The sequence below is a fragment of the Cololabis saira genome, chromosome 3 (assembly GCF_033807715.1).
Source record: "Cololabis saira isolate AMF1-May2022 chromosome 3, fColSai1.1, whole genome shotgun sequence".
In the NCBI taxonomy this organism is placed as follows: Eukaryota; Metazoa; Chordata; class Actinopteri; order Beloniformes; family Belonidae; genus Cololabis; species Cololabis saira.
The window spans coordinates 8,347,069-8,491,247 of record NC_084589.1 but is presented as its reverse complement, the minus strand read 5'-3'; the positions used below and the strand labels follow the sequence as shown (position 1 = coordinate 8,491,247).

Sequence of the window (144,179 nt, the reverse complement as noted above, 5' to 3'; positions counted from 1 at the left end):
CACATCAGCCTACAGTTAGAAGTATGCAAAACTGATAACAGTAAAAATCCATCTATTTTCCTGTGTGTCCATTTAACCCCTGACCTGGAGACAGTAGGCCAGCTGATCACGGTCATTGCACGTGCTGCTTCCTGTGTTCTGGTCATAGGCCCTTACATTTATACAATCAAGTCATGACAAGATGCAAATCATTACAAGATTTTTATATCTAGTCAATGCAAATTAACTGAAACTGAAATGTCTCTGTCAGACCTGCAGGATGGAAGTTGAAGAGCACAAGGTGGACATCCTAGATATCCAGGGTGAGCTCCGGCTCCCCCCCATGGGTGCAGGGGTCTCCAGGGCTGTGGAGGCTCTGGTGTTCCTGACAGCTCATGGGAAGATGAGGACCGTCAGGCCAGGCCCCCCCAGGCCACTGACCCCCTCATCAGACAGCCTAGAGGACGACTGGGTGGTTCCCTCTGGTTCTGCTTTGCTGCAGGACTCCCCTTATGTAAGTGGACCGCATCGCCCCAGAGCTTCAACTTTTAGCCTTTTTAGGTCATGGCTGAATTAATTTTGATGTGGCCTAGATTGTGGTTCCTTCCAGAATATTTAAAAAATAAAAAATGTATAAAGCCGTCTCACTCTCCTGCTGGCATCTCTGGAAACTCATTTGTTTGATTTAACTTTATTATCACTTATCACCAGTACTCGAGTTGTAAAAAAAAAAATCAGGGGGGATGGTGGATTTGATCATATGGGGACAGATAATTTGTGCTGATTACAAATAATATAATATATTACAAATAATAGCAGTGACCAAAACACCTGCAGAAATACTGCAGGAATGACATAGCAGCAGTTAAATGCAGCCTTCTGTAAGCTTTAAATATCCACTGGGGTTACATCTAATACATCAAAACACAACAATAAAAAACACTTTTCTGAACTTATCAATATGACTCTGTCCTTCACAGGATAAGTAACATGGATCACTGCAAAAACTCACAATCCTAACAAGAATATTTGTCTTATTTCTAGTTAAAATGTCTCATTTTAGTAAAAAAAAAATCTCATTACACTTAAAACAAGACTCATCACTGGAAAAAACAACAATTTTCACCTGTTTCAAGTAGATTTTCACTTAAAATAAGTAGAAAAATCTGCGAGTGGAACAAGATTTTTTGCTTGTAATGAGAAGATAAATCTTGTCCCACTGGCAGATCTTTCTACTTATTTCAAGTGCAAATTGACTTGAAACAGGTGAAAATTGTGAAATAAGTTATTTTTCTGGTGATGACTCTAAATGTTGAAATAGCAGTAAAACCACATTCATTGATGAAATGACATAAAGGGTGGAAAGGGGGGATGGCAGTTTTACAGGGGGGATGATTTGGACCGTTTTTATTTCAGGGGGGATGCCGCCCCCCCTCATCCCCACTCAACTCCAGTACTGCTTATCACACTTATGCAACACTACAGTTTCATAATGAAATCAGTGACTAAAATGTGTGAAATTGAATATTCATAAACTAGCAATATAATTGAAGACATGTTGCTTTTCCTTTCAGTGCATGACGCCACCTTACAGCCCACCGCATCTTGAGGCCACCAATCCAACCCCGGTACTGAAACTACATCACACTGCTAAAGAGCTTCCCCTGCAGACTGCTGGTACCCAGAAGTTCCAGTGGACCAGCGTCATCCGCCACACTGCAGACGGCCAGCGCTGCACCTGCCACTCTCCTCTGCTGCAGGAGGACCGGCTCTCCGGGGCTCATACGGAGGACTCTAAGCCGGATTTGAACTCCCGTACGGACGCTAACAGAGGCTCTAAGAAGAGAATTGCAACACAGAGAGATTTCACTGATATGTGGCCAAACTTAGAAGCCAGCCAGACCCGGCTGAATCCGTTAGGCCGGTTTGATCAGACTAACGCACCCCGGTCGGTTCCAGCTGCTGGCAGCCTGCTCTCTCTCGTACCCGTCTGCAGCCAGATTGTTCCCGTTTCTTCTCCATCCCCCGCTGTAGCGCAGAAGCCTGCCAGGACCTCTGAGAGCCAGCAGCAGCACATGCTGCCAGTGGCCTTAGCAATCTCCGCCATGCACACGTCACAGCAGCAGAACCCAGAATGTGGATTACCACAACCAAACACGGCCTCTACGGCATCGACCACTTCTCCTGCACAGGTCTTCTTTGTGGGGGGTGAGGTGGCTAAAGGCCCTGTGCTCTTCCTCGTTCCTCAACCATCTGTTCCTCCCGTCTGTGTTCAGCAAACGCAAGCGCCTCCTGGTGGCAGCAAGTTTGCAGCCATCGCTCCGGCGCCCGGTCCTGCCCTTTCAGAGCCACGGCACCACGCACGCACAGCAATGGCGCGTGTACGCAGTCATGTTTGTCCTCATGAGGACTGCAGGAAGACTTACTTCAAGAGCTCTCATCTCAAGGCCCACATAAGGACACATACAGGTAAGAAATACAATCATTAGAATCGGTGGGCCAAAGGAAGCCCTTCTGTTTATCTCTGTTGGATTAGATTTGAAATATATCTTAAACTGCTCCTCTGTCTTTGCCCAAACAGGTGAGAAACCCTTTAAATGCAAGTGGGAGGGATGTGAAAGGCAATTTGCTCGCTCCGATGAGCTGTCACGGCATCGGCGAACCCACACGGGGGAGAAAAGGTTCACCTGTCCCTTCTGTCTCACTCGTTTCATGCGCAGCGACCACCTTGCCAAACACACTCGACGTCACCTGGCGGCAAGGAAGACATCCTACTGGACGCTAAGGGTCGCCCACCCTGCACACCTCACTGGAGTCAGAACTGTTCAACAAACCCTCTGTGAGGCGTCCTAAGTGATTATAAAGGGAGGAACTTTTCATAACAGCAGTGAGACAGCTGACAGAGCAACTGTGATGCTCTGAGTACATGAAAGAGGGATCAAACTGTTTACCGTACATTTGACCATAAACCCGTGTTCTCTTACTGTTTTATACATTAAAAAGTCTTGCATATGAGAATCTATATTTGAAAGGAGACCTGCGATTCCCATTTTTCATAAGCTAACACTATTTGCTGAGGTATAAAATGTCTGTCAGGGAAATAGAGGACAAAAGCCCCCGCTTTAGATTAGAGATGCACCGATTTTGAGGGCCGATCACCGATCTCTAAAACCAGTATCGGCCGATCCCAATTTTGCCGATCACCGATCACAGCGTGAAATCCATAAATTCGTCAATATTGTTGTCTCATGTTCACGACACTGACATTGTATTATTAGGTATAAAAATTAGGAGATTAGGTGTAAGACTCGGCTTACAAAGAGTAAGTGTAGTTTAGTAGCTTCAGCTTTCCTGTGGTAATAATTATGTACAAAATGTGCAACACAGACATGTCACTCTCTAAAAGTTGATGCAAGTTGTAAACTATATAAACCTTAGTTTTCCTGTGGAAAGAGGAATTAAATCTTAAAATAAAAATCTTGCAAACTGCAAATTTGTTGTCCTTTTCAGACATTGTAAAACGCCCACACCGGCAAGGCCGACGCCCCCTTAGGACAGCTTGGTCTGAGATGCGGGAACGCCCGCGCGGGCGGGGGTTTGTTGTTGTAAACGTCATCAGATCGGCCGCTCTGAACTATTATTTTCCGATCTCCGATCAAAGCCCATAGGGCCATTATCGGCCCGATCCCGATCAGGGGCCGATCAATCGGTGCATCTCTACTTTAGATTGTATCTTTACAGCTTTGTTCACAACAGCTGCTTTAAGAAATCTAGCGAAAAGGGAAACTGGCTAAAGCTGAAGATGGACAAGTGGAAATATTCTTCTCCGATCTCAGTCTGCGATGTCTCAGACCCCCCGTCGGTGTGAATGGCTCACTTAATGGTGCATTTTCAGAATGAGGCAGCCACATTCAAAGTGACTGGATAGTATTGTTGGAACTTTTGAGGTTGTGGTCACTTCAAACATCCAAATATATACTGAAACAGGAAATGTTACATTTGCACAATGTTGCTTTCTCTTTGTACAAGTATCGCCTTGTAACCGTCAATCGGAGGCTGTCCTGATCTTTAACTGCTGATATTGTATGTCCTGCTGAGTTTCAACTGTGTGAGAAATGCAGCTCATGAATCCTTTAGTTTGCGACTGAAGTAAAATCAGGTCATGATGCTGTGAAATGGAGGTTTATGTTTTGGATGCATCACTTCACTGTTCAAGACTTGTAGCCCTTTTTGTTTTCACAATAAAACACAATGCATTCAGTCTCAAGTCAACCTATTTATTACTTTTCATTTTGATAAGCACAGCTAGAACTTAATCGCAGGCAAGTGTCTGATAATTTAACATCTTAGACCCAGATTGGGTGACAACTCCACAGATAAACTATGCAAGTAGATTTAAATCAAGAAGTCCTGTAATATTCCTTCAACAAACTGTTGAAAAAATATTAAACTATAAATACCAGAAGAAAGCAAAAAGGTCATGTATCAATATAATGTGCTGCTTATTATTATTTTAAATAAAACGTTCCATTCATGTCAGCTGACCGGGTATCCGTCAACACTTGCCCTGTTCCTCTGCAGCACATGCGGTCTGCTAATCTGGCCTTGCTCTCCGTTGGCGCAGCAGTCGCCTGCTGACCCTTCGCTGATCTCGACAGAAAGTTGCTCAACACTTTGGAAAAACACACAAATACCAGTTTACTGGTGAACACTTAAGATTTAGCTTTCACACCACACCAGTTTTCCACATATGGTGACAATACTGACAAGAATGGCTCTTCTTTTATCAGATCAGACACATGTTAATTCATCTCTGTATATGCAGCAACATCTTATCTGTAAGGTCCCCTTTTAAAACACTAAGAAGGAAAACACATTTTAAAAGGTATTAATGGAGTCAAGCTCTCATCACAAGTAATAAATTACAGAACCAATTGAACTCATAAATACACATCTTGTAGCAAAGCTCAAAACAATAACTTGGACCTGGTTTTATTTAAAACACTGCCTCACTCAGGGACAGTCTATTGGCAACAGTAATGAAGATAACAACACATCTGTCACACGTTATGTTAGATCTTTACAGGCCTACTGCAGTAATGTAAACTGCACTTATGTGGGATACTGATAAAAAGAGAAAAATGTAATTTCTGGACTCATCCATTTTGTTGCATACGAACTGACATCTACTCTGGTTTTGCTGTCTAATCACAAATTGTACATTGGGGGTTGTCAGATAAAAAAAGTTCCGGTTAATCTGGTCCCAGTTATATCAAACACTTATCTGCACAGCTGGATGAATTCATCCATGACAAAAAATTGCTAGCAGCACAAACCAGTGAGACAAGCTGAAAGCTCCCCTGGTCGGTTGATGCTAAGCTGGCACAGACAGCGCAGCCTCCGTGTGGCAGGATTTGAGAAAATAAGGGACCAGCGAGAAGTTCTTCAGCGTCGTCTCGTGGGGGAAACCAGTGTCCTGCATCTCAAACCTAAAGGAGGAAAACAATCTTTAGTCAAAGGGGGGGTGAAATGCATCTGTTCTAATGAGACTTATTCCCAACACTACAGAAAATGTGGTAAAGCACTGCAACTTTCCAGTCTCTGGAGGAGATGACGTGGTAGACGTGGGGCGGTGGTGAGTCGGTGGAGGGGAGCAGCGGCTGACCCAGGCTGTAGGCACCAGCATGTGCAAACACCAACCAGTCTCCTATGTTGAGCTCAGGCAGCAGACAGTGCTCCACTACCTGGTCCATGTCGTCCCCAGAAGGACCCCAGAGGCTGCTGCTGAAAAGTGGAGCATCCTTGGACGTGTCCTGTTTACAAGGAATCAAATTAGTTATTCGCTGCCAATTCCGTTGTTTGTTGGGTCTGATGAGTTATTTGGGAAAACAGAGGAAAGAGTTGTTGTGGTTACATCTCACTCACCTTGTGAACAGATGGGGCTGTGATCAGTGTTTCAGAGAGCTTGCTGGAGAACGATCCGTACACTCCCTCATTCAGGTAGTACTGGAATTCTGGCTCCTCGTTGGGAGATAGCTCATCTATTCAGAGATGTGGCAAACACATTTTTCTGTTTAATCTTAATGATGTGTTCCACATGCACTGTTTAAGGGAATTCTTGGAGTTTGGTTACTTTTGGGACATGAAATGTTCACATAATGTACTTGATTAAATCGACTACGTCTACATATTTTCTCAGTAGCACACCACTCACCATGTTCCTGGTCCTTGCGGTCGCGGGCCACCACTTCCTTGCAGATGACATTGACAGCCAGGGTGAAGGCAGAGGACACAAAGAAGCTTCCCGGCTCAGCGATGATGGAAACTCCAGTGGAAGGAGGAAAGTACACATCCACCACAGGCATGACTGCACTATTAATCTGAAAAAGAGATGACAAACCTTTTTTTTTTAAAAGATTCAGTAACATTTTACACAATCTATTAATATTCCTGACAAAAGAAGTTTATCATTAGCAGCAACAGTACTGATAACAGTGAAAAGAATGAATACAATGAATTCAACAAAAGCATATTCTCCATAGTGCCCCCCCAGCATGTCTTCAATTAGAATGATGTATAGAAGACAAAGACTGATAATAACCAATTCCAGCTGGGTCTCAGAGCCACTGAATCCACTGCCAATGTCCAAAATGTTCATGTTGAATCCCATTTCCTCCTGCAGCAGCAAAAAAACACCACATATTAACAAATGAATGAATGTGCTGCATGTCTCTGGATCATCATATATAGTATAGTTATAGAAAACAGTCACAAAGCATTACTTACTCCCATATCAAAGACACAACGGGCATCAGAAATGGCATGAACATAGACCTGGTCATCTTCACAGGAGCTGGAAATGTGACACCTGAAGAGAAAAAAAAGACAGTTTATAGTCCCTTATAATTCAAACTATTTATCCATCAAAGACGATAAAAATGTTCTCAAGATCGGTCTCCTGGTCTTGATGTCAAGCGTATCTATTAAAACAGCAATAAAAGTTGCTTTTCTTCCTCAGTGAGGAATATAGATGTATAGATGTATATATGCCTCACCTGACTCCCACAACTTGCACACCAAGCTCTTTTGCACTCTCCAACAGATGCCTGCAGTCCTTGAGAGAGCATCCAAAGGTCATGCTCATGTCACCGTCAGGGTTGGATGCCTCTGTTGACACCTGTACCAGCAGCCTGAATTAACACACAAGAAACAAAATACCACGTTATTTTTTTTTCTCAAGGACAAAAAGGATCTAGGATATAGGGACCAGGGTCAGGCAGTGAAGTCCATGTTTAATGTCCCCATCCTCTGCTGGGCCTGAATGTTGACCTTCCACCTTTAATGTTAGGCTGTGTGTCTCGGTTAGTCATCAGTATTATTACATTTCTTGGCTTTTGAGGGACTCGTCTCTTACTAAATAGAAATGTAGTTGTGAAGTACTTTGAGGAAACATAGAAATAGTAGACTGTTAGCGCTCCTGACAGTGCTTAGAAGTCCAGACAGAAATATAAAATGGAAAGCATTTTAAGCTTAAAGAAATTATCAGTGGATGAGAGTCTGACACATTTAGCTCAAGTTGCAAACAGTGCATAACAGAATGCTTTGTGTGAGTCTACATATGGTCCTGTAATGGATGACCTCTGCTGGCTGTTTCCCTGGCATTTAGCCAGAGAGAGAAGGGATAGGCTCCAGCAGATCCCTATGACCCTAAATAGGAATAAGTGGGTAAAGATAATGGATGGATGTCATTCCATTTGCACCAGGCCTGATCTGCCCTCACTGAGTTTTCTCTTCTCAGTTGGTAAAAATGGCTTCTGATTATAGAGCATACAATATAAGACCCCTAACAATTAAAACAGCTTAAATGTTGTAACCTAGAACAGTGCTGGACACATGTAGCAGTAATTCCTGGGCCATGTTTGTTTTTTCTTCTGTACATTCTTGGAAACATTTTCCCCTTTGAAAGTCAGATTTGAAACAATTCTACACTGATGTGGATTTGGATGCAGTGACGCTCAAATGATTTCTGCTGCTGTCACATTTAAACACCCGTTATCACTATCCATGTTAGCAGGGAAGCCGTGGATGAATCTGATTGAACTTTACAAAGTGTGACTAAATGTAGATCCACAAATCAAGACAGTCGGAGAAGACGAAGAAAATGAAGAGCAGGAGTAAACCAGGGACAAATATGGAGGAAGTTTGTCACTTGACTGTCATGGAGAATGTGAGATCACTGAATGAAATTGATGATCATAAAGAAATTATAAAAACAAATTCTGAATTTTGGGAATGAAGTATTAAACAGTTTAAGGCCCCTACACAAGGCACTATTTTTGTCTGTCTCAGACGAAAGATGACCTTAGTAAAAGAATCATGGAAGTATCCGTCATCGTTGGTCCAAATCGGCTGTCTCACATCGTACAATGTGAGTGATGTGACGACCACCGTCACACTGATCTTGCATTCAAAAACTGCCTGATATAATCTTCTGATAGCGCCAGAACTCATATGACTATGTACTGACTAGCCAATTAAAACACAACTTTAAATTATGTATTCATCCAATTCTTTAAAAAAAAGTGAAACATAAAAGAAACAAAGCTTCATGAGACTCTGAGCAACAATCAGATTTGGTGCCGTTGTGGCTACACTGACAGCCAAAGTTGGTCTCCTCTCCCAGATCATGACCGGGAACACATTCTCCTTCAGCACTTTTTTTCTTTAAAGCATTTTTGGCACACATAAAAACTACAACAGAGGGGTTAATTGTCACCTTTTGTTTGTTTACCGCTATGTATGTTGATGACGCAACCTGCACTCCAGCACATCAGATCCTAGCCATGACACAAGGGGGCATCATCGTTAAGTCTGTACACACCGTTCTAGACATCGTCCCAAGATTAAGCAGAGATATTGTGGAGTACAGCACTAGATTTCAATGAATTGTAAAAACAGAAAAGGAAAATGTGAGTGGATTATTAAATATTTTTGGATTTACATCAATATACCTTATCAGCCAATCCCAGAATCAATACTGTGTGGGAATTCCTTAGCCTTTGTTCATCTTTTTTAGAGCTGCTGCGATTAGTCGACGATAATTTTTTTTGTTGACCGTTAATTTCATTTTGGTCTCCAGTCTCAAACAGTTCATCTGCATTCAGGTAATTTTACTCCACACCACGAGTTTTACTGTGTGCACCCTGCTGGTTAAATTGGCTGCCCTCTCGATTCCCTCCCCTGTATTGAGCTTCTTTTACCGCCGGTTCTGAGCATCCTCGTGTTTTAATACAGAAAATATAACTTGGCGGTGAGTCTGAATCAATTATGGTGATTTCTAGAAAAAGACTGAAAGCATTGAAAGAGAATACTTTAAGGCAGCTGGTGATAAGAGTGGTTTCTAAACTTTGTTGGCTTATCATGGGACTACATCCGCGATGCATGAGCACCTGAAAAGGAAGCACACGGAAGCTGTTGAAGATGCTTCTAAACAGCAAAGGACAATGTAAGTATGACTATTATTTAAACGTCATGCCAGCTTGTGATTTTTTTTAAATAAATCTGGTGAAGAATGATGACCATGTTTGGATGTTAAGCAGGCTACCTGCTACTTTTGACGTGGTGCAGGTGACACTGGCCCTTGAGTTGCCTTCAAAGTAAAATGAACAAAAAAATAAATGGCTATCATTTGATTTTTTTGGGGGGGGGGGGGGGGGGGGGGGGGAAATTAGTCGTTTATAGTAGACTAATCAAAAAAACAGATTAGTTGCTAGACAATGAGTCATTAGTGGCAGCACTAATCTTTTCTCAGTGTTTAAAATATTTGACCTTCTCACCTTTAGAATATTAAAAGTGTAAAAAAACAGTGGTCTCGTTATTGTGCTGATTAGCATGTTTGGTATTTTTGTGTCTGGCAAACAGCTTATGTTTGTTCAAGGGGCAGATTTACTGAGAAAGCGGGAAGGCTTGGAGTCAGAGAGAGCCAGAAACTTCATATGAAAGTACAAAGAACAGGAGTACAGTAGATGATGATAACACTGCTGCCAGCCATCCCGTCCCTGGCAACATTTGCCCTTGATAAATGTTTCTGTTCATTGTGCCACCCAACATTAATAGGACATTTTTGCCCATGGCTAAAACAAATTCTTATTAAAAAAAAAAAAAAAAAAAAACTTACTTGGAACCAGGGTGGCAGCGGGAAATCTTACGCAGTTCTGCTTCATTATCACACACCAGCAGGTCAATACCGTTCTTAGCAGCATATTTTATCTGAGAGACCTGTTTACAAACACCACTGTAGATGATATCTTCAGAGGGAATACCATGGCTCTGCACCAGCTCAAGTTCAGACTGAAATACAAAAACAAAAGAGGATTCCATTAAAACACATTATGTGAACAAAGGATGTAATATGAAAATTTTTCAAAGATCGTTGGTGTCTCTGAAACTATTCTATGGCTTGTAGACACTTGTCAGTGTCAGTGGAGTGCAGCAGATACATTTAATTAAAAATACAAAAACCTTTGTGTTGGCACACTATGCAGGATTTGACAGTGCATACAGCAATCTCATTTACAAACTGATTCTAGTGGTCTGACATGTTATACAAGGATACCTTGTTGGTGCATGTGAAGCCAGAGCCAAGCGCAGCAAGAATTTCGATCACAGCTGGACTGCTGTTGCATCTGACTGCGTAATAGGGTCGAATTTGGGGCATGTGAGTTCGCCAGCGAACATGCTGCCTCATTATGACCCCCAGGTCTGCTACAAAGAACGCATTCTTCTCAGTCTAGGATAAGAGAAATATACATGTGGAAGAGTCAGAAAACAAACTTATACAACACCCCAAATCCATGTCCTAAGCTTAAAAAAACAAACTTCTTAATGTGTAGTAAACGTGCAGTAAGCATCTATTAAAACGACTGGATATGCACTGAGAAAAGCCCTTACCAGTGTTTGTTCATCAATATGATTGGCAATCACGTCACAAAGAGCGGTGCCCCCCTCCAGTAGGCCAACAGAATACTGCGGTTCATCAGTGATTCCCTTCATCCTCTCAACCGTTTTCTTGTAATCCGACAGGCATAAAGAATGTGGATAGTCCAAAGTGATCTTGCTCACTCCCCCTCGAGCCCCCAGGGTCCTAGATTTATGCAACAAACTGTACAAGAAAAAAAAAATAAAGTCAGTGTAAAAAGGAAAAATTCAAGGAGCAAGAACACCCCATCTTATTTAGATAATGCTTGATCAGTGTTGTAGTCAAGGTCCTTTCTACTTTATTCTGGAAGTGGATCCTAAATTTATCTGATGAGAATGAATGAAAGAAAATCAAAGAAGCCATTTTCAGTCAGTGTGTAATCAGTGTAAACCGAGAGCAGGTTCCACGTTACAGGGTGGCTTTTTAAGAGAAGGCCTATTGTTTTAAAAGCCACCATGAAAACACAGAGCATGGGGCACAGAGTTCATATACTTTACCATCAAGTTCTCTCAACAATTACAATAAATGCCTGAGTTGGTGACCCATAAATGTTCTTTTTGATGACATTAACTAAAGGACAATACTGGCTATGTCTGTGTCTCAACATTATCTTTCCTAAAGTTGTGTTTCTGTCATTTTGCCAATTTGAACTGGACACTAGAAGTTAAATGACTGTGGAAGGTGATATGTGGCGACAACTAATGTTCCTAACAGCTCACAGATTTATTGTGAGCTTTATACCTGAGTGGCAACACTGATACAAAAAAAAATCATTTACAGGGTTTTAACAGTTTTGACTAATTTTGAAGGATATTACATAATTGCAACTATAAAAATGCTCACTGCTGGAGCATTGGTTAAAAGGACATTGGGTGATGACTCAACACTTTTCTATCTTTAAAAATCAACCAAGCCTTCATGAAATTTAGAAAATATTTAACTGTGTCCTTCTCACATAAAAAAACAGTGATGATAGTACTGTGACGTGTTTGTACAGTTAAGTAATTACGAATGCAAAAGAACAGCTATGAAGTTAGAGAAAATGTCATTTACACATATCTAACAGATTCATATCTATGTACTTCCTCTTTAACTGCATGAAATCTTACAGAAGAAAAGCCAGTCAGAACACGATGTCATGTTACTTCAATACAAGTGCTGAAAATAGATCTGAAATAAAACTAAAACTGTGATTCATGAGACATGCAGCTTGTTAATTCACACATCTTCCTTTTAAAGACTTAGTGACAGTTTTTGTTAAAGTGGCTTTGCAAACGACGATACTGATAAATATATGTGTACACAAACATAAAGAAAAAAAAAATATTTCACATGACAGTGTTTCTGACAAAAGATTAACCGTAACACAACACTTTAAAAATACGTATGAGTTATTCATTTTACAGCTAATTTACCCACATGGATGAGTCCTGGGCCGAACACTCGGCCACTATCAGCTAGGATCCCAAGGCGGCTCTGCGTTGAAGTCAAACGGCTCTCTGTAAAGAGCTGCCCCTAGATCCTCTGGGTAGTTGCTACACACCTGCAGTTACATGGGGACAAAGCACACAGAGAACCGTCACTGACAGGTGAAATAACAACAGTTATTCTTTACTCAACTGGCTAACCCCATGTTCCAAAGGTGATGGTGGCAGCGCACATACACACATTTCAATCTGCACAAGTAATGTTTAAAGCTAAAAAATCATTCGCTACCGGATAACATTTAGAAATTATTAATTGGGAGGGAAGGGGGTTATAATTTAAGGGGTAACCTAAACTTCAAATCTTTATTTGTGCATACAACAAAAATAATTTTTTGTGTATCAGTTTGTGGAATTAAACTGTGGAATGGTTCGAATTTGGAGTTAAAAGAATGTACAAACATAAAAAAATTTAAGAAGAAATATAAAGAAATACCGGTAGTTTATTCAAGGTATAAAAGTGAAGACTGTGTTTAAAGATGACCAGCTGTTTGTGTTCTGCTATTTTGTCATGTTGTCTTTGTATATTTATATACTTAGAGATACGTATTATATTTAAATCATAGTTATTTCATATTTATATCATAGTTATATTATATTTATGATAGAGCTTACATCTTGGTTTAAACAGGTTATTTTTGTAAAAATGATATATATTTATACAAATTAGTATATAGTATAAAAAATAAATACAGACATCATTTATGTTTAGTTGTGGAAAGGGGGTGGGATTAAATAAGTTTATACTTCCTCCCACTGCTTTCCGAACATGTAACTTGAAGTATGTGTTTTGATGCTGTTTTTTTCTTTATATGGTGGAGCGCCCACCTGGATTTGTTTTCCTTTCTTTTTTCTTGTTTTTTTTATACATGTTCGAAATAAACAAAAACGAACGAACATACATTATATACATGTGTGTATATAAAGGGATATTTTACATACATTATTTAAAACAACACCATTTCTTCAAAAGCTTCTAATATCAGATTTGGTGTATTTCGAGGCAAGAAATTACATAACTAATGAGCACTAATCTATTATTAATCTGTTTATCCAGCTGGTTATTATATCTTTCTCATCACTGTAACAGCGGCCACGATAAACCCTCAGACACAGAGGTAAAATGCTGTTTTATAAGCTGAATACCTCGTTTTTGAGTCATATTTCTATAGTTAATAAAACAGCTGTAACGTACACAGAGTAACGGTTTGGTTAGTGCGGCTGAAGGCTGATTTATGGTTCCGCGTTACACCAACGCAAAACTACGACGTAGGGTACGCGGATCGCGCCCCCTACGTCGCGCGTCGCCGCGTACCCTACGCCGTAGGCTACGTGCGTCGATTAAACGCGGAACCATAAATCAGCCCTTAAGCCATGGTGGAGCTAACAGCGGCTAGCAGCTAGCGGCTAACCCGGTACTCACGTTGGCTGGAGACCCAAACCAGGGGACGCAACGCTTTTTCTTTTTAGGCGGAATTTTTAAACAGTGGTGGAGTAACTAAGAGAGAAAAGGTGTGCTGCCATGGATTCTGTTAGCTGACGGCCGTCGGTGCTGGTCCCAGCGGGAGCTGCTAATCCTCTGTGATGACCTAGTGAGTGAGGCGGAAGAGCGGCGCGGTTCGGCAGCCAGCTGGACCTGGCAAGTAGTTCCGGTTCCGTTATCCACATCCGCGGTTAGAGCGACAGGTACGAGCGTTCAACATTTATTATTGTTGAGAAGGGAATTCAATGTGAAAAATGTAATTAAATGTATCATTCAATTAAAGATACTCATATATTAATATTAATATATATTAATATATAATAATATATCATTTTTTGGCACATGTAAATCAAGATAGCAAGTTTTAAAGGATGACATTCTTTGTTTTGTTGTTTTGTTTTCTTCTCATGAAGTGTTGATTTTTTTTGATTTTTTTTTAGATGTACAAAATAAAATAAATGAAATAAAATCAAATCAAATCAAATCAAATAAAAAAAATCAAATATATAAGATATTAATATATATTAATTTAAGATTAATTATGATTAAATTATCATTTTAATTAAATGTGATCCACCAGTGAAATAAAAAAAACTAGTAATGCTGTTTTTTCAACAAAAATAAATTACATTTATTTGTTTGTTTTTGTGTATTATTTTATATTTTTCAAATTGAGTAAATATTAATTTTTATACTGAACAAATAAAACAAGTTTCGGGTCAAAATGTGTCTAGAATAGGTTACTTGGTTCATTTTTGCATGGACACTGTCACATCCCAGCAACATCTAAGGAATGTGGAAATAAGGACTGGGAAGGAAACTTAAATTTCATTTTAATTTTCAATTTTTAAATAAATGTTAAACTGTTATTCTCTTTTCCACAAGCTAGTTTCAGAATAGTTTAAAAAATATTCATCACTTGTGCTCATCCATTACTTTCCTCCATTGATCATTTGTTACTCATCTGTTTATTTATTATTTAACTGTACAGAGACTCTGTTCCTTAGTTAAGTTTTGTGTGTTAACAAAAAGGAAAAAAAAAGGGACAATGTATAATGTATAATGTTTATCTTTGATTATATGTATCCATGTTATCATTATATGTTGTTTTTTCTAAACAGATCAATAAAAAAAATATTCATGACACAAAGTCAAACTATAAGCTGCATTTATAGATCTATTAAAACCTCTACTGTTTATCAAGAATTACCTGTGTTACGTCTTCATTGCATTTCCCATGGCTCACTGGGGATGAAGAAATGCTGTCCAATAAAGTTGGCAGTATTATCCTTTTTATTCTGAAACAGTCACTTGCAAATCATCAGTTCCACATGCAGCTAGTGCAATGCATATCTTTACTCTTCAAGTTCAAGCTTAGACTGGATTTTCCTGTCCTCTAGTCTCAGTTGTTGTGACTTTGAGAAGTTGCGACTGCCTCTTTTTCCCCCCAAGAAGATAAATTTGCATGTCTCCCTCTTCAGCAATGGAGGAGGAGGGTGCCAAGTTACTGTTAGCCAAACAGAAGGGAGGTGTTTTCTCTTGGGCTGGTTTGACTTCATAACAATATTCACATCATGCTGTTACTAGTTTGCAGGTACTGAACAAAATTTTCCTATGTCTTAATGCTCTGTTTCAAGGTTCGAGGGCTTTCTATGATTTGTATTTTTTTTAAGATATATATATTTTTATTTTTGTTTTTGTAGGGGATGGGGTGGTGTGTGTGTGTGTGTGTGTGTGTGGGAGGGGGGGGGGTCTTAATGTTTCCTAAATTCAGTATTTCCATCTTTTTTTAGAGGACATATAATCAAACAAAAAAACACATCCGTTCCTAGAGTACTCATGTAAGCTGTTATGTATTCACGTGAAGCTCAGGAATTTTTCTGAGACCCAGTAAGCTGAACCCCAGAGCATCAAGAAACCCTAAACCTCATGGTAATCCTGTATTTTCCAAAAACAATATTCCTTAGTCTTTGCCAGACCAGTGTGGCTGGCCTACATCATATTCTGGATTATGCAGCAGTTCATGAGGTATTGTTATTGAACAATTTAACTGAACATTTTGAAAGGGTTAGATGAGCTCTGAGTGCTCCCTGGAGAAATAAATACACAATGGCACAGTTTGTTTCGCTAATAAAACTATTGCACAGAGTCCATTGTAAAGGCTGTACAGGCAACATTTTTTCCTCTGGACCGCAACACAAAAGCTGTTCCGTGTTTTGTGCCTTTTTTCTCCGACACCAAATGAGACTATGTATATATAAGGCTAATCTCACATAGCATCTAGAGTGTTTAATTTCCATTGTTTTGATCATAATAGGCATATGCGACAGAGAAACATGTGTACCACCCACCATGAGGGCAAATACTCCAGTGGCTGTATTGTGCAGCAGGAATTCTTATTTGCAAACATTGCAAACAGATGACATCAAGGCACAGACTTAGACAGACCCTAAATCAACCCTGTCTGACCAAGAATCTCAAATAAGACGGTAAAAAGCAGCTCATTATATCAGTCAATGGATGTAACATAAAAATAATAAAACATTTCCAATATAACTGATTGCCTTTGTTTGTGGTTACTGATACAATCAATGTATTAGAAAAAAAGAGACCCACCTCCCAGAAAGAGCATGGAAGTCTATGGTATCAACAACTAACTTGTATTTAATTCAATATATAAACTTGAGTGATCGTATAAACCCTCTATAAACAGGTCTTATGCAACATGCTCCCGTGTTGTTAAGTCACTCAGAGGCATTTCCGCCTCCTTTTGCCAGAGTATGTTGCCAAGTACAAGGAACCCCCAACAAATGCCCCCTCACACTGATCTGAATGTTAAATAGAGAAAAATAAAAGCAACTGAGGGGACAACTGAACAAATAAAACAACTTTCTACTTAAGAGACATGAAGTAAGAGTCTCACAATGAACAACAGATATTTGTAAAATAGTAGAGCAAGTAGTGCATCCATTATTTGTTAGATAAATTGCTTTTTCTCCCTCTAGAATACACTACCTAAAATGAACAATCCTTATCTATATTTTTTCCATGGCGTGTCATGTATTACAATAGTATCAAAGAGGTGGAGAGATACAGCACAATATGTCTTGATAGCCAAACAATAACCCAGTCTAAAAAATGATGCACATTTCACCCTTGCTTCCTTTTCGCTGAGACAGTCTACCAATACATTATTTCTATCATAACTGTCTGCATGTGAGCACATTCCTTTAAAATGACCACACGAAAAGTATATTCTCCATGTATCTCCTAGGAATTATAGATTAAGATTTTATTCAATAAGTTTAAAATATTAATTGTACTGTAAAGTGATATATAAGCTTCACTGCTTATACCCTTATGAGTGCATCTATCTTACCCAGTATGTGAACTTATCACCTGGTCACTGTAGCCCAAACTAGTTTAAACAGGGGATGTGCTGTTAGACACTGTTTATAGAGACTTTTTATAAGATTATCTGTGAATTATTAAACACCCCCACAATTCAATAGCTTGTAGATCCATCTTTAGCTATAATGACCTGCTGTAGTAATTTTCCATATGAGTTTATCAGTGTCTCACCTATTTGTAGGGGAATTTTGGCTCATTCCTTTTTGCAACATTGGTTTAATTTATCAAAGTTTTTGGGCATTTGTTTATGGACAGCTCTCTGAAGGTCTCACCCCCAAATTCTAATGGAATTGTTGAGGTCTGGACTATGACTAGACTATTCCAAAACCTTGACCGTGATTATTTCAGTCATTTTGGCAGTTTGCTGCTGGGGTTCACATCATTTTCCCATTTGATTACCTAATTTTCACTCTATTTTAGGTGTCAGATGACCCCACATTTCCCTCTTGAATACATTGGTATAGTATTCCAGTTTATTATCTTCTAAATAATCTCAAGGTGTCCATGTAACGTGGTTGCAAAGCGTCCCCAAATCATCGCCGCTCCTCTACCATGGTGGATGGCGGGCGGTGTTTGGTTCTCATCAAACTTGGTGGAAGGTGTTAAGGCAAAGCAAAGTCCACTTTGGTCTTTTTGGTCACATCTGTCCACAGGACATTGTTTTGGAAATCATAGGGCTTGTTCAAATGCTTTTTTCCCCAAACCTCGCTTGGCCTCCCATGTTCCTTTTAGAAGAAACTTCTTACTCCTGTCAGCCCTTCACAAATCATACATGCTCAGTCTTCTTCTAATTGCGCCATCATAAATTTTGTTGTTTAACAGGCTCGTGAAGTTTTTAGAGCCTGAGATGTACAGTAGCTCCTAGGTTTCTTTATGTTTCTCTAACCATTGCATGGTCTGACCTTGGCCCTTGGAAGGGCCACAGATTGTATACTGCCTTGAATACTTTGCACTTAAGAACACTGAAGTCCCAATCAATTGGAAATTGTTTTCATTATACTTTCCAGGTGATGTTAAGCAACAGCGGCTTTTCAAAGACTGGTGTTTATTCCCATCCCTCCCGGCATTATGCTAACACATACATACCTGAATACTGTAGACCAGCAAACTGTCAGAATGTTGTTACATAAGTCTGCATGCCAGCAGATTTCATCATGGGCTGATGATTATTTAACCTTTACAACTCGCCCTTTAAATCCCAAGGAAGAGGATTGTTCACGTTATTTTCCTTTTCTTTTTGGCTTTATTTGAAATAAATAATACCACAGTGAAAAAAGTTATCTGCTGTTGTTCATTCAAAGTTGTACTTGCCTGATAGATCCACAACAATTAGATGTTTATTATTATGTCTTTGCATGTACACACACAGACACACACACAAACACACACACACACACTCGTGAAAAAAAAAATCACAAGATTCAAATAGGGAGCTCTAACTTTTGCACTTGGCCGACTGAGAAGCTCTGACGGAGACTGCGATGTTGACGGTGCGCATGGGAGTGTGTAAATCGTTTATCTATTCGATACAATTTGTTGCAGAAACAGCATGGTGTTCTCGCTTATTGCACCCGAACAGATCGTGCACCAGATTCCCGGCAGTAGCCTGCTTTCTGCACACGGCCTGACTGTGTGTATCCTGATAACGTCCCAGGACGCTGGCCCCTCGCCAGCCATGGGCAAACTCAACCCTGCTGTTTGATGTCGAAGGTTGGCTCCAGACAGACCAAGCATTGTGTCCCAAACAATGAACCCCAGACCCACTGAATTATAAACATGTCCCCTTGGGGGCGTTTTCCTCAGTTTCTGTGCAGGAGACACCCATAGTCAGGAAACCTGACCCAACTTTTCTAAATTTAGCAACTCTGCAGCCTCAAATGCAGCTGACTTGGCACCCATCATCGTCTGTCTCCTTCTCTAATAATGTCCTCAAGAATTTGGAATGTCGACCCAGGCTCAAGTCAGGGGTGGAGGTCTTGTAATTCAGGATATTTATCAAGACGAGAAATGACAAAAAGCTCCCTCACCAAAATTAACTTGTATTAAATTTACTGTGGCATGTAAATATTACCTCCTGTCTTCAAAATAAAACCATCATTCTTGCCAATCTCTGTTGAATAACAACCTTGCAGTCTTGATATGTTCAAGAACAGATGACTGTACTGACCCATTAGATATGCTGAGGAGCCCAAGTAGTCAGGGAACCTTTTAGCTTAATCTACCCACTTGTTTGAATGCAGCTAAATGAGATAATAAGACGTAAAAAGAAAATGAATAATTCAAAACGAGACACGAAACAACTATGGGCATTTGAAAAGAACTGCAAAGAGAAAAATGGTCAAAATCTCACACACACACACACATATACACACACACTGAGGTTATCTTATTGTAAAACTGCCAATCAAGTGGCCCTAATATGTTGTTGTGCTAGCTCATCTCACAATCACACATAGGGTTACCAACTCCCTGAAAAATAAACAAGGGAGACCTCATCTGCAGGGCTGGCCAAGCCGATTGCCTTCACCGTTCCTGGCATGGTGAATTTTTTTAGCCCCTTTTTTGTGAGTGAAACGATTTTGTAACTATTTGATTCGAACCTGAATTGAATTAGATGCATATTTTGAATGTCATGAACACATGGAAAACAAATTATTATCCAGCAATTCATTTTAATACAAAATAACAAAATGAGCTGAATAAAATAAGTATCTTTCTTAAACAGAAACCTGTCCTGCTTAACTTAAAATTGTATAAATGTATATAAAACAATAGAAAGAAATCAGAACATCCATTCTGTAATAGTGCACATTTTTAGTACAATAACAAAAGTGCAAACAGAAAGTCTGTAGAAAACTTGTAAACATATTTGTGCCTCAAAAGCCACGACTGTAGGCTACAGTTGGAGTAAAACAGAAAAACATAACTTATGAACTCAACAGCTCAATGCCATTTTCAATTGGCATTTTATGACTATTTTTTGACTCTCACAGTAATACGGGACAAAGTGCGTCCCTTTTAAGCTCAATACGGGACGTGTACTTCATTTTATAAATACGGGATGATTCTGTTTTTCAAGGGACGGTTGGCAACCCTAATCACACACCAAGGCTGCATCCACCCTAATGAGTAGCAAAAATAGTATGTGAGATTTTTTAGTGTGTCCGAAACATTAGTACGTACACAATAGTGTGCACTATCCATACTCATTCCGGAGAAATGTATTAGTGTGGATTGATGGACACTAGCTAAGCAGAAACGTCCCACAATGCAATGCAGCGTTGTTTGGTTGGTAAGTGCTGCGCATACGTATATGTCATAAGTATAATATTAAGTATAATAATATTATTTATATAATATTAATATTATAATATTCATATATAATAATATTATATAATGTCATCTTGTTTGGGCCAGAATAAACGGGAAAGAGCGGAGCGGTGCTGCTACTACTGCTGTGACAGGAGTTGTTACCATGGTAACAACTCCCCCTCCCAAGGGCAGGAAGTGCCGTGTAGCTCTGAGTAGTACGTCCCAATTAATGCATACTACTGATATTTACTCAAAAGTGTGCCGAATTTAAGTTTACTTTTTAGTATATACTGTTTAGTGTGGCATTTCGGACGCACCGAGAGTGTAACAGAGAATGTGTTCTGCCAATTTAATGCTACCTGCCGAGAAATGCTACTTTGTGGTTCTGCGCACGCGCACAGTCGATTTTCAAAGTTTGATTGCCATGCTAAATTGATAATTTGGGATGTTGAGTATTTGATCCTTCAAAATACACTACCCATGACATGAATTGCATTACACTTTGTGAACATTATACGATAAGAGAAAAAAAAACAATTCTATCGCTTTATTTGATATTCATTCAGTCATTCGCCTTTATTTAACCAGGCAGGTCATTAAGAACACATTCTTATTTACAATTACGGCCTGGCAAGAGACAAGGACCACTTGGGGGCAAAGGACGTGGGTTAGGTAGTAAAACACAGTAAAATTGTAGCTCTACAAAAGGTAGAAAACCATTAGGTAGCATTTTTTGGCAAAGCAGCAGAAATTGGCAGAACAAATGGATTTGAATTCCCCATAGCATTGTAGTTTTACAAAAATAGGACCCTCCAAACAGCCTAGTTACGGCCCTGCACTGTCCCCACTAATTAGGCATTGTTACATTTTCTTCTTTTTTTAAAGATTGAATCTTCATATGTGTATTTATGCAACGGCATTTTTATTTAGTGAAGCTGACACACTTCAGTGCCCCGCTGTCGCCAGGCGGGGGCGCTGTTGGGTTGCTCACCATGGTAACGCGCCGTGGTTGTCATGGTGACGCGGTGGGGGCCCGCTCCGCGAGTCACGGGCCTTCCGGTTCCTCTGCAGGTCAGCTGACTCTGATGCTGCTGTCAGGAGACTCACGATCTGCGCTGAATGGCAGCTATGAACACTATCGAGCCGTAGAAACCCCCAGACACACACATTTACACGAGTGACGGCCACTTCTTTACTAGACGGGTAGGTAAGCCCTTTAATCGGTGGAAGCAGCCAGCTGTGAGGATGTTGTTGTTAGCAGAGGAAGCTAAGCGGCTAGCGGCTGCTGCTGATGCTGCTTGACCTTAACCATCTTTCTGTTCAGATACTGCTCATACTTCATCAAATCCTTTATTTTTTTATTATTCTTATTTAGAATTTGTTAGTTGTCGGAGGGTGGAATAGTGTTGTGAAGCTGTAAAGGAAATGAACACAAAAGAAGTCCCTATTATAACTGTAGCATTATTTAATTAGCTTACTCTGTGGTAAACAGTGTCAGTGAAACTCAGAGCTACAATCTACATAAACACAGACTTAAACCTTGTTGCAGGTATGTCAGGGTTGTTCAAATACACAGTGGTTGTTTTAGTTTTTAAGTTAGATGTGAAACGTATTGGCGATTGAACAGTCTCTTTATTGTGTTTCTGTTCAGTTTCCCTGTAGTTGCACCAGTGCTGTAAACATGACAGAGTTTTGGCTGATCTCTGCTCCGGGAGAGAAGACCTGCCAGCAAACATGGGACAAAATGATGGCGGCTACGACACGCACCAACAACCTCTCAACCAACCACAAGTTCAGCATCCCGGACCTGAAGGTTTGCATGTGTTTCTGGACTTTACAGCTCCAAAAGTCAGGCTTTACCTCCCCTGAGCCAGTACCAAACCATTACACTAATCTATTCATAAGTAACGACAAACATTTCTTTCTTTTTTCTTAATTACTATAGTTTTAGACATAATATTAATGCTTTATCAAAAGTACTCACCTTGTGTATCCACTGTCAAGAATAAGCTGATTGTATGTTTGGAAAGCGGTCTTTACACAGACTGGTTTCCTTCATGTTGAAGTGTTGTATAGGCAAAGTTTTCATCCAAAGAGAAGCCCAGCTCAACTGGTTCACTCTCTATGTGCTGAAGATGAAATAACCCTGCTGACCTTGCTTCTGCGTGGAGCTGTAATGTCCTACTGGAGTGGTTAGCAATGCATGAACAGCTCTGGACAAAGTGGCGCCATCCTAAGCACATAAAGCCCCCTGGGTGTCACTGTAGGCTGGTTGAACCTCAGATGTCACTGTTTAAACACAGCCCTGCTAGCCCCGTTGACCCCACTTCAACACACACCAAGTCCTAGGATTTATCACTAAAGTCTAATAATTAAATATCTTGTTTTTGTGTCCATAAACAGGTTGGAACACTTGATGTCTTGGTAGGGCTGTCGGATGAACTGGCCAAATTAGATTCCTTTGTTGAAAGGTATGCATGTTGCTTTCATGTGACCTTTTAAATCCTAACTTCATCATGACTGTAATTACCTGCATACGTTTTAAAGATAATCACAAATCTAGTATGCTCTCTTGACCCTCTGATCCAGCCGCTCACTATTCCTTCATTCCCTCCCTGACCTTGTAATAATGAGGAATTTCGCAGGGAGCTGAAGCTAGTGGGCCCCACAGCCTAAACTTGGCGATTTGCAGTTGGGTGACACATCAGCAGCTCTTTCTTTAGTTATATTTATACCATATGACTGTTGTGCCATGAGTGTAGTCTTCTGGAAATATTGACATCCAAAGCTCACACTCAGTCATTACCGCTTGAGCTAAACTTTGCTTCCTTTGTGGCAGTTTCCACAACTGTGAGAAAAACCAACCTTGCAACACGGTTTCACTTGTTTGCAGACGGTCTGTCGGTAATCTAGTTCCTCTTTGAAGTTTCTGTCCAGCATTTCAAAGAAAAAAAAAAGTTATTACTAATTAATTCTTATGTGCATTGTTTATATTTAGACTGGCATTATATTAGTTATATTAGAAACTTAATGAAAAATGAAGTATATCACAAAAGATTACAACTGAAACACTATTACCGTAGTCACTCTACTCTTTTAAGCGTCTTTGAGATCTTTTAAAAGCGCTATATAAATAAAATTGATTATTATTATTATTATTATTATTATTATTATTATTATTATTATTATTACTCTCTTATGACATTTTAGCCATCACATATGACTTGGCTCCAGTATTTACTGATACTTTGATCTGCTGCTGAACACTGTTCTTGACCTCTCACAGTCACTCCTATTATAAATAGCCTTGTCAGGAGATTACCTCAACAGGAATATGTGAAGCTTTTTTGATGTGTCTCCCTGTGTTATATTAAGCAGCATGAGGCTAAACTAGTCACCTGTGCTAGCAGAGACTGTGGTTTAGAGCAGCTTTGTGGTTGCAGTTTCTGTTGGCATGGCATGTTTTGATGTCTTCTGGGTGTTCACAGTGTGGTGAAAAAGGTGGCTCAGTACATGGCCGACGTGCTGGAGGACAGTCGAGACAAAGTGCAGGAGAATCTGCTGGCCAATGGAGGTACAGTGATGCTTTTGACTTGATTAAGTTAGTAAAAAAGTATCTGTGATTATTAAGTGAGCTAATAATACCAAGCAGAGGTACCAAAGAATTGACAACAATTAAAAAAACTTGAAACCTTATCGTTTTTTTCCCACACACGAACACCAGAGATGTTCAGGAGGATGTGCAATCAATTTGGTCCAGATTTTTTCTTGATTAGTATTTTGGCCAATGAGCCTCCACCATGACTTATTTTGTGCTGATGTCAATGCAGAATGTCTTTTGGACATATTTGCAATATTGACAAGTGAGTGGAGAGCAACATAGAAGTCAGCAAAAAAGAATTAAGCAGCAACTCTTACTAGCATGTATATTCTTTGGGAGATTAGCTGCTACATCTGGTCATATCTCAACATTTTATAAGTGGGTGGAAAATCTTTCCAAAAAGTCTTGTTTGAATTTGAATTTGTGCTCTCACATACCACCCATCTGGAACATCTCTCAATTATTTCAGGACTGTAGAGAAGGAGAATAACTTTATTTTTAGTTCCTCTAATTAATGCAGTAATTTCTTTTAGGAATAAAATGACAGGAAATGTTCCCTTTACTTGTTTCCAGAGTTAGCTTAATGAAAATGTTGTTTTTTCCTCCAGCTTTTGTCTTAGTGTTATCTGATAATGAGCAGACGGATGCTGGATGGTTCTTTTTTTTGTCTGTTTTTCAGTTGATCTTGTCACCTACATCACAAGGTTTCAGTGGGACATGGCAAAGTACCCCATAAAACAGTCACTTAAAAACATCTCTGAAATAATTTCAAAGGTAGGTCTGCCATTTTTTTTACAGAAACAGTAGGTTTGTCACACTTCTGCACATAACTAAGTGTCTAGTGGGTAGTTGGGCTTGCTGTTATAGTTCTCTCCAGGTTTTGTCTCCATGTAGTTGTTACAAATGTTATCTCAATGTGTTCCCATTTCCTTTGTTCATAAATATTTTTTGTTTTCATGTTTTCGCAGCAAGTAACTCAAATTGACAATGACTTGAAGGCCAGAGCATCAGCCTATAATAACCTGAAAGGAAACCTGCAGAACTTAGAAAGGAAGAATGCGTAAGTATAACATCACATTTAAGCTGTGTTTGGAGATGAGATGGTCATTTACTTTAGGGAGTGAGGTCCTTCGGGAGCTTTGTTTGTTTTTGCTTATTTATAAGACAAATCTCAAGATTTACGGTCTTCCCACAATCTTGTCAGCATTGCTGTTTCTTACTCTGGTGATTCTGTCTGGGTGTCTGTTGTTGTAATGCTGCTGTGCGCCACCAGGGGGAGCCTGCTGACCAGGAGCCTGGCTGACATTGTAAAGAAAGAACAGTTTGTCCTTGATTCAGAGTACCTCATCACTCTGCTGGTAGTTGTACCAAAGTAAGTATTAACTCTCCAGTCAGTCCCAACCAACATGAAGACATGTAGAAACATTTAAAAGACTGTGTACGAAAGTCAGTTACGTCCTTACTGTTTTTTTTTCTTTTTCAGGACGGGATACACTGACTGGCAGAAAACATATGAAACACTCGCAGAGATGGTGGTCCCTCGATCAACAAAGTATGTCATGTCAAATAATTGGATTAAAACAAAAACTAGAATCAAGCAAATATGTTATATGTTTGCATCTGCATTAACTAATGTTGAATATTAATAACCTGCTCCTTTAATGATCAAGTTCATTTAGTGTTTGTTTTCCTCTACGTTCATCTAGTTTGCTGTTTGAGGACAACGACAGCGGGCTGTTCAGCGTCACTCTGTTCAGGAAAGCCATTGATGACTTTAAACACAAAGCTCGAGAGAACAAGTAAGGGTTTTTATTCTGTGTGATGACATTCTGTTGTTGGGTCCCGGTATCTGAATCACACAAAAGAGGAGTGAGAAGTATTCACATGAGAATATTTTATAAGCATTTCTTACTATACGTGTTGCAGGACAGCGGTACAAGCTCTGGGATTGTTATATTCTTACATCTGAGTCATCTGATGCATGAAGCATCTGAACGTGGATCTTTACATTTTTTCTGCAGGTTCACAGTGAGAGACTTTCAGTACAATGAAGAGGAGATGAAAGCAGACAAGGAGGAGATGACGAGGCTCTCCACAGACAAGAAGAAACAGTTTGTAAGTGAAATGAACAAAGGGAAAGTTTAAAATACTTTTCAGGTTTTTAGAAAACAGTTCAAAAGGTTTCTGCCAGAAGTTTGTTTTTCTAATGTTCTCATTTATTAACTTTGTCTTACGTATAAACAGAGCGAGAGAGAGTATTAAAAAAAATTGCTGTCGCTTTGAAATGCTTTGACCCATCTACGGCGCAAATGGATGTGCAGAATTGTTATTTTGAAACAATTTTCTTTAGTTTATGTTTCTTACGTCCTGCATTTTTTAGATGTTTATATTATTAGCGTGTATATTACAGACCGATTAGTTGTGGTCAAACTGGCATACTGTACTCACTTTGACCCTGCTATCTCTGCTTAAGCTATTATTAATTTTCAATTCAATTCAATTTTATTTATATAGCGTCTATTACAACATAAGTGTCTTTCCAGAGACCCAGAACATGACCCCCGAGCAATTATTACATAAATGGCAAGTAAAAAGTTCCCTAGTGGGAGAAAAACCAAACAGTGGCAAAGAAAAACTCTCCTTTAGAAAGGAAGAAACCTGGATCATAAGGGGGTTCCTCCTGCTGAAGACCAGCTGGGCAGAGCAGGAAAAGAGAGAACAGACAGAGAGAATGAAGAGCAGAGAAAGGAGAGACACAAATGAAATGAAATGAATGTGATGTAGATAAGTTGGTTGCATGCTGGAACTTTCTCTGCATAGTACATCACCTGGGTTTTTATTTTTTCATGTGTTATGTACTGTGGATTGTGCAGTTATTTTTGTACTGAATACTACATTTTGACATAATCAGTTCTTATCTGCACTTATCTGTACTTATCTGTACCCTCTGAGCAGCAGCGCACACCCGTTTCCATCAATAGCAGTGCACTTGTGCACTTATGGCCAATGAACTTGAAGTGAATTACATCCGAAGCAGATGCTCAGCGTTCTTCCTCTCTGCAGGGCCCCCTCGTCCGATGGCTGAAAGTGAACTTCAGTGAAGCTTTCATTGCATGGATTCACATTAAAGCCCTCAGGGTCTTTGTGGAATCTGTTTTGAGGTATTGATTAGATGTTGCTGTCCTTTCATTATTCATGCTTTATAAAGTATGAAGTGGTATTCGTTGGCTTTTTTTTTGTGTTTGCATGTTTTTTTTATAAGAGCAGTTGTGTAAACTGTGTCATGTAGTCTGAAAATGTTGGCGTGTGTTCTTCCAGGTATGGGTTGCCTGTGAACTTTCAGGCAATGCTCCTGCAGCCGACCAAGAAGACCATGAAGAAGCTGCGGGAGGTGCTCAATGATCTGTACAAACACCTGGACAGCAGCGCCGCCGCTATCATCGACGTGAGTACCTTCTTCACACCATTTCAGCTAAACCTGTTTTCTCTTTAGTTGTCAAGAAAACAGTCTACATCTCTGCACAAGATGGCATGTGAAGTTGTGTTATGAGCAATAACAGATACTTGGAAATATTGAATAGTCAATATTTTATTCAACACTGCAGTGATGACACAAACAATCTTCACATAATAGAAAGAAATGAATATGAAACAGTCTTTGCAGCTAGTTCAGATTTCAATAATTAATAATAATAATAATAATACCTTTATTTATAGAGCACTTTTCCAAAACAAGTCACAAAGTGCTTTACATGCAATTAAAAACAGGAAACAAACAATTAGTACAATTAAGACACAATTGAGAGATAAAAACAGACAAATAATACAATCAGTTAAACGCAAGTCTAAAATAGTGAGTTTTTAAAAGTGCCTTAAAAGAAGACAGTGTGTTAGCTCCCCTGATCTCCTCCGGCAGGTCATTCCATAAGCGAGGGGCTAAAACAGAAAAGGCCCGGTCCCCCTTGGTCTTTAAGTTGGACCAAGGAATGGCCAGGAATGACCCACCAGAGGATCTCAGGGTGCGTTCAGGCTCGTATGGGGTCAGGAGGTCAGCTATGTAATCAGGAGCTAGCCCCATACGAGCCTTAAAAGTAATAATTAAAATTTTAAAATCCACTCTAAAACGGACTGGGAGCCAGTGAAGGGACTTTAAAATTGGTGTGATATGTTCTCTCCTGTTGGACCGGGTAATGAGTCTGGCTGCTGCATTTTGAATTAACTGTAGTTTATTTAGATTTTGCTGAGTGAGGCATGAAAAAAGTGAATTGCAGTAATCTAACCGGGATGAAATAAATGCATGTATAACTGTCTCTAAGTTTTTAGATGAAAGAAATGACCTGATTTTGGATATTTTTCTAAGATGGAAGAAGCATGATTGGACAACGGAATTTATATGCTGGTCGAAATTGAGGTGTTTGTCAAAAATAATACCGAGGTTTCTACAAGAAGTGGTGATGTTGGATGAAAGGGGACCAAGATGGGAAGAAATATGATTTTGTGATGAGTCTGGGCCTATGATGAGGATTTCTGTCTTCTCTGAGTTAAATTGTAAAAAGTTTGATGCCATCCAGTTATAGATATCTGCAATGCACATGTGGAGGTTATTTAGTTGATTGGAGTTGCTATTATCAAAGGAAAGGTATAATTGTGTATCATCGGCATATAAATGGTATTTAATATTGTGTTTTGTAATAATATTACCTAGAGGAAGCATGTAAATGGAGAACAGTAATGGACCGAGAACAGAACCTTGAGGAACTCCATAATCTAATGGTGATGAAGATGACTGAAAATGACCAATTTCTACACAGAAAGACCTTTCGGACAGATAAGAACGGAACCAATCTAAAACCAACCCTGAAATGCCCACCCAATTTTTAAGACGCTCAATTAAAATATTATGATCAACAGTGTCAAAAGCCGCAGATAGATCCAACAGGAGTAGAACAGAGTGTTGACCACGATCAGCTGCTAAAAGAAGATCATTTAAAACCTTAAGAAGTGCCGTTTCTGTGCTAAAACCTGCTCTAAAACCCGACTGAAATCTCTCGAAGAGGTCATTACCGTTCATAAAAGAAATAATTTGATCTGCCACTACTTTTTCTAAAACTTTAGCGATAAATGGTAGTTTTGAGATTGGCCGGAAGTTATTGAGGATATCTGGGTCTAGTGAGGGTTTTTTAAGGAGAGGATGTATGACTGCCATTTTGAAATAATCAGGAACAAGACCAGATGAGAGCGATGAGTTGAATAGTTCCATCAGAATTGGACAGGTTATGGCAAGGGTTTCTTTTAGGAAGTGGGTAGGAATGACATCGAGAGAGCAAGTTGAGTTTTTCATTTTGGAAATTTTTTCAGTGATATTTTCTATTGTAATAAGGTCAAAGGAATTTAAGGTACGATTGATGCTAGGAGGAGAGGGTTCAGAGACAGGCAGGACAGTAAGTGAGATATTGTTTCGGATGTTTTTGATTTTATCTACAAAGAAAGAATGAAACTGTTCACATTTGTCAGTTGACGGTTCAATAATGGCAGGAGGTGGGCTTGAAGTACAGTTTACTACATTGAAAAGGAGTCTGGGATTAGATTTATGGTTGTTGATGAGGTCATTATAATATTTTTCTCTTGCCAATTTCACTGCGGAATTAAAAGTCTTCATTAAATCTCTTAAAATTTGGTGGTCTGCAGGCTTTTTGGAAACCTTCCATTTTCTTTCAGCTCTACGACACAACTGTTTCACTGATCTGATATCATTTGTTAGCCAAGGCTGAGGTGTGGTTTTATATTTTTTGATTTTTAAAGGAGCCACAAGATCCAGAATATTTTTACATGTTGAATTAAAATTAGTAGTGGCATCATTAATATTCACAGAAGAGTTAAAACCAAGGTCAGCAGAGGCAAAGGCATCATAAAATTTAGCAGCTGAAGTAGAGTTAAATGTGCGAGAGTATGAGGGAATAGTGTTGTTATTGTTGTTAATATTCTGAACGTAAGTATGAAAATGAAGTGATTTATGATCAGAAACCACACTCTCTAGGCATACAACATCACTCATTAGAATGCCATGATATAAAACTAGGTCAAGAACATGTCCCTTATTGTGCGTAGGTCCTGTCAGAGCACGAGAAAGGTTAAAAGTATGAAGTAATTTTAAGAAATCGGTAGCTAAAACACTGTTAGGGCAGCACACATGGATGTTAAAATCACCTAAAAGCAAGATATCTTTGTGTTTTGGCATGATAATGGAGAGCATTTCATAAAATTCATTAATAAAACCAGAGGAATTTGGTGGCCTGTAAACTAAAACACATAGCGTTTCAGACGAGCCTCTTAAAAGAAAGCACAAATACTCAAAAGATAGAAACACACCAAGATCAATCATTGAGCATTTAAAACTGTTTTTATAAAACACTACCACTCCACCACCCCTGCCTGAGGCCCTGGGTTTGTTAAAATACAAGAAGCCAGGGGGAGCTGTTTCAACAAGTGGCACAGTGTCATCTGTTGCCAACCAAGATTCAGTAATCATAAAAAAGTCAATATTATGGGCGGTAATAAAATCGTTGCAGATAAATGTTTTGTTCCCTAACGAACGAACATTAAAAAGACTAAAGGTGACAGGCAAGGGAGGAGGAGGAGGTACAGAACTGGGCTGACATTGGATGTGAGATAGCACTTCATGATTGGCACTTCTGTAGGAGGGAGGGTTGTGAGGCCTGTGGTTTATGCTTACAGGAATGTAACTGACATGGTAATGCAAGTTATTAACCATGCTGCAGGGTTGCTCTGGGACACTATAACTGTTATTGAAGGTTTTATTTGAATGAGTTAAGGCAGGCCATGAGGTAGCAGGACCCTCTCTAACAGAATTGGGTGTCAAAGTGAATTTCTTTGGGTCATGCTGGGAGGTGAGTCAGGACAGGTTAGAGGCTATGAAGTTGATAAAGTTTGATGTGAGTTTCCTGGTTCCCTTATGGTTTGGGTGAAGGCCATCAGATTTATAGAGATAATTTTTAGTCCAGAATGAATCAAAATTACTGATAAAACCATAGCCTGTTGCTGTGCAGAAATAATCTAACCACTGATGGAGGCCAAAGAGACGGCTGAAGCGCTCAGATCCAGCCGATAAGGTTGGTAGGGGACCAGATAGAATGCAGCGTTTTCCCAAACTCTCAATAGTTAAGGCCAGCGATTCAATGTCATGCTGCAGCTTGATTGATTGTCTGGAGGACATAACGTCATTCACCCCGCAATGCAATATGACTGTATGGACCGAGGGGTGGAGGTCAATCAGTGTTGGCGAGAGCTCAATTAAATCAGCTACTTTTCCACCAGAAAGACAGTAGGTAACAGCGCCCGGAAGTTTAACATATCTGACAATAGAGTCGCCTAAAACCAGGACTTCTGCTGTGTCAGTGTATTCGGTGCTACTGTATTTGGCGAGTTTAGGAGAGAGCTGGCGATTAACCGGGCAAGCTGTGTTAGCTACGTTAGCACCTTGGGAGGAGGCGGGTTCACGGTCAGATAAGGGGGCGTTGGCTGTATCAGTGCCAGCAGGTGCACGAGTGTTGTTTACCCTGGGACTACTGCACGCAGATGCTGGAGCTAAAAGTCGGGGACGTTTAACAGTGGGAGAGCTATCTCGGGAATTGCAACTGCTGGGCGAGAGGCAGCGTTTGGATGAAAGTTTAACTTCGGGAGCATGAAGAAGAGAGGACATTAAGTCGTCGGAGAGTTCAGCGAGAGGAGCAAAGTGATTGAAGAGCTGAGGGATGTTATCATCTTCATTGGGATTGTAGAGGGGAAGAGAAAGCCTCCTTCTGCTTTTTACTACCGTTGACCAGGATGAGCAGCCGGGAGCGGAGGAGTCACAGTCCGGTTGTTCCAGCCTGGCCAACCGAGAGGAGAGCTCCTCTTGTCGGTGGAGAAGATCTCTGATGAGAAGTTCAATAGCTTGTAGCTCAGTTTTTATGTTTATGATAGCTGATGCTGATGTCACCGCCACCGCCATTCTTCAGTAGGATTATGGAGCGTTGAGGAGACAGGATTGTCAAAGCAGGTAAGATGAGGTCAGGCTGATGGGATGATCAATGCGAGGCCCGCAACAGGCCCACGGGTAGGAGGTTAGCAGTGCGAGTGGTAGGATGGTGGCTGGGGAGACAGAGAACAGCTTCGGCAGCAATGGTGTTTGTTTGTTTGTAGTTTTAGCCGCCAATTAGTTAGCTGGTGTAACGTTAGCTTCGGCAGGTGATGCGAAATAAAAACTTACACGCGAGGACTCCAGATGGAGTCCAAAGTGTTGAGATGGTAAAGACAGCAGATACAGCAGGCAAAGAGCTGCAGCAGCAGCAGCAGCTGTAGCAGGAGCAGCAGCAGCACTAGAACTGTAGCAGGATTAGCAGTAGCAGCAGAGCTGTAGCAGGAGTAGCAGTAGCAGCAGAGTTGTAGCAGTAGCAGCAGAGCTGTAGCAGTAGCAGCAGAGCTGTAGCAGGAGCAGCAGAGCTGTAGCAGTAGCAGCAGAGCTGTAGCAGTAATTGGATGTATATTGCAAAAATAAGAGCATGTGGTCTCCACACGGCTGTCCTAAAAGGACAGAGACGGAGAAGAATCTGCTGTCAGTATTTGAATACAGTCTGCTTTTCTTTCACAGGAGAGCTGATTATGTCTCTTAAAAATGTCTTACAAACTGAAATGAGTGATGCATCAGTTGAATAACTGCTGATCAGCCGTCCCTTTTCTGTCCACTCAGTTCCGACCTGCATCGGCCGATGCTGGTTTATCTATTGACCGAAACCGACAGATGTTTTTTTTTTTCTATTTTGTTTACGCACAGCCTTGAAAAATCTAATTATCTTTCTGTTTTTTGAGGGAAGCAGGCAGTAAATTAGAATACTGAGTAATCCAAATTTTCTTTTCTGTCCAGTAAGCACATCGGGACAAGTTGTGGGAAAACACTTTGTACCATCTGTAATGTAAAAAGGACCCGTGGAGGAACAACAGCCAAAGTGTTTAATTATAAATGAACCAAACCTAATCTGACACTGAAAAATAGCACCACCCTACTGAGCATGCTCAATGTCACGAAGCTAACTGAGGGTAAAAGAAAAAAGAAATTGACTGAAGAGCTCTATGTAGACACTTTATTTTAGATCTAAAGAGTTAAATAAGAGTTGGCCATACCAGTAATTATTATTGACAGTTCAGATGTTTTAACATTTTCGGGAATATAATTCAGCAAAAATTCTTGATTGATTGATGTCTACCACATATTCTGTTACAAATAATATGGTTCAAACAGTTCTTCATGGTGAGTGAGGGAGTGATTTTGGTTATTTTACAGAAATGGGGTTTTAGTTACAAGCAGCAGTTGTTGCAGCTCCTTATTTACTGCGACAGCAGCTCCCTCCTGTGGCTACACCTGGTAAATGCAACGTGTGTAGAGCAGACAAATGAGAAAAATAGATGTTTATATAGTCATGAACCGATCACAGAAAAGTTCCATTTGTATATATTTTTTTATTTATGCGAAAGCATATGGAAACCTTGAATATCTACTATGTCCTTGAGGCCCAAACAATACAACAGTAGACACAACAAAACTAGGACACCACAAAATGTTAGAAAACACAGTGAAACCAAAAGAAACCCTAAATGCATACATAAATGAAACAAGAAAACAGAAAAATACAATGTGGGAATACTCTTGCATTCAAGAATGAAATGTGATACTTGAATGGTTGAACTTTTAACAGGATGGTTCTGCTCATGAGCTGGAACACACCAGGGAGTGGCTCACTTAGTTCAGGTTCCCCGTAACTCTTCAGCCTCTGGCACCATGGTTACGTTATAGTTGTTGCCTGGTTCATTACTAGTCCTCTGGATTGCTGTCATCTGTATTTGGTCTGGATGTCTGTGTTCAGCAGCTGACTGCTGTTTCAGGGAAGGTAACTCAGAGATTGTTCATAGAGACGGTTTCTCACTCTGATTTGCAGAACGAGGCTGTCTGCTTTGAACGGACAGTTTCAGTCATGACAACAAAAGAACCGTTGTACTGAAAACACTGAGACATTGACTCAGGCGTGGTGTTGAACAGGACTATGAACCACCAACAACACATCTGCACTCCATTTTCAGCTTTTAGATACACTGAGAGACTTTGGTATTATTTTATTACACTGCCCGTCAAAAAAGAAGTCACCACCTGAACTAAAATACACTAACAGGTAAGAAACTCCCACTGGATGATTATGTTTCAGCTGGCAACAAGTTATTATCATAGCGTTGCTGAATCTAGAGCTGATCTACTGCAGCAACCCCAGATCGTAGCGCTGCCCCCCAGGCTTGTACAGTAGACGAGCAGCATGATGGGACCACATGACCTTCTTCCATCTCTGCAGAGTCCAATCTCTATACCCCCGAGCAAACTGATAAGACTATGCAGTTTAGTCGCGATCCCTTGAGTTCCCTTGGTATTGTGTGTGTGGAAACACTCTTCCTTCCATACACAGCAGTGAGTTCTGATGTTGTTTTTATTATTGGGTTTTGCTAAACATTGAAGTGATTGCTGCTCACGGTCATTCAGGATTTTTTCCGACCACTTTCTTCCTAGAAGGTAATCAATGGATTTTTTCCTTCCCTTATGGGACGACCATGTTCGCAGATGACAATGCCAGGATTTATCAGGCTCAGAAAGAGTGGTTCAGGAAACATGACACATCATCTCCACACACGGATTGGCCCCTGCAGGGTCCAGACCTTAGCCCCGTTGAGAATCTTTGGGATGTGCTGGAGAGGATTTTGCGCAGCGGTCCAACTCATCCATCATCAGTACATGATCTTGGTGAAAAATTAACTCGACTGAATAGAAATACATGTTGTGATATTGCAGAAGCCAATCGGAACGATGCCACAGTGAATGTGTGCTGAAATCAAAGCTAAAGGCTGGCCTGCAACATACCGGTATTAGAGTGTGTTTTTGGACTGGTTGTGTATTATTATATTATTGTTGCTGCTCATGTAGCTCCGAGTTCATGTGTTTGTGCTCTTGTATAAACTAATGATTTGAAATGGGTTAGGTCTGGTTGTAAAACTGTTTAATCTAATGTCGTTAGGGCTATTCACTGCAGCTCATCGCTACATGAGAATAAGGAAATGCAACAAAACCAAAAAGATGACTGATCAGAAAATGCAATAATAAATACTGATGTTCCTTCATCTTTTTTGGCTTTTCAACTTTCCATTCCAACAAACTTTGATCTGAGGCAGTAATTCCACTAAACTGTGGTGTGATTTCATGCTTAGTGAGGAGATGATCCCAGATAATACCCCTACAGACACTCAAACACCGATTCCACACACTAACTCTGCTGCTAATTGTTCTTCCTCTCCAGTCTGCGATGGACATCCCAGGCCTGAACCTGAGCCAGCAGGAGTATTACCCGTACGTCTACTACAAGATCGACTGCAACCTGTTGGATTTCAAAGTTTAAACCCCCGCCCCCCCGTCTCTCTGTCGTCGGGCTGAGCGATGATTAAGTTGTGTTCCAGCCTCCCCTGCTTCCATGGTAACCGTCTCCTCCCCGTCTCTCTTCTCTGTCAGCTGCTTAAGTGACAGTGCTGCATGTTCATTCCTCGTGGTGAAAAAAGGCTCATCAATAAGCTTCTACCACTTTTACAACCAAGGGACAAAAAAAGGCTTTTAAAATTGTGTTTGTTTACAGTTTGTTTCACATCATAAGCCACACAGATAATTAGCTTTTTCTTTTCTTGTGAAATGAATAAAGAAATCATAATGAGGAGTTGTATATTTACCGTGTCATTCCACGCGTGCTGGTGTGTGTTGGTGTGTGTTGGTGTGTGTCGGTAGCTGCATCTGTGTCGGTGTTCACATTCGTGTTTACGTTTTGACTATTTCATCATGGTATTCACGTCAGCCACATCTGGCTGCACTTATGAGATTGTGAGTGACCTCTGCAGATGTTGTGAGAAAAAAAATGTTATTTGAATTCATGTTCTTACTTCATGTTGTGTGTATTTGCTGTCAAAAAAGAGATCTATATCTGAGTATTGTGTATAAGCCATTGATTGAATAAATGTGATTTAAATAACTGAGCTGGGTTGAGCTGATGACTTCATGCAAAGAAAATGACGGATTTTTCTCTCTGATTTAATGGTTGATTAAAAAGTTCAGGCTTTCAGTGTAACTTGATCTGTATCATGCACATGCAGAGTCTACGTCAGATGGTGCGGTGCATGTGATAGAGATGAGGCCAGCAGTGTCTGGGTGTGTATTAAAAGCAGCGTCCTCGAGGCCTCAGTGGCTGATCATGTGCAAAGCCGTAGGGAGGTTCAAGGGAAGCTGCTCTTGGAACCGAAATCATCCGTTGCTGCGGTTTCTGTTCAGAGTAACCGCACAGAACAACAGCAGAGGGCACCAGACAGACGCCGGTCTGCTCAATGATGCCTTTCCTGTTTTTGGCAAAAACAAACAAACAAAAAAAGTTATATTTGAAGAGTTACTCATACGAGTCTGCGGTTGGGAAAACGAGCTGGCTGCTTACTGGCTTATGTGGGAATCATCATCTCATGTGAACAAGGCGAAGGGGATGACATGGCACCCTAGGAGGTCTGGGATTAGGTCTCACACTCCTCCCATCCTGGGATCAGAGGTTCCAGCAGGTACAGTAGATGGATGACCAACTGGACCAACTGGTCAGGAGATGCAACACAAACTAGAGACGGAGCAGACTCGCTGAGGAACTTTGGGCCCTTGTACATCTTCCATAAGTCTGTGAAGGTGACTGCTCAATTATAATTGTCTGCTGGGCCTCAAATCAACTGATGAAGGCTGCAGAAATTGGCAAAAAATAATAAACAGCACTGCACATCCTCTCCATAACACAGTGACTAAACAACCATACATCTCCTGTCAGAGCATGCTGTGATAGAGACCACTAAAGATCACTCTTGTGCATCAACATAACCTCCACTCCTTACACAGATTTTACACTACTGACTGGTTGTAACAACATAACTAGAATATAATAATTATAATTATAATACATTTTATTTATAATGCACTTTACATTACTGAAAATCTCAAAGTGCTACAGTTTGATAATTAAAAGGAAACAGAAATAATAAAATCAAGATAAGAGATAAAAGGGATAAAAAGTCAAGACAAGGCAGAAAAGAGAATAAAACAATTAAAAACAGCAACTAGGGAAAGAAACAACAGTATTGTTTAGTGATAAAATGCTTTGCTAAAAATAGGTTTTTAGTCCTCTTTTAAAATTGTCTGTGGTTTGTGGTTTGAATATGGGATTAATAGAGTATTGAACTGGGTTGAAACTCTTGTTGGCAGCTGGTGAGTGGGATGTTTATGTTTATGTTTATGTTTCTGTTTATGTTTATTAAGGATCCCCATTAGCCGACGCACAAACGCCAGGCTAGTCTTCCTGGGGTCCTATTTAAAAAGTACAATATAAACAACAATACACAATAACATACAATTCCAGTTACAAAACATACACAAATCCAATTGCAATTAAAAAGAGAAGAAAAGAAGAAAAAGAAAAGAATAAATCACAGTTCCCAAAATGATAACATAACACTATTTACTCTCCAATCTAAAAAATGACTTAACATGTTTTTTGAATGATTTCTTGTTTGGAATGCTCCTAATATTTAAAGGAAGAGTGTTCCATGATGAAATTGCTCTATATACAACAGTGTTTTTCATTGAATTAGTTCTTGGTCTTGGTAATGTAAGTTGACGCTGAGTTGAAGCTCTGGTACTGTAATGATGAACATCTGCACTATAACTAATCTGATTTAGGAAGGCAGTGGGATGCCTGCTATGAATAATGTTTCGAATAAATAATAATAAACTGGTAGATAACCTATGATTCACCTTCAGCCAACTGAGACAAGAATGCATTCGGTCAACACTAGATCTATAAGAACAATTAAGAGTACCGGTAAGTCTAGCTGCCCTATTTTGAGCTGTTTGTAACTTTGTAAGCTCAGACTTAGGTGCAGACGCCCAGATAACTGAACAATAATCAAGATGACATAACACCAATGTTTGTACTACCTGTCTGCGAATTTCAGGAGTTAGATAGTTAGCACATTTCCTAACAGCAGCAATGCTTCTACCCATCTTGGTGACAATCTGATTAATGTGTTCAGACCATGAAAGTGTGTTACTAATGGTAATGCCCAAAAGCCTTACTTTAGCATCTTGTTTGATTGATTGTCCTAAAAACTGTAAGTCAAGTGTAGGTTTTTTAGCTAGACTGTGTCGTGAGCCAAAGACAATACTTTTAGTTTTTAAAATATTCAAAACCAGTCTGTTACTTGTAACCCAATCAGACACTGCATTCAAGTCCTTTGAGAGGAATGATCTTCCTCTTGTAACAAAAAAATCCAGTTTGGTATTATATGCTGATGAATTTTTTCGCCACATGGGACGTGCGTGCCAAGTTTCACAACTTTTCGAGTAAGTTATGCGCCTCAAAAATGCAATTGTTTTCGGATAAAATAATAAGTCTTAATATTATTGCTTACGCTGCACCCCTCCAAAATAAAACCACCACATACACTAAACGATCTGGCGAGTTGTCAAGCCAGAGATAATTCATTACCAAAAAAAAGGTTTACATTGTCCAGTGTCCAATATATTCTAAGGAACATATATGTATGGATAATTATTTATAGGTTGCATTTACGCAGCATAAAATTAATTAATTTAGTGATTGCCTTGTCAAATAAAAGGTATAATAAAAAAACAACATGCTTTTTTTTGGAGCCAGCAATAATTTCCGGGTTGTCTCACAAAAACACCTTGGTGCTGAAATTCAAAGAAGAAATGTTTCACCCTGGGGACACTAAAAGCCGTTTTATGTTGTTCTATGTTGAAATAATATTATCTAAAGTTATAGAAAATATAATATCTTAACAGTTCACACAACTACCTAATATTAAAAGTAATTAAAATAGCATATAAGCCACTTGGTTTCCTGTTTTGTATGGATTACTGTGTAGGAACTCCATTACCCAGCATGCCCTAGGTGCTTAGCACATGCGCAGTAGCTTCAGCAGCACGCCAGCTCAAAGCGTCAGTTGTTGTTGCCATGGCAGCCAGATAAACGTCTTGATGAGACCAGCTACACGCCTCGTGTGCTATATACATATATATTAAGACAGACAACACATGGTGTCAGAATGGGCCGCGGGTAATTATAAGAAGAAGTTTTTACCGCGAGAGAGCCACGGAAGAGGAGTAAGTTTAAAAAAAAAAAAAAAAAAAAAAAAAAAGTTGCTCGACGTGAGGTAAGCAGACACACAAATATTGTGAAATTTCAATATTTCTTGCTATGAATATGATAAAATCTGCTTTTCATGGCGAAACTATCTTAAAATATTACAATTTAGACCGAGAATCAAAGAAATGGCAGCAATTTTATTTTTCCTCCACAGCCGAAAGCTTGAAAGTCACGTGACAGAAACGAAACCTAAGAAACCATTAAAATGAATGGGCCACGAAAAAACGTTCTCATCTCACGTTTTAGGAGGGCAAATCGTAAACATTGCCACGTTTTGCATTGTGGACCAACGTAGCCTGTACCACGTTTTCCCGTGAGACTGGGTTGGTCTGCAAGCCAATTTACATTAAAATCCCCAAGCAAGTACATTTCTTTGTTCTCGTCAGTCACTCTATCAATCATTGTGCAAATATCATTCAGATATTCCATGTTGGTATTCGGAGGTTTATAGCAGCAGCCAACAACTATTGGTTTAGTATGCGGTAAATGCACTTGTATCCAGAGAGCTTCAATATTATCCTTCATTAAGTCATATCGGAGCTTTACTGGTAGGTGATCCTGTATGTAAATTGCTATGCCTCCACCAAAGCTGTTTCTGTCCCTGCGAAATGCAGAAAAACCATCAATAGATATTAAAGAATCATCAAATGAACCATCAAGGTGTGTTTCAGTTACAGCCATTCTATGAATAGAGTTATTTTTTAAAAGTGATTCAAGTTCATGTATTTTGTTCCTTAAACTGCAGATATTTAAATGAGCTAGAATTAAACCTTTTGGTAAGTTCATATTATGACTATCTTTTGTAAATAGTTTGGTACAGTCCATAGTAAGGCGGAAGATTAAAAGCAAACAAACAAGCAAACAAACAAACTAGGCTCTAACTCCATTCCCTTGCTTCTGGGTAGGGGGATGAACAATGAGTCTGTCTTGTTTTGATTGTTTTGATTTGCTACTCAGCTGTTTCCCTAGAAGGACTTTTTTGTGCTTTTTTATCCATTTAGCCTTATTGGTGACTGGAGGGACAAGATGGATATGAAAACATGACAATGATAAAATTACAGTCACATTACTGTTGTCCAATGCATTCATGTGTAGGCAATAAAGCTGCTTAAATTAGTAAATATACTGTCTTTTATATACTTCAGATTTGCTGGAACTTGAATGCACCTCCACCCAGTGGCAGTGGTGCACCTTCCTCCTCCTCCAACCACTTTCTGTCTTCTGACTTAAAATGTACAGTATTTTAAGTTTCTGTGGAGACCTGGGATTTGTGTTCGTGTTTACACTGATAAAAATATCTTGCTTGATCTACTTAAAAAAAACAAGTCAACTTTTTGCATGAGATTATAATGTAAATCAAGAAAGACTAGTCTTTTTATAAACTACTTAATTTTTTGTATGTAAATAATACATTTTGCAAGTACAGTCAACTTAATTGTTTTTAAATTAAGCAATTAGGCAAATTAATTTTGTACATACTAAAAATTAAGTAGTTTATACAAAGACTAGTCTTTCTTGATCTACATAAAAATCTCATGCGAAAAAGTCGCCTTAATTGTTTTAAAGCAGATCAAGAAATATATTTTTTCTACTTAAACAAATAAAGCATGTTTCATCTAAACGTTGGTCAATCTTCCCAATAGATTAAAATTGTTAAAGGAAAAGTAAATACAACAAGATCTTTGCTTGTTGTTTGTGTGTAAATGAAAAGATTACCTGGGATTACATAAATGCTGCTTGTTAAGGAAAAAATGCACAATGTCTTGTTTTTTGAACAAATGCAGATTAAGTTCAAAACTACATGTATTCATGTAAAGCAACAAACTTCATTTTTAATTGTTAACATCACAGATTTAAATATGTTATATTTACATGCGCTTAGATTCATTTTGTTCAGTGTAGAACAGGGGTTTTCACTGATGACCTACCATCTACCTGCAGAAGAGCTGGTTTAGTGATTGGTTGGAACAACTGCTGGACTGGATTTTTACTTTCTGACACCTGGATTATAAACCTCTGGTGTTTTTAATTGTTGTTTTAAAAACTGTTTAAAAACTGTTCCCACTCTCTGGAATTCCTTGCTGCAAGAACTAAGGTCTGCTCCAACAGTGCCCTCTTTCAAAAGTAGACTAAAAACTTACCTTTTTGCACAGGCGTTTGAGTAAATTCTACATGGTTGGCTGGGTCATAGCACTTTTGTTCAAATGGAATAATGGATCATTTAATTGTATTTAAATTCATCCACAAATTCTACTTAACTCCAATAGAAATGCATAAAATATCAAAGGATATTTCGTCAAAGTGTCCCAGATGTAAAAAGATGGAGGGAACATTCATGCATATGTTCTGGGAATGCGATGTTTCATATTTCTTTCAGTGTATGAAACAGAGAATGAGAGAGATCATGTGATGCTGGGCTGAGCCACACACACACACACACACACACACACACACACACACACACACACACACACACACACACACACACACACACACACACACACACACACACACACACACACACACACACACACACACACTTATGAACCATTCACTGGAATGAGTCATGGCTCCTTCTGTCTGAACAGTTTTATAACTTGTACATTTTGAAATAGTTGCATTTAAATATAGTATATATAATAATATAATATATGTATATAGTAAGGTGCGTTTGGACCACAAAGGCTGGACACACCGTCTTGTGACGCGCAGCCTACCAGCAGCTGAGCTGGGAGGAGGAGGAGGAGGAAGAGGAGGAGAGGACTGACTGCTGAGCTTTCTGCTGGGACTGAGGGAGGAAGCATCAATGCCTCCGAGCTGCTGCTCGTCTCCCCGGCCTGTACCTGCCCTCGGATGAGAGGATGAGAGGATGGAGGAGGACGTGGCGGGGCGCTCGGATGCTGCGGCAGCCTCTCTCCGGGAAGAGCATCATCCCCACAGCGCCATGACTTCCCCGGAGGACGGCGGGGCCGGCGGGGCCGACCTGTCCCTGGAGGAGATCCTGCGGCTGTACAGCCAGCCCATCAACGAGGAGCAGGCGTGGGCCGTGTGTTACCAGTGCTGCCGGACGCTGGCCAGGGGACCCCGGCAGAGCCGCTCCTCCATCCCCGACCCCGGCGCCGCCGGAGCGGGAGCGGCTCCAGACGCCGCTGCGCCCCCGCGGCTCAGGATATCCGGACCCGCCGATGTCAGGATACTGAAAGATGGCTCTCTGAGGCTGGACCCGCAGGGCTGCGAAGGTAAAGCAGGATCTAAAGACGGAATTATGGTTCCACCGTTAAATCGACGCAGAGCCTACGCCGTAGGGTACGGCGTAGCCTACGACGTAGACTCTGCGTCGATTTAACGCGGAACCATAAATCACCCTTAAGTCACACCACGAGGCTGGGCTGTTTTGATTTGTCCGCAATTACAAAACTAAAGGCCCAAAAGACCCAAAACAAACCCAGAAAGGCAATCAAGCCTATTTAATCTCTTTATTGCTCGTGTATAACGCTCAGTTAGAGTCTTATTGGAGTACCACTGGCAATTAGGCTCATCTTGACATGTAATAGCCTGAATTAACGTGCTCATATAAATCCTATTTCCACTTGATGTGTTTTAATCAGTTCATATCTTAATCTAAATGACAGGATTAATCTGCAGCAGTATAACAGCAAACATAGGCTCCATTACACGGATCTGATCTGTGATAAACAAAGGCATGCCAGACCCCTGCTGCTGTCACCCCTGGGTTTTACCTGATTTGTAGCCCATTTCCTCCCTGCAGAAGCCATATGTGCCCTCCTCTCGTGGCTTCATCTCTGTTATGAGCCTGTTTTTGCCATCTCCTATCAGATCTGAGTGTTTATTCTGCTCGTCCTGATTAGAACATGTGGTTATGAGCTGAACTATGGGAGCTGATCTGGCCCAGGAGGAATGAGGCTTCACCCCTGCACATTTGCTCTAGCTTATCTTGTGGGCTTTATTAAGCTGTTAGAAGTGAGGCGGGGACCCCTTGCTGATTAGCTGCTATTAATTAGCCTTTATGAAATATGAATTAAAGTAACAGAAGATTGTGTGACACATAAAAATAGCTGTTACTGTTAATACTGTTTGCCTAATTTCAGGCACACTAACAGTATTTTGGCTTTTTCTTCTGTAAAAGTGGTCTTTTTCATCAAGGACCAATGAGGATTTAAGTCAAAACAAAGTAGAGGGCACTACAAGACACGTGTTTCTATTTAGTGTGTGAACAACCTAAACATATATTTCATACAAGTGGGATTCAGGTTGAGCATGTTCATCGTCCTCAGTAGTTACATTTGTTCCTGAAGTGCAGCGCAGGCTGAGTAAATGCCCGTCTAACAGTGTCAGTAATGATCTCAGGTCCTGAGGGATGCACTCTTATCCAAACACACTACACAACACCGCTGAGTCAATTTTATGGTTATTCATTCAATAAGTGCCTTTCACGCTGTGTATAATCAAGTTGTCTGACAGACATCTCTGATGAGGGTGATGATGCTGGTTTGGCCTGCATGTATATGTGAGGAGAATGAATGGGCTATTTTTAGAAGCAAGGAAGCAACCATTGAAGGGGGGGTTCAGTCTTTTATTTACCCTTCAGTGCACTGGTTATGTCACATCATGGAAAATGTGCAAATATTGCACTGGCGTTCATTTTTAAGCTGTTTTGTTTTTCTTAGCCGTCTGTTGTTAGTGGCCAGTAATATCACCAGGGTCTTACTGTTTGATTTGGTGATGTTTGGATGCCAGTGAGACATAGAGAAGGGGATTATAAACGGGTTAGCTGCGTCTGAATACCAGTCGGAGGCCTCCAGTACTCTACGGATTAACGGCGGTCCCCCAGTTTTACATTAGTTCAAGCCACATCTTCATGGAAAACAGCACAGCTTGTCCCAAATGTCTTCATTTGGTCTCATTTTAATCCCAACACTGTCAAAGACTGTGAATTATCCTAAATAAACGTGATAGTATTGTGTTTTAGTAATATTTCTTTGCAAGTTTGGTATTATGAACGTGAATTTGTACCACTATGAGTTGATAGATTTATCATCTATCGAATATATCTAGCTGCTTAAGGTATTTTAACATATTTTTAGGTTTCTGTTGATAGATTTGGTTTTTGGGATCTTTATTTTTAACTATCGTTAGTTTACCGGTATATGTTGTGATTTTAGTCACAGTCAAGTGTTTTCTGTGGATCCTGTTTTGGTTCTTCTGATGTTGTGCTTTTCTATGTTTAGTTAGATGTTTGTGGTGAAGCCTCTCTTGTTGGTGATTAGATGTCCCCTGTCCTCCTGTGTTCTGATTGTTCACACCTGTATATTTTCAGCTCCTGTGTCTATACAGTATTGTGCCTTTCCTTCCTTCCCTGCTGGTCCACTGTTGTTTTGGCAGTCTTGGTCCCTGTTTTACCTTTCTTGGTGATCCTTGAGTATGTTCTTTTTTGGTTTCTGTTCATCCTGCTGAAGCAGCACTTTAAGTTAAAGGGACATTCTGGAGTTAAAATAACCCCTATCTATTATTTGATGGTGAAGAGAGTATAAACCTCTGTTAGGGACCAAAACACTGTGGAATGAAGCAGTTTTGTGTTAGAACAGAATATGTGTTTGCAGTAAGGTGGCAATGATTTTTAGTCCTGGAGGCAGCAGGCCTACGTCAAATTGCGTTTTGCAGTTAAGCCTTTGAAAAGACTCAAAAATATGATTCCAGTTAACCGACAGTATGAATCAGACAAACCGATATAAGTTTAGATTTATATGTATACAAAATGTGTATAAAAAGGACTGTTTTCCAGGAATCTCTGTCCTTTTGCAAAAGGAGGACGGGTCAAAGACGGGTCCACAGAACTGGATCAGTAGCGTTTATACTCTACATTGGTAGTGGACTGGTACTGACATGTGACATGATGGCAGCAACTGGACACATTTGCCTGTTACTGTTACCTTTATGAACTTTTTGTACACATACAAAGTTGAGATGACCTTTGTTCATATGTAGGGACCCTATCCAAGCTAACACTTAAGTGGAATGAAATCAGAGTTTTGTCTGAGGCTTAAAACAGTAAAAACACTAAGATCCAACGTACTTCACACCGTTTTGGTCCTAACGAAGGTAAACACTCCTTATACTATTTTTTTTCTTCAATATTTTATCACAATTTTTTTTTTCCCATTTTTATCACCCAGTGCTCCTACCTAAGTCAGTCCCGGGCAATACTCACCCTCTACCAACCCCGGGAGGGCCATACGCTGAGCTCAAGTACTTTTACTTGAGGAGTGAGCAGGCTGCTTCTTTTCAGCAGACAGGGTAGCTCCCAGTAGCTACCCAAGGGAACATAGAGAGAACATACAAACTCCACACAGAAAGGCCCTCGATAGACTTGCCAGGTTGCTTCAACGCTGCAATGTTCCTTTAAGATAAAGGACTTGTTTTTTTCTTCCGTCTGAATTTGGGTCTCACTTCTACAAATCCTGACAGATTTTCATTGAAAGAATAAGCCAGTATTAGCTAAATATTTGACCCATTTTGTTGACTAGACTTAGTTTTGTCATTTGTTCAGCAGCATCGGGTACCTGCATGTTTTTGCCTGTTTTAAGGTGGATGTGGATACTGCTTTTGTTTTTTATTTACTTATTTTTAGTCCTTGCATTTATATTCCACCTTTTTACCTCCTGTGTTGAAGGGAGATAAGTCATTGGCAAACACGTTAAAAAATGTAAACTCTGAAGCTAAAGTGGCTTCAATGTAAATCCAGACAAGGTTAGCTTTCATCTGTATACCCCCAGCTCCGAGAAGCACATTAAAAAGTATTTATGTCTAAAAGAAGCACTAGCTGTCAGTTAAATCCTCTTCCAACCAGCTTCCTTTTTCTCACCATTATATTTACGTTCGTTGATTAATATTTATATACATTTGGGTCTATTTAGGTCTTTCCCGAGAACCTTTGTGAAAGTTTTATTTTAATGTGAATTTTGTGATAAATGGATTTAATTTCAGGCTGGCGTCTCCTCGCGCGCTTCAGGGTTGTTAAGAAAACATATGATCATCTGTTCCCTGGTCTTTGTAACAGAAGCTCATACAGCACATCCTGCTCCTTCACCTTGCAGCAGTCACACATTCACATCCATTGAGCTCATGATGATGTCACAGCTGATGTGATGCTGCGTTACTGCGTGTTGTAGGACAAACAGCTATTTATTCAAGGGGTCATCCGTGTTCTTTTGGTCTGGTCATGAAGTAGAAGCTGGTCTGATTTAGCCCGGGGAGACATTGAAGCGGGACGGCTTTTTGGAAGGAGGAGACTCATGTAACGCTTTCTTGGAAAGAGTTTGGTCATCCTTGATCACATGGAGCTGAAACTGATAAAAGGATAAGACACAAAACAGAGCTTTTATTAAGGGAGGCCTAGTTTGCACAATGAGAAGTAAAAAACAAAGCTTTTCTTGTAAAAAGCTTAATGAGAATGTGAAAATGTTAACATGGAGAATCAAATGTGCCGGGAATCTTAATCCAAAGGTGATATGATAGAAATAATTATGAAGCAGTTCTGTGCAAGGCAAGGCAAATTTATTTATATAGCACAATTCAACACAAGGTAATTCAAAGTGCTTTACATTGACATTAAAAGCAGCAATACATAATTAGACAGTAAATAACAAATAAGATTGACAAAATTAAGAATAAGATGATAAGAAAAGAAGTAAAATAATAAAAAGCACAAGCTGTTAAAAATAAGGGCAGTAGAGTACAGGATTTTAATTCTGAACTGACCAAAGTAAACGTTTCCATGTATTTGCATGTGTTTATGTTCACTTTAACGGTGGTTTCTTATGTCTCCGCAGGTAAATACAGCCCCTGCACAACAACTGAGGTGAGTAACGTCACTGAGAAGTTTGAATGATACGATGTGAACATGTCTATTTATTTATTGTTTGTTTACATATCAGCTGTGTTCGGGGGGGGCATTATTAGAAACAGAAAAATGAAGAGGGTATTTATGAAAGGAAGCGTGTGGTGCAGACAGAGCTACTAGTGGGCTTAGCCACTAATGGTGTGATTTCCTTTCTGAATCCCCTCCAGGGTTAGATGCGCTGTAGGGCCGGCCGATCACAACAACAGAGATTGTGTTCGGTGTGGCGGGGCCCTGCAGGATTATTTCAAGTGGAAGTAGTGTCAGATAGCTGATCCTTTTAATCGTACTGCCTATAACACAGGTGCTGGTTCTTAAGCCCGCTGCTTAAATCACTGCCTTAAAAAATGAAATAAGTTCATTTTTCTGTTTTTGTCAAGTTTGCAACCCACAATAATTCACTGGAACCAAATCGGAACAAATCCCACAATCAAAATTTTCTTATTCCTCTGTTTCCATTGACAACTCCTCAGTTTCCCCGTCTCCCAGCGTAAAGAGTCTGGGTGTCATCCTCGATGATTAGCTCTCATTTAAATACCTAGAATGTCACCGGTTCAGCCTATTTTTCCACCTACGCAGCAACTCTCGTCTCCGTTCATCCCCTTCACCTAAAGGTACTGCCAATCTGGCCGGCACCACCGTCTTCTTGATTATTGTGTTCTGTTTGGTCAGCCTGTCAAGTCCATCCATGACCTGCAACTGGTCCAAATCTCTGCTGCCCTCATCTTTCCCAGAACCTCCTCCATCAGTCACATAACACCTGTCTTGCTCCAGCTCCACTAGCTTCCCATCAAATTCTGTATCACATGTAAGATCCTGCTCTCCACCTTCAACACCATCAACACCCTGGCCTCCCAGCACCTCACCGACCTCCTCCACCTCAACACACCCACCCATACTCTCAGGTTGTGAGAATCATGAAAGGTGTCTGACAAATTAAATGCTTTATTATTATTAATATTGAAAAGGACTGTGAGCAGCATATGAGACCTATAGAAGGTGTTGATGCAGGAGCAGCAGCAGTGTTTTGATCGGCAGATTTGACAAGGATACATCATTCGATTTTCTGAAATGGACCTTTATTGTCTTGAATTATCAATAAACGATGTTTAGAAAGGACTTAATTAAAAGGAAAATGTATGAAGAAATGCATTATTTTCATATCATTGTTGAACACAGGAGTTATTAGTTCACAAAAACCAGCTCAACTTTACTGTTCTAAGTTAGTTTGGATCGTTAAAGGTGCCTATTAACCTGGATGTGTGCCGACACTCTTTGCATGTGCAATGGTAAAATCTGATGATCCCTTTAAGCCTTAGTCAAGGTTAGTTCAGAAATGCCATGCAAAAACTCTCTAATGCTAGTAAAGAGAATGGGATGCTACTTTCACCACGTTTGGACGGGAATGCTCTCGTTATTCCAGTCTGATACTGTTGTTAGCTTCAGTTTTGTTGGGCTACAAAGTTGGTTAGATTTGTTTGATAAAGGGAAAGGAAGTCTTGGGAAAAGGTAAAATCATTTGGAAATTCACTTAGGCCCATTTAATGATGCAAACCAATAATGGCACACTCAAAAACCGCATGTCATGTGTTGTTGGAGTCATTACTAGAGGGTGTTACTGAGTTAGTTTCTATATAATTAACAAGGATTGTCTCTAATCTTGATCAAACCTGATCAAAATGTGTTCTTTTCTTCTTGAAGTGTGTTTATAAAGGTACAGAACATACATGACACCGGAAATGGTGTCCTTTGATTTTCAAGCAAGAGCATAACATTCTCTTCTTCATTCTCGTTTTCTCTTGCTGAATATTATAATCAGATGTGGTTAATGATTTATTATAATGCTCTGGTGAGGAGTCAGCGTCTCTGTTTTTGCTTCTTTTTTTAAATAATTTTATAGAAATATTTGAATTTTTGATTTTGTAACATATTTGGTTTAGAGATATGTTGTGTTTGTGACGTGTCACACTTTGACTGCAGATCTCCTGGTGCAGCAACGCCAGTGTGCAGTGGCTTTCAGAGCGGTCTGTGCGTGATTGCTGTGTAATAGAGGTGCGATAACAGATGGATGGTCACTGAATAACTCCAGCACACACACACAGAACCAACTGGAGAAGCAGTGAATGTGAAACTGTGTAGACAAATCCCCGCTAAGCTGCTTTGCGGCAGAAATCAGTTCTCACAATACAGATTGTGGCCGAATGGCTGACAAACCTACTGGAGAGCTGCTGGAGGTTGCTTGATGCTTGACAGTATTAAAGTAATTCGGCTGGCATACAGTGCTGAATTAACCCAAAGCTGGATGAGCAGGAACACGTGTGTAGTCATAGCCAACGCACATTATCTTCACATGGCTTAATATGAGTGTGAACTCTTGCAAATGATGCAGCTGTGAATGTCGGGTGATGCTGTTCGCTTCATAGTTGATGAGTCGGGTTCACAGATCCAGCGTAAAGGTCTTCCTGCAGAATATTATCAATATCTACGTCCAGTAAAGACGGGTGAAGTTTTTTTTTAGCGTTCTGTATGCTCTCATTCAAATGTGTGTGTCAAATGTTTAGTTTGGAGATTTTGTTGTTGACAGTCCTGTGATGAAGCGTAACCTCAGACGGTTGTAGATTATGCTTTATCACACTCCTCTTTTGTCAAAGTTTAACCGTGCATACCCTGTGCTCTCTTAATGCCCAAGCTTTTAGGTCTCACAAAGGATTACAGTTTAACCACATGTTTAATGCTAACATAAAAATTAAACCAGTGACCAAAAAGCCTTTTCTTAACAGTTTGCTGTTTAATTGTAAGGTTTCTTCATATATATAAATAATGATAATGATGTGGTCGTTACCAGGTCTTAAAATGTGGTAAATAAAACCTTAGATGAAAAATAACACAACACTTTACACTGGGTCATTTTTTTAAACAAAAATTAAGTCAAAATGCAGAATCAGTGCATTAAAAACAAAGTACATCCTGACTGCTTCCACAGAAATTAAAGTACCGTAGATTAGTTAAGTAAATTAAGTAGAAACATCAAATGTATTTTATTAATTGATCATCGGGATATGTGATCCCCTCTATAAAAGAGGAACTTATTGTAGCATTCATATGTCTGTTAACGCAATGCCAAAGAGGAACTATACCAGAAACAGCATTTGTTGGCGCTCATCAGTTTTGGAACGTTATTTTTGAACGTTTTAAACGTTTATTTCTAAACAATTCAGAGCCATGAGACTGGTGAGAAAGATTAATAAGAAGCAGAAAACAATGGAGACAGTTGTCGATCTTCCCATGAATAGAAATCTTAGAAAGGTCAGAGCATGAAATGTTCAGAGGGCTTGTAAAAAGGATGAGAGCTCAAGTTAGGATTTTAAAAGTTAAAATAAAATCAGATTGTCTTTGTTGTTTGTATCTTATGAAAACCCTACAATGAGATGTGGGGGCTTTCCCAGTTTGGTGTTTATTCATAACAACATCATGATTTACAAAATAATAATAAAGAAATCATAGCAAATTACTGCTTTTTTATGCATATTTTTAAAATGGACTGAGCTGTAAACTTCATGACGATATTATTTGAAAAAGGACTGCACAAGTGTGCATAGTTGGAAAGATTAACAGGAGAAAGTGTTTTCCTTCCAGAAAGAACAAGTCAGCATTGTTTGCAAAGTTGGAACTAAACAAAACACGAAACAATATATAATAAAGGTCTTCTAAGGAACATAGCTGTCAAGCACAGGGGTGGAGGTTTAATGATTTGGGCTTGTTTTGCAGTCACAAGCCCTGTCAGTCCACGAGCTCCTCCGTATGCCAGATAACCACTTACAGTTGAAGCTCAGCTGAAACTGGCCGTGCAGCCGGACCGTGAGCCCAGTCCAACCAGCAAATCTGCAACAAAATGCTGCTGCAGTGAGCCGGTCAATAAAACGCTACAGGAAGAGAGCTGTGTGTAGCCGAGTTCCTGCAAATCTGTATGAACCACAGAAAAATATCCACAGCAATGAGATAATGATGTTGTACAGAATAACTTATCACTGCTAAGGATGGTTCTGCAAGCCGATGAATCATGACACATACTTAGTTCTTTCACAAACTTATTCTGCTTTTAGTTTTGTTATTCTCCTGTAAAAACAAACCAAACAAATCCCATATGATGATCCCACCTGAATATCATATGACTTTATGTGAACTTTATCTGTCGCAGTGAAAGAGTGTGCTTTTTTTCATCACAAGGACGTGTTCCTTACAAGGTGTGCTCGGGGGTATAAGAACAGAAAAGATAAGTGTTTGTAAGGGAAAGTGGATTAACGTATGTTCTCCAGTTCAAATACGAAGAAGGTTACACGTCAGATAAACAAAGAGCAGTGAGCGGTCTCATGACTGGGTCAGCAAAGTCAGGCGGAGGGATGAGAGCCGTTGTTTGTTCCTCAGAGGAAACGGCTTATGCTTGTCATGAGCAAAATGTCTTTACGGGTGAATCTGCTAATGTTGTAAAACGTTGATGAGGGATTGCCAACCAGGATTTGGGGGCTGCAGATTCTGCAGCGTTCCTAAAAATGACGCGTCTGGGTCAGATTTCCACAGGGGAAGAGGCAAACTGACACGATGTCACTGACAGGTCACCACGTATATCAGGCGTCTAAAAATGAGGGGCTATGGGCCATGATGATGATTTAAAATAGTCTGTGATCAATACAGGCTCATTTAATTTACAGAATATACTCATTATTCAGTCACGCCTCTGCTTAAAGTAAAAGGTTCAAATCAGAAAGTGGACTGCTTATGGTTTAATCACATCATAGATTTGTTAGATGAGCGGCTGCAAACGCTAATTCTATTAGAGTATCTTCCTCAGTAATTAAAAGCTTATTTAATGACAGAGAAAACTTCCCTTTCAGATAGATGTGCAGTCTAGTCAGAGGAAAGAATATTATTTGGATTAAATTGCTCAGTGTGGCCGTTTATATGTTTAGTGAGTTTGCTTTGGTCTCCGAAGACTTTTAGCTCTAATTATTCAGTTTAATGTTTGTTTTCGCTTGTTTCGCTGTGGGATGGCATGATTTCATGTGCAAACACTTTAGTCACCTAATTATTCTAAGAAATGTGTCTTAATGATCTATTTATTTGAATTGAGTGTTCATCTTGGGCCTTTGCACATTCCTCCTGAGCTGCTGGCTTCCTGTCTGGATCTGTTTGAGTCAATCATCACTGGTTTTTCTCCTCCAATCAGGAACACCCTTGCAATCAGACCGCATGAAATCTCAATCAATAGAGACTTGTGTTGGATGCAGGATGTATCAGGCATTACGTGACATCACTCAGCAATCAGCAGCTGATTATTACCTGTTCATTATAAAAGTTTACCCATCCCGGGATGTGATGATGTTGGGTTTATTGATGACGGGTCTGAGAGAGGGCACGTATAGGGACTGGGAGGACTGGGAGGACTGGGAGGACTGGCTGGGCTGTACTCAGCCTCTCACACACTGAGAGCTCGGATGGGATGAACAAAACATGAATTAAGACCTTTTAAGGGGTTTACTGAGAAAGCAATTCATAATAGCTAAATATTCTTTTCCTCCTGTCTGCAGTCTTTGTGTAACTTTAACCCTTGTACTGTCTTTGGGTCAAAAAAGGCCCTAATTCTCCTGTTCCTTTTTTCCTCCTGCTCTTTCCTTCCTTCTTCCCTTCCTCTTTTCTCCCTTCCTTCTTTCCTTGTTTTCTCCCTTCCTTCCTTCCTTCCTTCCTTCCTTCCTTCCTTCCTTCCTTCCTTCCTTCCTTCCTTCCTTCCTTCCTTCCTTCCTTCCTTCCTTCCTTCCTTCCTTCCTTCTTTCCTCTCTTCCTTCCTTCTTTTCTCCCTTCCTTTTCTCCCTTCCTCCCTTCCTTCCTTCCTTCCTTCCTTCCTTCCTTCCTTCCTTCCTTCCTTCCTTCCTTCCTTCCTTCCTTCCTTCCTTCCTTCCTTCCTTCCTTCCTTCCTTCCTTCCTTCCTTCCTTCTTTCCTCCCTTCTTCTCTTCCTCCTTCCTTGACCTGAAGACAGCACAAGGGTTAAAAGAACCAGCTTTTCTTTGTATTTGCTGGGAATCGTGTCAGTTGTGCAGAAATAATCAACATCAATAAGAACGTTTAGTAATGTTAGTGTTAAGCAGTCTTATGAAGCGTTGTCTTCACTCTGAAAGAAACTGCGTGTCCTAAACAGTTAACTGATGAAAGCAAAGACGTCACCGTGTGAACTCAGACACTCCTGTTATGTAATATATGATGTATATTTTACTGGGCTGGATGATACCTGAGCTCTTAACGTACGTGTCTGTTAGTCTGTCACGCTGGACGGTTGGTCCTTCTGCACCTGAGGACATATAGACAGCTGCTTTGTAAAGCTCTGCTGAACCAGACTGAAATTAGACGCTTTGGTTCTTATAAAAGACGAACATCCTTCGTTGGTTTGTCAGCCGCTTTTCTGAAGTTCAGCTCTTGACTGTCCTCATTTAGTTTGTTTGGAGCCAAAAGTGACCATGTTCAGACATGAAGGTGGAGCTGAAGAGATTGTACAAGAATATAGCTCTTTAGTGCCCAAAATACCATATTATGTCATTCCTATCAAAAGGACCTGCACAGAGAAAGGCAACAGTAGCAGCAAGAGGATGTGTCTTTTTGTTTCAGTCAGTTTGGGCTCCTCATGAAACTACGGTCAGTGCAGGAGTTCCCACATTTATCCTGAGCAAGACCCAAAAGGGAAATGTGGGAACATCTTGAAAGGACAACATGTGTTCATTCAGAAACAGCAGATAAACAGTCGTGTTGTTTCCTCCTGTGAGTCAAAGACAAGCGTGTTTGGTCCAGCTGTGATTGTGAATTACCTGTGAGGGGGCATGGCTGTCAGGTTCTGTGCAGCGGACAGGCAGGCTGGCCAGTACCAGTAGGGACAGGCTGCAGTATCATCCCTGTCTCCATCCTGAACTAACCGGCAGCTGAGAGGATCCTGACAGCTGACGGCTCTGCCTCCCGTTCTGCTCTGGGAAACTCCAGGAACCACAAGTCAACCTGCCGTCTGAGAGCAAAGTGCTCTGTAGGGATGGGAATCGAAAACCGGTTCTTGTTGAGAACCGGTTCCCAGTGTTTCAATTCCTTGGAATCGTTTGGCTTTTTTGCAAACGATTCCCTTATCAATTCCAGTGGGCACGAATGACGTCAGCACGTCGCATGCGTGCCCAGCAGGAAAACATGGTGACAAAGCGGCATAAACGCTCAAAGGTTTGGTTACATTTTACCAAAACAGATGACAACAGGGCAAGTTTTTGTTCTCCACAGCTGGACACACCATAAGTCCAGAAAGATCGGGAAAAGCAGATATGCTTATTTTTCTGCAAAACAATTGTTAATTCTTCATAGTTGATGGTTGCAGAATTGCACAATGCACAGTTCCATTGGACTTGAGTTGATTGTATTTGTCACTGGCTGACGTAGTTTTATTTTTGAGTGCTCAGCTTTTAAAAAGGAGAATTTTAATTTCTATTAGAGAAGAATATCTATTTTATTATTATTTTAGATATTTTATTTATTTTCAAAACAAATAATCCTCACTTGTATTTTTTGTTCAAAGATATAAAACAAAGTTAATGCTAATCGACCTGTTTTTCTCCTTTTTTCAAAATGAGAATCAAGAAGAGAATCGATAAACAGAATCGAAAATAGAATCGGAATTGGAAAAATCTTATCAATTCCCATCCCTGGTGCTCTGTTGGGACGATGTGCACCTGTGAGGCCCCTGAGGGGCTTACATTTGTGAGGAGAAATGTATAAAATCGTTTCCTATGTGTAACGGGAGCCAGTGAAAAGCAGCTAAAATGGGATAAACAAGGAAATCAATTGTAATTGTCAGAATCAGAACTCATTTTGGAACAGGTTTGAGATCCTACAGAGATATTTTGGGACACCCATAAGGAAATCCAATTCTAAAGACAGAAATGAAAAGTTTGGAAACTTGACTAAAACCTTTAGTAAAACAATGATTAAGTAGTTTTAGTGAAACCAGTTTGACAGACGTTTCTTTCTCCTCAGCGCTGAGGCCGAGCTGTCTGACACGGCTCTCTGCTGCTAATCTGCAGCCGTCCTCATCTCAGCGTATTTTCTTCCTTCTCTTTGTTGTTCATTCTTCTCCTGACCCTTTCCTTTTTTTCTCTCCATCGCATCATTCCACATGGGCGCTTTGAAGCCTGAGAACCAGCTGAGGAGATTTTAAAGCAGAACAGAGACATGTTTGCTTTAGACCTGCTGTCACCGCAACCGCTCTCATATCCTGCAGTTATTCATCATTTGCAGTCACATATTTGTGCAAAACCAAACGGCTTAGTTGGCTTTTTATAAACTTAACAGCCCTTTGTCAGTGTCAGGAATCTGTTTCACACCTTTTCTTCTGGGAAAAAAAAAAAATGTGCTAATTAAAGCAGCAGAGAGTTTTCAGCACGTCACTTAACTTAAACAAGAAAAGGAAACTCATTTATTGTCGCTCTTTAGCTCTTCCTGATAAGATTTGTGCTGTTTTCCTATTAAAAGGAATATTTAGCATATTTCCCATGAATTACTCCTGTTTCATGGGGGATAAGCTGCCTACAAAGAACCGGACTTTAGGACGGTAATCCAACTCCACCTGGTTTACGTGCACCTGTGGAGGTTTGCTTGAAACCTCTGACATCACAGGTGTTTGTTGTGATTTTCTTTTGGGATGTGTCTTGTTATACATCTCACCTGAACACCTGTACCTCACCTGTTTTTACTTGTATTTTCTTAGATATTGATAAAAACGTATTCTGCATATTCTGATTTTGAATCCCAGGAAAGATTTTCCAAAGAAGAAAAGTGCATTTGTTTGAACCACATTTAAATTACTGTAATATTATTTGGTGTAATACTTATCCCAGTCGTCTTACAGAAAAAAATTATCCTTGCCATCTCCTGGACTGAATTTAATTCACCTACTCGCCACCTCTTTGCCCACTATGGTATTCTTCGCCTTAAAAAATACAATTACTTCCATAATGCGTGTATAATACATCAGGTGGTCTCAGGTTTGAATCCCAGACTAACTCAACTCATCCCAATCTCCGTTGGTCCCCAGCACACCCACAATACTAGACATAAACACCTTATTATAGGAAAACAACTTAAACTTGTGGGAACAAGTATGAGTGTTGTGTGTCGGGGAAACAGATTTGAGTTGAATGAGCCTTAAAAAGTCACAGTCCATCTCCATATTCAAACCCCAGTTAAAGAAACAATTGTTAAGCTCATATATATAGTATATATATATAATATATGTATATGTATATAATATGTACAATTCGGGACCACAAAATGTTTCACGTTGAGTGTTTGTAATGTGAGATGTTGTAATGTAAGTGGTAGTCTAGTATAAAGTGCATGTTGTATTGTTAGTGTGTATATAAGTGTAAGTGTATGTATGTATTCCTGTCTAATGTATTTATGTTCATTGGCTCCTACCATAAGCTTTTGATAGCTTCTCCAGGAGACAAATTCACATGTGTGTGAGTGAATTAATCCAATCAAATCCAATCAAATCAAATCAAATCAAATCCTCATTCCTTAAAAATCAGGGCAAATTGATCTTTTTGGGAGGAGGAGGAGGAGGAGGAAGAGGAGGAGGAGGAGGAGGAGGATGAAGGATGCACCTCACAGTAACCCTGCATATACTGAACAGCTGCGGTTAAAGGACCTACATCTGGGCCGTGTTCTGGCCACATAGGTTTAAACGGTGGCTGTGAGGACACTCACAAAGAGGCTGATAAGATTTCAAATTAAGCCCCTCCATGCCTTTAATCTTGTGGAACACAGTTTGTGAAAGTCATCCGCTGCAACTTTTCGTTTTCCATTTAATCTCTTTTGACGGATCACCTTTGAACCAAAACAGCTGCGCACATCTACAGATTAGACACAAACAAGACCCCGGAAACCCAGTTTTACTGCTCAAAACCCTCCCCTGCACGCAGGTGTGCGGTTATTCCAGATCTGTGTCCGTGTTGTTGTGGTCTGCTGGGCAGGGCCTCTCTGTGGGGCCCTGTGGGCCCTAAGGAGAGCATGTTTGTGTGGTCACGGTGTGTCGTATATCAGTGGGTGTGGATGTGGGTGGAGCTCAGACAAAGAGCCCGTTCAGACCCCATCCCCCTGAGGAGACCCGGCTCCATCGCTGTGATTGGTGGAGAGGAGATGTGTCACATGACTCCTTCTGCCTCCATCTACAAACGGCCGAATCTCTCGATGCCGCACCTCTTTCTCTTCTCCTTGACCTCTCTGAAACACCCGGTTCCTTCATCACATCATTCAGTGCGTGTTTCCACCCATCACCTGACATATTTGGTGTTTTTTCCACCTTTCCTCCCCCACCTCTCATCATTCTCGCTCCCTCGTTCTCTCAGCACCGTGTCTCAGCGCCGCTTCTCTCAGCGGTCCGGATGCTGCCTCAGGCTTTTCTAAGCGCTCAGGGCTGCAGAATAATCCCTCGTGTGATTTCTCTCTCTCATCTTTTGTCTTTTCTGGCAATGCTGGCTTTATTCAGCAAGACTGCACTGCTAATGACCAACCACACCACCTCCTCACCTTCATCAATCACACTTCAATCAGAGAGAAAGAACATTTGTGTTTGAGGATAACGTTTCCCACACGTTTTATTATTTTATTCATCCATGTGTCTTAGTGACAAGGCTATTAAAAACATGATTAATCTGTCCTAAAACCTGTTTCTGTGTGTGGATTTGTAATTATGGTTCTACGGTGATCTGGGATGAGTTAAAAAATTAACTTTCTATGTTTTATTGTTTATTTCTTTGCTATTTAACATATTTTAGTGTGTAAATTATTGGTTAAAGGTGCATTTTGGAGACGGGTTTAGTAATGGAAGTCGAGATATTTAGTCTACCTTCGTCATGATCTACACGACTGTCTCAGAAAATTAGAATATTGTGATAAAGTTCTTTATTTTCTGTAATGCAATTAAAAAAACAAAAGTGTCATACATTCTGGATTCATTACAAATCAACTGAAATATTGCAAGCCTTTTATTAATTTAATATATCTGATTATGGCTTACAGTTTAAAAATTAAGATTCCCAGAATATTTTAATTTTGAGATAGTATATTTGAGTTTTCTTAAGCTGTAAGCCATGATCAGCAATATTAAAATAATAAAAGGCTTGCAATATTTCAGTTGATTTGTAATGAATTCAGAATGTATGACATTTTTGTTTTTGTAATTGCATTACAGAAAATCACAATATTCTAATATTCTGAGACAGTCCTGTACACATTTGTTTTCATATTTACCCATCGAGCACTTGAATGTTTGGAGATGGCGTCTCCAGACATTGGTACGTCCTGGAACGTTTTATTCATTTAGGTAATGTGATTGCAGTATGAATGAAATTCACCTGCTGCTTCTATCTTCCCCTCTTTCAAAGTAATCTGCCTGGAAATGAAGTTGGGACATAATCTTAGGGGTGTTTCTTCTTTTCATATGAAAGATAAATTTGTTTGGTCCCAAAACGTCTGAACGTTCTCCTATGACGCATACGTTGCTGTAGAGTCGCTACCAAAGAGCCAGCGCATACCATACACTCTTTTATTCACCTCAAGATCATTCATATAAAGCCAAAGGGCCAGATAGAGATGGACCAGTCAGTCGTTTTGATATTTCTGATCTTCAGTGGCTACTTTCCAACTGTTGCAACTATCTTTTATTCATGCATCTTGTCCTTCAACATGATTGACTAGTAGTCAGGACAGCAGTATGTTGTCTTCCTGTTGTGAAGGAGGACAGACTGACGAGTCAGAACCAAGAGTAGGTTACAGGTTGGTGCTTTACTTAGCCTAGTAACTTTGGAAAATACTATTTTCCACACATTTCACTGACATCTGTGAGGTGACTTCACAGCTGTTCATGTTCACTTGATCGTTTTAGTTTAGATTTTATTGTCACACTCGGACAGATGTTCATGGATGAAGGTGCCACACTGATTTAAAAAACCCCACCTGGTTGTAATGAAGGTTTAACCTGGAGGGCTAATATTGCTGTGACGTGTGCACTTGCAGGTGATCGAGTCTCTGGGCATCATGATCTACAAGGCTCTGGACTACGGCCTGAAGGAGAACGAGGAGCGGGAGCTCAGTCCTCCTCTGGAGCAGCTCATCGATCTCATGACCAACATGGCCGAGGCCGAGAGGGACGCCTGCCCCGACGAGGGCTACGAGGCCACGGAGGAGGAGGACGAGGGAGAAGACGAGCCCGACAACATCGCTGGTGCTCACGGCTACAGAGACATCCTCAAGGTACCGGGGCGTCAGGGGGACGACGGGTGGTTGCTTTGTTTACCGTTCGGTCAGAGATGACATCCAGTCATCAAACCTCATGTCCAATGTTGAGCCCCAAGTGCTCGAGTCTGAGTCAAGTAGGTAAAGAAACATTAGATGACCCCAGATCTAAATTTAGCAGCCTCAATTACACGTTTACAACTTACTTCTTAAAGGGGACCTATTATGGCATCTAAAACCTATTTTAAACAGGCCTTGAATGTCTTAAAAACAAGCTTTTGATTGTTTTTGCTAAATAAATTAGAAATTCAGCCTCTGAGCCATGTCTTTATCTTCCCATTCTCTAACCTCATTATCTATGCAGGATTCTGAGTGGGCGGGGCTATGATAATGAGGCTCTGTGCTGATTGGCTGCCTGAATGATGCGATACACCGCTATGAAAAAATGGCGGAAACTCCGGCCGGTGGAGTTAGTTGTGGGCGTGGTTTCACGCACCGGAGGCCAACCTATGTAAATCACATTTTCGTTACGTAACGACGGGAGCAGAATCTGAACGGCTCGTAGATCCACATCACACTGGACGGCTCATCCAGGCGGCTGTACAGACACTGCAGAATCTGGTTGCTTTCCTCCTTCTCTGAGTTGGCAGGCTGAGGGGAGAACACTTTATATATGTTAAAGCAAGAGAAAACATGTTTTTCAGAATAGGTCCCCTTTAATGTTTTTTTTGTCTAAAGCAGTTTACAGTAAAATCCACACATGTGGCGTTAATGTACAAATGAAGTTGAGCTGAAAAGCCAGCTGAAATACATGATGACAGCAAACAAAGTCTCCCAGCTGCAGCTGCAGCTCTGCGGGGAAGCAGCAGGAGAGCAGTCCGTTAACAAGACAACAAAACTGGGTTTGAACTCCAGTTCATCGGCCAGAGAGCTCCACTCACCACCAGAGAGAGATTCCTCTTTATCGCTCAGCCTCCGGTATAAACGGCGTTATCGTAGAAGAAGGTTATCGTAGGGTTGTGAGTTGTCCTCATCGTCTCCTCTGAGGTGCAACACTCGGCAGTGACATTTTTGACAAGAAATCAAAGTAAACAACCAAAGAGGACCTTTTTCTCGTGGCTCCGAGCTTCTCCAGATGCAGCAATGACATGTTTTATATTCCCTCTGCCCAGCAACCCGCCCACATCAGGGATCAGCCTCATTTTTCTTTCATTCAAACTTCAAATGCTAAAAAATATATGATAAAGTTGAACTTTTTCATGCTTTTAAACAAATACATCAAACTCCAGTTTTATTTATGTTTGAAAATTCGTCACATTGTTAATTTTGAACATTTAAAATGAAACTGAAATGTTGCCCATAAAGGTGGAATAAAACATTTTTTATACCTTTTTCTCATGAAATGGTTGTAAACAAAAAGAGGAATGTTTCTGAAAACAAAATTATTCCAACTTTATGGACTAACAATCTATATGTTTATGACCCTTTTACAAATAAAACAATTTCAATTAACCGCTGGTTTAAATCTTTATACGCTGAATTGCACTTATTCTAAAACGAGGTCATATTTATTATTATAGACCTTAATTTAAGGTCAGTTAGAAACGTGGCATTAAAAGATTGTTGTTAACGATGTAATTTATCTTAAATGAGTCAGATTAATTGGATTGTACATTTCCCGTGCTCAGAGGGTTCTGGTGAGAGATGGAAAAGATATGAAAACATTTAACGTGTCTGAATCTGTTGTCCACTGGAGCAGAGTCACCATCCTCACATGGCCTCACAATCATTACATAACACCACGTACCCCGACACACAAACACACACACACACACACACACACACACACACACACACACACACACACACACACACACACACACACACACACACACACACACACACACACACACACACACACACACACACACACACACAGTCTGGCTGAGCTGATGGTTGGCTGGCTGTCGGTTTAAATTACTCTCTCCGTATTTTTTGCCCTAAAACCTTCGCTCACTGTGCTCCCTTTTGTCCTACTGTACTAACCTGGGTGGCACTGGAAAGGGCTTTTAACTCCGAGCTGCATCCTTCAACCACTGTAATCTTGATCAGTTTGGACAAATGGATGCTGGGAGGATGGTAAACACGAACTAACAGAACCTCCAGTTCCTGGAGAGAAGCAGATGCGTGTGAATAGAAGATGTTTACGAATATTCATTTGTATAAAATGTTGCTGGTTCCCTGAGCACGACGTCGGCTTGATGCCTTTTGTTTTAAAGCTTAGACACAGACACAGATATGTTGCAAACATAGAAATTAAAGTAGATTACATTAAATGACTTGATCACCAAAGGGATCAACTGGAATAATAGGAATAACGCCCCATATAACCTGAAACTGGAGTGTAGCACCCTATAATGTAATAATTTCCTGAAAATGTAATAAAATTTGCACTTAACTCAATCGAAAATGTAATAAAACCCAATAATGTAATAACTTCACCAATAACGTAATAAAACATCCTGACGGATATTGTAATAACATTTTTACCAATAATGTAATACCTTATTGGGCATTTATTACATGGTATTCAAAGTCTGCAATTTAACTGCAATTTATGGTGTTTCAAATCCAGCGTATTCTTAGATTCTTAAAACACAAAATGTACAACACTTTGTCAAGTATTACATTACATTCAGTTTTGGAAAAAAAAAAAAGACCCATCTGAAAATGTAATAAATTTCCAATAATGTAATAAGGTATTACATTATCTGTAAAAATGTTATTACAATATCAGTCAGGATATTTTATTACATTAGTAGTGAAGTTATTACATTATTGGATTCTATTACATTTTCGATTGAGTTAAGTGCAAATTTTATTACATTTTCAGGCCTTATTACATTTTCAGGAAATGATTACATTATAGGGTGCTACATGGAGGAAGTGAATGCAGTTATATGTTTTGTAAATTTGAATATGTCCCTTCATCACATCGTATAGTAAAGTGCAGCTGTATGAGCTAAAGCGTCTGATTTCCTGTGCTGCAGCTGTGCACCGCTCATCTGCCCAGCGTGTCGGACGCCCCCAGCCACTACCAGGCCGTGTGCCGGGCCCTGTACACAGAAACCAGGGAGCTCCGCACCTTCCTGGAGAAGATCAGGAGCGCCAAAGAGGTGGGTCCTCATCATCATCATCATCGTCATCGTAGCTGGGGATTTATGAAGCTCAGGCACATTGGTTGTAGTTTGAACCACCAGATTTGTGTGTTAGTTTACATTATGCAGCTAACAGGAGGACATTATGGTGAACAAATCAAACCGACCTCCAATAAAAAGGTCAAGGGATTATCTCTGAGCTTCAGTTTTCCCAAAGACACACTGGAGCATCAGCGCTGGGACCTCACACGCCCCCAACAGCCCACTAGGCAGCAGGATCCTCCGTCCCCGTGGACACATAACCCGTTTACAAATACCGGTGCTCCGCTTCCTCCTCCCCTTCTTCTTCTAGCCTTTAGTGGTCGCCACTGTCATCATCATCATCATCTGTCTCTATCTGGACGTCTCCTGCTTCTTCCTCTGTTACTCAGCCCAAGTGCACATCCTCTTTAACAACATCCAGAGATCTTCCTTTTCCTCCTGTCTGGCAACTCCTTCTCCAGCATCCTTCTACTAGTGTCTTCACTATTCCTCCTCCTCATGTGCTCAATCCGTCTCAATCTTTCCCAGCATTCCTCAGTGCCGTCCTGCATGTTGTAGATGTTTCATTGCTCAAACACATCGGGCTCCATTAATTCATTGTTAGACTTTTGCAACAGGTCCTCTTGTTATGTTTTAATGTATAAATACATATATATTTGTAACTTTTTGTAACTACCATACCTTAGAGGGAATATACATGACTGTCTCAGAAAATTAGAATATTGTGATTTTCTGTAATGCAATTACAAAAACAAAAATGTCATACATTCTGGATTCATTACAAATCAACTGAAATATTGCAAGCCTTTTATTATTTTAATATAGCTGATCATGGCTTACAGCTTAAGAAAACTAAAATATCCTATCTCAAAAAATTTGAATATTCTGGGAATCTTAATCTTAAACTGTAAGCCATAATCAGCAATATTAAAATAATAAAACGCTTGCAATATTTCAGTTGATTTGTAATGAATCCAGAATGTATGACATTTTAGTTTTTTTTATTGCATTACAGAAAATAAAGAACTTTATCACAATATTCTAATTTTATGAGACAGTCCTGTATATATAAAAATATGTCATCCTGTTACATCACAAACCTGGATGAGTGTAACGTGATCCAACTGGTCCATCTTTATCTCCACCCAACTTCATTAACTTCAGCTGCATTTGGTGTACCCGTATTTTCACGACCATATGGCGCACTGTGTGGAAAGGCGCACCCTCAGTTTTGTGTGTCATTTTTGGTTTTAAAACACACATACGGCGCACCGACCCAAAAGGCGCCGTCTACGGAGACGGAGCTGCACACACACGCGCTGCAAAACACACACGCGCTAAAAATAGAGCAGAAGCAAAACTTAGTTTGATATTTTATTTCACTTTTCACATCAATCAAACCCTTCAAAGGTTCATATTCTGTTTCTGCATTAAAGAATTTAAAAAAACCACCGGGGGGCTGCACATAAACCTGTCTCAGCCACTGATCATCTCCTCATCCGTCCAGCCCTTTTCATTTCACTCTGGCTGGAAAAGTCTGTTTAGGCAACGCTTTTCTTTTAAAAATCACCATAGCCGGCCGTTTCTGTCCATCAGCGTGGCAGGCAAGCACGAGAGTAAATAAACTTTTCATACCCCGTTGTGCTGCGGATCCCGACCGCGGCGGTCCCGGGTCCCGCTCCGCCCCCCCCCCCCCCCCCCCCCCCCCCGCGCTGGACCGGGTCCGCTCCCCGTCTGCTCCCTCGCGCTGGACCGGGTCCGCTCCCCGTTTGCTCCCTCGCGCTGGACCGGGTCCGCTCCCCGTTTGCTCCCTCGCGCTGGACCGGGTCCCGGTCCGCCCCCCCCCCCCGCGCTGGTCCCGCGGCGGTCCCGGGTCCCGCGTCCCGCGCGCTGGTCCCGCTCACACACACGCGCTGTCGGGGAGCCGGTACCGGGTTGTATCCGGATCCGCTCCGCTAATTCAGCTGCGCCAGTCCGAATTTCCAGACCTGTCTCAGCTTCTTGATCATCATCATCCCTTCATACAGCCACCCCTTTTCATTCGCCCTTATAATGACTCTCGGCTGGAAACGTCTTATGCAAAGTTTTTCTTTTAAAAATCACCATACAGTTTCTGTCCATCAGCTGCGCCAGGCAACACCACATAAATTAGAATCTGTGTGTCGCGCCGCGAACACACACACGCGCATGTCGGGAGCCGGTACCGGGTTTGTAACCGACAGATTTGGCTGCAAATCTTGGAGTGTGAAGCTGATCCGACCTGAGACAGACCCCTGAAATCTCTGCTCTTAAAGCGGCCGGGAACCAGGTCGATCGGACCCCGCAAACCCACGGCAGGTGCATGCTCGGTTCCCGACATGCAAAACACACGCGCGCTGCAGAACAAGTGTGCTTATTTAAAAATATAGCTGGAGCAAAACTTAGTTTGATTGTATTTTATTTCACTTTACACATCAAGCAAATCCTTAAAAGTCTTCATCATCTGTTCCCGCATTAAACAGCTCAGTGGAGTCTCATTCACGTCGCAACTCAAGGCTTCACCCGCCCCCTTCTCCCTTTACCGTTCTCATGGTGGCCGGCCTGACATTACCGTAATTCAGGTAATAGACACGGCGCACCGTTTCTTATGGCGCCCGGCACATTTAAAAAAAAAAAAAAAAAAAAAAATGTGCGCCTTATGGTCGCGAAAATACGGTACTCAGAAGTGGGAAACACAAAACTGTAACACGGATTCACAAGCAGCACACTCCCTGGAGTCTGTCCCTTTTGTTCTGCATCTCTGTGGTAAAATTATTCCACAGATGTCAAATTATTTTGAGAGAAGCAGATGCGTGTGAATAGGAGATGTTCACACGCATCTTTTTTTTAGTGAGTGCAGTTGTGTGGTGCTCCCTTCTCTTGTGTATTAAAGTTTGAAGTGAGGAAATCAGCCAAGTAGGGCGTACAGCATTCCTGCAGGCCGCCTTTCCTGTCTCAGTAAGAAGCCATCATTACGCCGGTGGGCAGCGTGTACTGCAGTAGTCATGTACAGGTGATACACAGATAACACAGGTGAAGACAACAGTCTGGCAGCTTTGTTTAAGAGCAGACGCAGTCAGGTGATGTGGAGAGGCATCTGTGGCAGTGACGGGGCAAAGGAATGTAAGGAACGTTCACGAGAGCTCGTCCTGCAGAACGTAACACTAGCAGTTCAGGTGTAGAAACATGTACATGATCTTTAATCAGGATCATAATTCAGGGGGAAATTAATTTCAACTGACTTGCAAGATTCTGAGACTTGTGTTATGAGCAATCAGTAAATGATGCTAACAAAAACAGCGTCATGTGACAAGAACTTGCAAAATTCTCCTTTTAAATTCAAATCAAAGAACTAATTTAACGAATATTTTGGAATCCCACAAGGATGCAGTATCTAGCTCCCTTCCCAACCAGGACGTTATAGCTCAGCTCCCTAATTTAGGGGTTGGAGTCAAGGCCAGGGGCCGATCTCTGCAAGGTGTGCCTTTTACAGAACTGGTACTACAGCTTTGTGCTGCCGGCTCAAGCAAAAGCATCATGATGCGATACTAAGTGGCCATAAAAACAAGTTTTTTCTTTTAGTTACTTCAGAAATACATATACAGTATGTTCGCAAGCACATAATGGGAATTTTTTTAACTTGTCTTAAGCTGATGCTTGTGTTTATCTTGTCTGATGAAATTTTAGGGAACATATTCATGACTCAGTGTGCAAGAAAAGGGAGAATTAGGTGCATGGATGAGCTTTAGACTGACGTTTAAGAGTTCAGGAAAGGAATTCCTTTTTATTTATTTACCCTAATTTCAGAAAATATTTAAAAGACTTTTCTTTTGAGCCAGTCTTAAAATAATAATAAAAAAAATCATCAATTAGCACTGTCAGAGCTAAACATTGTGTTACAGAAGAGTATCTGTACACTATAATTGTTGTTTTTGTCAGCTCGTGTTTGTGTGAGAGGACAGTAATTATCATCTATAAATATTCCAAATGCATAAATCCTAAATTAATGATCTATTTTTTACCTGGTATTTTGTGGATTTTTGCACAGTTCAAAGCTAAAATCAGTAATCCATCAAAATTAACCAGACATGATCTGTACAGTCTGCTACGTATTGGAGGAAAAGATCAGAAGAACCTGAATTGTACGAAACAAGCTGGAGTTTGAGAGGAAAAGCTCAAACTGGAGAGCAGAACATCCATTTTTAGGAAGAGCAGTACAATTGTGTGAAAAGAATAAAGCCAGCAAAAAGTATGCTCTTTATAATACGTAGCAATTTACCCCAGAAGGGTCTTTAGCTGTGCAGTATTGCACATAAACCCCCGGCGTGCTAAATTATGAGGTTATAAGGTATAACTGCAAGGCAGTAGCGCGGAAGAAATTGGTTCAAAATGCATCATCATCGTGCAGTTGCTGAACCTCTGCTGGGAATCTGAAGCATTTTGTGTATCAATGTAGCCATTGTACAAGTTGTCATGAGACTGGGAACATAAATGTGTCATATGCAATTACCCAATGTGCCTGCTGTTTGCGCTGCAGGGCGTTACAGCCGCTGCATTAGTGCGTGAGCTTTGGACCGTTTTAGTTGTCCAAGATTCAGGATAACAGGCGAAGGAAAGGGAAGACTTTAGAAATACGTTAACTTCAGGGTCACGTACCGCTGTCGATGGTGCAGAGAAGACAAAACAGAAAGTTTTTTTTGGAAATGCTGCTATGCCATCACAAGCGTACAGAGTGAAGCCGTGTCTGGTAACCAGTACTGGAGTTGAGGGGGGATGAGGGGGGATGGCATCCCCCCCTGAAATAAAAACAGTCAAAATCATCCCCCCCAGTAAAACTGCCATCCCTCCTTTCCATCCCTTATGTCATTTCATCAATGAATGTGGTTTTACTGCTATTTCAACATTTAGAGTCATCACCAGAAAAATAACACCAGAAAAATAACTTATTTGACAATTTTCACCTGTTTCAAGTAAATTTTCACTTGAAATAAGTAGAACAATCTGCCAGTGGGACAAGATTTATCTTCTTATTACAAGCAATAAAATCTTGTTCCACATGCAGATTTTTCTACTTATTTTAAGTGAAAATCTACTTGAAACAGGTGAAAATTGTTGTTTTTTCCAGTGATGAGTCTTGTTTTAAGTGTAATGAGATTTTTTTTACTAAAATGAGACATTTTAACTAGAAATAAGACAAATATTCTTGTTAAGATTGTGAGTTTTTGCAGTGATCCATTTTACTTATCCTGTGAAGGACAGAGTCATATTGATAAGTTCAGAAAACTGTTTTTTATTGTTGTGTTTTGATGTATTTGATGTAAGCCCAGTGGATATTTAAAGCTTACAGAAGGCTGCATTTAACTGCTGCTATGTCATTCCTGCAGTATTTCTGCAGGTGTTTTGGTCACTGCTATTATTTGTAATATATTATATTATTTGTAATCAGCACAAATTATCTGTCCCCATATGATAAAATCCACCATCCCCCGTGATTTGTTTTTACAACTCGAGTACTGCTGGTAACGATGGTGATTTACACTCAGACCCGACTCCTGCACCTCCATGGGAGACTTTAGTCACTCAGGCTGAAAACATCAACTGTGAACAAATTTCACGATTGTCTGGATTTCTGGCACTGCTCTCACAAGTGGAAGTGGGTCACTGTGAGGAGATAGTGGCATGAGTGTCGTGGAGTGTGAGACACGGACGACGACAACAGCAGACGTGCTGACTTTCAAACTGACAAAAGTGGAGAGTTCATGTTCTCGTGACTCCCCCAGCCAGACTGAGATAATCACGCATGGCTGGTGTCGCCGTGGTTCGCATGAGTGTGTGCCGTCATATTTTTACAACTCTACATACCACAAAGGATTAACGCTCCACATTGTGCTGTAGGTATGGTACCTGTTACAGCTCACAAGGGAGATTATGAGAAAGAGTGTGTGGCTGCAAGTTTTCACACTGAAAGGTTTGAACATGAGCTGATAAAATGCTTTTCTTATCACAGAAGCAGCATCGACCCATCCTCCTTTCCTTGCGTTGTTATTCAGGCCGTTCCTCTAACTGCGACTCTAACGCTGCACAGACTCCTGACTTTACAGCCTTCCACCCAAACACTGAGTGCTGAAGTGCTTTCAGACTTCATTTCTCCTCAGGAGCAATTTGGAGCTCAGCTGTGAGTGGGACTGTTTCCTGTGAGGTGTGTGTGTGTATGTGTGTGTGTGTGTGTGTGTGTGTGTGTGTGTGTGTGTGTGTGTGTGTGTGTGTGTGTGTGTGTGTGTGTGTGTGTGTGTGTGTGTGTGTGTGTGTGTGTGTGTGTGTGTGTGTGTGTGTGTGTGTGTGTGTGTGTGTGTGTGTGTGTGCACCACCTCAGGGTCCCCTCCTGCAACACAGCACTGCTGCCCTTTCAGTGTAGGACACACATCTGAATGAATAGAGGGGATTTGGATGGTTGCGTAACTCCAGAAGAAAGAAGCTTTGCAAGGAGGAAAACAGGGACTGCAGTAATTGTACTAAGTTGAGAGCACCTCAGAAAGTACAGGAAGGCATTTCTTAAGCGATACAAATAAACTGTGGTGCAACTGTCTTTGCACATGTGGCTGTCAGACAGCCTCGTTTATCAGATTCTGGCTCTTTGACAGAAAACACGGGAAGGAAATACTCAAGAAAATTAGATTAGATTTTTATTGAGTGGTAAATGTTTTTTTTCCTCCTCAGCCTAATTTAACTTATTTATTTACATCCATTTTTGGATCTCTGGCCTGTAACAAATTCCACAGAAAGTCGGCAATTGGGTGCCAGTTAAGTGCTGTAAATAAAAGAAAATGAAGTTATTTCAAACATGCAATCCCAGCTGGTGATTGTGAGGATTTAGTACAAAACCAGTATCTGTGAAGAACAAACATGAGCAAAGCAACAAATCCTGGAGAAAATAATTGAACGATGTTTTTGTTTTTGAAAGAAAGAAAAAAAATCTGAATGTTTGACCTCCTGCATTGGATAATATCATCAGCCTGTACAGGGAAGGCTGTGAGCTGAACTGGGACTGTGTTCACCGTTCACTCGGACTGCAGTGTGTCCGGAGGAATCAGTCATCAATCGTTGAGTAAAACCACATGGACAAGAGGCTACTTGGTCAAACACTGCAATGCTACTACAACGTTCCTCTTCTCTCACTGGACTTGTCCAGGGGCGGCACTGACATCTCCAGGCTCAGAGGCATCTCGGAGGAACTAGCACACACTAGAAATGCATGATTTTGCTCAGAGAAATCAATATTCTGGATGTTTGGAAGAAATGCCAAGACAAAAAGCAAAAAGAAGCATCCAGGTTTTTAGGTCCAGGCTCTGTGATGCTCCGGGGTCACAGACCTGGAGTGGAAACATAAATGCAGGTGAAGAAATTAAACCCAGCTGATGAGAAGAAGAATACATTTAATGATGATGATTGTTATTATTTGCATAAACAGGATTGTACTTCTGATTTGGGGTTTTAGTAACTTTCGAATGTGGTTCATGCTCATACGCTTATACGAGAAACCTCAACGCATTGAACTTGTCCTTAGACATCCACCAGAATCTATTTGTGGATAATTTATGGCTAAAAAAGAAGACTGTAATTGCCAAACCAGCACTCACGCCACATGTACAAGTATAATCACAAACTTGTGACTAAATTTGAAACACAACCTCTACTACACCTGTAGTTTGTGTGTGCGTGTGTGGGTTGTGAGAGTGTCCCAGTTGATAGACCTGAGCAGCTCAACAGTAGATTCATCTTTTTCTATCTACCACAGCTGGAAATTCATAGAAACTGAACTAGAAACAAATAAAGCCTCCAAGTGCTCCATGTCAGCCGTTGCTGTAGAAAAGAAACTGAATAAAAAGAAAGAGAGCAGAATAAGCGCGGTTGCAGAGGTAGTTGGTTATTATTTTGATTATTTCTATGGCCTGGAAGCAGCAACAATCGTGGCCTCATGAGGCTCACATGCCATTCAGATGAAATGCAGCGCTGCTCCGTCGACCTTTGAGATTCTAACACGGGTTTTGATTCGATCCGGAGTTGCTCTGCTCATCCTCATGAGATAACGGTGTTTAAGAGCTCTTGAACTTATCCGTCTTCATGCTCTTCAATGGCTAGATTAGTTGTATCTTAATGAGACGAACCGTTATGAATCCGTGAGAGCTGCAGCGGTCTCCGCTGCCGCTGACGCCCTACACACCGTTGACAACACGACTTGTAATCAGCAGTCTGCTCCACGTTGGCGGTGACATTATGCAACGGCCGGTAGAGACAGCTGTTCCCTGATAGGATGAAGAACTGTGATTTCCAGTGAGCCGAGGTTTTTCCCTCCACAGTCAGCTGGCCCGGCTCTTGTGACCGTCTTATCAGGCTCCGCCGCTCTGTTACGTGCACAGAGGGCCCACAGAAATGAGCCCCGGGGAGCATATTTTCTATGTGACTGCTGTTTTAAAATGCTCTTTATCTCACTTTCCCTCACACAGAGAGCACACATGCACAAACATTGACATCACCTATTGAACCTGAAAGGAGACAAACACAGATGAATCCCGTGTTTCCTGCAGATGTACAGTAATTACATTCAGTTCAGTTTTATTTTTATAGCATCCGTGAGAATAAAAACTGTCTCTAGGTGCTTTCCAGAGACCCAGAACACGAACTTTGAGCAATGTTTAAATAGTTTAAGTAGAAACAGAGAGAGGAGAGACGCAGATATACTGTCAGTGGTACAAAAGACAAGATATATCAGCACTAATCATCACACGACACTGTAGATGCTTGAGATTGATCTGATGTTGACAGGGAGGAGGGAGGAGGTGGGTCAACTGTCCTTTCCACTGCCTGAAAACATGGATAAGTTAAATGTAATGTCTTACTTCCACCACACTTATAAAGTAAATCTGTGACGAGGTTCGTTATAATATCAGTCAGTAGCATGTAACATGTATGTAACAGCATGTAACAGGAAACCAGTTACCTGACATCAGATTCAAGCTGTTCAACAATTAAAAGTCAAGTATCTTCACTGGGTGAAAGGTCTGGACCGCAAGAAGAACGCCTAAGACCCCGTCCACACGTAGCTGGGTATTTTTAAAAACGAATATTTCCCCCCTCCGTTTATAAAAAAATTTGCATCCACATTACATCGTTTTTTAAAAAAAACCCTTCCACACATAACCGAAGATCTGCGTTTTCGACCACATTCATAAGCATTCTAACCTGTAGATCATCTGCGGCTCCCGGGGAAGCTGCGCCTCCGCGGCTCCTCCGGGGCTCCTCCGGGGCTCCTCCGGGGCTCCTCCGGGGCTCCTCCGGGGCTCCTCCGGGGCTCCTCCGGGGCTCCGCGGGGGCTTCGCGGGCCCTACACCGTACAGTGCGCGTCGCTGCGTACCCTACGGCGTAGGCTCTGCGTCGGTGTAATGGTGTCAAGACCAGAGACCATTTATTTAATAAATAGCTTGGAGAACAGATGCTGGATCATCTGTAGTAAACAAAAGGCGCACGTCAGAGCAGATTTGTTGTTGTTTTGGCGCATAATGTGACGTTCGAAAACGCAAAACTCCGGTTGTCTCTGTCTACACGCATCTACATAAACGGAGTTTTCAAAAATCTTCACTTTGCCCGGAGTTTTTTTAAAGCTTCGTTTATTTGCGTTTTCCTGTGGATGACAGGTCCAAACGTAGGAAAATATCTCCGGTTTAGCAGATACCCGGCTACGTGTGGACGGGGTCTAAGTCTATGATGCCATGCTGTCCTGATGGTGGTTTAGCAATGTCTTGCTAAAATATGCAAGACTTTCCCTGAAAAAGACATCTATTCCATTTCCATTGCAAAATCTAAATATCACAAAACGTTTACTGGCAACACTGAGAATTCGAAGAAAAAACTGTCAAATGTCACTAAAACCTTTTAAGACTTTGATGCGGTGGTTTCTCAGACGTGTGCATAGTCCAGTTTATCACTAAAGTTTGATGGAAACACGTCTCTGGCATCACTGGATGTGATGGAGTCGGCCAATCTGAAGTCTTGGAAATCTAGTTCCTGGCTGTTTTTGGGCTCGTTAATACGATGCCGTCGTGCTACAACACGACCTGATCATCGTACATTACTGCATTACATGAGGGATTTGCCTCAATAATCAGTTCAATGATCATCTGCCGCTTTCTTCTTCTTCTGTTGACTAATCTTGCAACAGCGCAGGCAGCAGCTGCAATATATTGTCTGAAAATGAAGATTTTTAGGTCTATCTTCATCAAAGTGGAGCTCTACTTCGCTGTTTTGAAGACAACGGTACGAGATATGGAGAGAGAACTAGGAGGGTTTCACTCATAGAAAGAAAACATTGTTCAATGGAAACACGGCAGCAGTACCTTTGTCCCAATTTCAGAATAATAGCTTCTTAGATCCACTTGTTGTCTAGATGTGAACATACAGTGTGTTTCTGTAAAACATTGATATCATTTTCAGCTGCCCAGTTCCTACAGACTGGACCCCACGTCGCCCTGGTTTTATATTGGCATTTCAAATCTCGATTTGACCACAGGATGATGTTTAAAATGATAAATGAACTTTGGCTCAGAGAAGATGTTTTAGGATAATGTTCATGAATGGCTTCCCTTTTATAAGATGGACCTTCCATCTAATTATAACATTAATTGCTCAGAATCCTTTGATGATTTTATGTATTCAAAACAAAATATTCAATTCTTTTGCAACTATATGCTACCATGATTCAGAAAAATAGTCTTTTCTATTTGTCTATTTGTCTATTTGTTGTAATTTATTAAGAATCTCATGGTAACAAGATGATCATAGTACTGTTATAAATGGCATAGAGAATGGAAGCAGTACGGTCAGAGATTCTCTCCTCTTCCTACGCTAAAAAATAAAACAAAACAAAAACAAAGCAAAAAAACTACAGCAACAATAATAAAACAGACAAAAAAAATTAAACAAACAGCAAAAACAAAACAGAAGATAAACAAATCATGACCACCCCAACCCTTCCCCCTATTACCCCTCCTAGCATTTAAAAAAAAACCTGTTGCCGCTATCAAATTCAAAAAAAGCAGATTTTTTAAATATAAACGGTTATACTGTAAGTCTCATTTACATTTTGCACAGCGTCCTAACCAGGGGCAAAATATAACTATTTTAATTCAGCCCAAAGAGATTTTGGTGCCTAAATGTAAGTTTTGTTGCCGAAACAAAGTCAGAACCTAAGTGAGGATTTAAATGACGGTCAAACCACATTGTGTAAGGTGAAACTAAAGGAAACATGAAGTTGTCAGACTCAGATTGAAGCAGGGTCACCATGATGAGGAGGTACAGTATGGTGACAGAGTCTCCTCCCAGAGCTGTTTGCTACTTCACACGACTAAATTTGCTTGTATTCAGGACTTCGTATATCAGGCAGATGGACAGAAATCCTAACCAAACATTTGCCTTTCCTCCTGCTGGCTTCACAAACGTCTCTGGAAAAGGTCATGGCTACAGCGCACGCATGGAAACGACTGGAGCAGATACAACAGCACGCCCATACCTCAAATCAAGAAAAAAACACCGGGGAAGGGGTGAAAATGTGCAAATGCTAATTATGCAAAACAAAAATCCAACTCTGATAAAAGTGTTATGTATAATGTCCACAGATAGTCTTTAGCGACCTTATTGTTTGGAGACTCTTCTCCAAACACACCGACACACCGTCTGTTGAACGAACTTCATTGTAAATTGGCCGATATGAATAACAGTGAATTAAAGATAAATATGAACTGAATAGTTTTTCGTGACCAACATGGTTCTCTAGGAAATGAAGTGCTTTGCATTATGATTTTGACGAGCATAAACTCCCTTTAGTTGTCTGTAAAGTGAGCCTGCACAGCAGCTGTATCTGCTAAAGCAGGGACATGTTTCTCATCTGCTTGTGTCAGAATTATAACCACACGTCTGTGTTCACCAGAACCTCCGTAAGATGGAGGAGTCGTCAGAAGAACCCGCCCGAGACCTGAACGAGCTCCAGAACGCTGACTGGGTAAGCAAGTGGACTCAGACCTCAGCAGGTCCTTTCTCTGTCAGCCTGACTGAGGATCAAATATTCAGTGGGATGATCAATATTCTTCATGATTGTATGTTCAGATAAAGTAATTGTAGGCATGGCCCACCCTGTTCCAACGCTTCCCTCTGCTTCGTCCCCAAGGCTCGGTTCTGGGTTCAGGTGATGAGGAACCTTCGTGAAGGAGTCAAGCTGAAGAAGGTGCAGGAGCGTCAGTACAACCCTCTGCCCATCGAGTACCAGCTCACTCCCTACGAGATGCTCATGGACGACATCCGCTCCAAACGCTACAAACTCCGCAAAGTCATGGTCAGTGTCCAGAAACGCTCTGCTCAGCATCACGACGTTGAGTCCAGGTGACTCGTGTCGGACGTTGGAGCAGACATTCAGTCCTTCTTTACAGCACTGTTTTAACATATCTGTGGGAAATCTCTTAGAAAAACTCACAAACATGTTACTGTTATTAATATCTAGTGTCAACTACAAAAAAAATGGAAAAATACAAAGAAACAGCGCTTGCAACAGTCGTTGTGAAGACACCGGCGCTCTTGTTGCAGTAAGGGCCAAACTATTTACGGGCATGAAACCCTGCTAACAGATGTTTGATTTCTCTTCATCTCTTCTTCAAGATGAAGAAGAGATGATGGGGTTTTGTTAGCCATCACTACACCTGATATCTTCTTGCTTGAAAAGTGTGGCACTTTGGAATCTTTTAACTGAGACTGTGAACACTTAGGGCCCGATTTACTTAGATCCTAAATAAAGAGTACTAAATTGCGTGTGCACTGAAAAAGTTTGCGCGTGCTGTTGTTGTGTGTTTTGCGGGTGATCAACTAAGATTGCGTGCATAATTGATAACAGGTGCAAACAGCAGTATTTTAATGAGGTGTTGCGTGTCTTACGGTTTGCGGCGCAAACTTTGCGCCATGGAGAGTCTGGATGGAAAGCAGGATATAGTCGCAAGCGCAAAATGAAATTTGACGAGTTGGAGTTAGAGATATTAGTGGAAGAGGCAAATTGTTGTGCCGTATTCAGCACCCCTGCCGTGAAAAGCACCCCCTCGTATATTCAATGATAAGTAGACCAAGAAAAAAAACAACACACTGACACTTCAATATATTTATATATAACACTCACACAAACACATACTTAGGTGTTTATATTATATATATTTACAAATATTATGGAAGACAACACAGTAAGCAGGCTATTAATCAATGACATCAATAACCATTTACCCGATTTTTGTCATCTGTGACTGTGATTGTGGGAAAGTATGACTATTGTGGAATCCATGAGCGCATTTAAACATGAATCATTAACACAAAACTGGACGCTAAACAGAACGTGACACGGAATGAGAATATAATTTTTGTCAGACGAGGGGGTTCTTTTCACGGCAGGGGTGCTGAATACGGCACAACACCGGGGTATGACTGCAGAAAAAGTATAGGCGCACAATAAGAAACACTTTTTTCTCCATGAAAACACGTGATTTATTTATTATCACAAATAAAAAAATGAATTCGCCTCCTGTGGCAACCTTTTGTTAAATAATACTCGATTTAACATTCAAATAAAATATTTCTCCTTTTGCATGTGCAGATTAGCACCTTCCTTTTGAACGTATTAAATACAGACGCAATCACAATCCACGCAAAAACTTTCAGGCTTGGTAAATCTCATTGCGCGTGGTAAATGGACATATTTGCATCTTCCCCTCCCAGTATTTAGCGATTTCTGGCGGATACGCCCCATATTGATTATTCATCAGGGCAAAAGTACTAAATGAACAGCGTGTGCTATTTTGCTCATTTGAGAGACGCAGTCCTCTTTGCACGCTGTTAGTAGATCAGCTGGCACTTTGGTTTGCGGGTGATGTCAAGTTTGCACACGTTTTTACACACGCAAACCTTTAGTAAATCAGGCCCTTAGTGTGAGATTATTTAACATTTTTTAACATATGGTCATCTCCATTTAGTGATGGTGACTGGAAACAGGATGGATGGATGGATGGATGGATGGATGGATGGATGGATGGATGGATGGATGGATGGATGGATGGATGGATGGATGGATGGATGGATGGATGGATGGATGGATGGATGGATGGATGGATGGATGGATGGATGGATGAACGAACTTCCTACCCTTGCACACATCCACATACTTGTTGGAGGTGTCTGGTTTGCTGCTCCTGGGTTTCTCAGGGATGTCTGGGCTTTGCTGTTGATGCTTTGACGCTGTGTAACCTCACATTCACATAAGAACCTCACATAAGACTCTTGGTTACATCCCAATCTCAAACAGTTTTATTCTTCGGTTTTTAAACACGACTAAACCGATTCTTCTTCCATGTGTGCATCTTTGTGTCAGGTTAATGGCGACATCCCACCAAGACTAAAGAAAAGTGCTCACGAAGTCATCCTGGAGTTCATCAGGTCCAGACCGCCTCTCAACCCTGTACGTATTCATTACTCTGGACCTCAGCATGAACCAGATCTCCGTCTGCAGCTCAGGAAAACATTGTTCATCAAGAAAAGTGATTTGGGTTCCGTTTGAACGGTATTTTACAACCTTTGCATGTTTCTAATCCCTTAAATCTCCATGACTGTAAGGTTTGGGGTCTATTTTCTGCTTTATCAGGTATCAGGACTCAACATCAGTAGCTTTTAACCTGCTGTTCAAGGCCCAGATAATTATCGCTTAAAGTACTTTATATATTCAGTTATAGTTCCTGCAAAATATAAATGTTGAAGCTTTATAATTCCAGTTAAACTGTTCTGTGAATGAATATATCCTGCTCAGAAGTCAGGACAACAATAATTTAGTGCAGACACGATGAGGTGGAGAGTGAATTGCCTCCATGCCCGTTTACGTCCCTGTTTAAACCCACCACCCACCTGTGCAGGTGTCGGCTCGTAAGCTGAAGCCTCAAGCTCAGCATCCTCCCACTCTGCACGAGCGGATCCTCAAGGAGATCAAGTCAGAGAGGAAACTGCGCCCGGTGTCGTCGCCCGACGAGGTCTGCAGAGAACGAATGGGTGAGGAAGCCTATCATTTAGTTTTTCTTTTTAAACCATTGTTGCACACAGGACGATATGCTCCGGCACATACGACCACAGTTCACTCTGACTGTTACAGCTTCAGCTTACAGTTTTCAGCCACGTCATTGTTTTAGTTCCTTTTACACCTAAATACACTATTATTTGTGCTTCTGTTGCTGCTCTTGTAGTTGATGCTGCAAAGTTTTCTCATATTTATGTTGCTACTAACACCTATTAACGTTCTGTTGGCCATGTCGTTTGCTTTAGAGTGAAAGTTGAGCACAAACGTAATGCTAAATGTAAAGTTATTTTTATACCAGACCTGCATTTGAATGACAGCTACTTCTTCCCTGTGGCTGTGAAATGTGGCTTGAAATCTCCAGAGTAAAGTGAGTTGCTACTTGAGTGATTTGAGGCCAGACGATGTGCATTATTTTCCAAATAAAAGCTACTTCTTGTATCTGTTAAGTCTTACCTTAAAGGGACGGTCTGTTTTTTTAAGAGGAGTTATGTGAAGTACTTTGTAGTAGTTGGTCTTTAAGCTGGGGTCAGTTGGAGAACCAGAGAGGAATTATGAAGCTGAGCGCTACTCAGATCAGCGCCGGGAGAAAAATAACCCAAACCACAAAATTCATTGCAGTTTCAGTGAACATATTGTGGCTCTGTAGTACGTCGCATCACTTTTGCACGAGCGTTCCTACTCTACCTGGCATTATTTTGGATGCCGGAGCTGAACCGGGACTAGCAGAGCTGTGCTGGTCCTGCAGTCTCTCGGCCTGCTGCCTCTGGCCTCACATTTACGGGTCCCAGCAGAACTCCACTGGGAGTGGTCCTGAAATGATGTGGTTCTCGGCTCCTGCAGCTGATCCACGCAGGAGGAGTGGCAGAGCTGACCGTGACCGTGGGAGTTTAGCTGATCCATGGGTAACCGATGCACAGTTGGCGTAAGCCGCCTTCTGCTTGGCTGAGCTTCATCCTCAGACCCCTCCGGGCCAAACCACAGCCAGTCACGGTGGTCTGTTAGTCAAATTAACAGCACAATAACAAGAATTGTCTATAAAATATGAGTGATTATGCTCTGTTAGTTCCTCATTAACAGCTCAGAAGTTAGTACAGTGCTAAGCACTAGGTTGTAAACATCCAGCCCTTGGTTATGCTGACCACCAATCAAGCACCAGATTGTTTATTTCTGCTGGGAGATTAGGCATAATAACATGGAGGTCAGTGGAGATACCGAGCCCCCAGTGGTCAGTTGAGGAACTGCATCTTCTCTTAGCTCAGTATATTAGCTCTATATTGGCCTTGGATAGTCTGCACTTGGCTGTGACCTCTCCAATGGACAGAAGACCCAAACTACTCTTAAGCATTTCATGCAATTCCCCTAAAAAAACAAAAGAGCACTTTAATTAAGCACCTGAGCACAAGCAGTAACTGTCCCATGCCGTTTCTCGTTGCAGTAACGCTGCCTCTTAGCATGTCTTTGAGTTTTGCTGCGTCAGGTAAAGTCCCCCTTGCTGCTTACCTGGCTTTTTAAAATCTCTTTCTGTTATCCAGATGTTGTGGCTGCTCATCTGCTTTGTCTGCTCGCACATGCACCCACATGCACCCACATGCACCCACATGCACCCACATGCACCCACATGCACCCACATGTACATACGGCATCAACACTCACATTTCATGCCATGCTTCTGTGGTTAGTGATGACTGGCTGCCGTCTGTGGAGGTGAAACACGGAGAAGTGGGACACTGGTCAGTGGGAGAGCAAACTAAGGAGCAGCAGAGAGGATTTACTGAGTTTAAAACCACCACCATGTCCATGTTGGGTTCTCCCTGAGCTGCTGGGTATTTTCACTCGTTAGGGTTATACAGAAAATGTATTTGGACAAACTAAACATTCAAAAATGAATACATGAACAATGTTGTTTAAAGTTCTTATGACTATTTTTGACTATTACTACTTGTTTACCGTACAAATGAACATGATTGAAATTGAAGATGTCTGGTGCAAGGAGCTGATGGAGATTAGGTTCAGAGGTAGTACTTTAAAGATATTCAGCAGCTGGTTTTGGTTTTCTGACCAACTCTGCTGACATCAGTGTTAACTCTAATAAACTTACTTAAGGATACCAATCCAGCACAGGACAACTGACAAAGATAGTGACTACCTGATGAACATTAGAGATTATTTCTATAGCAGCTAAATGACCTGAAGTTTCTCTGAAGAGTTAAAAAAAATGCAAACTGAGTGAAAAAAAACAACTATGTATATATGTGACAATTGAATTGAAAGATCATGTCAACAGATATGAAAGGTGCCAGAGTTGTAAAAATCGTAAATAAATGTATTCCTGTAGCCAAGAGGGCTGTGTTAAATTAGCATTATAAATAAGCTGGAATCATACCGGGTGTAGTAAATGTTACTCTGTCTGTCTGAGTCAACACTGACTGGACCTGGTTTCTGTTACTGTTTGACTTCAGTCACATCAGAATGATCTTTCAGCAGACTAGTTAAGATGCACATAAAAAAATATGAATCCACCCTAAAATATGTAGAATAGAACTTGGTATATTCACATTTTACAGTCAGCATTAAGCAGATTTATTATCCACAGTGTGTTTAAGACTTCTTTAAGCAGTCTCTGTGTTATAACCCAACAGAAACCACATGAATGATTATGTTTCAGAGTTTTTTTGGATGTCTGCGTCTCCACACCAGAGGCTTTTTGTCTTATTTCTCATCAGAGACCGGCTGCTCCAGCTCTGCGGCTCGTTTAAATACATCACATTGCCTTACAGGCAATTTAGGATTACATTCAATTTAATGAATCGATTAGTTAAAATAAATCACTGTTTACATTCTGAATTATATCCTAGTGAAGCTTTACATCTTGTAACTTTATTCAACTGAATACATTTACAATATCTTGTCAGTGCTTGTTATGCTTTGATCATTACCACTACAGAGTAAGGTGGAGCTTATTTGTTACGGTTGCAAACTTTAAATGTTGCTGCCTTTGTAAATATCAAATATTTTTTTGCTGTTTGCATGATTTATCTCTTGAAAACAGAATTCAAGCCAATCCTTCTCATCTCTCAACACTGAAAAAGCGTCTCCTTTGCTAAGAAAATAATCTGTTAAGTGTAGTGCTGTAATGTGAATCTAAAGTAGAGACCTGCTGGCAGCCACGGCATCAAGGAGTGAGCAGGAACATCCAGCAGCTCCGGGGCTGCCTCTGTTTCTCTGAGCATAATCAACTTTACACAACAGAGCCCTTTATGTGCAACAGTGACTTTGCAGAGATGAATCAGCCTGTAAAAAAAACCAGGGTGCAGCATCATGCTCTGCACAGCCCTGAGAAGGGCAGTCTGTCACGATACAGTGTTTTCCCCCCGCAAGGACAGGCACTTTCCCTTGATGATACAACTTTGGACGTGGTGGTGGAGGTGGAGTCTGCTGATGCAGTCAAACCAGCCCAGTGCTGAGCTCCGCATCCTCTCCTACTGAAGCCAGTGTCCCTCACACGCCACCAGCTTTCCTCGTGTTACTGCCACCTGCTCCCGCGTTCATGTTGTCCAATGATCTGTGTATTTGCGTGTACATTCTTCCCTCCACAGTGAATCATTCTCAGATGTCTATGCAGTAAGGAACATGCCACTTACACTTTAACCAGCACGATGAATGTTTGATCTGTACCTAGAAAGGCCTGGATTCAAGAAGAAGAACGTGTCACAGGGTTGAAGCTGTGCTATGACTTTGTGTTGGGCTGTGAACTAGTTAACCAACCAAACTCAGAGCAGATTAAGATTTTTAACTATTATGAAAGATTTAACAAAATTCTCCAAAAATGTGACAAACGCTGTGTTCAGGACTGTCTAAGAAAATTAGAATATTGTGATAAAGTTCTTTATTTTCTGTAATGCAATTTAAAAAAACAAAAATGTCATACATTCTGGATTCATTACAAATCAACTGAAATATTGCAAGCCTTTTATTATTTTAATATTGCTGATTATGGTTTACAGTTTAAGATTAAGATTCCCAGAATATTCAATTTTTTTTAGATAGGATATTTGAGTTTTCTTAAGCTGTAAACCATGATCAGCAATATTAAAATAATAAAAGGCTTGCAATATTTCAGTTGATTTGTAATGAATCCAGAATGTATGACATTTTTGTTTTTGTAATTGCATTACAGAAAATCACAATATTCTAATTTTCTGAGACAGTCCTGTAGATAAAAACAGATTGTAAACCTCATAAACCCACTTCATTCACAATAGAGCACAGAAGACATATCGAATATGTAAACTAGGGGAAATAGTTAGTTAGTAAGTTACTTAGTTAATATTTATTAATATATGTTCGGGATATGTTCAGTCTTAAGATAAAAAGAAAAAAAAGAAGCTCCATTTGAATTTGCGTGATAGCGAGATAACCTGCGTTACGTGGTACAGCCAGCTGGGTCCGGAGACGTCATGTCCTGAAACGTTTGCAGTGATTTCCATTTTGCAAAATCATATCTGCTTTTAATGTCCTTCAATCTGAGGGCCTGCAGATCACAGACGTCCAATATTGATTTTAACTTAACTTGATTGAGTTGTGATAAAGCTGAACTTGTTTTCTTTCTGTGTAAAGTGCCGTGAGGTGTCTTTTGTTGAGAATATTCAATTATAGTGAACTGAATTCAATCTTTTGATGATGGTAGGTTCAGTAAATTAGACAGCTTTCCACTGATTAACATCATTCTGTAATTACTCTACAGTATGTAGATGAAGAGGCTCTTTTTCAACCAATTACATCCCAATTAACCCGATTAATTTCAAAATGCTCCTCCAACTGTGTCTTTAGGCATATCCAGTCCTTCGGTGGCATTTTCTTGTCTGCTATGGACCAGACAACAACACAGCTCAGCTGTTATTGGGCTTTTCGGCTGTGGATTGATGGGATTTTTCTTATTTTGACAAATCCCCACAAGCTGACACTTCCTGTTTCACCACAATACTGCTTTATTATTTTAGAGAGAAAAACATCACAGACAGTGTGGATATTATCATACGTATTTAAAATGATGTAGGAAAATAGTGTGGTTGCATTAACGTGTTCTGCTAGACTGGCGGGGGGAAAATCTGCTGTCAGTATGAGAGCTGTCGGGTCCTTTACTCGTTAAAAGTCCGGTCTGATCTGCAGAACCACGACTCAGCATAAAGGAGACGTCTGGAAGAGTCAGCTTTACATTTTGGAGCCTCCAGACTCTGATGTCAGCTGAGAGTTGTTGGCTTGGTCGTCTGTAAAAGTCAGTGGCTGCCACCTTTTTATGACTAAAACCTTTCTCCGCTGGAGATTTCAGGTTTCATTCATCATCTTTTGATAGTAATTGGATTTCAGATTGTTAGGTTCCTAAATCAACATAACTTAGGAAAGACACAGAGACTGTTGGATGATCTTTAAGGTGCTTCTGCAGAAGCTTTGGAGAGAAGTCTGAGGAGCTTCAGGGCAACACGGCCCTCCTCTGAGAACTCGCCAGGTCTTCTCTCAACTTGCTGCTTCTGCAGGACGCTTTTTATTTGAGGAAAGGATGACAGGAATGACCATATTTGGACTGTCAATGTATAGATAATGGACAATGAACAGATGGAGAACAGACATGGTATCAGATGATGGTTAAAAAGGTCACACCTATGACTTTTCAGTTAATAAGCAACTTATCTGTGGTGTGCAGAGCAACAGACATCCTTTTAAAAAACTCAAATGGTCAAGGGGGTCTTGTGTCACCAGATGGTCAACTAACCCTTAGCTAACCTTTAAAGACAATGAGGTATTTGTGGGACAGCCCAAAACCCTGACGGAACACAGGAAGGGCTGCCCTCATCTTTTAACATGTGATAAGCATGTGAACAAACAGTCAGCTCTTCAAGCTGACTGATTCTGATTCTGATTCTGGTAGTTTCATAAAGACAAATTTATTCAAAAAGGTTGATTAACCTCACACAGATGTTTTGAGGTTTCAGTTCTAGTTTACCCGCAGTGCACAGATGTCATCCTGAAGACCCCTCTGATTGGGTTTACAGACTTTACAGCCAGTAACAGTTAAGACACTTTCACTGCTCCAGTGTATTTATATCCTCATGCACTGCATTATTTCACTGAAAACAGCTGACATCAGCGCAAAAGCCGTATAAAAATGTTTAAACGAAGAACTTAGCAAAGCAGCGTTAAGAAGGAAGAAGATTTAAACTGTTCAAAGATGTTATCAGTATTGACTGCAGTCAGCTTAGGTGGTTTGGATATGAGCTGCAGGGATGTGCACGCTGCCGGTCTAATGAAGGAGGTGTTCCCTTCTAGGTTTTGGCAAAACTCGCAGTATGCCTCAGGATCTGTTCCGGTCGGGACGAGGTAACGTATGAAGGTTCACCAGGGCTGCTCTGCATTAACCTAACAGCCTCGTCCAACTCCCTCGGTGGCTGTACACTAATAAACTCCCCAAACCGGATTCTTGACAGTTGAGAGTTAGAAAAAAATGAAATAAAATTAAAGATCAACTGAGTCTGGTTTAGTGTTTTAGTTGACTTGTTAGGTTTTAGGAAGATTGTCTTTCCTACTTCAGCTGTGGCTCTTTATCTCCTCCCTTCTTACAAACCCTCTCTTTGCAACTTTTTTTTTGCTTTAAGCATTGAACTTTTTCACAAGTTACAGATGAAATCAGGCAGCTTGTTAAATTGCTGGTTATCGTTATTGTTCTCTCTCTATGGAAACATAATTTCATGGATTTCCAGACAGTTACCATTAGACCAGACAGGAGAGAGAGACTCTTAAGAAGTTTGAATATCTAGTGCCAGAGGCATCCATGCTCTGTATGTAACGCTGGCCTGCTCCTTTGCCTCCCCTCAGATCAACCCGCCCTTCCCAACCTCTTCAACCCTCATGGATCTCAAAGCTCAGTCTTCTGTAACAGGTTTCCTTGCATCCTTGCACCTAAAACTGTGATTTGAAAGCTGTTTCCTAAATGGGGAAGACATAACTTAAGATTTAAAAATGAACCTGGCAAGGATGCAAAGGGAGCCCAAGAGGAGGGGATTTGGGATTCACCCTAGCTGCTTCTAATCCCTGTCCCTGAATGACGGTGTCCTGTGTGGCTCTGTGCAGATGAGTATAGTCCATACATGGGCAGGAGGACGTCCAGCACTCTGTCTCTGATCAACGGGTCGGCGTCTCCTCGAGTGCAACCCTCCGGTTCTCAGTCCGTCCCTCCGAGGAAGAAGCTTCTGAAGGCGCCCAGCCTGGCCGAGCTGGACAGCTCCGACTCAGACGTGAGTCTGTCTGTTTGGATTGACTTCTTCTTCTCTGTTTTGGGGCATAATTGCACCTGGCATGTATGGAGCAAAGGTTGATGGAAGTTTTTGTATTATTCATACATTCAGGATGAGCCCGTTGGGCACAGATCTGCCAGCAGCTCCAGTGTGACCACGCCTATGCTGGATGACACGTCTCCAGAGTCTGCACTGGGGAAGAAAAGTAAGAGAGCAAGTGTTTTCTACATCCCTCTGTGGCAGCTCAGGCCTTAGAGCAGGGGTCGGCAACACAAAATGTTGAAAGAGCCGTATTGGACCAAAAACACAAAAAACTAATATGTCTGGAGCCGCAAAAAATGAATAGATTTTTTTTTCATTATGCACTTCGAGAAAAAAGTCGAAATGTCGAAAAAAAAGTCGAAATTTCAAGATTAATGTTGAATTACAATTTTGAGAAAAAAGTTGAAATGTCGAGAAAAAAGTCGAAATGTCAAGATCAATGTTGAAGTACAATCTTGACAAAAAAGTCGAAATGTTGAGAAAAAAGTTGAAATGTTGAGATTAAAAAGGAAAGGAAAAAGGGAGAAAAAAAGAGAAAAAAAAAGAAAAAAAGAAGAAAAAAAGAGAAAAAAAGGGGAAAAAAGAAGAAAAAAAGGGAAAAAAAGGTCAAACATTTTTGAAAAAGCTCCAGGAGCCACTAGGGCAGCGATAAAGAGCCGCATGCGGCTCTAGAGCCGCGGGTTGCCGACCCCTGCCTTAGACTGATCAATAATCTTTAATTGTACAACTCCTGCTTTCTCCTTTTTTTGAATGAGTAGTACTTCTTGGCTCCTGAACCAGAAAATGGCTGGGTTCTGTATAGTTAAGCTGCCTCCTCTTCTCTTCCCAACACCATGATCTCCAGCTCCGCCCATGTTCCTGCCCATCTCCTCCACACCTCAGCCGGAGAGGCGTCAGACGCCCCCGAGGAGACACTCCATCGAGAAAGAGACGCCCACCAACGTTAAGACGTTCCAGCCGCCCTCCAAAAAGAGCTCCAAGTCTCTGGTGAGTGGGAGCAGCGGTGGTCTTATTGGGATTCCAACGCAGTGTCAGCAAAATGTCATTATGAAAATTAGATGAAAGTAGAGGCTACTTTTTAGCGCTGTACAAAAGTACCCCGCATTAAAAAAAAGTTGTTAATGAAATGCTTGTGACATGAGATATAGTCCTACATGTAGACCTGTCCTTCACAGCTGTGTTCATAGCAGCTGGTTTTAGGGGCGGAGTCGACCGCTCAACTGATCTGACCTTTGTTATTCAGCATGATGTCAAACTGGGTGAAGACAAACGAGGGAAGATGAATGATTATACTCTGATCTGGGTCTGTGATGTTACAGCACGCTGAACATATGAACCACTCACTCAATTATGCAATTTAGCGCTGAACTGGCTCCAAAAAAAGGACGAGGCTGCCTTATCGCAAAGTTTGGAGAGTTGGTTGTTACTTAAAACATCCAAACATGTACTTTCAGAGCAAAAGGGAGTGTTTTTCAACATTATGTCCTCTTTCAGATAAATTACACTATAAATCACATTAAAGTTTGTTTTTTCCCTCATCCCACTGACCTCCTGAGGCTGTGTAGCTGGTGTAGCGCTCCAGTTTGGTTCAGTAACTTAATTAAGTAGACAAAGTGATGGACAGCATGAGTAGATAAGAGAGCAGGATCAAAAACACAAACTGTTTAGTTTTTTCTCAGTTTCTTTGTTCAAAATGACTTCTTGCTGTATTCACCTATATGTACAAAGCGTGGAGGACTTGTGTCCCCCTCTCCCCCGCACACGTGTCATCTCTCGTTCAGGTTTGGATAGAGGGCTCATTCCACTCCTGGACCTCTTTCCTCCCCCTTTCCCCCCCTCCCTCCACCCTCCTCCCTGTTTGGAGCTCCCACCCCATCGAGACGCTTGTGTTGAGGTTGGCGACGGCAGTTTTTGCTCTGTGCAGGAGCTTTTACGTCAGACGAAGAGAGCCGGCCAAGGTTTGCCAGTCTCCCCCTCAGTCAGTTCTGGCATAATAACCGCAGCTTCCCCATGATTACCGCGCTTGCAGCTTCATTAGAGATCATTCACCTGCAGGCACACTGTCACCGCGGCAGGCCAATAACAACTATGCTGGTGATCATCGAGAGCCAACAATCCCTAACTTCATTTCTAACATTCTCACATCCTGGTGCAAGTTGTCATAGCTCTGGTACTCTTGCATCAACAAATCAAGGTGTGAGTTATATGAGTTCAAATTGCAAAGGATTATGAAATATTTTTTCTGAATACTTCTGGGAGCTTTTGTTCATCTTTATTGGCAAGAGAGAATTAGAAATAACAGAACAAGGAGATGTGGAAGGCCAACTTATGTGTTCGTATGTGGTTTTTGTAGTTTAAAACAGTCAGTTTCAGACAGATGTTCACCGGGTTGTTCCAGTTTCTCTGCTTATCTCTGAGAAAGAAACACGAGCTGAGGCAGCAGAGCAGTCGTCTGGTGGTCGGTCTCCGATCCCAACAGTCCACGTGTCAAAGTGTTCTTGGGAAAAGACACGGAAACTCAGTGAAATTTAACCCGGGCATTTTTAGATGTGTCAGTGTGGGGGTAACAGAAAACTACATCATAGACTTTAAGAGAAAGAAAGGTTTTTCAGTGGTTAACGTTGAACATACATCATACCCACACCAGCAAGGACCCATCAGGGATTTCCTGTGAACCAGCTAATCTTTTATCTTTAGGTCCTTTCTTTGTTCTTTGTAGTCCATGTTCCAGACCAGATACCAGCACCACTCAAGGTGACCAAACTTACTTATCATTTTTGAAAAGATCCATGTCTATAGATTATATTCTGGTATGATAACCTTCCTGAGTGGCAGCTGGATCAGAGTTATCAGCTCATGAAGTTACCACCCTCTTCAGGTTAATTGATGATTCTAAATTGGGTATATTATACATTTCCTGAATCCTTATGGTCCTGTGAGTATTCACGTTTTTTTTTTTTTTTTTTTTTTTGTATTTTGTGTCTCTAATGTTTATAAAACTAAGCTGGTTCCTTATCTCATCGTTATGTCCTTTGAGTCCTGTATTTGCATGATAAAGACCAGTTTGTGACATTAGCCTGTTATAGTTTCATAGGAGCCTAATGATGCTCTTGAAGGCTCACAATGACCTGTAACAATGATATAGTATGGGTATATTATACATTTCCTGAATCCTTATGGTCCTGTGAGTATTCCAGTTTTTGTATTTTGTGTCTCTGTTGTTCCTAGATGACACAGGGATAAAATATAGTATATTATTTAGGCGGAAATGGTGTAAAAATGTGTGTTGTTTATAGTTTAAAGAGCTGCAGTGACCTCTATGTTGGTCAGAAAGATTCACATCTTAGCTTGAATGAATGCTTAAAAGGTCCCCTTTAAAATGATACCAAAGACAATATAGTGAAACATTGACAGATATCCTAAATCTAAACCAGGATATGCAGCAACATCTAAAATGTAATTTTCTGAACTTCATGAGCTGATAACTCTGATCCAGCTGCCACTCAGGAAGGTTATCATACCAAAATATCATCTACAGACATGGATTTTTTCACATATGATAAGCAAGTTTGGTCACCTTGAGTGGTGCTGACAAGTGACATTTTGGACTCTGGCCCATGGACTATTTGATGACTTTTAGTTGGTCTATCTGTCCAAATGTTAAGACAGCCAATACACAGCGTTCCAGCGCTGCAGGACTCCAATATTCACTCCAGGTGTATCTGAATCCTGAGTCCTCTCTGTACTGGCTCTCTACAGCGAACAAGGAGGACATTTTCATGACCCAGAGTTAGCCTGGACCCGCACACAGAGCTCTGGGAGGTGCAGAAGGATGCATGTTTGTGTCCTGAATCCTAAACACTGAGCCCTGTGTTGTGGATCCACTCATGCACTGCTGCTATGTGTGTGTGTGTGTTATTAAAACCTGGAGCTAAATATACCTGCAGAGTCCAAGAGCTTGGTGGGGACCAAAATGCTTAAGCTGGTGAGGGTCAAGACTAGCGTTTCCTCTTAAGCTGATGAGTAGAGTAAGAAATTCAGTCGTGCTACTTAAGATTAGGGATGAAGAAATGTGCAGCGGATCCTTCCAGAGGTGGGAGTACAAGGATGTGTGTGTTTTGATGCTGCAGGAGGAGTTCTGTTTCCCGGTGGAGTGTCTGTCTCTGACGGTGGAGGAGGTGATGCACATCAGACAAGTGCTGGTCAAAGCAGAGCTGGAGAAGTTCCAGCAGTACAAAGAAATCTACACTGCAATGAAGAAGGGGAAGGTAACACGTTTTAAATGTGTTAAAGAGTGTATTGATACCCTGAATGAGCCGGGCTGCCTCTGTGTTGAGAGAAAAGATGTATAAACATAACTTTCTCATGAGGAAGTTTCATCTCCGTGCTAAAGAATGACTTGAGTTCCCAGTAATTATTTTTAACATAAATTGTATTTCTATTCTGTCTAGCTTTGCTTCTGTTGTCGAACCAAAAGGTTTTCCTTGTTCACCTGGTCCTACGTCTGCCAGTTCTGCAAAAAGTAAAACATCTCAGATTATGATCTTTTTCCATCATCCAAATGCGATAAGTGTTATTTTCAGTGCTGTGATGCTTTCATTCATCTGCTCCTCTGTTTGTCTTGTCTGTTTTCAGGCCCGTGTGCGCGCAGTGCTGTAAAAAGGTACGTCCCACAGGATTAATCAGTGCACAGCTTTAAACTCCTCTGTCTTCAGTCTTTCAACAGCATGCTCTTAAAAACCAACCTCCCTCTTCAGACACAAAGTTAAAAACATCATAGTTCAGTGTGCATCAGCATAACTGTGGATACTAGATTTAATACATTACTGCAACCACAGTGTTGCAGATGCTCTCTGAAGAGTCTTCATCCAGTTTAATGGACTACTTATTAGGGCCCGAGCACTTACAGTGCGAAGGCCCTATGGTATCTGTAGGAATTTTTTTCTTTCTATTTCTTTCTTTTTTTTATTCTTCTGACGAAAGAGGGCCTTTTTCCCCCTAAATGTGCCCCAAAAGTCACCAAATTTTGCATGCAAGCCAGACCTGGTGAAAAATGTGATATTTAATGGTTTACATTAATGGGCGTGGCCTAACGGCTCAACAGCGCCCCCTAGAAAACTTTGTGCCTCAAGCCCCACGATACGGTTTAACGTACATGCACGAAAATCAGTACACACCTGTATCATGTCGCAACTTAAAGAAAAGTCTCTTGGAGCCATGGCCGAAACCGAACAGGAAGTCGGCCATTTTGAATTCATCGTGTAATTTGGCGAAATATATGCCATTTCTTCGGCCGTTAATACGACCCGAACCGTAACGTGCATCCAGGTGTGTTATACATCAAAATGTGCGTCTCCATCCTGCGACGACGCGCATTACTTTTCTCAGTCAAAAGCATTACCGTGGCGACGCTAGACGCCAAAAAGCGCGCGTCCCCTTCATCTGATTGGTCCATATTTGATAGTTCCCCAAAAGTCACCAAATTTTGCATGCAAGCCATGCCTGGTGATAATTTGGATATTTCATGGTTTGCATTAATGTGTGTGGCAAGATGACTCAACAGCGCCCCCTAGAAAACCTTTCTCTGCCATAACTTTTGAATGGTTTGACATAGAGAGTCGTGGGTGGTGTCATTTCTGATATGCTTATGGGGGGCGGTGGCCGTGAGTGCGAGGGCCCGTTCATCGCTGCTTGCAGCTTTAATTTTTTATATATTCTTAAAGGTATTGTGACATGAAAAACAAATTTTTCTTGATTTTTTGTGTTTTGTTGGGTGTCTTGACATCAATTACACCCAAAAAACAACGAACTTTTAACATTCAGTGTATTGTGTGCTTTCTGGGATTTTCCGCATAACTATGCAAAAACGGCGCATCTGGTTTGGTGGCGGGCCGTGACGTCAGGGCCCGCTAAATCACCGCCCCCTCCACCCAGCTCCTGCCTCCTCTCCTCTCCAGCGCTCCATAAAGGCTGATTTATGTTCCGCGTTACACCGATGCAGAGCCTACGGCGTAGGCTCTGCGTCGATTTAACGCAGAACCATAAATCAGGCTTAACGCGGAGCTGTTTAGAGCCTCTTTTGTTCTAATCACCGGAGGAAAACTGCTAAGAAGACCCGCGGCCACTGACTGGACTTAAGATAAGGGGACAGTGCTGCTTGCATGCCTTTATTTTTATGATTGTTTGCTCTGGTTCGCCCTGCTGCTTTTCCGTGCTTCGCCTATCGCTCCCGGCTTTAACTCTCCGACGCCGCTGTGAGCGTATGGCTGGGCTGCAGGAAGTTTGGAGGAGGAGCGGCGCAATGATTGACAGGAAAGGGGAAAAAGGAAGCGTTTTTCACGGCGCAAAAAAACACTGTCATAAAAAGCCAGGAATGGAGTACTAGAGTGAAGTTTTTCTTGTTACACTCTTTTAGACACATTTGAGGGATGTTGGCCAAGACTTTTAATAGTGTTAAAAGCATGTTAAAAATGATGTCACAATACCTTTAAATACAAAATAAAAGATTATTCTGCCTCAGTATTCTTGCTCAGAATCCGCTGCACTGCTTCCTGCTAACGTTGAAGCCTTCCCCCTCCACCAGATGCGGCTGCCGTCCAAACCTTACTCCAGCCTGCCCATCTACTCCGTGGGTTCGACCAACACTCTGCCCAGAGAGAGGATCACCGCCATGGCTTCTGTGGGACAAGGGCTCTCTGTGGCCGATGGGCCAGGGCCGTCGGCAGAGGCAAAAGCAGGGGCCGCTGCGCCCCCCACCCCTTCCAAAGGAGCGACAAAAGCAGCATCTAAAGGAGCTGGAAAAGCTGCAGGGGCAGCAGCAGCTGCTAAAGCTGACAAATCCTCCGGGAGCCCACAGCGCCACGGCATTCACAAGACCATGTCCAAGTAAGAGCTACTAACGGCATTATTTGCTCTGTCGGCTGGAGAGTTTGTCCTCATTTGGACTTAACATGGTGAAAATGTATGTGACGGATAAACAGAAACTGAAATGCTTCAGTTTTAAAGCTGAGAAGCAGATGAAGTGCATGCACTCCATCGTCCCCGGTTATTTGAGTTTCTACTTGCAGAAAACGTCCTCTTTAACAGCTGAGGCCCCAGTTTCCTTCACACAGTCAGTTATGGACATCTAATGGTCAAAGTTGGAATTACCAGACCAGTAAGACGTCAGCCGCTGGGTTCTCCAGTCTACTGAACATGATTGTCTCCTGCTTGTGGAAACAAGGAATAAGCAAATAAACATTGAACAAAAAGTGAGGTCGTATTATTTATTTGTTGTAACAATGCTTCTTATTCTTAATAAATCTTACACCGTTGGAAAGCCTGTTCAGGTCTTTTTTAAATGGAGCCACATTTATAAGGAACACATATTTGTATAATACAGTGTCAAAGAACTCTGCTGTGCTGGTGTGCAGGAAGGTTATGTTCAACGATGCATCAGCTGGATCGTAGGGTCAAAGTGTGGAGAAGACACAGAAAACGTCATGTGGATTGCTGCACTGAGTAGCATCTTTTTAATGGAGTGTGATGGTGTGGGGGGCGGCATCTCCCTCACTGGAAAAATGAGGTTCATCAATAATTGGAGGCAATCTCACTGCAGAGATGTCGAGCATTGGCAGAGAAGATTGGGCACATTCTTTCACAGGCGTAAACCACATACTCAGCTCTGCTGCTCCTCCCACAAATGCACGTTCCTCACAGATGTGGCTCCATTGAAAAAGGAAATAACCAGGCTTTCCAAAGGTATAAGATGTATCGCCAAGAAGCATTGTTACAACAAAGAAATAATCTATTAAACACAGATTTCCTAACTAAATATTGTTTAGTTTAGTTTTTTTAATTAAAAAAAACAAAAAATTATTTTTTTGAAATTTATTTGCCAGTTTTTTTTCTTCTGAATTAACAAGATGTGGTGTTATTGAGGGGAAAAAAACTAAAATGAATATTAAATTCCCTGAACTAAAATACGTTTAATAGGAATAATAAGCATAAAATAATTGGTATAATTAATAATGAATAATAATAATAATAATGATAATAATAATAATAATAATAATAATAATAATAATAATAATAATAATAATAATAATAATAATTTAAAGATAGGAGTACCTCCCACTGTCTCAATCCCAAAACAAAGTAAAATGTGATTAAGCTAAACAAGATATGTTTGCTAACGTTCACTCAGTCTGAAGAGGAAACAAAAGCCTTGATTATTGAAAAGTCGTGTCGCTAATTTAAAAAAACAGCAACAAATATTTATTTTTCTATTTTTTTCATTATTTTTTATATATTGTAATATTTGATATTTCTTTAATGGAAAAAAATGTAACAAAGAAAAATGTTATCAATTCAGAAAAACTGAGAAGAAAACATTAAAAAAAAAAGATGATGTCATCAATTCAGAAAAACTGAGGTTTTTTCTCAAGTGAATGCAATATCCTTTCGTGTTTTCTTTGTAACAATTTAACTTTTATGTGCATTGATTTGTTTGGCTGTACAGTTAATATCCTTCAAACATTTTAAGCACGGATCACTTCCTAAGCCACATATTGATTTCTTTCTCTATAGTCACTGGGGGATTTCCACTTGATCAAACACAGTTGGAGTTGAATTTTAACCCCATATTTTAATTTGATTAAGCCTATCCGTTGACTGGGCAGTGATCACAAGCTAAACACAGCCTCAGAAATAGAAGACAGTTGTTGTTTAATGAATTAGAGACTGTAAAGTGTTATGATTGTCCTCTGATTTTTGCTCCTACGAAGGTTTTCGAAGCACGGCTCTCTGAAGTCTCACGATGAACTGGAGCTTCCTCCGGAGCTGACGGAGGACTGGGCCGCCATGGAGGTGTGTGTGGACTGCAAGAAGTTCATCTCTGACATAATCGCCTCCAGCAAGCACAGCCTGTCACTGGCCACCAAGAGGGCTCGCTTAAAACGCAAGACGCAGTCCTTCTACCTGTCGTCCCCTAAAGGAAGGGAGGAGTACAAGCCCTCCGAGCGAACAATCAATGAGATCTAGTCGTGAGATCACCGAGAGATCTGAGTGACTGACACGAACTTCAGAGGTGGACCTTGATGTCTGGGTCTTATTTTTTCGAGGAGGCTGTGTCCTGATTAAAATGTACAGCTCATTCAGACAATACTGCAGGTCTTTCTTTTCTGTTTTCTTTTTTTTTATAAAGTAACTAACATCTACGAAATATCTTGCTGTTTCTGGCCACGGACGCTTGACTGCGCAGACGACACCAGCGCGTGGTCCGGCCCAGCTCGCACTCAACTCAAAGCACAATACACAAGAGAGGTTGTGTTGTAAACTAAGAGTCACGCTCAATAAAATACAGGTCATTAAGCTATACAACATGGGTTTTATTATGGGTCATAATTGAGTTTTTTATGTGTGTAAATGATTGTTTGATAAAATGCTCCCTCTTTTGCTGATGATGCTGAGGGAGACGTTCTCTCCCCCACTGCTACTGTCACTGCTCCAACTAGGATTCTGCTTTCCAGGGAGAATGAGAAAAGGACTTCCTTTGCTTCTTTTTCTTCCTCCTGAATTTTACACCACGGAGACTAAAAGTATCTGTTATTAATGGGTATTAGTGCCAAATGAAACCTTCCTTCTCATCCGAGAGTCACCCAGGCTCTCTCCCCGGTGGTACGTTGCTATCACACACCTTTGCTCACTAAAGCCAAACTTTAAAAAGCGTTCTTTGTAGCAATGCTACTTCTGACCACATGGAAGAAAGTTCATATGTCAGCCCCCTGGCATAAGACACAACCAACTGCACCTCTCGCGGGACAAAGTAGTATTACAACATGTACCAGAACGTCACTACTCAATAGCAGAGCTGGGTAGAGGAGCCAAAGATTGTACTCAAGTAAAAGTACTGTTACTTCAGAATAATATGACTCAAGTAGAAGTAAAAAGTAGTCATCCAAATAATTACTTGAGTAAAAGTAAAAAAGTACTTGGTGAAAAAACTACTCAAGTACTGAGTAACTGTTGAGTAACGTCTGATTTATTTTTTTAACACACCCATTCAAACAGACAAAAGTACAAAATAATCATCTTCAGGCAAATTAAATCAATAAAATAATAAAATAAATTAAAATTAATAAAAAATACAAAATAGCTTAAATTTAAATAATCTTAAAGTAAATTCAAGTACTTTAATAAATAATAACAGAATAAAAAAATAAATGAAGCACAAGTAGCACAAAATGTCAAGCCTTTGTACTTTTCTTTTTTAACCAGGCAGAACTAGAACAAACATGAACTCATAGAAACTCTGTGTGTGTTTGAGTCTGTGTAAATGTGACAAAACATGCAAAAACAAACATTTTTCCCAAAGAATCACCCAGTGATGTCATGAGATTGACGCGTACGTGGATAAAAGGGATAAAAGAAAAGTAACAGCTCAACGTAGCCTAATGTAGCGGAGTAAGAGGAACAGTTTCTCCTTCACAAATCTACTCAAGTAAAAGTAAAAAGTATAGTGATTCAAAACTACTCCTAAAAGTACAACATTTCCCTAAATTTACTAAAGTAAATGTAACGGAGTAAATATAACTCGTTACTACCCAGCTCTGCTCAATAGTGAAGCATTTAGCGGCTCTTTTGTCAACACGGCAGATATAAATTCCACCATGTGGTCATAAGTGGCATTACTACATAGACTGGCTTTAAATATTCATGTGGATAAAAGCATTCCTTAAAGTAAAAAAAAAAATACAACACAAAAAGTCCTGTATGTGTACTCCTAAAAGTTAATTTTCTCCTGCAGAGCTGTGTCAGTGGGACTTGATTAGTTCTGACTGGCTGCAGACTGGCACACATCAAAAAGGTGTCCAATCAGAGCTGGTATATCAAAATTGATTAAAGGATAAACAGCCCCATACAGTCGGGGTTGAGCTGTGAACCCCCCAGTGTGACCATCCCTGACACGGCAAAGTCACAGGAATTTCCAGCTTAACCTTAACCCAGATATAACTGTCATAAAAGGGTTTCACGGGGCTGTAAAGCCCTTATAGGTGTACAGTCTTTGCTGCAGTTACACAAGCAAATGTCTCCAATCATTGTGCAATCCACATGTAATGTTTAATAAGTTTTGCTTTTTAATCATTTACACGAAATGCGTGCATATTTTTTGCCTTCTAAAGTGTCTAAAGTTAAACACCAGTATATGTCAACTCCATTACTTTATCTCTTAACCTCTTGACTTGTGTTTGAATTTTTGAATTTTTTGTTAAAGATGAGTTATAATAAAAAGCCTCATGCACAAATAATGAAACCCAGCTCACTGTAGAGGCAGCAAAGAAACAACAGCTTACCTTGGTGCTGCTCAGTGCACGCAGTAGGTTTTGTTTAAAATGCCTTTAAGATTTCTGTTTGACAGATATTTAGTCGTTCTTTACACCCCTTTCCTTCTTTCTGACACATTTCTGCCTTAAAAACGGCCTTTTATGATCAGTCATGTTCTGAAAAGTCAGCTGTTGTTACTGTACATACTTTGTTTCTAAGACCTTGTGTGTAGATCAGGTGTGTGTTGCCTCGGTGAAGACAGTGCATCTCTGAAGGAAAATGCTCCCTGTACATTGTGTTCGGGGGAAAGAAGAGGCGTTGAGTGGGAGGTCTGCAGGGGAAGCTTCATAGTGTGACAGAGAGCATCCTGCATGTACCTCATAGTAGCTTGTATCCTCGGCCTGTATTACCTTTAAATCCTAACTCCCTGCAGACAGAGTGACAAATGATGACTGCAACAATAAACTTTAATGCAATACCTGACAACTGCCTCAGCATCTCTTGTATTATGAATCAGTTTAAGGCATATATAAGGTTAAAAAAATAACTCAAAACTATCACTACATTATCACTGCATACCAAAGAAAATCCATTCAGAAAAGGTTTGCACACATGGAGTAAAACTGAATTCATTAACCTCAGTTTTCTCAGACTCTAAACATAGAGATTTACAAGTTGTGTTAGCCTTTCATGTGTTTGAGATGTGTCACAAAATTAAAATATGATTTGTTTCACCTGAGAGGCTTTAAAGGGAGTGTAAAAGAAACCTGTTATGCCCTTTTTTCAGAAAATGACACAATTTCATGAGGAATTCACCAAATGTGTGAGGCATGATTTGGTCAAATTGCCACATGGATATATAAAAAAAACAAACAAACACCCATTTAAGCCTCTGTTCATAGCACAGCCACATGCTCGACTCCAACCTACCCCTTGTCATCGGGAAGAGGTGACTTTTAAAATCAGTGCTATAGCTTTGTGTTACCAGCTTTCAGCTTAAAATGCTGAAAGAAGAGACCAGCACAACAACTCCTTGCCTAAAGAGCAGCAGACCACTTACCCATAGTAGTGCATGATTTCCTACTTATACATACTCACGAAGTAAAAGCATTAGGTGGTGTGTTATGAGAAGGGACATGGGAACTAAAGAGCAACAACATTTACTTCTCCCTAAATGTTCTAATTGAAGGTTGATATTTGATTAAGGAGTGTTTTACAGATGTGGAGATATATTATCCAAACTCCACCCATAACTGGTAGTAGTAGTCTACGGAAGCGTAGTACTGCTGCTACTACTACTGCCACCCCAGAAAAAATGAAATATCAGTATCATAGTATCAGTATAACGTGAAAAGTTTATTGTTAGAACAATAAATTATCACGTTATAATGTGAAAAGTTTATTGTTAGAACAATAAACTTTTCACGTTATAACGTGAAAAGTATACGTTGTGACTAATGTGACTACTAATGTGACTACAAATATGGCGCTGATTAGCATAAAGCTGTATAGCATGACTCTAGGGAAATGTAGTTCTTAGCAAATATAATTTTTCTTCACAGAAATGGACGTTGTTAATACTAAAATAAGAGTGCACATGGTAGTTTAAGGGCATGATACATACATTTGTGTAAATATATTTTAAATATATAATTGTTAAATCTATGAAAATTAATTTTAACCATGTTGACATCTCTAGTACGATGCTGCACATGTTTTATCAGTCTGTGGTGTCAAGTGTGTTGTTTTATGCTGCAGTCTGCTGGGGAGGCAGCATCAGACACCAATACAATCGTGTGTATTTAAATTATGAATGTGACAATAAGAGCAAGTGTCTGTCTGGGATAATAAGTAAAATAATTAAAAGACAATGTATGAAGGCTCTTACATTACAGGAAAATATGTTTGGCATTACGGAAGGACAATTTTATTTAACAGAGACTATATTCCAGCCATGGAAAAAAACACAAAAACAGAAAATCAAAACATTTCAAGTTTGAAAAACTGACAACTATTTACAGATTTCATCATTTTAACACGTCTGATTTGTGATTCCATCTTTTAGTATTTTGCCCGTCTGCTTCTTGTTCTCTTTCGTGGCTTTGGTTTGTCTGAAATGTCCACGAAATGCAGGGGAGGAGAGACTCCCGAGACTCCCATGCGATGATGGATGGATGGATGGATGGATGGATGGATGGATGGATGGATGGATGGATGGATGGATGGATGGATGGATGGATGGATGGATGGATGGATGGATGGATGGATGGATGATGGATGGATGGATGGATGGATGGATGGATGGATGGATGGATGGATGGATGGATGGATGGATGGATGGATGGATGGATGGATGGATGGATGGATGGATGATGGATGGATGATGGATGGATGGATGGATGGATGGATGGATGGATGGATGGATGATGGATGGATGGATGGATGGATGGATGGATGATGGATGGATGGATGGATGGATGGATGGATGGATGGATGATCATTAGAAAATTACAATTCCACAAATGAACACTTCACGTCACATGTTTTTACGTCCTCATAAGAGCAAATAAATGAACATGTCCCTCAAGTCTGGACTGTGTTTCATTCCAAATGTGTGATTCTCTCATCGTTGGTGGTTTCACTGTGAGGACACTGAGACATGAACTTGTTTTTGTTTTGAAAATCAGATGTATGACCACATCATCTCTGCAGCATGGACATGGTCTGTAGGTCCTGCCTGCTGACCCCTCTTTGCTCTCTGGTTGTCATGGTGATGGGTAAATGATGGGTAAAACACACAAGTTACATGGAGAATGTAAATACACAGTAAATGACAAACATGTCAGTTTCACAGATCAAAACAAAGAAGTGGTTGAGATTAAGACATTCTGCAGCTTTTTCAACTCAGAGTTCTTTTGTCTCTGAAAAGTTCCCCATCACGCAGCGCCAGGCCACATCTAATTCAAAATGTTACTTTTTCCTTTCTAAAATACGACCTGGTTCAATATAAATTAAACAAATATGCTCATGTTGTTGATGTCAACATGTCAGAAATTAAGTTAAAAGATTTTAAATCTTTAAGAGTTGATGTTCTCTGCAGAACCTTGAGATCATCTAATGAAGAAAAATATCTCAGTTTAAGACTTTGATCAGTTGTTATCTTTGTTTAATACATGAAAACACTTAAGTCGGCTTAGACAATATAAAAGATGAATAACTCGTGGCCACGCATTAATAACTCGTGGCCACACATTAATAACTAATGGCCACTCATTAATAACTCGTGGCCACGAGTTATTAATGCGTGGCCACGCATTATTTTATTTTTTTCAAATGTCACATGTTATTAGGCTACTACACTCGCCATGACAATACTCTTGCTCTTTAATATAAATAGACGATTATTAATGATGAATAACCATCCCAGACAGGAAGTTGCATCCACGAAGTCCAGACAGTAGGTTATAATGCCATCCACGAGTAAAATAATGCGTGGGCACGAGATACATAATGCGTGGCCACGCATTATTAACTTGTGGCCACGAGTTATTAATGCGTGGCCACGCATTATTTTATTTTTTTCAAATGTCACCAGAGGGGCTCTGTAAGTTTCAGATTTTTAGGGATCAATATCAATACTTTAATAATTATCATCACATACATAACAACATTTGTTACATCAAGGCTGTGATTTAATAGAGAAATAAAGAACTCAAACGACTCCATCCTGGTTTTAGATATGTCTTTATCATTCACTTCTGAAAACTCTGACATTTTAAAGGAAATAAACTGATCACATGATTGATCAGAAGGCAACGAGGGGTGAAAACACCAGCGATACTGTTTCCTCTTGTGGTTGAAATCTAAACTACTGATATCAGACCAGAATATTCTGATATTTTAGAGGAAATCATGTTTGATAGGAAACTTGAGTCTAACAGAAATAATACATTCTTGAAGAAGTGTTGTATCTTTGTGAAGAAAAAGAATAATCTCTAATCGTGAGATGTTGAAGTCTTCAAATATCAAGTACGTATCAAAGTGGACAAAAGTGATCTAAGACCACGGAAGCTGCTGAACATGACAATCTGGTTTTGCTTGATCTACGTAAAATATTATCAATCTATATTAAAAAGAAGTTAAAATAACTGAGTAGAAATATTTTTTATGTTTCTGCCATTCGTGTGAAGATGTTCAAATGAAATAGTTAATTTAAGATGTAAGATTATCAAGTCACGGGCTTTGAGGGAGAATGGGGAAGTTGATAAACCCAGATGGGAGAGAAACCCGGAGAGAAAACTTGATAAATGTAATAAAATGTCCAGCAGGACTAGGTGATCCTGGTCCGTTTAAGACCAAAACATCAAAGTGTGAAATATGTTAACTTGTTTGTCCTCATTTTTTCTATAAAACAACCTTCTGTTGCGGATTTCTGATAATTAGCATTATTAAATGAGAAAACCACTTCCTCCATTTAAGCTGAGAAAACAAATATGAGCTACAATAAATCCTGTTTGATGAAAGTTCATGTCTGGAAGCTCATTTCCATGTTATTTAATTTATTTAAGTTTTTTCTCAACTTTACCCTCTTTAATACATAAAGTTTAATACATAGTATCTGCGGTGAAACACACAGAAAACAAACCAAACTTTCAAAGTGCTCAAATCTCACATTTTCCATGCTGAAACCTTGATTTTTCACTTTCTTCAGTCTCTGCAAGGGTTTCACAGCACAATGTCCTCAGGGGAAGTGATAATTTCAACAAAATCGTCGAGTGAAGTGCCAAAAAACAAATTTCTTGAGCAGAAGATTGTTTATGTTCAATTTGTATGACGCACAACTAGTAACCATAGTAACCACGACGTATATTCTGGTCATACTTCTTACCAATAAGTTCTTACAGATGTTCCTAAAATAACTGTGTAACCAGGTTAGTTGAATCCCCCGCAGCGCAGATGGAAAAAAGAAGAAAAAAAGACATTTAGTTGATAAAATATATAAATATTTCTAAACTCATCTGTTGCAAGTGTGGTATCTGGGGTGCATGTCTGATTTAACAGAATTGGGCAGTTAACTTGCAGTCTCCTCATCGAACTTTGAATAGAAACGGCCTCATCTCTTAATTCATTTAATTATCACGAAGTGACAGTGATAACTTTGTTACATTACAATACAAAACACTGTTGTGTTGTTTATTTAGTTTTCGACTATCATTTGCTATATTTTACTTTAAAGTCAATTCTAAATGTGCCTTGTATGTTAAGAGGTGTTAATTTTGTATGTTGCCATGTTTTGTAAATTAATTCTTGAATAAAAAAAGTTGGACAGTGCTCATTTTTACTTCTAATGGAAAAGGGGCCTGATCACTGCCACGTAAGGGCAGCAGAAACCATGGAAAAGTGCTTCATTCAGACATTTATGAACCTTATTCTCAAGGCCTTGCATTTACACGTGGACATCAGTTTATAACAGAGTTGTTGAATTATTTATTATATTCAAATGGGACTCCTTGTGCCAAAGTTGGCTTTGCTGCTTGCCTATTCTTGTGCCCAAATATAACATGCACTATTCCAATAATCATGTTTATCAGAATGCAAGTAACGATGCAATGTGAGTGAAATTTTCAGTCATTTGGATTTCTTTTAAGTAATTTGAGTTTAGTTTTTTCATCTGCATGATGACCAACCACAGAACAATCTGAACACGTTCACCGTTACAGCTTCAATTTCTAGTTAGCTATTCAGCTCGTGGCAATTACAGAATTAGAACTTACTGTACCGATAGTGAACAAAAACTAAGGCAAATGAGCTGCAGAACTTTTATTTAAAACACAAAAAACTGAACATACACTTATGTTTTGTTGAGTGAGGAAGACATTACACGAACTGCCTTTTACCATTGAACTCAGGCCAGATCATCCTCAACTCAGAACATTGCATTTTTTTTAACATTGAACACTGGAACACATGAGGTTGCATTTTAGGCCAAATCCTCCTCGTCCTCTCCCTCCTCAAACTCTCCCTCTTCTTCAGCAGTGGCGTCCTGGTACTGCTGGTATTCTGACACCAGGTCATTCATGTTGCTCTCAGCCTCAGTAAACTCCATCTCATCCATCCCCTCCCCGGTGTACCAGTGGAGGAAAGCTTTGCGCCTGAACATGGCCGTGAACTGCTCAGAGATGCGCTTGAACAGCTCTTGAATGGCCGTGCTGTTGCCAATGAAGGTGGCGGCCATCTTAAGGCCTCGGGGGGGAATGTCACAGACAGCCGTCTTGACATTGTTGGGGATCCACTCAACAAAGTAACTGCTGTTCTTGTTCTGCATGTTAAGCATCTGCTCATCTACCTCCTTCATAGACATGCGGCCGCGGAAGATGGCGGCCACCGTCAGGTAGCGGCCGTGACGCGGGTCACAGGCTGCCATCATGTTTTTGGCGTCAAACATCTGCTGGGTGAGCTCTGGCACCGTCAGCGCTCTGTACTGCTGGCTACAGCGACTCGTGAGGGGAGCAAAGCCCGGCATGAAGAAGTGCAGACGAGGGAATGGCACCATGTTCACAGCCAGCTTGCGCAGGTCAGCGTTGAGCTGCCCTGGGAACCTGAGGCAAGTGGTGACGCCACTCATGGTGGCAGAGACCAAATGGTTGAGGTCCCCGTATGTTGGGGTGGTGAGTTTCAGAGTACGGAAACAGATATCATACAGCGCCTCGTTATCAATGCAATAGGTCTCATCTGTGTTTTCTACCAGCTGATGGACCGACAGCGTAGCGTTGTAGGGCTCAACTACGGTGTCAGACACTTTAGGGGACGGCACCACACTGAAGGTGTTCATGATGCGGTCGGGGTATTCCTCCCGGATCTTGCTGATGAGCAGGGTGCCCATACCCGAGCCGGTGCCGCCACCCAGGGAATGTGTGAGCTGGAAGCCCTGCAGGCAGTCGCAGCTCTCAGCCTCCTTCCTCACCACGTCCAGGACCGAGTCCACCAGCTCCGCTCCCTCCGTGTAGTGACCCTTGGCCCAGTTGTTGCCAGCACCACTTTGGCCTAGGAAAAACATTCATTAGTTAGTTATTGGGAGGGGGAAAAAATAAAAAGAAATACAAGACACTTTCAGATATTAACTCACCAAAAACAAAGTTGTCAGGCCTGAAGACTTGGCCAAAAGGTCCAGATTTCACGGAGTCCATGGTGCCCGGCTCCAGATCCACAAGCACAGCCCGGGGCACATATTTACCACCTTCAGGGACAGGAAGAAAAATTTATTTTATTTTTTTCAAGAAAAAATAAATGTAATACAGCTTGCCAAATCCTTGTTTCCCCTTACCTGAAGCTTCATTGTAGTAAACATTGATCCGGTCCAGTTGCAGGTCACTGTCCCCGTGGTAATTTCCAGTTGGGTCAATGCCATGTTCATCACTGATCACCTCCCAGAACTGCAGCACAGAAACAAAGAGAAACAAGAGGATTTTTTTTTTTTTTTTATTTTTACCTTGTCTGCACACATATTAATGATTGATACCATGCCGGTAAAAACCTAAGGCATATATATGTGCATTATTACTATATTTAATATATATATACGCATACACATACATACATATAGTATATGTATCTTGTGTATAATACACAAGAGTTACATTTAAATGTCGTCCTCTCCCGCCGCGGCGGCTGAGGCGCATGCGCCGCCGCGCTAAAGGCGGGAAAACGGTTGAATTCCAACGGCTCTCTGACGTCATCAACCGCCCGTTAGAAGATTCAAATATCAACATCAATGAAGATTCAAATATCAACATCAATAAACACTAATCAGTTTTTAACCCACTCTTGTTTTAACTGTTAAAAACGCTAAACTGCTTTAAAGCGACCAAACCTTCCGAACAAAGACCCTTTACACTTTACAACAGGACATTTAGTGGAAAAAAGCACCAAAAAAAGCGTTATGGATTAACCCTTTGTGCTCGAGTCAGGAAAAGCTTATTTAAAAGCCTGGTTTTCCCGCCCAGGATCGTTTAGTAGTTAATTAAAACTCATTAAAAAATGTTAAAATGTAAATAAAACTGTTTTAATTTGCTTTCACGTTGACATGAAATACTTACGATGTCAAAAGAATGGTTATTTAGAGCAGAAAGAATGGTTATTTAGAGCAGTCCTATTAAACTAACCTTTAAAGACCTGATATTCTGGTTTACAACGAGACAAAGAACCGGAGCCGTTTTTAAATCAAACTAATCAAACTCTCGGATTATATTCAGGTTGTACATGTTCTTACTTTAGCACCGATCTGGTTCCCGCACTGTCCAGCCTGAAGATGAACGATTTCCCTCATGTTTGTTCAGACTCGAGTCACTTGTAAAGCCGAGTTTCTCCTGCAGGTGCTACGGTCGGTCTTCCTGACGTCACTTCTTGCCGGTGGGAGGGGGAGTGGTTACCATGGTAACAACTCCTGTTGTTACCATGGTAACGACTGTTCATCGCTCACATCGGCGCAATGGACGCCTTTGAAAGAGGACTCAGAAACGCGGTGCTAAACTAAACTATAATGAGTTCAAAGTTTCATTTATCCTGGCCAGAGGTGGTAGAGTAGCCAAAAATTGTACTCAAGTAAAAGTACTGTTACTTCAGAATAATATGACTCAAGTAGAAGTAAAAAGTCATCATCCAAATAATTACTTGAGTAAAAGTAAAAAAGTACTTTGTGAAAAAACTACTCAAGTACAGAGTAACTGTTGAGTAACGTCTAATTTATTTTTTTAACACAACCATTCAAACAGACAAAAGTACAAAATAATCATCTTCAGGCAAATTAAATCAATAAAATAAAATAATTAAATTAAATTACTTTTCTTTTTTTAACCAGGCAGAACTAGAACAAGCCCATGAACTCATAGAAACTCTGAGTGTGTGTGTTTGAGTCTGTGTAAATGTGAAAAAACATGCAAAAACAAACATTTTTCCCATAGAATCACCCAGTGATGTCATGAGATTGACGCGTACGTGGATAAAAGGGATAAAAGAAAAGTAACAGCTCAACGTAGCCTAATGTAGCGGAGTAAGAGTAACAGTTTCTTCTTCACAAATCTACTCAAGTAAAAGTAAAAAGTATGGTGATTCCAAACTACACCTAAAAGTACCAACATTTCCCAAAACTTACTAAAGTAAATGTAACGGAGTAAATGTAACTCGTTACTACCCACCTCTGCTTATTATATAATATTATTATATACCAATATTATTAGATCTTCACTAGTGGGGGGTATTTACAGAGAAATCCACCTGAGGAGAAAGAAAGACACCTTAATGATTAAGATCTCTATATCTCCAGCAGATGTTCCTCATCAACTGAAAAAAATATCTAAATTTAACCAAATTAAAATAAATTGATCACATTTTAAGCACAATTACTGTTTATTACTGCACAATATTATTTGAGCTTTTTAGCGTTTATGAATAAGCATCCTTTTTTGTTTAATTAGTGCACAGTAGTATCCCATAAAACAGTCTGTGAGGATCCATTGGCTTATTCCTTCTCATCAGGACAGATCTTCAAATGAGATGAGCGCAACATTGAGGCATTTAAATGGTTTGAGCGCAAGTCTCAAGTTTCTAAAAACGTTTTTCTTACAATCATCTCTGATGACCGATGTACACAGTGTATTGTACTCTGTCTGTTTTTATGTTGTTTTCTCTGAACTTTGACTTTGATTTGCATGACAGTTTTTACATAAACATCATCTCTGATCACAATAAAAGTAGGTTGAAGGTCTGATTGCGGTACAGTTGTGTTCGTTATGTTTTCTATTGTATATGTGGGCATTCTTTTTTTTTTCTTTTTAGCTGCTATGTGTTTATGATCATTTACAGCCTTATAGCACACTCCCACTCAATATATTTTCTTTACTGGGAGATGAATTGACATTATAGGCTACCTTCCAACCAGAGATATTATAATTAACAAAAACTGCAATGAAGTGAGTTGCTACAGTATAAGGCCACTAGAGGGCATTGTTATTAGAGGCAAAGTTGTAGATGACCATAACTAGAAGATCATGTTCCCCACTAAATTGGTCCAGAGCAGAGCGGTGGATAAAACAGAGTGGCTACAACTTTTGAAGCGTAATTAGACAAGCTTTTCTGTGTTTTTTTTGGGGGGGAGGGAAAACTTTGCTTCATGGATTGCAGATAAATTAGCAACTGAACTGTAATCTGGTGCAATGCATCTCTTGTGTAGCTACATGCAGAGCCGGATTAAATAAATGGACTACACTAGGCAGACTGTGATTTTTGGGCCCCCCTCCATCGATGTTATTTATGCATTGAAATCTTAAACTTACCAAAGTTACTAATAAAACTTAATTCACATTTTACATAGCATAGTCATAATCAAGTTGGTTCTTTGTATTCCAAAATAAGTCATGTGTTGTATATTAAACAGTCTATCAGACTATTTTTAGATTTTTATTATTTATACGTTATTACAAAGCTCTATTAAATGCTATTAAATTATCCTTATCTTATCGATTGTGAGCATTTTGCAGAAAATCTTAATTAAATGTGTTGATTAAATTAAATAGTTAAATAAGAAGTCGATATGAATCGAAGGTGAGCAGATGGAGTAGACGTGTTTCGTGAGTGCTCCCGTAAATGCCAAACTTTTTAAACCACCAAGCCCTCAAACTTTCAAACTTTTTCCTTTAAAAGGGATTCCCTGTTGCTGTTTTTCTTTTTTTTTGTCTCGAACGAGCCCACTTACCTCCGAGATGGCTTCGAAGAGCGGCAAGTCGGGAAAAAAGGACGAGGCTGGCGCTGTCTTAACCCTGGCGGCCATTACCACGTTGCTGGAAGAACACCGCGCTGCCCTGGCCGCCGAGTTCAAAAATACTTTCAGTCAGCTCGACTCCAAACTCGACCAAACGCGGCTCGCGGTCGAGGACCATGGCCAACGGGTTTCGTCCCTTGAACTCGCCACAGAAGACCTCAGCCAGCGAGTTACGGACCTTGAAGGCATCTGCTCGACTCTACGGGATGATAATGCTCGGCTGAAGGCTAAGGTGGTGGATTTGGAAAGCCGAAGCAGAAGGCAGAACATCCGTATCCTGGGCTTACCGGAGTCTACCGAGGGCGGGTCTCCAACGGCTTTCTTCTCCAAGCTGCTGTGTGAGGTGTTCGGGAACGATACGCTGCCGTCACCGCCAGAGATAGACAGAGCGCACCGCTCGCTCGCCGCCAAGCCGGCCCCGGGACAGAGACCGCGTCCGGTCATCCTCCGCCTTCACCGGTACCAGACGAAAGATATCCTCATCAGGGAGGCGCGCCGGAGAGGAAAGGTGGAATATCGCGGCCACCCCATCCGGATAGTGGAGGATTACAGCCCCGAAGTTGCCAGCCAACGAGCGGAATACAGCGGAGTCATGTCGGAGCTCTACCAGCTGGGTCTGAGGCCGGCTCTGCTCTTCCCCGCCCGGCTCCGGCTCACGCTGTCCGGGGGGGCCAGGAAGTGGATCGGCTCCGTGGATGAGGCGCGCAAATTCATCACGAGTCGCAGCAAAACTTCAAACCCGCCGTAACGGGACCGTTGGAGGCTGTCACGGCTCCGCCTGCAGCCCGGTGCGGCTCACTGACGCTCACGGACTGACTTTTTTTTTCTCTCTCCCTTTTTTTTTTTTTTTTTTTTTTTTTACGTGAGCCACATTATTCCTGAGGGGAGGGTGAGTAACCCCGCGACAACCAGTATTTTCTCTGTTGTTAGTTTGACTGCCCTTTTGCAAATATTATTAATTTGCAGTTCTTTTTGGCTATTTGAGGGAAGGGGGAAAATAAGTGGTGAAGAGGGGGAGAGAAAAAAAAAAAAAAAAAAAAAAAAAAAAAAAAAAGCTTTTCCGATTTACCTATAAGTTTTGTAATAATTGTAAGCTGTTAACCTTACTTTTACGCTGCTTAAGTCGGACGTTTTATATTTTATATTTTTGTACAAATATTTCTGGGCTCATATCGGGACTTCCAGGTCAAGATTTGAGAGGGTATTTCTTTTTTTTATTTATATCTACACGTTTTAAGGTGCTAATATGTATACACCCATGATACGGGAGCAAAAGCTATTAGTGTGTAGGATTGGAAGATGCGTTATTGCACTTTGTTTGTTTTAAAGAGCTTGCTGCTTTTTTTTTATTTTTCTATAGCAGCTGTCTTAGTTGGGGGGGGTGGGTCGGGGGGATATGTCACTGCCAGAAACTTTGCATTAACTCTTTTCAACTCATTACTTAATGTGGGTCACATTCAACCTCCTTTCCGTTTTCTTTTTTTCTGCCTAGGTCATTGTGCACACCTAATTTTTCTTCTTAGATATTATGAGTAGATACTTGAAGTTGGTGAGCTGGAATGTTAAGGGTCTGAATCACCCTGTTAAAAGGAAGAGGATCTTCTCACATCTAAAACACCTTAAAACAGAAATAGCCTTTCTACAAGAAACTCATATTCGCAGTTCTGATAATAGCCGCCTGTTCCCGAGGTGGTCAGGGCAGAGATTTCACTCCTCCTTTCAAGCTAAGGCCCGAGGAGTTTCAGTTCTGATCAGTCAGGATGTTTCATTTGAGCAGCACAATGTGATTTCTGACAAGTTTGGTCGCTACGTGATCGTTTCTGGGAAATTATTCAATACATTGGTCGTACTTGTGAACGTTTATGCCCCTAATTCAGATGATGCAGTCTTTTTTGAACGACTGTTTTCACTGCTCCCTGACCTTAATACATATTCTCTCATACTGGGTGGTGATTTTAATTGCTGGCTCGACCCAGTGCTTATCAGAGCATTGTCATTTCCGACCACGCTCCTGTGGTTCTAACCATGTCCCTTCCTGACCTACCTCAGAGAGACAGACAGTGGCGATTCAATTCAACTCTGCTGTCGGACACAAATTTTGTTAAATCTATGGAAACGGAAATAGCCTTTTTCCTATCCACGAATATGACTCCAGGAATGTCTTGTCTAACTGTCTGGGACTCCCTCAAGGCTTATCTCCGGGGACAGATTATATCCTACACTGCTAGGGTGAGGCAAAAATCTTATAGGGAGCGATCAGACCTTGCCCGCCAAATCAAAGAGGTCGATGAAGAATATTCTCGGACTAAATCCCCAGATCTTTACAAAAAGCGGCTAGAACTTAAAACTAAATTTGACCTGCTTACCACTCACCCAATTGAACAGTCACTTCTGAAAAGTAAAACCAGGTTTTATGTTTATGGAGACAAATCTGACAAATTATTAGCCAACCAACTTAAAGGCTCTAAGGCTAAACAAAATATTTCTAAGATTCGATTACCAAATGGCCATGTAACTACAGACCACTTACTCATAAATGAAGCATTCAGGGACTTTTATACCCAGCTATACACCTCGGAATCTCAGACTGATCGAGATGAGATTGCGGACTTTTTAAATAGTCTTAGTATTCCCAGTCTTTCACCAGATCTAAGGAAGACATTAGAAGAACCGATATCCCTGATGGAAATTACTCGAGCCATTTCTTCACTGCAGTCGGGTAAATGTCCTGGCCCTGATGGCTTCCCGGCGGAATTTCTAAAGAAATTTTCTACTCTGCTTTCCCCACTGCTATCTACAGTTCTTTCAGAATCCTTCAGCCACGGTTCCCTCCCTCCTTCTTTTTCGGAGGCCTGCATCACCCTCATAGCTAAAAAAGGGAAGGATCCTACTGAATGCGCCTCCTACAGGCCCATCTCCCTATTAAACACAGATGCTAAAATCCTAGCTAAAGTCCTAGCCCATAGGCTGGAGAATGCCCTCCCCACAATTATATCTGAAGACCAAACTGGCTTCATTAAAGGTAGGCAGTCTTACTTCAACACAAGGCGACTGTTCAATATTATCTACTCTGCCTCTGAGGCTATCCCTGAATGCGTTGTCTCTCTGGATGCGGAGAAGGCATTTGATCGCGTCCAATGGGATTATCTCTTTGCTGTGCTGGACAGGTTTGGTTTTGGTCCGAACTTTGCTCTGTGGATTAAACTTCTCTATTTACACCCAACAGCCTCAATTCGTACTAACTCTCAACGGTCAAAACCATTTAATCTGCATCGTGGAACCCGTCAGGGGTGCCCCCTTAGTCCCATGCTTTTTGACATGGCTATCGAACCGCTTGCCACAGCGCTCCGATCTTGTGAGGATGTGTCCGGTATCTGGAGAGGTGGCAGGGAACATAAGGTCTCGCTTTATGCCGATGACCTCTTGCTTTTCATCTCTCACCCTCTGGCCTCATTACCCCCTGCGCTGTCACTTCTCAGTCAGTTTGGGAAACTCTCAGGCTATAAACTGAATCTCAGCAAAAGTGAGCTTTTCCCTACCAATCTCGAATCGCATGCTTTAGACCTTTCCAATTTTCCCTTTAAAATCGCAAATGACAAATTCTCCTATTTAGGCATATCTGTGACAAGGAAACACAAAGACCTGCTCCAAGAGAATCTTATCTCATTGTTAAATGAGACCAAACAAACCCTTACACAATGGTCACCCCTGTCAATGTCTCTTGTGGGTCGCATCAATTCAGTTAAAATGACCATTTTACCTAAATTTTTGTACCTTTTCCAGACCTTACCACTCTTTATTCCTGGTTCTTTTTTTCAGTCCCTTGACTCAGTTATATCTACATACCTATGGCGGGGTAAACGGCCACGTTTGAACAAAACTCACCTTCAAAAAATTAAGTCTGCAGGTGGTCTGGCCCTCCCAAACTTTCGTTATTATTATTGGGCTGCTAACCTGCGCTGCCTTGCATTCTGGTCCTTCTACTGCGACGGCGCTGACCGCCCTGACTGGGTGGCGATGGAGTTACATCCAACTGATGACCTGTCAATTCCTGCCCTACTCGGCTCCTCACTTCCACTTCCTCCACTTAAATCAATCAAAAACCCAGTGGTTAAACATTCTCTTAGAATTTGGGCCCAATTTAGGAAGTTTTTTGGTTTTCACAGCTTCTCTCTTCTTAGCCCCATTGCATCAAATCACTCTTTCAAACCATCCCTTGAGGACCCCACCTTCCAGGAATGGCACAGGAGGGGTATGATTCGTTTTAGAGATATGTTCATAGACGGCACCGTGGCATCTTTTGAGCAGTTAAGTAGTAAATTCAGCCTTCCAAAATCACATTTCTTTAGGTATCTTCAGGCTAGACATTTTGTTCTCTCCCAGACACCCAGCCCTGGTGCATCGATAGGCTCGACCACAGTTGACAAAGTTCTTGCCACAGACCCATTCAAAAAGGGGCTCATTTCGTCTTTCTATGGCATGTTGCTGGATCTTAAGAGTGCCCCTACAGATAAACTCAAAGCAGCATGGGAGCAGGACTTAGGGCTTCCCTTATCAGAGGATACCTGGGAGTCCATACTCAAACTGGTTAATACAACCTCCCTGTGCGCACGTCACTGCTTAATTCAGTTTAAAGTGGTACACAGGGCTCATATTTCAAAAGCAAAGTTATCCTCCATGTACCCAGATATTAGTCCATACTGTGTAAGATGTAAAGTAGCAGAAGCCTCTCTCATCCACATGTACTGGTCCTGCCCATGTCTAAACAAGTACTGGATGGAAGTATTTCATACTCTCTCTCTGGTGCTTAAAATCAGATTAGAACCAAACCCACTGACTGCCCTGTTTGGGGTCATGGAGGGAGGAAGGAAGTTAACCACTGCACAGGGGCACACTTTGTCTTTTGCCTCCCTTTTGGCTCGTCGGGCAATTCTGTTCAGGTGGAAGGATCCCTTCCCTCCTACTCGTGCGCAATGGCTGGAAGACATCATGTCCTGCTTAAAACTGGAGAAAATTAGATACTCGCTTCAGCAATCAAATAAGTTCCAGAAAGTGTGGGGACCTTTTCTAGAAGCATTCCAGACCCTGTGAACTATACTTCATATTTCTTTTATATTCCTAGTGCAGGCTTTTGATGTTAGAGTGACCTCATATTGTGATTAGTAATCTGGCAGTGACAGGGGAGGGATTAGTTTGGTCTGTAGTTTGTTTTTGTTACTATTTTATATTTTTTCATACTGTTTAATTGTTTTTTATATTCTGTACACTGGTGTATGCTATGATTAACATGCCCATGCCTAATCAAAATGTTTGTAATTGACATGCAGCATTTCACCTTTTTTATTTTGTGAAAATTTTAATAAAAAGATCTTGAATTAAAAAAAAAATAAGAAGTCAAATCTACAAAGACCAATAAAATTTGCAGTAAGACAAAGTGTGCTGTAGTATGTATGTCTGTATGTGTATATGTATATATGTGTATGCAGAGCCGTTTGGGAGATTTGTGAGGCCCTTTGTGAAATGGTCAGGGGGCGAAATTTTTGGGTTTTTGGGTCGGATCGGGTGTCTATTTTAACTCTTCAATTATCAAAATACTGGATACCTTCCCCTGCCTCGTCATCATCTCTTGCCTCGACGTGGGGCCCCACGGCTGCTGGAGATCCGGTCGGATCGGTGATTTTTGTAACAAATTTATCAAACGAGCCTTTCAGAGAGGCATTAAACTCTTCCATTTTCTTTCGTTTTTTCTTTTTTCATCCCCTGATGGAAATTTCCTGAATCTGTCTCGTTCTCTCGACATTGTGTGACAGTTTGTTCCAACTCCACCGTCTGGATCAGAACAGCTTGTGTCTGCGCTTGGTCTGATCAGTTGTATTGAACAACAGACACGCGCATCACTGCACATATATTTATTGATATGCACAGACTAGTACACATTTAGGTCTGTAATGGAACGTGACTGTTGATATTTATAAGGGAAAAAAGGAAAAAAAAAAAACAAAAAAAATAAAAATAAAAATTGGGGAAAAAAAAAACGGCCCATAGCGCCAGGCCCTTTGGGGCGCGAGGCCCCGTGGGGCGCAAGGCCCCGTGCGGTCGCACGGTTCGCACATCCCTTGCCCTGTGCGTATGTATGCGTATATATATATGTATAGTAATAATGCACATATATATATGCCTTAGGTTTTTACCGGCATGGTATCAACCATATGTGTGCAGACAAAAAAAAATAAATAAATAAAATTTGTCCCTCTGTCTGGGCCCCCCCCTGTCAATCGGGCCCTAGGCACATGCCTAGTTTGCCTTTGCGTTAATCCGGCTCTGGCTACATGAGATTAATGTAAGCGATTTATTAATACGCCCTTACATTGGACAATGATAAATTATGGTTTTCAGTAAAATATTTTATGATCCAGATCAATTGACATCTCTAGTACGATGCTTCAGAAGACAGTGAAAAGGACTTTGACTTCGTTTTGAAACAATTTGATGAGTACTTTGTTCCTCAAAAGAATGTCATTCCATTTGCGAATACAGAAACCAGATGAGAAAGCGGAGAATTTCATACGTGCACTATATGAGCTTTCTGAAACTTGTGAGGTTGGAGCAAAGAAAAATGAAAATATCAGAGACAGACTCGTTGTGGGAATACGGGATAAAGAGTTGTCAAAGAGACTGCAACTCACCAAAGACCTAACACTGGATACAGCAGTACAGATAAGATGGTCAGACAGGCAGAGGACGTGGAGCAACAAATTATCCAACAGGGGGAGCCTCGCGCTGCATACAGGAGATACACCAGCGTAAATTGCAGACTGGAAAAGGGTCACAGATGTCACACAGACCAGGGAGACCTGATAAAAGAGAGAACAAATCTAAACAAAGCTGGGGACGTCATGCAGAAAGGAGCGAGGGGAGATGTACAAGATCTGGGAAAACACAACATAAAGGGATATCAGCTTGCCGTGCACAAGACTCTGTATGCAGGAGATGCAACAAAAAGGGACACTTGGAACGTATGTGCCGGTCAAAAGGAGTAAATGAGGTAAGAGAGGAAACAAACGGAGAGGATTCATTCTACCTCTGGGCCGTTGACGCAGAGAGCGACCCAGACAAGTGGACAGTGTCTTTAGAGAGAAAGCACCATGAAACTAAGGTCTATGTAGTCAGAGGCCCAACTGTCAACAATTTGCTGGGAAGGAAAGCAGCCATAGCCCTGGGCTTAGTGAAGAGAGTGGAGGAGGTAAGGGGAGCATTGGGTGAATATGGCACACTGAAGACGGAGCCCGTCAAAATTCACCTCAAAGAGAAAGTGGAGCCCTACGCACTGACAACAGCTTGCAGAGTGCCACTTCCCCTATAACCCAAAGTTAAAGATGAACTTAACAGGATGAGAGAGACTTTGGGGGTGATTGAAAAAGTCACCCAACCAACTGACTGGTGCAGCCCAATAGTACCCGTGATGAATGCAAAAGGAAAACTGCACATCTGCGTGGACATGAAAAGAGTTAATGATCAAATAAAAAGAAAAATAAACATGCTGCCCACTACAGAAGAAGTCCTTGCAAAGTTAACAGGGGCCAAAGTCTTTTCATTCCATCTATGCATCCAGCAGATTTTGGCGGATCCCTTTGCACAGTGAAAGCAGCCTGCTGACAACGTTCATTACACCTTTCGGCAAGTACTGTTTTAAGCGCCTGCCATTTGGCATAAGCATTGCACCAGAGATTTTGCAGAGGAAAATGCATGAGCTATTATCAGATCTGGATGGTGCGGAAGTGTACATGGACAATGTAATTGTTCATGGGTCCACTATGCAGGAGCATGACGAGTGGCTGGAGAAAGTACTGAAGAGGACAGAGAGGGCTGGATTGAAGCTGAACAAGGAAAAATGTGGCTTCAGACAACCAGTTACACTTCAGGTCAGGTGGTAAATGCACGAGGTGTGCAGCCGGATCCAGGGAAGGTCAAGGCGATAGCAGACCTACCAGCCCCAACCAACATAAGGGAGTGGAAAAGATGGGTATGATAAACTATGTAGGGTGGTACATACCCACTTGTCAACCATCGCAGCACCACTTAATGAACTCCTTAAGACCAGCACTGCATGGACCTGGGACGAACCACAAAAGAGAGCCTTCCAGACCCTGAAACAAGTCCTGATAAGCAAGCCAGTACTGGCTTATTATGACCCCAACAAAGCAACAGCAGTATCGGCCGACGCCAGCAGCTAAGGGCTAGGGGGGGTGCTTCTCCAGCAACATGAGGATGGCTGGAAGCCGGTAGCCTATTTCTCAAGGACACTCAAGCGCGGAGACGCGCTACACTCAAATTGAAAAAGAGTGCTTGGCCTGAGTCGGGGGGTGCAAGCACTTTCGCCAACATTTGTGTGGCATGGACCGCTTCAAACTGATAACCGATCACAAACCCCTGGTCCCTTTAATCAACACACTCCGTTCAGCTCTGATCGGCTATGATACAGTAACAAATAATAGATATATTTGTTTCAAAGAATCAAAGTCCACAGATAGGTTTCCTAAATTGTTTTATTAAGCTACATATATGATCAACCATTCAAAAAAATAAACGTTTCATTAAGCTACAAATATTATCAACCATTCAAATAAATAAACGTTTCATTAAACTACAAATATTCCGGCTCTTCTTCTCTGAATCTCCGTTGCCGTGGTTACCACGTGGCAGTTGATCCAGCGCAATGATATTAAAGATATGAGGCAATTAAAAAATATATATATATATAAAATAAATATATGATATATTAAAAAATACGATATATATTTTATATTAAAAATGCATATATATATCCCAATCAGAATCGAGTATTCACACAGACCTTGGTATAATACTTTTTATTGTGTCACAAGTAAAGACAAATAAAAACAAAGACTTTGGGCAAGTTTGGGATGTAGTTTAAGCTCCAGCAGGAAAAACCCTTGACAGTTCAAAGCAAGTCCCCGGTTGCCTGGTTCCCGCTGGAGGGGAAAAAACACGACGGCTAAAAAAGTCAAACAGTAAAAAGGACAAACGCACAAAAAAAAAGGTTAAAAAAAAAACAAGGATCAACAGGGAGACGGTTCCTCGTCCGAGTCGTCGGGTTTACTCCTGCCTCCGATGCGTCTGAAGAAGGAGATCAATCCAGAGGTGCTAACGGGGACCTCGGCGCTAACCCCCGTCTTACCGCCGTCATTGTTCCCATCCCCCCTGGAGATGGAGGACCAGTGGGACGTCTGGAAGAGGTCCCCCAGCCGGAAGCCCGTCGGGGGGCCTTGGCCCTCGTCCACCGAGGCGGACCGGGCCACGGGCCTGGGAACGAGGCGCTCCGGTAGCGACGCCGAGCCTTCCGACAGGGTGGACGGCCGGCTCCGGCCGCAGGTCCTGGGGGGACCTAGGGATGAAATGACAACTTAAATTGGTTTTGTCGGTTTCTTTAGCATCTTTTCACTTTCTGTTTTCAGAGCTATCATTATTATTATTATTATTATTATTATTATTAGGGCCCGAGCACTGACAGTGCAAAGGCCCTATTGTATCTGTAGGAATTTTTTACATTTTCTTTATTTTTCTCGATTTTCTTCTGACCAAATGAGGGCCTTTTTACCCACTAAACGTGCCCCAAAAGTCACCAAATTTTGCACGCAAGCCAGGCCTGGCGAAAAATGTGATATTTATTAATGATTTGCATTAATCGGCGTGGCCTAATGGCTAAACAGCGCCCCCTAGAAAACATGGCCGAAACCGAACAGGAAGTCGGCCATTTTGAATTTATCGTGTAATTTTGGTGCAATTTAAAGGAGCATAAGGCAGGATCGAGGCAGGATTTATAAAAAAAAATTTGTATAGGTTTTAAGTTTTCTAGTAATAATGTCAGATGAAGCGTTCCAAACCCAAAAGAATGAGCCCTCTAGTGTATCTCTCCGTTGCCCTGAACAGGCTGTGTGCTGCAAAATGTGCTGCAATTGTGACCAGATTTTCCCGCGCTGTCCTGCGGATGTGACGTCACATGACGCTGAATGCGTGTTCTCCCCGTTCTCCCGTGCCGGCTTCGCTGTTGGCTGCAGTACCCCCGACGGCCGTCGTGGCGAAGGGTGGCGCTAGAGAGTCTCATTTCTTAAAAAGGAGCCTCAAGCTCCTTTATGCCATTTCTTCAGCCGCTTCCTAGCACGAACGTGCACCCAGGTGTGTTATACATCAAAATGTGCGTCTCGATCCTGCTACGATGCGCATTACTTTTCTGAGTCAAAAGCGTTACCATGGCGACGCTAGACACCAAAAAGTGCGCCCCACCTTCACTGTTTGGCTTAAGGTTTTTCTCCCACTAGGAGAGTTTTTACCTGCCATTGTTTATGTAATAACTGCTCGGGGGTCATGTTCTGGGTATGGGTCTCTGGAAAGCATCTAGAGACAACTTTTGTTGTATTAGACGCTATATAAATAACATTGAATTGAAATGGAAATTGAATCTGATTGGTCCATATTTGATAGTTCCTACTTTCTGCCATAACTTTTGAATGGTTTGACATAAAGACTCGTGGGTGGTGTCATCGGACTCAGTTTTGAGTCCTTGACCTTTATTGGTGAAAATTGTATGCGTGAGGGCCTGTTCATCGCTGTTTGCAGCTTTAATTATTATTACAGTTATTATTATTATTATTATTAGTTTTATTATTATTACAGTTATTATTATTAGTATTATTATTATTATTATTAATATTATTATTATTATTATTATTTTGTGTAGCCTCATGACACTTCATTTGTTCTTTTTGCATATTCTATTATGTTAAAAGGTGGGCAAGATAAGCTTTATGCTTCCAGCCCAGACCTTTTCGGTCAAAATCACCATGTTAACCAAAGAAAAACTTGTAAATGTTTATTATCTTGCTTATTGATTTTCATGTTTATAATTGACCGAAATAAAGATTAACTAACTAACTAACTAACTAACTAAAGTACTACAACTGGACATAAAGTAATACAACTGGAGCTAAAGTACTACAACTTGACCTATACTACAACTGAACCTAAAGTAGTTTTATAATTGACCGAAATAAAGATGAACTAACTAACTAACTAACCTTGGTCCCTGTCCTCCCAGATCACCTCGTCCGGGTCGACCCCCCGGGAGGCCGACGGCGGCCTCTGCTGGCGGGCGACTCGGCCCCGTCTCCGGGGGCCGGTGACGGGACTCAGGATCGTCCACGGGGAGCCTAACTCCCCGTTGTTGGCGAAGAAGAAGTCTCTGGTTCTGGGCTGAGGGGTGTTGGGGGGGGAAGCTGGACCAGGACCAGGACCGGCTGAGGCTCGGTGGCCACCGAGGTCGTCGCCGGGACTCTTCCCGGGCGTCTGGCGTGTCGCCTCCACTCCCTCGTTCCCAGGTTTAGTCATTTCCTTGTCTGTGTAACAGAGTTGGAAAATGCACTTTAATAATTTTTGTTTTCAAATTGTATTTAGGGATTGTATTTATCATTTATTAAAAAGTCGAAATGTCATGAAAAAAGTTGAAATGTCAAGAAAAAAGTTGAAATGTTGAGAAAAAAGTTGAAATGTCGAGATTAATGTTGAAGTACAATTTCGAGAAAAAAGTCGAAATGTTGAGATTAATGTCTGTTTAGTACGACGGAGTATTAGGATATATTATGGAAATTACGAGAATAAAGTCATAATATTACGGGAATAAAGTCGTAATATTACGAGAATAAAGTCGTAATATTCACGATATACCACTACTATACTATACTTTACCAGACAGCCCCTCTTACACAAAAGACGTATGCTCTTCCTGTTAGAGTTCTCATAATATTACGACTTTATTCTCGTAATATTACAACTTTATTCTCCCAACATTATGACTATTTTCGTATTTTTACGACTTTATTCTCATATTAGTATGACTTTATTCTCGTAATTTAAATTTTTTTTGTCTTAGTTTGGCCCTAATATTCCGTCGTAGTTTTGGTAGCTTTTGTTTGGTAAAATATAAGAGTGCATTTCTCTGCATTGTAGAAGAAAGTCAATTCAATTACACAGTGCTGTGTTACACTGATGAGGGAGCAGAAAGTGCAAAAAACAACCCCTGACTCGTCGTTTGTCCCCCCGTATCCAAACCTGTTACATCTGCTCCCTGCAGTCGGAGGTGTTTCTTCTCTGGGTTTTCTTGGGTGGTGGGCGGCACCACCGCCGGTAAAGTCCGGGACGGGAACTGGGACGGTGGCCCCTCAACCGGGTGCAAGTTCCTCCTGTTCCTGTTCCTGCCGTCCGGGGCGGTGGACAGGAGGTTGCGCAGCGCAGACTCCAAGCTGGTGGAGTCGCTGCCCGGGTCCGGGGCGGGGCGGCACCCGGTGGAGCAGGACCCGGTGGAGCAGGACCCGGTGGAGCAGGACCCGGTGGAGCAGGACCCGGTGGAGCAGGACCCGGTGGAGCAGGACCCGGGACTGCGGGACCCAGGGCTGCGGGACCCGGTGGAGCGACGCTTCGCAGTAAAGCGCATGCTCTCCGTCCGTTTGAGCCTCTGTTCTGTTGCCTCTCGCTCGCGGTTCTCCTGCAGTAAACGAGATGCAGTGATGCAGGAGAAAATAACCTACGAGTAAAGGCTGAATTATGGTTCTGCGTTCAACCTACGCCGTAGTAGGGGTGCAACGGTTCAGGTAGCCCACCGTTCGGTTTCGGTTTTTGGGCCACGGTTTCGGTTCGGTTTCGGTTTGTGTTATGTGCATAAAGAGCCGTTTATTTCGCTTGTCACTTTTCAAAATGTAAATTACTATAATTCTTTTAAGTCAAGTAGTATAAAAAATGTGTAAATATGATAACGTTGTTGAAATGTGTGCGGGAGGCACAACATAACGTGGGTTGAGTGTTTTCATTAGGGGACGAACGCCCACATCTCCGATCACCAAAAAGGGCTGCAAATCTTTAGCAATGAACGCTCCCACAGCACGGGTTATTTTCTAGTGTTTATCTGAAGTGGCACTATCGGTCTGTTGGAAAGCATTTTCGATAGACAGTTGTTGTTTTTTCGCTGGTGTTATCTTATCGAGTCGCTCGACTGCAGAAAGCGTTACATCAGGGTGTTGACGCTGGAGATGATGCTCATATTGCTCGTGTTTCCTTTTTGCGTATGGGACATATTTCAAGCAATGTTTACAGACAGTACAAGTTCTGTTAACTGTTTTCACTCTATCGTCGTCGTTTTCAACAGCAAAAGCGAAATGAAGCCGGTGCTTCTTCAAACTTTTGTCTCTCAACTCCCCAGCTTGTGCTCGCCATGACTGAGGGAGGAGTGGGCGGAACTACAACAGTGACTACGACTAGCGAGGAGCGCTTTTCTGCAGCAGGCTGACGGGCACAAAAACGCGCGGATTGTAAAGCATTAATGCAAAATTAATGGCAAAACCGAAAATCCACGGCACACAAGGGCCTTGCATCCCTACGCCGTAGGGTAGGCGGCTACGCGGGAGTCTCTCCGTAGCCTACGCCGTAGCCTACGCCGTAGCCTGACGTTACCTCCCAAAAAATGTACCGTATTGTCCCGAATATAAGACGACCCCGATTATAAGACAACCCTCTTTTTCAAGACTCAAGTTTGAAGAAAGACTTTTTGAACACCAAATTCAATTTTCATACAGAAAATAACTACAGTACATCTGAAACAAATGATTATAACAATATAGTCGAGAGAAAAAGCATGTTATTTTGCCTCATTTAAATCATTATCTTTAAGTTTGCGTCCTAACTTCTCCTCAGCTGCCGGTTTACCTGCCGAACTTCCACCCACTTTTCTCCAGATTGTCACTACGTTTCTCCACTTTCTGTTATCTCTTCTCTTATTTTCTTCTCTTCTTTCTGATACTATTTTTTATTTTTCTTCTTGGTGCCAGGGGTTCCTTTGTCCTGGGGAGTTTAGTTCAGCATTCGCTTTAAAGATATCTGGCGCCATCTAGCGGTGTGAAGGGGTATAACGTCTAGACCCCGAATGTAATACGACGCCCACTTTTTCAGTCTTATTTCAATGCAAAAAACACCGTCTTATATTCAGGCCAATACGGTAACTACGCAGACGAGAGGGCTGTGATTAGGATGCTTGGTAGCAACGGATTTCCGGTTCCGGTTCCTGAAGCAGCAGCGAACTTTCAGCGCTCTTTTCTTTGTGTGTTTTTTTGTGGTTGTTTTTGTTTTTTGCACAATAGTTGTCCTTATCTCTTTGATTCACTCTGACCGGAAAAAGAAGCTAAACAAAGTATCAACTAGCGTTCTGGGGGGGTATTGCACCACGGCGAAATGGAGTGACGGAGAAGTCCGAAGGGTTCACGACAGCGTCACGGCAACTGCGTAGGCTCTGCGTTGGTTTAACGCAGAACCTTAAATCAGGCTTTAGAGATGCACCGATCGACCAGCAACTGATCGGTTTTGATCGGAGATCGGAAAATAATAGTTCAAAGCGGGTCGATCAGATGACGTTTACAACAACAAGCCGCCGCCAGCGATGCGTTCCCACATCTCAGACCCAGGTCTGCTAAAAAGAATTTCAACACAACGAAGCTGATATGACATTTGAGCTTTTTTCACATAGGAGTATATTGAGTTGCCAAAGTTGGCTGCGGCTAACGCAGAGAAAGAAAAGGAACAATGCTGCTAAATCCGCTAACAGAGACCTATAAACGACAGCAAGAAAAATAAAGAACTACATCGTCATGTAATGGATTTCATATGCTTTGCTCAAGACATCGGATTTAAATGCGTCATTAGCAGCTCGTAAATATTTCACTAATGAATGTCCGCCAGAGTTATACCAGACTATATTCAGTCCAAAGCCTCATGCAGGACGACGGTCGTGTCAGTCGCTTCACAAGTAACATTTGTTGTTCTAGTGTGAAGAGTTTTGCTTCACTCACAAGAGTTTTCTCACACGCGGCGGATGCTACTGCTAAAGCTTTCACAAAGCTTAATAATTCATAATTAATTTTTATTTTAAGATTTAATTCCTTTTTCCACAGGAAAACTAAGGTTTATAGTTAACAACTTTTATCAACTCTAAGAGAGTGAAATATCTGCTGTTTTCTGTGTTGGTCACATGTTGTACATAATTATTACCACAGGAAAGCTTAAGCTTGTAGCTACACTTACTCTTTGTGAGCCGAGTCTAAGTCGTCTCTAAGAGTCTCTAGAGGGTGAAATATTGCACATTGCCTCAGTCTGAAGTAAAACTGACAATTCATGATACTTTCTCATCTCCTAATTTTCATACCTAATAATTAGGGGTGTAACAATATATCGTGCCACAAAATTCCACGATACAAACACGTCACGATCCGTGTCGTGGAGGTGACAAACTGTAGCGCGATATTGGGTTATTAATATTAATATATTGTGTTGACTAGTAACATCCTGTTGGTGCAGCGGGATCACGTGACGACCTCGACCCGTGGACCAAAATCTGACTCCGCTCAGAAGAAACTAGTACCGTTCTGCGGTCCTGATCACGGGACTCTTGCAGGGTTTTGAGCTCCGAACTTTTACTTCTAAGGTGAGCACGAATCAATCTTTATGATGTAAAGATTGTGTCGTCCCCAAAGGTGGAAGGATGAAACGATAACGGGGTTCACCTTACGGTCTCAGGCTGGAGCAGGTGAAGCTCTGAGCTCTGACACAAGATCAATAACAGTCATGTTGCATTTGGAGTTTGGGACTTTTCATAGTTTATTTATTTACTTTTATTTATTTATTTTTAGTTGTTAAATTTCTGGAAAAAAAAAAAGTCAAATCATACATGAGAGAAACTATTCAGTTTGTAGTATTTGTACTTGTATGAAACTGAAGATGCTTAATGCAAACCTGACATTTACTTTTAGTTCAGTTTGTGGAAAATGGTTGGCCTGGCTTTCTCTTTAAAACTTAAACAGTTATAAAGCATTACAAACTGGAACAATAGGGCAAACGCACAGCATTGTTTTGTATTTTATGTCTTTCAAATAAAAGACAATTTTTTCCAGTCATATGTTCCTCATTCAAGGTTCTTAAAAAAATACTGCTATAATATCGTATCGTGACCTCAATATCGTGTATTGTACCGTATCGTGAGATTAGTGTATTGTTACACCCCTAGTAATAATACAATGTCAGTGTTGTACATGAGACAACAATATTGACGAATTTATGGATTTCACGCTGTGATTGGGATCGGCAGATACTGATTTTGGAGATCGGCCCTCGAAATCCCGATCGGTGCATCTCTACTACGAGCGGTTTCTCTTTCCAGGCCACTCGTGTCTCACCTGCACAGCTTTGTCGAACCTCCGGCAGAAGGAGTGGAAGATGGAGCAGCACTCCTCCAGCCGGAAGGAGGCCGGGTCCTCGCAGAAATACTCGGCCACAGCGCGGCTCAGGTCGTCCAGCTCCCGGAGAGACGATTCCACATCCGCCAGCTTGGCTTCAGCCCTCTGAGACAAAAAACATGTGGACATAAAGAAAAGCGGTTTCAGGCGGCACCAGTCAACTTAAAAGGAACAGAGATCTTTAAAAAAATAAAATTCAGGACAAAATTAATGGAACGTTGTGTTTCTGTAAAAGGTATCAGTTTATGGAACAATCTGGATACAGAAGCCAAAGAATGAAAATCAAACATTACATTTAAAATAATAATAAAAGCCAGTTTGATGAAGAAATATCATGATAATTGTCAAGTTAGTTGGGTTTTCTTTTTTTTTTCTCTCTCTCTTTTTAGCACCATTGTCATATTTTTTTTTTTTAATCAAAAAAGAATACAACTATCTGTGACGACTTTGACTACTTTGTTGTAGTTTTGGTTTGGTTATTTTTTTTTTAAATTACGTTTATTGGAACGTGTTTGTTATTTTTAATTGTGTAATTTGTAATTTGTTTTTTATTATTACATTAATTCAAATTTGTGGAATCTGGAGAATATTAGTGATTGATTTATTTCCTTTCCATTCCAATCTAGTTTATGAATCACTTTAAAACAAGTCCATTAGATCAAAGTGAAAAACACACCAGAAAAATAAAACGAATAATAAAAAAGGTGATAAAATCAGGTCAGTTTTTTTTTTAAGTTAAGTTTATTGGAAAGGGTTTTTTTTAAATTGCATAATTTGTAATTAGTTTTTTATTATTACATTAAATGAAATTTGATTTCTTAGGAAAAAGGGACAGATGTTCCCTTTCATTCAAGGAAAGATATTTGTTGTAATTATATTGAACTGTTTAGTTTTTCTTTTAATGAATGAAATAAAGAATAAATAGCATGAACATCTGAAGCAATAACGTGAGAAGTTTTACCAGGAAGAACATCTCCATCTGCTGCAGGAGGCTGGGCTGGCTGCTGCTGAACGCCTTCACCTCTCTGATCTTGGTCACCTCCGTCTCAAAGTCTGCCACCACCTCTTCTTTGCAGATCCTGCGGTAACAGTCGGACACATGTGGGTGTTTAAAAACCAATGGGTTCAGTGTTGGACTGAGATAAGCATGTTGAGGTGATGGCTACCTCGCTGCCGTCCCAATGTGATCCAGCTGGCTGGTGAAGGTCAGCAGCTCCGCGTCGATGTCTTCGGCTTGCTGAGGGAGGAAGGAAAGGACGGAAGAGGAGGGTGAACAACAAATATGGAGCCGGTTACATAACCTGTGATGATAATCAAAGGGAGTCCCGCAAGGTTCTATTTTAGCCCCCGTCTTATTTTCTATTTCTATAAATAACATTGGTCACGGTTACATTATGTCCGACTTAAAGGAGATCTATTATGGCATCTAATCCCTATTTTAAACAGGCCTCTAACCTCATTATCTATGCGGGATTCTGAGTGGGCGGGGCTATGATAATGAGGCTCTGTGCTGATTGGCTGCCTGAGCGATGACGCGAATGACGTGATACACCGCTACGAAAAAAGCCCCGGCCAGCGGAGTTACACCGTGTCCTAACTGCATGTTATGCGAGCCAGCGTCAGCGACAAAAATTAATTCCATTGCTTTATTTTCTATTGGACTGTCCTAACTGTTTTGAGCTGGCCGTTTCCTGTCGCTCACGTTGAAAGCCGGTTGAAAGCGCTGTAGGAAACAGTCATGATGAGGAATGGCTGATCCAGTTAGTTGAAATGAGAAGTTATCTCTATGATTCCTCCTCATTTCACTACAAAAACCTCAATAAAGTGGCAGCTGCTGGAAGGAGATGGACAGAGAGCGTCCAATGTCACGCAGTGCTACGATAGTCGGACGCTCACATGCAGTTACACGGTTTTATAGTTGTTTGCATTTTGGTTCCGTAACGAAAATAAGCAAATCTGAATGGCTCGTAGATCCACATCAAACTGGATGGATCATCCGGGCGGCTGTACAGACACTGCAGAATTTGGTTACTTTCCTCCTTCTCTGAGTTGGCAGGCTGAGGGGAGACCACTTTATATATGTTAAAGCAAGAAAACATTTTTTTTTCATAATAGGTCCCCTTTAAAGGCTGAATTAAGCTTCTGCGTCACACCAACGCAGAGCACACGCCGCAGCCGTGACGCCGTCATGAACCCTTCGGACTTCTCCGTCTCTCCATTTGGTCGCGGTGCAGTACCCACCGCGACCGCTAGTTAGCGATCTTTTCCTGAATGGTTTATCCGACTTTTTCCAGTCACAGTTAATCATAGAGATAAGGACAACTATTGTGCAAAAAAACTGAATAAAAAAAAAAAAAAAAAAATCACACATAAACGAAGAAAAGAGCCCTGAAAGTTCACTACTGATTCAAACCGGAAACCGGAAATGCGTTGCTCCCAAGCGAACCAATCACAGCCCTCTCTGTCTGCATTTGGTCTGCGTCGCTCGACGCGTAGTTACAATTTTCAGGAGGTGCACGTCAGTGACGGCGCAGGTGACGGCGTGTGGTCTGCGTGGACGAAAACCACACGCCGTAGGCACGGCGCGATTTTGACGCAGAAGCATAATTCAGCCTTAAGGTTCTGCGACTGTAACGTTGGCATGACGTTGCCGTGGCAGCAGATTCCATCCCAGCACTCCTCCTCCTCCTCACCTTGGCAACGTAGTGCATGAGGTTCATGCCGGGCCTGTTGGCCTTGGTGTCGGCCAGCTTGAGCAGGGAGGACATCCTGAAGCCGATGGCGTTGGCGCTGTAGCCGCCCTGTTCAACAACGGCACAGCAGACGCTTTAAAACCATCAGATTATACATCAGAGGGGCTGATATAGAAACAAAGACATGATTTGGAAGAAAAATACCAACAGCGTTCATGTAATTCCCGGCTTTTAATACCAAGCGAATGACTGAGTGGAGGTCATCGCAGTCCAGTAACTCTGAGGGGAGAAAGAGGGGAGGACCTTAACATAGACATCAGAACAAGTTACGCCATTGGCAACAGACTTTTTACCATCAGTGTAGGACACTGGATTCAAACGCTGGGGCTGTAATGGCCTGAAAACCATTAACTATTAACTAATGATCTATTAACTAATGATCTAACTAATTAACTATTTCAAGGCAACAAATTCAAACCCTTTTCTCAGTTGCAGACTCAGTTTGAGCTACCACCAAAAGATCTTTTTCGATATTTACAACTTAGACATTACATTCAGTCTCGCACAGTGGGACAAGATTAGAAGTACAGAAGAGTATTAGGGCCAGGCAGGAGAAAAGAAATATAATATTTTAGAGGAGGAAGATTTTTTTTTCATTATGCATTTCGAGAAAAGTCAAAATGTTGAAAAAAAAGTCCAAATTTCGTGAATAAAGTTGAAATGTTGAGAAAAAAGGTGAAATTTCGACTTTATTCTTGAAATTGTATTTCAACGTTAATCTCGACATTTCGACTTTTTTACTCGAAGTGCACAATAAAAAAAAAAATCTTCCCCTCTCAAATATTTTTTCTCCTGCATGGCCCTAATACTCTTCCGTATAGAAGAGACCCCACAAATATTTGCCTACCAACTAAGAATCCTGTCTCACATATTTATGGTAATATATCATGTGATATGTCTGATATTACACTTGATGTAAAGGGGAAATGGGAAACAGGAGAGTAACCCCTGCCTCTCACCTAAAATGAGCTGGGATAGGCTCCAGCAGACCCCCGTGACCCCCGCAAGGGATTAAGCGGGTATAGATAATGGATGGATGGATGGGTAAAGGGGAAATGGGAGCTTGAAATTAATGTGATAATAGAGGACAGAGTCTGGGAGGACAAGTGTTTGAATTCCCATTCAGGTATCAACAGTAACATATGGAAAGAATTCGACTGGAAAACGATAGTCTGATTTTTTAGGACCCAACTAGTAGTCTCAACACTCTATAAACATACAGTATCTCCACTTTGTTGGAGGAACTGTGGATTGATTGGGGATCATTCACATGTCTTCTGGGACTGTCTAGTACTGGAAAGCTTTTGGCGAGATGTAAAGGAGGAGATTGAAAAGATATTGAACACTATAATCCCTATGGATCCAATGCTATTTGTACTGGGAGTATTCCCAGACAATGTAAAAAGCAGGGTCAAGAGATATATATTACATATACTTTTGATGATTGCAAGAAAGACTGCAACTGTAAATTGGAAGAAGACACTCTCACCAACAAGAACTCTGTGGAAGATGACACTGAAACAAATCTACGTTATGGAGAACATGACAGCTAAGCTGCAGTTGTTCCTGCAAAGATGGACACCAGTGAAGGAATATGTAACATGTAACCATTTAAGTGCTAACCTGAACAAATGTGACTGAAAGGCCCTCTGTCAACGATTGTTCAAAAATGTCTTGATAACTATTGTAATTGTCATTTTAATAACCAATCAGAACTGGCCCTGGATCAACGTGGCGGGGGCGGCGTTACCGTTGGCTGCTTTGGTCATGACAGCGACAGATATTTTCACGTCCTCCATGAGAGGGAAGAACTCCTCCCTCAACACCATGGCCTTTAAGCGCTCCTCGTAGCTAAAAAGGGAAGAACAGTAACACGTCACTAGCCTTTACTGCATCAGCAAGGGCGTTTATACGTAATACTGGAAGAAATGGCTGCTGACTAAAGCGTAGCAGACATAACTCACCCCGGCACCTTGATGAGCAGAACCATAAACCGGTCGGCGTCGGCTAGCGCCGAGGTCTTCCCCCTGAATGACTGCAGTAGCTTCACCTGAACCGTACATGAGTCAACAGAGCAAAGTTACACTGCTATCAACCCTTTCTGCACACAAGAACAAGAGAAAGCTAGCGCCGCTAACACCGGGCACGAGCACAACCTTCCATCAGGCCCATGTTGGGCCCAAGGCCCAGCTCTGAGCCCAGCCTCAATTTCTTAACGTTGACCGCATGGTTTGAAACCTCCATAATGATGCAAAGCCCCAGCAGGCTTTGCATTTACGGCCGTTCGGTGGATCCTAGGCTACCTGAGCTACATCCATTGTTAATGGAGCCACCTCTGCTGCTACCTGGACTTCAGTCACTACAACCAGGGCTCGCTTCACTGTTGCCTGGGCTACAACCATTAGTAGCCTGCTCTTTCCTGGGTTAGCTCTACTGCTACCTGGGAAGCCTCAGCAGCTATCTGGGCCTCACACATGGCCAGCTTCACTGTTACCTGGGCTACATCCATTGGTAGCTTGTCCCATAGACAACGTAGACGCTGCATCGAGCGCTGAGCCGTACGTCAACGTCGCCGCCATATTGGATGTGGAAAGACTGCGCTGTAAACTAATACAAGTAAATTGACTCATTTTCATAAAGCGCCTTTTCTACAAAGAAATTTACATTTTACGTCTCATTTATTCATTCAAACACGCACTAATATACTTGGGAAACAGTTAGGCACCAAAAAATAATATATTTAATTTTCTCAGATGGCAAAAATAAGAACTTTATTGATCCCACATAGGAGTAATTCATGTTATATCAGTTATAGAGAACAAGGTAGTGCCCAAAAACAATATATATCCCCCTCACAAAAATAAGAAAAATAGATAAACATATTTTCTCATCAACAAAACATATTACTTTTTCAAGTAACAAAATAACATATTTGAACCATTTTTCAGACAATAAAATAACATTTGAACCATTTTTCAGACAATAACATTTGAACCATTTTTCAGGCAATAAAATAACTATTCTTATTTTTGCCATCTGAGAAAATTAAATATATTATATTTGGTGCCTAACTGTTTCCCAAGTATATTAGTGCGTTTGTGAATGAATAAATGAGATGTAAAACGTACATTTCTTTGTAGAAAGGCGCTTTATTAAAATAAGTCCATTTACTTGTATTAGTTTCCAGCGCAGTCTTGAACATCCAATATGGCAGCAACGTTAACGTATCACAGCAGCGGGCAAGAACACTCGATGGGGCGTCTACGTAAATATGTCTATGGCTTGTCCCCTTCCTGTGTTACCTCCACTGCTACCCGGGCCTCAACCACAGCTGTATGTGAGGATGTGTTATTATTGATATATTGTATAAAATTTCAATTCATCGTACATCAGCTGATAAAGACAAGTCACATCATGAGACACTCTGATGACTGAAACATGTCAAATCCTCGTCTGAGTTAAAGAAGCAGCGAAATGTAACTGCAAGCCAAGTAAAAGAAAAAGTAAAACATGACCTGAATGAGCCACCAGGGGGAGCCGTTGTTACCTCACTTTGCTCCGGCAGCAGTTTACAAAGCTCCTTCAGCTTTCCTGCCTCGAACCTCAGCCAGTTGCCCTGACGGATGTCCTCCACCACTTCCTCGACCGGCCTGCAGGCGGACACAAACGCAGCACTTCAGAACGCCTACAAGAGCATTACCCATCGGGAACCAGGCTCCTCGCAGATTTTGCCAGTCATTATGTCAAACCTAATTATAAGCCGATGCAGATTTTAAGATATAGGTATCAAACTGGAGATAAAAATCAAATGATATCCAGTGATGTCGGATTCAATACAGCCGAGTAGCACACTTTGCACGTGTTCAACCTACACGACAACAGTTTACAATGTGCGACGACATGTATTTAACACAATGACCGAGCGACACGGCGGTCAAACAGCAACAAACAATATAGGAAAGGCCATATATTCAGCATTATACCACGGTCTGTGTGAACACTCGATTCTGATTGGCTGGCAGGTGGAGGTTAAAAGTGATAACCTACACATAGGTGTAGGTCAAATTGCCTGATAACTTTAATATCATTGCGCTGGATCAACTGCCAGGTGGTAACCACGGCAACGGAGATTCAGAGAAGAAGAGCCGGCTACCGCAGGACGGCGACATGAGTGATTGTGTAATTTCTTTTAATTTATTTGGTGAAACATTTATTTATTTGAACTATTGATAATATTTGTAGCTTAATAAAACGGTTTAGGAAACTATCTGTGGACTTTGATTCTTTGAAACAAATCTATTTCCTGTTTGTTACTGTAGCATAGCCGAGTGGAGCTGAGCGGACTAGAATATCTCCCGTTGTTAAGTCGTATCTCAGGTCCTAGGTCCGTCCTAGTTACTGGAGAATCACCAGTAAGAATCATCAATTTACCAGGTTCCAACGGCTGCAGACGAGATTAAATAGTCCGCTCAGCCGCGGCTTGTTATAAAACTAATGATTTAAACTGAAAACCCATTACTGAAAACCCATTAAAGCATGAATAACTATTTAATTAAATAAAATAAATAATTAAATATTTATGTTTTTTGGTAAGTGACCGTGGTATAAGCAGGATAATGCCCTTTGAGGTGTACATTAACATAAATATACTTCGCGGAAGCAAACCGTCCTCCCAATAATGTAATAAGGTATTACATTATCGGTAAAAATGTTGTTACAATATCCGTCAGGATATTTTATTACGTTATTGGTGAATTCTTTACATTATTGGATTCTATTTCATTTTCAATTGAGTTAATTGCAAATTTTATTACATTTTCAGGCGTTATTACATTTTCAGGAGATTATTACATTACAGGGTGCCACAGCTGCAACCGTCTTCATTTGACTGTGAGGTTCATGCCGACATCATTACAGCACTTAAACATTGATGGGCTTCGAGCGTCTATTTGGTATTCAAAGCGAGAGGCGTGAGCATCAGCCTGACACCATCCTGATAAGACACGACTCCAACGGTCAAAGTTTTAACACCCAGACCTGAATCGTTTCATCCAAAGGTGGCTGAGAGTCTGAGTTAATAACAACCTCCCTGCGAGTGTAGACAGGCTCGCCACCCGTCCCTTGAAATACGGAATTATTACGTAATTGGGAATTAAAAGTTGTGTTCCGTATTGAGCCAATAGCCTACGGACATATATAATGCTCTTATTTATTGATGTCATAATTACGGAAGAGTATTAGGGCCAGGAAGGAGAGAAGTAAAAATAATATTTTAGAGGAGGAAGATTTTCTTTTTATTATGCATTTCGAGAAAAAGGTCGATATGTCGAGAAAAGGTCGAAATGTCGAGATTAATGTTGAACTACAATTTCGATAAAAAAGTCAAAACGTTGAGAAAAAAGTCAAAATTTCGTGAATAAAGTTGAAATGTTGCGAAGGCGAAAGGCGAAATTTCGACTTTATTCACGGAATTTCGACTTTATTCTTGAAATTGTATTTCAACATTATTCTCGACATTTCGACTTTTTTCTCGAAATTGTATTTTTTTTTTAATTCAAGATCTTTTTATTGAAATTTTCACAAGGTAAAAAAAAAGGAAAAGGTGAAATGCTGAATGTCAATTACAAACATTTTGATTAGGCATGGGCATGTTGATCATAGCATACACCAGTGTACAAAATATAAAAAACAATTAAGCAGTATGAAAAGATATAAAATAGTAACAAAAACAAACTACAGACCAAACTAATCCCTCCCATGTCACTGCCAGATTACTAATCACAATATGAGGTCATTCTAACATCAAAAGCCTGCACTAGGAATATAAAAGAAATATGAAGTATAGTTCACAGGGTCTGGAATGCTTCTAGAAAAGGTCCCCACACTTTCTGGAACTTATTTGATTTCTGAAGCGAGTATCTAATTTTCTCCAGTTTTAAGCAGGACATGATGTCTTCCAGCCATTGTGCACGAGTAGGAGGGTAGGGATCCTTCCACCTGAACAGAATTGCCCGCCGAGCCAAAAGGGAGGCAAAAGACAAAGTGTGCCCCTGTGCAGTGGTTAACTTCCTTCCTCCCTCCATGACCCCAAACAGGGCAGTCAGTGGGTTTGGTTCTAATCTGATTTTAAGCACCAGAGAGAGAGTATGAAATACTTCCATCCAGTACTTGTTCGAAATTGTATTTTAACATTAATCTCAACATTTCGCCTGATTGGCTTGTAAATGAACCTGCACAATGTCAGACCGACTCCACAGATTCCTAAATACATCTCAGATTAATGTTCCACGGGGTTTTTTAAGAGGAGGTCGTGGTACCGAAGCTTTGACTTTGTAATTTAAGGTTGTACCGTTAGGGTCGCCACCCGTCCTTTGAAATACGGAATTGTTCCGTAATTGGGAATTAAAAGTCATGTTCCGTATTGAACCAATACGGACATATATTATGCTCTTATTTATTAATGTCATAATATACAGGTGAAGGTCGGAAAATTTGAATATATTGCAAAATTCAATCATTTCAGTAAATTCAACTAAAGGTGAAACAAATATATTATTTCCCACTACATGCAAAGTGAGATATTTCAAGCATTTATTTTGTATATGTATGGTGATTATGGCTCACAGTTTATAAAACCCCAAATAAAAAAATCTCAAAAAATTTGAATGTTTTATGAAATGAATAAACAATTCGATCATCAAAATTGTAACAAATAAAGGCTTAGAATATCTTGCTTTGCATGTAATGAGGCTATGTAATATATTAGTTTCACCTTTTAAGTTGAATTATTGAAATAAATCAACTTTTACACCATATTCTAATTTTCCGACCTTCACCTGTAGGTTATATTTATATTTACCACAGGAGCATAGGCCAGCTCTGTTGCTAGTATGGTTGGCTGTCTGCACAGTCATGCAAGTTCAATGCTTTTAAAGCACTTTAAACTTTAAATCAAAGCATTTTGTTTTTTCATATAGAATAAATACATTTCTATGCAGTTTAGAAGTTTTGGGGATGACCTTTTTTTGGCGCCTGCGCTGCTGAAATCGGGGCGTCCCTTATTTCTATTTCTGAAAGGTGGCGACCCTAAGTCTAGAAGTTATAAATGTTCTGGGCCTGATTACACGGACTGATCACGATTAGAGCTGGGGATCCATTCAAATGTCAAGAATCGATTCAATTCCGATTCTTAAGATTCAGAATTGATTATCACCATTCGATCCGATATTAATGTGGGTTAGTGTTATTAAAAATGTTTTTTGAGCTTTTGCCTGAATTATATGACTGTAAAATAACTAGTGAAATAATTTCACAATAATTATTGTGAAATAACTAAGAATTAAATAGCTCAAATATGCCGTTCAATATCCAGTCAAAGGGCAAAAAAAGAAAGAAATAGAAACAGCTCATGCAGTAAAAAAATCATTTTAGCATTTTTCAGGTGTGTCATGACAACCGTGTGTCCGATAACAGAAGAAACCAAACAAGCTATAGTAAATATAGATAATATGAACTTCATTGAATCTAATATAACATTTAGAAATTTAAGCTGAAATATCCAGCTTTTTCTTCAAAGAAAAGCTAATTTAGTTCAGTTTTTAAAACGCTGCAGCTTCTCTTCGACATCATGTTCATTGTTTGATAATTTCACACAAAGGATGTGTGAATTAAAGGACTACTGGGATTAAAGTTCACCGGGCTAAAATGTAATTATGAAAAAAAAATTTAAAAAAAAAGATCTTTAGACATAGCTACGAATCGATATTTAGGAATTAATATGAGATTCCATTTAGAATCTGAAAATTGATTTTTTCAACACAGGAATAATCACGATAGAAGTTCTTAAAAGTGTCGTCCAGCTATCACAACGTCCTGCCGCTGGTCTACGCTGGCGTAACTAAACTGCAACATATGAATACTAGTATTATATTGAGATTCAACAGCAAGTATTGCAGCTAAGGATGCTGTAAGGACCGTAAGGCTGTAAGGATCAGCTCCCAGAATGCTGATAGAACTGCTTTCAGAAACATCGTGTGGCAGAATTACCAAACAGATCCAGGGAGGAAACAGAGACGTATGAAATCAGTTTTATTTTTTCCCACATTACGTTTAAATTTTTTCCATTTTCGGTCTATTTCGGTTTTTAAGTTTTGAGAATTTGGTTTTTAGCATTTTATGCAAATGTAACCCCGAGACAGTATCTAAAGTAATTAAATATAGACAATTTGTTGTAATGTAATGATTTTTTTTTTTTTTTCTTTTTTAAAATCGATCTTTAGAAATACAGTACAAATCGATTTTTAGGAATGAATAGAAAAACCTTTTTGACAGATAAAACATATACTGTAAATGTAAAATGTAAACATATATTTACACATTTAAACATCCTGCATCTTGCTGAGACTGTCATCGGTCTTTTCTACGTGAACAAAACAAACGGGCATCAACACCAAGTGATGCACTTCACAGGCCGTGCAGAAAACTACAATAATGCTAATACTACTACTAATACTAATAAACACTACAGATACAATAGGGTCCACGCACCCTCAGGGCTCTGGCCCTAATAACAATAATAATATTAAAAATAACAATAATAATCATAACAACAATGATAAATATTATAATTAATAATAATAATAATAATAATAATAATAATAAACACTACAGATATAATAGGGTCCTCGCACACTCAGGGCTTTGGCCCTAATAATAATAATAATAATAATAATAATAATAATAATAATAATAATTATTATGAGAACAGCCTCCAGACACCAGCTTGGTCTCTCTGCTCATCCCAGTTACAGTCGAACGCGTCGCCGTGGTTACCGGGAGCTTTCCAGTGAAGCTTCAGGAGGTATTTCCATCACTTTGCATGTTTTCAGCTCAGATAAAATGCCTCATGATAAAGTGGAGATTAGCCGAGCCGAGGCCACGTATCGGCTATTCCTGACACGTCTGCAGCATAAACTCACGATCATAGTGACCCAGAAACAGGTGGATCTCAGAGTTCTGGACCTGGACATGTTCCCAAATCTCTAGCGTTACCTTTTGAAGTTTCTCAGGAAGATCCCGATGTTCATGCTTCTCTTGGAGTCCAGAATCGTCACCTGGAGACAAACGAAGCAGAACACATGATTCATCAGACACCTGAAAACATGCAATGTTTCAAGATAAAGAAGGAAAAATATATATACAAATATAAAAATAAGGACCTCTAAAGAACTCAATTTACCTTCTGTATGTATTTCTTTTATTATTATTCTGTTCCTTATGTGATCCATCATATATGATCCAAATGTAACTCCCTGCATTCATGGATCATCAAAGAAGTGACTGAAATTACATTTTTGAGTTTAGGATATTGTAGGAGGCTAGTTTCATTATGCCTTGATCTTTGTTTATTAATTGTTTGTGTTGTATTTATTTATTTTTTTGTCCTCTTTCTTTTCTTATTTTCTTTTCTTTTAATTTTCTTATTTTGTCTTTTATTTTAATTTTATTATATTGTCTTTTTTTCTTATTTTATTTTAATTTTATTATTTTGTCTTTTTTTCTTACTTTATTTTAATTTTATTATTTTGTCTTTTTTTCTTTTCTTATTTTGTCTTTTTTTCTTTTATTATTTTAATTGTATTATTTTTTCTTTTAATTTTATTATTTTGTCTTTTTTTTCTTGTTTTATTTAAATTTTATTATTTTGTCTTTTTTTCTTACTTTATTTTAATTGTATTATTTTGTCTTTTTTTCTTTTCTTATTTTCTTTTCTTATTTTGTCTTTTCTTATTTTAATTTTTATATTTTCTAAGGCATATGATATTGTGAGGAAGGGACACGACTAAATCAGCGTTCTGCTTCCTCCTGTTCCCTCTCCAACACATTATTTTTGCTGTTCTTTATTTCTGGATGAGACTGTTAAATTGTTTTGCTTTTTTAAATATTTTGACGCTTTTAGGCCCTGTTTCCACGTAGCAAAAACGGTGGTGTTTTCATGCGTTTCGGCTGTTCGTTTACACGAAAATGAAGCTCAAAGTCTCCAAAAACCATAATTTCTGAAAACTCTGGCCAAAAAGGAGATTTTTTAAAAACTCCGTCTTCACTTCTTCTTTGCTTGTAAACAGAGAGAAACGGACATTTAGGCTTCAGAACGTCACATTATGCGACAGAAACGTCACCAGCGTCATGTGTGCGACCTGCGTTTACAATGTGTTTGGCCACCGTCAATATTTTCTTGTATTTTACCTGTTTTATATTCTAAAGTCACACTTAAAAGTAACTCCACTTCTCTGTCACCTCAACGAAAGACTCTCGTTCATCTTGGAAGTAACTGGAAGTGACTCGTGTCATTTGTTGATGTTTTTTTCCAGGATTCTGATTGGCTAGCATGACTTTATCTTCTCGTTACACTGCCCCCTGTAGGTTTGGCTGCTCATAGCACCTTAACAGCTATTTATGCAGGTTCCTGGAAATTATGGTATTTTTCAAAACGTAGAGGGGGAAATATCCGTTTTTGTAAATACCCGGCTATGTGGAAACGTGGCCTTAATTTGGTGGTGATTTGTAGTTGTAGCCAACAATAAACAATAAAAAATAAATATTCGGATGAGAAAACGAGTCCAGACGACGTTTCTGAGGAAGTTTCAAAATACTTCATCAGTTCCTCCCTGCTAACAGGTTTATTGTGTAACGTTTAATGACTTCCCACTGGGGTGTCCACCACTTCCTCTGGTTCCCTGAACAAACACAGCCTTTACAGTAAAAACCAGCCCTAGTGTTTTCCCCATCAGGATTTTTTAGCTCCCGATCACTTGAGTTTGAGTATCTGCCGATCCCGATTTTTTCTGATCCGATCACTTTTTTTGGGCTCCCGATACAATTCCGATACTTTTTCCCGATCAGATACATTTCGGCAATGAATTAAGTAAAAAAATAAATAAAAAATTAGGACTAAAACTCAAATTGTCCATTCTCTCCAACATGGACATATATTTCTTTTCACTGACTGCATCATTGGATCAAAACTACGGAAGAGTATCAGGGCCAGGCAAGAGAAAAATAAAAATATTATTTTAGAGGAGGAAGATTTTTTTTTTCATTTTTGCACTTCGAGAAAAAAGTTGAAATGTCGAGAAAAAAGTTGAAATGTTTAGATTAATGTCGAAGTACAATTTCGAGAAAAAAGTCGAAATTTATTTCAACTTTGTTCTCGAAATTCCGACTTTATTCACGAAACATCGACTTTATACACGAAATTTTGACTTTATTCTTGATATTATACTTCAACATTAATCTCGATCTTTCGACTTTTTTCTCGACATTTCGACTTTTTTCGAATCTTCCTCCTCTAAAATATTATTTAAATTTTTCTCCTTCCTGGCCCTGATACTCTTCCGTAATTATGACATCAATAAATAAGAGCATAATATATGTCTGTATAGGCTATTGGTTCAATATGGAACGCAACTTTTAATTCCCAATTACGTAACAATTCAATATTTCAAGGGGTGTGAAGCCTACCTGAGGCTCCTGGGGAACCGGGTCCGGGCCGCCGGCCTTCCTCGGCCCCCCCGCCCTCGGGGGGCCGTGGCTGAACAGCTCTTCCATGGTCCGGAGGTCCAGGACCAGGTCCCTCAGGGGCCGGCTGGAGGTCTGGCCGGAGGTCCGGATGGAGGTCCGGCTGGAGGTCCAAACGTTCAGCTTCCCCACCACCAACTGCCGGGGGATGGTGTCCCAGTTCAGCCTCTTCATGGACCGCTGCTGGGAGGAGGCTGGGCGGTGAGGAGGAGGAAGAGGAGGAGGAGGAGGAGGAGGAGGTGGAGGAGGAAGGTCTCTAGGTGGAGAGGGAAGGTCTGGAGGTGAACAGTCAGGACGAGACGCTGATCGTAGAACCAGCGTTCCCTCCATCTGCCCTGGAGAAGGAAACACGAGTTAAACATCTCCCTGATTCAAGATCATCACTTGGCTGGGGATTGATTCAAATGTCAAGAATCGAGTCAATTCCGATTCTTAAGATTCAGATTCGATTATCAAGCTTTGATTCGATCCAATTTGATTCAGATATTAATTGGGTTAATGTTATTAAAACTGTTTTTTGAGCTGTTCCCTGAATTATATGACTGTAGTTCTGCAACATATTAATACTAGTATTATATTGAGATTAAACAGCAAGTATTGCAGCTAATGATGCTGTAAGGACCAATCAGCTCCCAGAATGCTGATAGAACTGCTTTCAGAAACATCGTGGGGCAGAATTATCAAACAGATCCAGGGCAGGAAACAGAGATGGATAAAATCAGTTTTAATACATTCCGTTTTAATTTTTCCAATTTTGGTCTATTTCGGTTTTAAATTTTTGAGAATTTGGTTTTTAGCATTTTATGCAAATGTAACCCCAAGAAAGTATGTAAAGTAATGAAATATAGACAATTTATGCAATTATAACTGAAAACTTTAATGTTTTCATACCTTTAAACATATTTAAAGGCAAAAACATGGCACTAAGAATCGGAATTGAATCGATTCTTGACATTTGAATGGATCCCCAGCCCTGATGGTGAACTACATCCCAAGTGTCCGGCAGTTCATGAAGTTGCAAATCTTTTGTGCTCTGCTCAACATCTGCATTTTCAATGTGCTGTAAAATGGACTAATCTTGTCAAGTGATCTCAAAATGTAACTTCCTTTACTCAAGGTAAAATATAAAAACGGGAACAGTTTTGTACTTTATGTTCTTTGTATGATTGATTCAAGGTTGTTTTTTTTTTTGTCAGTTTGGCTTCATGAAGCCTATTATGACAACTATGGAAAATGAAAAAAATATAATAAAGACCTGAAGAAGAAGGGAAGAGATGAGCTGCTGCCTCCCAGAGGTTTATTTCTTTATTAGTTTGTTTATTCGGATCCCCATCAGCCATCACTCCGTTGTGGAGTAATGGCTATTCTTCCTGGGCTCCTCACACAGGACACAATTATTTACGTAATAAAAACATACAGATGCTGGTCTGAGGAGACCAACAAACTTATCCTCAAAAAACTACCAGACTAAGGGCCTGATTTACTAAGATCCTAAATAAAGAGTACTAAATTGCGTGTGCACTGAAAAAGTTTGCACGTGCTGTTGTTGTGTGTTTTGCGGGTGATCAACTAAGATTGCGTGCGCAACTGATAACAGGTGCAAACCTCAGTATTTAAATGAGGTGTTGCGTGTTTTACGGTTTGTGCCATGGAGAGTCTGGATGGAAAGCAGGATAGTCGCAAGCGCAAAATGAAATTTGACGAGTTGGAGTTAGAGATATTAGTGGAAGAGGCAAATAAACACATTCATGAACTACAGCAAAGAAATTTAAACATTACCAAAAGAAACGCAATATGGGAGAAAATCTGCGATAGAATAAATGCAGTTGGTAAGACAAAAAGAACGGCAGATGAGGTTAAAAGAAGGTGGCAAGATATAAGGCGAAGACCTAAAGAAAAAGTGGCCTTTAATAAAACTTGTGCAACCATTTTTAAAATAGCATGCAGCAGAATAAAGACTCTCTCTCTGCGTATTCTTTGATTTTGGCGATGTCGCCTCCTTGCCACAATAACAGCAGCCATCGGTGCGTAATGCTGGGCAGATTAGCACCTTCCTTTCCAACGTATTAAATACAGACGCAATCACAATCCCCGCAATTACTCTCAGGCTTGGTAAATCTCATTGCGTGTGGTAAATGGACCTATTTGCATTTTCCCCTCCCAGTATTCAGCGCTTTCTGCCGGGTATGCCCCATATTGATTATTCATCAGGGCAAAAGTACTAAATGAACAGCGTGTGCTATTTTGCTCATTTGAGAGACGCAGTCCTCTTTGCACACTGTTAGTAGATCAGCTGGCACTTTGGTTTGCGGGTGATGTCAAGTTTGCACACGTTTTTACGCACGCAAACCTTTAGTAAATCAGGCCCTAAGAGTTTCAGGCAGCAGCTGAAGCCAACGGAGAGACGAAAAACTGTCACAAAAACACAAACAAAACTCAACATCTCTAACTTTAAACTGAACCTTCGGCCTTCAGAGCTGCAGTTGGTGTCACAGCTGGAACAGAGAAGGTCTAAAGATCTTTAACAGGTTCTTAAAACTTATTTTTCTTTATGAGAATTCCGTCAACAATTACAGTGTCAGGTTTTACATCCTTCACAAAGCAATTATTCTCCTATCAATGTCCTTCGCTGGTTCTGCTTTATACCACAACCTCGTTATTGCTGTTTTACTTCCTGATAGCAGAACTTTAACAATATATTCATCCTCTTTTTCTATTATATCTTGTGTCAAATTTCCAAAATAAAGTATCTTACCAGATTTGGGAATCTCTTATCCTATTACTTTACTTAAACCCCGCTGTATTTTATCCCAATATCCTATTATCTTCTGGCAAGACCAGAAAATATGCATCATTTTGTACTTTATGTTGTTTGTATGATTCAAGGTTTTTTGTCAGTTTGGCTTCATGAAGCTTATTAAAACAACTATGGAAAATAAAAAATGTTTTTTTAAAAAAGACCTGAAGAAGGAGGGTCTGAGGAGACCAACAAACCAATCCTCAAAAAACTACCAGATTAAGAGTTTCAGGCAGTAGCTGAAGCCAACAGAGACGACAAACTATCACAAAAATACAAACAAAACTCAACATCTTTAACTTTAAACTGAACCTTCGGCCTTCAGAGCTGCAGTTGGTGTCACAGAAAACAAAACCTCTTAAATGCTCTTTAACTATTTCTTTCCAACCAGGTGAACAACTGGACTGAAACTGAGCATCTAAGTTACCAAGAATAAGACTTGAGAGATGATTTAATTAAACAGTTGCATGTAAACGGGCCAGAACCTACATGAGGGTCTGGATGCAGAATGACGATGAAACAGAGGAAGTATCATGATTTTAAGGCATAAAGGATGATTCATTCTTACAATTCTAGTTAATAAAAACATTTTTAAGGTCAGTTTTAATCTATCAGTCTGTACATTTATTCGGGCCGAGGCTAAATGTTCCTGCTCTGAGAAGTTTTAGAGCCTGAAGCCAACGGAGAGACGACAAACTGTCATTAAAACACCAACAAAACTCAACATATCTAACTTTAAACTGAGCCTTCGGCCTTCAGAGCTGCAGTTGGAGTCACAGCTGGAAAACAAAACCTCTTAAACACTCTGAGTCTCTAAGTTACCAAGAATAAGACTGGAGAGATGATTTAATTAAACAGTTGCATGTAAACGGGTCAGAACCTACATGAGGGTCTGGATGTAGAATAACGATGAAATAGAGGAAGTATCATGATTTTAAAGCGTAAAGGATGATTCATTCTTACGATTTGAGTAAACAAAAACATATTTAACAGGTTCTTCCAACCAGGTGAATAACTGGACTGAAAGTAAGATTCTAACTTACCAAGAATAAGAGAAATGATCCAGATCTCAGTAGATTTAATTAAACAGTTGCATGTAAACGGATCAGAACCTACATGAGGGTCTGGATGCAGAATGATGATGAAACAGAGGAAGTATCATGATTTTAAGGCGTTATAGTTTATATATAGTTATATTATATTAATGATAGAGCTTACATCTTGTATTAAACAGGTTATTTTTGTAAAAATGATATATATTTATACAAATTAATGTATATAAAAAATAATTACAGACATAAAATTTATGTTTAGTTGTGGAAAGGGGGAGGGATTAAATAAATGTATACTTCCTCCTACTCCATTTCCAACATGTAACTTGAAATATGTGTTTTGATGTTTTTTTTCTTTATGTGGTGGAATGTAACCTGTATTTGTTTTCTTATCTTTTTTCTTGTTTTTTACATGTTCGAAATAAACGAAATAAACTAATCTAAGGTATAAAGGATGATTTATTCTAACGATTCTAGTAAACAAAAACACATTTAAGGTCAGTTTTAATCTACCAAGCTGTACATTTATTCGGACCGAGGCTATAAATGTTGCTGCTCTGAGAAGTTTTGGTTTAATCAAGTAGCAGAGGCTGAATGTTGCATCCCAACGATACTCATAGAGCCTGACGCCAACGGAGAGACGATAAACTGTCACAAAAACACCAACAAAACTCAACAATAACTTGTAGATAGAACTGCACATTTTGAGGTCGTTGTCACAACTATTCCATATTTCTCTAGCCTTAATTGATGTCCATCTCTTTTTAATATTAGTTCTTGCTGTCGTCATCTCAAACATGAGTTTCCCCCTCAGGTCATAGCGGGTTTATTTTATTTGGTCCTGAATGCAGTTTGGAAGCAGTTTCTGCTGGGCTTTAAAAGGCAAATAAAACAGTTTTCTGCTCTGCTATGTCATCCAATCTAATCTAGAATGATCATCATCATTTTTACTTCATTTAATCATTTTTAAGAAACCTGTAAACTTCAGCAACTAAAACCAAGACATTATTTATTGATATTTAGTTATTGACCCTCTCTGGGTCTAGGCTACATCCACCAAACAATTCCCTGGATCTGGACATGGTTTTACAGCAGGACTCTTGCAGGTTCTGCTGCAGGAACCGAGCAGGAACCGCTGGTCTGGACGTAACCAGCTGGTTTAGTATAAAAATGTCCCATGTTGCAATAACAGCTCTGCGTTTTCACAAATTAATCAACAGAAGTGGTCGCGCATCCCCGCGGGGCTGCGCAGGGGCCCCAGGACTCACCTGGTTCTCCAGCAGGGTCGGTTCCTCAGGTAAAATCCTCTCCGGGTCCAGGTTCGAGTCTCTTCCACATCAACTCTGCTCCGACTGCAGCCGCTTGTTCCTCAGGTGCAGGTGCGTCACGCGCAGGCGCAGGAGAGGCCACGCCCCCTGCCAATCAGATCCCAGCAGGTACAGATACGGGAACGCCCCCCTCAGGTGAGACGCGCGGGCTCGCTGTCCACGTGGTTTTAAATGTGAAACCCCACATAGAAAACCTGAAAAAAGTTAAAAGAGAGCATAATTATCACAGTCTGATAGAATATCAGAGGGCACAAGCAAAGGTAAGGAAGGTAATCAAACAAGCAAAGAGGGCAAGCTGGAGACACTTTTGTAGTGACATAGGGAGAACAACCCCGGTAGGAGAAGTTTGGGGGATGATAAGAAAGATGGGAGGAGACAGAAGGGAGTGGGAATATCCAGTTATCACCTCAGAAGAACAAACAGCAACAACTGATAAAGATAAAGCAGAGTTATTAGCTAAACCTTTGCAAAAGTACACAGTGTGGGAAACTTAACAGAGGAAGGGAGAACGAGAAGAGAAATGAACTTGAGTAATTATCCAGGAATATTAGATATGAGGGAAGATGGAGGGGGGAGTATGGATGACTGTCTTACAATGGCTGAGCTTGTGAGAGCAGTTAATAAAGCAAAACCTTCAGCTCCAGGTGGAGATCAGGTCAGCTATGTAATGTTGAAAAACCTTGGACCAAATGGGATGGCTAAAATGT

At 40.7% G+C, this 144,179-nt stretch overlaps 6 protein-coding genes across 8 annotated transcripts in view; 3 read left to right on the top strand and 3 right to left on the bottom strand.

Moving 5' to 3' along the window:
* The window catches only part of LOC133425036 (Krueppel-like factor 10), a 3,695-nt gene extending 332 nt beyond the window's left edge, over positions 1–3,363 (top strand). The window contains exons 2-4 of the mRNA XM_061715689.1: positions 251–493; positions 1,554–2,448; positions 2,561–3,363. Of these exons, the coding sequence (XP_061571673.1) occupies positions 251–493; positions 1,554–2,448; positions 2,561–2,832 (1,410 nt within the window). The 3' untranslated portion in view covers positions 2,833–3,363. The remainder of the gene's footprint in view (positions 1–250; positions 494–1,553; positions 2,449–2,560) is intronic.
* An 879-nt stretch (positions 3,364–4,242) lies between these two features.
* On the bottom strand, positions 4,243–15,284 carry LOC133425046 (antizyme inhibitor 1-like). 3 transcript variants are annotated; one of them, XM_061715718.1, is made up of 12 exons: positions 15,135–15,284; positions 12,377–12,500; positions 10,930–11,140; positions 10,595–10,768; positions 10,157–10,329; positions 7,035–7,169; positions 6,766–6,847; positions 6,581–6,655; positions 6,194–6,359; positions 5,905–6,020; positions 5,576–5,792; positions 4,243–5,469 (listed from the first exon to the last, which is right to left on the bottom strand). In XM_061715718.1, the coding sequence occupies exons 3-12, from the start codon at positions 11,029–11,031 to the stop codon at positions 5,354–5,356; spliced, it is 1,356 nt and encodes a 451-aa protein (XP_061571702.1). In that variant the 5' UTR covers positions 11,032–11,140; positions 12,377–12,500; positions 15,135–15,284; the 3' UTR covers positions 4,243–5,353. The 3 variants fall into 3 exon arrangements, with proteins under 3 accessions (XP_061571702.1, XP_061571693.1, XP_061571684.1); XM_061715709.1 differs by lacking the exon at positions 15,135–15,284 and adding an exon at positions 13,865–14,068 and having other exon boundaries at positions 12,373–12,500; XM_061715700.1 differs by lacking the exon at positions 15,135–15,284 and adding an exon at positions 13,865–14,068.
* A 6,422-nt stretch (positions 15,285–21,706) lies between these two features.
* Positions 21,707–36,366, top strand: atp6v1c1a (ATPase H+ transporting V1 subunit C1a). Its single transcript, XM_061715728.1, has 13 exons — positions 21,707–21,850; positions 22,299–22,460; positions 23,051–23,118; positions 24,136–24,221; positions 24,928–25,022; positions 25,217–25,308; positions 25,522–25,620; positions 25,732–25,800; positions 25,955–26,047; positions 26,270–26,363; positions 27,312–27,409; positions 27,567–27,693; positions 35,639–36,366. The coding sequence occupies exons 2-13, from the start codon at positions 22,329–22,331 to the stop codon at positions 35,735–35,737; spliced, it is 1,152 nt and encodes a 383-aa protein (XP_061571712.1). The 5' UTR covers positions 21,707–21,850; positions 22,299–22,328; the 3' UTR covers positions 35,738–36,366.
* Positions 36,367–42,351: 5,985 nt separating this feature from the next.
* Positions 42,352–95,570, top strand: spire1b (spire-type actin nucleation factor 1b). Its single transcript, XM_061715678.1, has 17 exons — positions 42,352–42,813; positions 47,425–47,453; positions 59,587–59,823; positions 62,856–62,981; positions 75,004–75,075; positions 75,241–75,405; positions 77,473–77,559; positions 78,008–78,140; positions 79,601–79,642; positions 85,291–85,454; positions 85,566–85,659; positions 86,341–86,483; positions 89,627–89,764; positions 89,948–90,018; positions 90,132–90,159; positions 92,080–92,381; positions 94,262–95,570. The coding sequence occupies exons 1-17, from the start codon at positions 42,444–42,446 to the stop codon at positions 94,515–94,517; spliced, it is 2,457 nt and encodes an 818-aa protein (XP_061571662.1). The 5' UTR covers positions 42,352–42,443; the 3' UTR covers positions 94,518–95,570.
* A 7,210-nt stretch (positions 95,571–102,780) lies between these two features.
* LOC133425017 (tubulin beta-4 chain-like) lies at positions 102,781–105,159 on the bottom strand. The gene is made up of 4 exons (XM_061715666.1): positions 105,070–105,159; positions 104,125–104,233; positions 103,927–104,037; positions 102,781–103,844 (listed from the first exon to the last, which is right to left on the bottom strand). Exons 1-4 carry the CDS (start codon positions 105,124–105,126, stop codon positions 102,781–102,783), a joined length of 1,341 nt encoding a protein of 446 aa, XP_061571650.1. The 5' UTR covers positions 105,127–105,159.
* Positions 105,160–116,234: 11,075 nt separating this feature from the next.
* On the bottom strand, positions 116,235–143,492 carry LOC133440857 (FH2 domain-containing protein 1-like). Its single transcript, XM_061718185.1, has 14 exons — positions 143,413–143,492; positions 138,239–138,630; positions 135,770–135,831; positions 130,266–130,368; positions 128,683–128,768; positions 128,469–128,569; positions 126,867–126,937; positions 126,659–126,766; positions 125,132–125,202; positions 124,927–125,044; positions 123,906–124,070; positions 119,743–120,175; positions 118,713–119,030; positions 116,235–117,022 (listed from the first exon to the last, which is right to left on the bottom strand). Exons 2-14 carry the CDS (start codon positions 138,623–138,625, stop codon positions 116,697–116,699), a joined length of 2,349 nt encoding a protein of 782 aa, XP_061574169.1. The 5' UTR covers positions 138,626–138,630; positions 143,413–143,492; the 3' UTR covers positions 116,235–116,696.
* Positions 143,493–144,179: the final 687 nt, after the last annotated feature.

Coding starts and splice junctions, on each gene's coding strand:
- spire1b (XM_061715678.1), top strand. CDS start 42,444: ATGGAGGAGGACGTGGCGGGGCGCTCGGATGCTGCGGCAGCCTCTCTC. Junction 77,560..78,007: donor CCAGACCGCCTCTCAACCCT/GTACGTATTCAT, acceptor CCACCTGTGCAG/GTGTCGGCTCGTAAGCTGAA. Junction 90,160..92,079: donor GCGCGCAGTGCTGTAAAAAG/GTACGTCCCACA, acceptor CCCCTCCACCAG/ATGCGGCTGCCGTCCAAACC.
- LOC133425017 (XM_061715666.1), bottom strand. CDS start 105,126: ATGAGGGAAATCGTTCATCTTCAGGCTGGACAGTGCGGGAACCAGATC. Junction 104,234..105,069: donor GGAACCAGATCGGTGCTAAA/GTAAGAACATGT, acceptor TCTGTGCTGCAG/TTCTGGGAGGTGATCAGTGA. Junction 104,038..104,124: donor TTACTACAATGAAGCTTCAG/GTAAGGGGAAAC, acceptor CTGTCCCTGAAG/GTGGTAAATATGTGCCCCGG.
- atp6v1c1a (XM_061715728.1), top strand. CDS start 22,329: ATGACAGAGTTTTGGCTGATCTCTGCTCCGGGAGAGAAGACCTGCCAG. Junction 25,023..25,216: donor TCTCTGAAATAATTTCAAAG/GTAGGTCTGCCA, acceptor ATGTTTTCGCAG/CAAGTAACTCAAATTGACAA. Junction 26,364..27,311: donor CAGACAAGAAGAAACAGTTT/GTAAGTGAAATG, acceptor TCCTCTCTGCAG/GGCCCCCTCGTCCGATGGCT.
- LOC133425046 (XM_061715718.1), bottom strand. CDS start 11,031: ATGAAGGGAATCACTGATGAACCGCAGTATTCTGTTGGCCTACTGGAG. Junction 10,330..10,594: donor GCTTCACATGCACCAACAAG/GTATCCTTGTAT, acceptor TTTGTATTTCAG/TCTGAACTTGAGCTGGTGCA. Junction 6,656..6,765: donor GTTGTGTCTTTGATATGGGA/GTAAGTAATGCT, acceptor TTGCTGCTGCAG/GAGGAAATGGGATTCAACAT.
- LOC133440857 (XM_061718185.1), bottom strand. CDS start 138,625: ATGGAGGGAACGCTGGTTCTACGATCAGCGTCTCGTCCTGACTGTTCA. Junction 128,769..130,265: donor TGCTGCCGGAGCAAAGTGAG/GTAACAACGGCT, acceptor TGTACGGTTCAG/GTGAAGCTACTGCAGTCATT. Junction 126,938..128,468: donor CATGACCAAAGCAGCCAACG/GTAACGCCGCCC, acceptor TTCTCCCCTCAG/AGTTACTGGACTGCGATGAC.